The 144179-nt window shown below is 47.0% G+C and overlaps 2 protein-coding genes across 2 annotated transcripts; one reads left to right on the top strand and one right to left on the bottom strand.

The window, feature by feature from the left end:
• Nucleotides 1-25442: 25442 nt before the first annotated feature.
• Nucleotides 25443-142771, top strand: LOC134984579 (zinc finger protein 585A-like). The gene is made up of 4 exons (XM_063950133.1): nucleotides 25443-25574; nucleotides 25720-26067; nucleotides 32388-34106; nucleotides 140884-142771. The coding sequence occupies exons 2-4, from the start codon at nucleotides 25815-25817 to the stop codon at nucleotides 141753-141755; spliced, it is 2844 nt and encodes a 947-aa protein (XP_063806203.1). The 5' UTR covers nucleotides 25443-25574; nucleotides 25720-25814; the 3' UTR covers nucleotides 141756-142771.
• Nucleotides 81709-90049, bottom strand: LOC134984575 (gastrula zinc finger protein XlCGF17.1-like). The gene is made up of 2 exons (XM_063950128.1): nucleotides 90021-90049; nucleotides 81709-82672 (listed from the first exon to the last, which is right to left on the bottom strand). The coding sequence occupies exons 1-2, from the start codon at nucleotides 90047-90049 to the stop codon at nucleotides 81709-81711; spliced, it is 993 nt and encodes a 330-aa protein (XP_063806198.1).
• Nucleotides 142772-144179: the final 1408 nt, after the last annotated feature.

The following is a 144179-nucleotide window of genomic DNA, read 5'->3' as shown; positions in this document are numbered from 1 at the left end:
AACAGAAATAGCAAAGTACACTGGTATAGAGGACATAAAGACCAACCCAAACCATCGGGAAGTAGCAGTGTCTGTACTGATGGATGGTTTGAAAGAAACATTAAAGACTAGGGTTCAGACCACGCAGCCATGCTGGCGAGGTCTGTCAGTGTCCACATTGAGAGAGGCTGCTGTTGATCATGACAAAAACATCACTAGGCACAGGGAGTCGCAAAGTGATAAGTTGATGTCAGTAAGTATACAGGCGCTGACCACAAGGCAGCCTGCGTATGTACCACCGAATCCTGTGGGTAAGGCAAGTATAATAACATGTTTTTCTTGTAACAAACCAGGACACTTTGCACGAGACTGTAGAGTAAGAAATGTACAAAGATCTTTTCAACCCCCTAGACAACAACACAACACACGACATTGGGAGCAGGGTCCACAGAGGCGGAGTTTTGAGCCACATACAGGGGAAACAAAAAGATATCCCCCGAACAGAGATTGGCATGCCTCTGGTAGTTCCCAGCTAACCCCCTCACAAATAGTTGCTGCCAATGGGATTCAGGGAGGTCAGCATACCCAATAGGGGTGTGGCCATACCTGTAATCTGCAACCAGTTAAATTGATTGCTAGTCTTGGAAGTGAACCAGAGATTGCAATCAATGTGGCTGGTAAAACTTTAAACTTTCTTGTAGACACAGGGGCGGCCAAGTCAGTGATAAATTCGACAGTGGGCATGAGAACCACTGGTAGGACAATTCCAGCCATGGGAGTAACAGGAGTAGTCCAGCACTACCCTGTTAGCAAACCAGCCGAGATTACAATAGGGCCTTTGCACACCAAGCATTCCTTTTTGCTGGCTGCATCGGCACCAACCAATCTCCTGGGAAGAGACTTACTATGTAAAATGGGTTGCGTCATCTATTGTACTCCTGAAGGTGTATTCTTGGACATCCCTGAGAATCACGCTCAGGAAGTACGAGACATGTTAGACTCCCCATCAAAATTAATGTCACACACCGTTATAACAAATAGGAACCCATCCCAGGTAGAAGAGATGACATCTCAGATACCAGAGTCACTTTGGACAAAAGATGGACAGGACACTGGATTAATGGCAAACGTAGCTCCAGTAGTAGTACAAGTAAAAGATGGTAGGATAGCTCCAAAAATCCCACAGTATCCTCTGAAGCCAGAGGTGGAGTTAGGAGTTTTTCCCGTAATAGAGCGCTTGCTACAACAGGGCATTCTAGTAAGAACGTCCAGCACAGCAAATAGTCCCATCTTCCCTGTTAAAAAGAGTGGGGGGAGGGGTTACAGGCTAGTGCAGGATCTAAGGGGGATTAACAAAATAGTCGAGAGTCAGTTCCCCGTAGTGCCTAATCCAGCTGTCATCCTAATGCAAATTCCTCCCACTGCCAAATTTTTCACTGTTATTGACCTCTGCTCCGCTTTCTTTTCGGTACCTCTGCACCCTGACAGCCAATATTTGTTTGCATTCACATACAGAGGAGTCCAATACACGTGGACTCGATTACCCCAAGGTTTCATAGATAGTCCAAGTATATTTTCTCAGGCTTTGCATGATTGTTTACAGTCTTTTCAACCAGAGAGTGGATCAGTATTGATACAGTATGTGGATGATTTACTGCTGTGTTCAGATTCACTGGAAGCTTCCCTGAAAGATACGAAACAGCTCCTGTTTCACCTTTCAGACACAGGTCACAAGGTTTCCAAAGACAAGTTGCAATTATGCCAGACTAAGGTAAAATATTTGGGACACTGTCTAACACAAGGACTGAGACACCTGACCGCTGATAGAATCCAAGCCATTAGAGACATGACACTGCCACAAACCCAGCAACAGATAAGGACGTTTTTAGGAATGTGTGGGTATTGCCGTAATTGGATCCCAGGGTTTTCCATATTGGCGTTACCTTTGCAGGAAATGGTCTCTTCAAACAAACCTGATCGGATTTCGCATACAGACGAATCCGAAACAGCATTTGAAAGACTCAAGCAATGCCTAACGCAGGCACCAGCACTAGGTATGCCAGACTATGGGAAACCCTTTGAACTATACGGAACAGAAAGTGCTGGGTGCGCAGCAGGTGTACTAACACAAAAACACGGTGATGCCAGCAGGCCAATTGCATACTACAGCGCGCAGCTAGACACGGTAGCGCGATCCCTCCCCACATGCTTGCGTAGTGTTGCGGCGATAGCATTGCTAGTGACGAAAAGCGAAGATGTCGTGCTAGGCCACAACCTCACAATCCATACGCCACATGCAGTATCTGCCTTATTGAATTCTGCCCAAACCAGACACGTCTCATCAGCCAGGTTTACGAGATGGGAATTGGCATTAATAGCCCCCGTAAACATCACCATAAGGAGATGCAGTGCATTAAACCCTGCAACATTTCTCCCAGGTGTGCCTGGACAGGCACAAAGGGTGGGAGGTGAGAGTGATGGGGAAGGAGGATTTAATGCAAAGGAAGATACACATGATTGTATGGAATATTTGACCCAAAATTTTACCGCAAGGCCTGACATCAGTGACAATCCACTAGAAGATGCAGAACTCACGTTCTACACGGACGGTAGTTGTCACAGACAGTCAGACTCGGGAGACTTGTGTACTGGATACGCAGTCGTAGATGACCAAGACACCATAGAAGCGGAACCGCTAGGCCCACCTCACTCAGCCCAGGTTGCTGAACTGGTCGCCCTAACCAGAGCATGTGAATTGGCTAAGGGAAAGTCTGCCAATATCTACACCGATTCTAGATACGCGTTCGGGGTAGTCCATGATTTCGGAGCCCTATGGCGGCTCAGAAATTTCATGACGGCAGCTGGCACACCGATAGCGCATGCAGCGTATATAAAAAGGCTTCTAACAGCGATACAGGAACCCGACAGAGTGGCTGTTATCAAATGTAAAGCACATACATATAGCCAAGACCCAGTATCCCTTGGTAACAGCCGAGCAGACGAAGCCGCAAAGCTTGCAGCTGCTACCCCCATACAGACAGACGCCACACAGTTGATGGTATTCAATACCATCAACACACAGAAGTTGTGTGAGATGCAGAATTTGTGTTCCACTCAGGAGAGAGCAGTCTGGAAGGCAAAGGGATATGGCCAGGAGTCCTCAGGGCTCTGGACGGATGGACATGGTAAACCAGTGGCCCCCAGGGCATACCTTCCATGTCTGGCTGAAGCAGCTCACGGGCTGACTCATCTAGGCAAGGAGGGGATGTGCAAATTGGTAAGAGCATACTGGTGTGCCCCAGGATTCTCCTCCCATGCTAGTAAAAGAGCAATGTCATGCCTTACCTGTCTGAGAAAGAATATTGGAAAGGCAATACCTACAGAACCCTCCCATATCCCACCTGCCGGCGGCCCTTTCCAAGTAATACAAATTGACTTCATCCAATTACCCCCATGTAGAAATTTGAAGTATGTACTTGTTTGTATAGATGTTTTCTCGAATTGGGTCGAAGCTTTTCCAGCAGCTACAAACACTGCTATGTTTACAGCTAAGAAAATTGTGCAGGAATTTGTATGTAGATATGGTATCCCTAGAATCATTGAAAGTGATAGGGGTACCCATTTTACAGGTGATGTCTTCCAAGGAATGTGTAAGTTGATGGGTATTGATAGTAAGCTGCACACTCCGTACCGTCCACAGGCGAGCGCGAAGGTCGAAAGAGTGAACAGCACTATTAAAAATAAATTGAGTAAAGTAATGGCAGAGACAGGTTTGACGTGGCCAGAAGCTTTACCCATTGTTTTGTATAGCATCAGAACCACTCCCAGGTCCCCTCTTAATCTGTCTCCTTTTGAAATTCTGTTTGGTCGACAACCGCACGTCATGATTAACCCTCAGGATGATTTGAAATGTAACAATGAAGTAACTGTAAAGTACTTAATTAACATGAGTAAGCAGTTGAGGAGTCAAAATGATAATCTGAAGTTGGTGATTCCTGATTTACCAGATAGTAATTGTCATGACATTGAACCTGGGGATTATGTAATGATACGAAATTTTCTACGCTCAGGTTGTCTTATTGATAGATGGGAAGGACCATACCAGGTCTTATTGACTAGCACCACAGCATTGAAGGTTGCTGAGAGAGAGACTTGGGTCCATTCATCCCACTGCAAAAAGGTTGCTGACCCAGAGAAGTCCCGTGATAAGGAACAGACGGTAGAGGTTGTATCACTGGAGTGTCTGTTTCAGGAGGACTGAGGCGGCACCTGAGCCTTGAAGATCGAAAGCAGCTGTCGACTCCCCACTCCCTTTTATTGTTTTTCTCCACTTCCCATCCCTTCTCCCTTGATATTTCTTTTTCCCCTTTCTCATTCTTCTCCATTTCCTCCTCAAAGATGGACTTGCCCCAAGAGACTGTAATCCGGATTTTGATGTTGACCATGATGTTGACCAGAGCAGTCTGTTCCGGCGAGAGTACCATAGAGGTCGAGAGAGGTTCTGGAATGGGTTCCGATTATGATGATGGAGGTGTAGTTTTCCAAGATCAACCAATCCAACAAGCAAAGGCGAGTATCAGAAAACGATCCGATAGAAGAAATTGTGATGGATTGTTAGCTGAAGAAAATTGTATCTGTAGGCTTTGTGATAATCTGGTTGAAGATGGATGCATAAAGAAATGCCAATCTAGTTTTAATATCCATATGGACCGGCATCCATTGAGTGACTATCACTCTCTAGTGGGTAACGTATTAAACAAGACCGATTGTTGGGTATGCTCTCAAGTACCTCAGGGTCACAGCAAATCAGGGCTAGTACCATTTCCTTTAACGTTAGGGGAGGTACTTGAGCTAAGTGGTGGGAGACCGGTGGACCGGAGGTTTAACATCTCCAGCCCTCCTAGTTTGAAGCTCCACCAATACCATGTGGATAGGTCCCTCATATGTTTTAACATCTCCAATCCTAGAAAACCGGGAAATTGGGAAGTGTCATGGAGCAACCTTACCATGACCTTTTCACACAGAGCAGATAGAATGCCTACAGATACAGAGCTCGTACGCCACATAGCCAGTAGAGGAAAATCTTTTCGGTATCGATATACCTTAGGAAATAGGATTACTAAAGTTGGAGAGGTATCACCAGGATACTGTGCACATATCGTACAAACTGATACGTGCATTAGACAGATGGAAGAATTAGGGTCAGGAGATTTCACCTGGAAGGTTTGTAACATGGTCATGTCCTTCTCCGTCCCTTATGTTCTCCCCGATGATGCATATTTCATATGCGGGAGAAAGGCGTACAAGTGGCTTGCCCCAAACTCTGAAGGATTGTGTTATATTGGTAAAGTATTGCCTGAAGTGATGACTGTAACACATGACAAAATGAAAGACATACACCGTGGTGCCCAAGCTCCTTATACTCACACTCACTACGAACACCGAGTTAAAAGACACCTGTCAGAAAGGTTAGAGCATCCGGCCTCTGATCTTATCCATGAATCCACCGGGATTCAGGTTCTGGTAGCGTTAGATTTCACTCGTACCGCTCGAGGAGTGATGAATTATAAATACATTTCCGCACTCGCCAATTTGTTAGATAATATCACTGAAATGTATGATGACACGTTTAGATACACCGGAAGAGAACTCCAAGCTTACAAAACGGAACTAGTTCAGCATAGGATGGTTCTTAATTACCTTACAGCAGTAACAGGCGGATATTGTGTTACATTGGCAACACAGTACGGCATAAAGTGTTGCACGTACATCACAAATAGTACCGAGGATCCGGTAGAGGTCATAGACCAAAAGATGGATGATATTCTGCAATTAAAATGGGAATTTCGTCGAAAACACAATCTCACCCTTGTTGCTGTAGGTAATGAGCTGACTGGTTGGGTGTCATGGTTGAACCCGCGAAATTGGTTCTCCGGTTTGGGAGAGTGGGCTCAAGGAGTCATAATGGAAAGTTTCTACTGTGTATCTTGGGTGTCGTTATATCGATTGGATTGATATTTAGATGCGGGCAGGCTTTGACGAAGTGTAAACAAAGTACGAAAGTGATGAGCTTGAGGAGTGAGGAAACTGTAATTAACCTGGATTTGATTTATGACCCAATGCTAGAAACCATGACGTAATGATGTAATGAGTATACGGTCCGTCTTTCACCCATTTCTATGTTTTCCTCCGAGGTACAAAGACCCACGTAGACGAAGGATTTGATGAGCCAAGGGGCCGACAACGGAAAGATGGAAAGAGGAAGAGCAGACGACCTGATATACAAGATTTTGATGGACAATGCCATGGGTACCCCAGTTTCCCTAGGAACTTTAAAATCACGCTAGCCCAACATTTTTTTTGTAAATCCATGGACGTTGATTGCTTTACTCACGATTTATGAGCAAAAGCACAAAGAAGAAGACTCCAAGCAAATGACACCAATCAAGACCTCAATCGACGAATGTACATTTCCCTGACATAGAATATCATTGCATTTTCCATAAGTGTTCTTTATCTTCATCTCTACAACCCTCAGGTAATGACACACATAGTCGATAGGGAATACAGGCACAGATATCAGCAACCACATACCTCCCCCATTCATGTATCATCAACTAAAATGTGCATCCCCATTTTGTTGCAACCACAGCCGAAATGAGCTCGGTAGAGTTTGACAGCCCATCCACAGACCCTTAGTACGGGATAAGAAGGAATTCAAATGTATACTTCGCAATACCTCGAAGCTTGATTTACCACACGTACGGCACGATGATACATGACCCCCCCAAACATGGACTCATACACACATGCTTCTACTTTCTCACTAGGTCATACCCTCTTCACACCTTCTCCTCTCTCCTCCCCTACCCAACCATGGAAATCAATTAACCCCTGACTTACATTTTTCTCCTTAAATGTTTTGTGGCAGTTATTATTGACTGCCAAAGGGTGGACTGTCGAAGTCAGAAAAATGTCTTAATGCACACTGCCATATTTGCACCGCACACTGGTCCGTGCTGCGCATGCGTACGCTCTCCCGTGGAAGCGCATACCCGCAATAGCGTGCACTCGCACGCGCAGTATGCGCATTTACGGTAGAGTTTATGTGATCGTAGCGTGCGACTCATTCGTTACAAATATTCACAATTAATGTATTTCATAGATCATGTTCCCCTCAATAGTTTCTGTAAGTTTGGTTTAGATAGAATGTCCCTGAGCGGAGGAATCCCTCTTTGTATTGCACGAAGGGTCTAACAGGAGTCATACAGCAGTGTTTGATACCCATCGGAAGAGTATTTAATTAGCAATATTCCGGTGTTGGTTTGGAGCGTATTAATCGCTCGTGCGAATAGTTATGGACATAAGAAGTTTATGTCCATTTCTATGATTTGCACATACTCAGGTATGCGGCGGGAAACCCAGTTCCCCACCCACCTGAGCTGTTGGAAATCAGCACAGCCCACCTGTATGAATCAACCTATGACCTTTGGTTACAGTACAGGGCCGAATTCCTGTGTCCAATAAACTGTAGGATTGTAGGGACTAGGAGATTGCATTGTGTGTGGGGCATAAATAGGCAGACCGACCACATCCAGCTCTCACTCTCTCATCAACGGTTATCTGCTGATAATCGGGAGCTGGATATCGAGGCGCTGGCGATCATACCCTTTGTGCGTAAGTTCTCTCCGTAATCATTGTCTTTCTGTGAGCCAATTCCTCTCTCTCTCTCTGTGTCTATCTCTCTCTCTCTCTATTTTCTCTTTTCTCTCATATCTCCCCTAGACTAAACTTTATAGTATTGTATTGTATTGTGTTAGACCAGGATAGTATTGTAGTTTATCCCTTAGTTAGGTGTTTGGTTAGGAAGTCTTTGTTATATTGTAGTGTATCATTTGTACTGTGTTACTCTTTTACAAGTATACTAGATATAATACAGATAATAGGCTTTGGAACCCTAAATCAGTATTTGTGTATTTACTATAGTGTTAAGTGTTCATTTGAGCGTCGGTGACGCTCAAACAGCTTTGTAGGTAGTCAGGTTACACAAGGTTGCATTTACACCCTGTACTCACATTAAGGTATTCTGTGTGTTTCATTGGTATAAGGTTTAATATCAAGGTAAAGTGTTGTAAGCGTCTGCATCGCTGGTGACCTCCTCGTGGTCTCTAGCGTACACTACGTAACAGCGAATCTTTCCCCTAGACTTAACCAATAACGTGTCCTGTGATCACTGGGCCGCGAGCGAACGTGACGCTTGAGCGTCTCGCCTACGGCTGAGCGATCGCTACGCAGATAGCGTACCATTACGGTACTTCTTAAGTAAACAGCGTACAGTGTTCTTAGCTTCATAAGGGTTGGTTATACGACAAAGGAATTTAGCATTGTCAATATATATATATATATATATATGCAGCTATTGGGAAAAATCACTCAGTTATAGTGTTAATCCCTGTGTTATATAGCGCTTTTGGTGTGTGCTGGCATACTCTCTCTCTCTCTGTCTCCCCAAAGGGCTTTTGTGGGGTCCTGTCCTCAGTCAGAGCATTCCCTGTGTGTGTGCGGTGTGTCGGTACGGCTGTGTCGACATGTTTGATGAGGAGGCTTATGTGGAGGCGATAAATGTGATGTCACCCCCTGCGGGGCCGACACCTGAATGGATGGTCATGTGGAAGGAATTACGTGATAGTGTCGACTCTTTACATAAAAGGTTTGACGACATAACAGATGTGGGACAGCCGGCTTCTCAGCTCGTGCCTGCCCAGGCGTCTCAAAAGCCATCACCGGCTCTAAAACGCCCGCTACATCAGATGGCAGACACAGATGTCGACACGTATACCGACTCCAGTGTCGACGACAAGGAGACTACTGTACATTCCAATAGAGCCACCCGTTATATGATTGCGGCAATGAAAAATGTCTTGCACATTGCTGATGTTACCCCAGGTACCACAAAAAAGGGTATAATGTTTGGGGAGAAAAAACTACCAGTGGTTTTTCCCCCATCTGATGAATTAAATGAAGTATGTGAAGAAGCGTGGGCTTCCCCCGATAAGAAACTGGTAATTTCTAAAAAGTTACTAATGGCGTACCCTTTCCCGCCAGAGGACAGGTTATGTTGGGAGACATCCCCTAGGGTGGATAAAGCGCTCACACGTCTATCAAAGAAGGTGGCACTGCCGTCTCCGCACACGGCCGCCCTCAAGGAACCTGCTGATAGAAAGCAGGAGGCTATACTGCAGTCTGTTTATACACACTCAGGCATTATACTGAGACCAGCTATTGCTTCGGCAGGGATGTGCAGTGCTGCAGCTGCGTGGTCAGATTCCCTGTCAGAAAATATTGACACCCTAGACAGGGACACTATTCTGCTAACCATAGAGCATATAAAAGACTCAGTCTTATACATGAGAGATGCACAGAGGGAGATCTGCCGGCTGGCATCTAAAATAAGTGCATTGTCCAATTCTGCTAGGAGAGGCTTATGGACTCGGCAGTGGACAGGGGATGCAGATTCTAAAAGGCACATGGAAGTTTTGCCTTACAAGGGTGAGGAGTTGTTTGGGGATGGTCTCTCGGACCTAGTTTCCACAGCGACAGCTGGGAAATCAGCATTTTTACCCCATGTTCCCTCACAGCAAAAGAAAGCACTGTATTATCAGGTACAGTCCTTTTGGCCCCAGAAAGGCAAGCGGGTTAAAGGCGCGTCCTTTCTGCCCAGAGGCAGAGGTAGAGGGAAAAAGCTGCAAAATACAGCCAGTTCCAAGGAACAAAAGTCCTCCCCCGCTTCCTCTAAGTCCACAGCATGACGCTGGGGCTCCACTGGTGGAGCCAGGTGCGGTGGGGGCCTGTCTCAAGTACTTCAGCGATCAGTGGGCTTGCTCACGGGGGGGATCCCTGGATTCTACAAGTGGTGTCTCAGGGATACAAGCTGGAATTCGAGGAGTCTCCCCCTCGCCGTTTCCTAAAATCTGCCTTGCCAACGACTCCCTTGGACAGGGAGGCAGTGCTAGAGGCAATTCACAAGCTGTATTCGCAACAGGTGATAGTCAAGGTACCTCTCCTTCAACAAGGAAGGGATTACTATTCCACAATGTTTGTGGTACCGAAACCGAACGGTTCGGTCAGACCTATTTTAAATTTGAAATCCTTGAACACGTATATAAAAAGATGCTAGTTCAAGATGGAATCGCTCAGGGCGGTTATTTCAAGCCTGGAGGAAGGGGATTACATGGTATCACTGGACATCAAGGATGCTTACCTGCATGTCCCCATTTACCCTCCTCACCAGGAGTACCTCAGATTTGTGGTACAGGACTGTCATTACCAATTCCAGACGTTGCCGTTTGGTCTGTCCACGGCACCGAGGGTATTTACCAAGGTAATGGCCGAAATGATGATACTCCTTAAAAAAAAAAAGGAGTTATAATTATCCCGTACTTGGACGATCTCCTTATAAAGGCGAGGTCCAGGGAACAGTTGCTGTTATGCACACCAGTGCCTGCAGGAATGTACTGGTGTCTGAACTGTTATGCACACCAGTGCCTGCAGGAATGTACTAGTGTTTGAACTGTTGTTAGGGTCTCCTGCCCTGTGCTGCCACGTCGTCATGGCAACCGGGAGACAAGTGCTAGTGGAGTAACCTGAGCGCAGCTGATACTCCGGTTCGGGTCTTTTGCTGTGCAGTGGTTATAGGCTCTGTGCACGGCAGGGGATCCGGTGCTGGTTTTTGTGCTCACAGTCTGTGAGGTCTGAGTGGGGCGTGGACAGCACCTGCTTTATAAGGCCTCTTTTCAGGGTAAGCAGATGCTGCTGAATCTTTGTTGGTTAGTCAGTTCATGAAAGTTAGCCAGTACTGTGTAGCTTTGTATTTGTTTGTTGCTTACTGCAAATAGGCCTGGGGATTTGGTGTTACACTCTGCCAATCCAGACCTAGCAGTAAGACTGGAGTCAGTCATTTAGCTTGCTGGGGTTCTGTTACTACTCTGTGAACTTAGCAAGTTTGCGGCTGTATTCTAAGACTTGCCTGTCTAATCCTGTCTCACTGTGCTAGGTGTCAGGGGTCAGTTTGGTGGCAGTAAGCTAAAACCTGTGCACTGCAAGTGAGAATTAGGATTGGGGAGACTCTCCTTGTGTCTATCATTCCATCTCTGACCAAGGAGTTTACTGCCACATCCGTTGGTAACCCTTTAGGGTTTTGCTGTTGCCCTTAGCAACAGCATTTCGGGTTCTCTACGTATTAAAACACAACATCTTGCTTTTTCCACCTGAGCAGTTCTAATACAAGGGAGATACCCAGTTCCTTAGCCTCTGGGCTTCTCTGTTCACTTTGTGTGTATTTTGTTACCCTATCACCTTCTGTGTACGTTATGTCATATTCCCCAGTTTGTCTGTGAGTCCATTTGTTTTGCATAACAGTTCAAACACCAGTACATTCCTGCAGACACTGGAGTGCATAACAGTTCTGACACCAGTACTTTCCTGCAGGCACTGGTGTGCATAACATATTCAGCAGCCCAATACTCCTGTTGAAATTTTGTGGGAATATGGAGCATACCCCTCAAAATACGTTGCAACAGGTGGTCGATCAGGTGCAGGTCCTGACTCGACAATTTAATGATTTGTCCATTAAAATGCACACCTCCCAGGCTGCTGGCGGAGCTCCCGCAGCAGCAGCACCTGCAGGGTTTAAGGAGCCGAAAGTAAATCTCCCGGATCGTTTTTCTGGAGATCGCTCGCAGTTCTTTTGTTTCAAGGAGAGCTGCAAGCTATACTTCCGGCTTAGGCCTCAGTCTTCTGGGTCGGAGATTCAGCGGGTGGGCATAGTGATTTCCTTGCTACAAGGAGACCCACAGGTCTGGGCATATGGGTTGCAGCCTGACTGTCCATCGCTTAAAAGTGTTGATGCTTTTTTTACGGCACTGGGCATGTTGTATGATGACCCTGACAAGACGGCCTCAGCCGAGGCTCAGATTTCGATCCTTAAGCAAGGGCGAAGGCCAGTTGAGGTTTACTGTACGGAGTTTCGGAGGTTGGCCCATGATACCCAGTGGAATGACCCAGCCCTGAGACACCAGTACCGAAGAGGTCTTTCTAACCAGATAAAGGACCAACTGGTACAATATCCCTTGCCTGATAGCTTGGATCAGCTCATGCAGTTATCCATCCGGGTGGATAGACGGCTGAGAGAGCGTAGGCTTGAAAGGGAGACTGAGATTTCCTTCCTTCCCAAGGGAACCTCAGACTCTGAGGAATTTTCTGAGGAGCCTATGCAGATTGGGGCTACCCGCCTCTCCTCGCGTGAGAAGACGCGGAGGAGACAGCAGGGGTTGTGTTTGTACTGTGGGAATAAAGGTCATGTGGTAGTATCATGCCCAGAAAAGCCGGAAAACTTCAGGGCCTGAGGGTGATGGGAAATATCCTGTCAGGCCAGAAGTCAGAATTTCCCAAGAAGACTTTTATCATTCCGGTGACCTTGAAGATCCTCGGTCAAACTGTCAAGATTGAGGCCTTTGTGGACAGTGGGGCCGACGGGGTTTTTATGGACCGCCAATTCGCCCTGAAACACTCTGTTCCCTTAGTACCCTTGGCATCGGAAATTGAGATTTGTGGGTTAAACGGGGAACCATTATCCCAAGGTAAAATTACCTCTTGCACTAGCCAGATTTCTTTGTTTATTGGAGCCACACACTCTGAAAAATTGTCCTGTTATGTGACTGTCTGTACTTTTGCCCCATTGGTGTTGGGGTTACCCTGGTTAAGGGCCCACAATCCTCAATTTGACTGGGTCTCTGGGGAGATTCTTAGTTGGGGTACTGATTGTTTCAGGAGTTGCTTGAGCCTTCCAGTCAGGCTCTCGCAGCTAAGTTTGCCAGGATTGCCAGGGTGTTATGCAGATTTTGTTGACGTGTTCTCCAAAAAAATTGCAGAAGTACTACCTCCCCATCGCCCCTATGACTGTGCCATTGATTTGTTGCCAAATGCTAAGCTTCCCAAGAGCAGGTTGTACTCCCTGTCACGTCCTGAGACTCAGGCTATGGCAGAGTACATTCAGGAGAACTTGGCTAAGGGATTTATCAGACCTTCACAGTCTCCAGTTGGGTCGGGGTTCTTCTTCGTGGGTAAAAAGGACGGTTCGTTGCGACCCTGCATCGACTTCAGGGAATTGAACCGTATCACGATTAAAAACTCATACCCACTGCCTCTCATTTCGGTCTTGTTTGACCAGCTTCGTACTGCCACCATTTTTTCTAAGATTGACCTACGCGGTGCGTACAATCTAATCCGAATAAGAGAGGGGGATGAATGGAAGACTGCCTTTAATACCCACTCAGGGCATTATGAATATTTGGTGATGCCTTTTGGGCTCTGTAATGCCCCGGCAGTCTTCCAGGATTTCATGAATGATGTGCTCAGGGAATATTTGGATAGATTCTTAGTTGTATACTTAGATGACATCCTAATCTTCTCCCATTCCCTGGAGGAACATCGGAAGCATGTACGCTTAGTCCTCCAGAAACTCAGAGACCACCGGCTTGGGGCGAAGCTGGAGAAGTGCGAATTTGAAGTTCAGCAAATCGCATTTCTAGGATATATTATCTCCCCAGAAGGTTTCCAAATGGAGGGTTCCAAGGTACAGGCAGTCCTGGATTGGGTGCAGCCCACTAGTTTGAAGGCGCTTCAGCGTTTCCTGGGCTTTGCGAATTTTTATAGACGATTTATCGCTGGATTTTCGTCTATAGTGGCGCCCTTGGTGGCACTCACTAAGAAAGGAGCGGATGTTGCTCACTGGTCTTTTGAGGCTAAAGCGGCTTTTGCCCGTCTCAAAAGGGCATTTGTATCGGCCAAGGTACTGCGACACCCAGATCCAGAGCGTCCTTTTGTGGTGGAGGTGGATGCCTCTGAGATGGGTATTGGGGCAGTGCTCTCTCAGATGGGAGTGTCTGATAATCGCCTTCATCCCTGTGCTTACTTTTCCTGTAAATTTTCGCCTGCCGAGATGAATTATGACGTGGGTAACCGGGAATTGTTGGCTATTAAGGATGCACTCGAGGAGTGGAGACACTGGCTTGAGGGGGCTAAGTTTGTGGTCTCAATTCTCACCGACCATAAGAATCTGGCATATTTAGTGTCAGCGAAGCGTCTCAATGCCAGGCAGGCACAATGGGCTTTGTTTTTTGCTCGCTTTAATTTTTTGATAACATATCGCCCTGGGTCAAAAAACATCAAGGCTGATGCGCTCTCGCGGAGTTTTGCTCCAATCCAGGAGACCACCGAGGAGCCGTTGCCCATTGTTTCCCCATCATGTATTAAAGTGGGCATTACCCAGGACCTCTTATCATTAGTCCTTAGAGCACAGGAGCAGGCTCCTCCAGACCTTCCGGTAGGTCTTTTGTTTGTGCCTCCTAGGTTAAGACAGCGAGTGTTCCTGGAATTCCATGCCAAGAAGTCGGCAGGTCACCCGGGTATTGCCAGAACTCAGGAGTTGCTATCTAGGGCGGTGTGGTGGCCCTCGGTGGCTAAGGATGTGGATCAGTGGGTTCGGGCATGTGACATCTGTGCCCGAAATAAGACTCCTAGAGGGGTTCCTGTTGGCCCATTACATCCACTCTCTATCCCATCTAAGCCATGGACCCACATTTCAATGGATTTTGTGGTGGGCTTGCCCAAATCCTCAGGGATGACAGCCATCTGGGTTGTCGTTGACAGGTTTTCGAAGATGGCGCACTTCGTTCCACTGGTTGGGCTGCCATCAGCCAGACGCCTGTCTGAATTATTTATGCTGCATGTTGTGCGTCTCCATGGGTTGCCACTTGATGTGGTCTCTGACCGCGGATCCCAGTTTGTGGCCAAATTCTGGAGGGCATTTTGTTCCGATCTCCAGATTTCTGTCAGCTTGTCGTCAGGCTACCATCCGCAGTCTAATGGGCAGACTGAAAGGGTGAACCAGTCCTTGGAGCAGTTCCTCAGGTGTTATGTCTCCAAGTGTCAGACTGACTGGGTTGCTCATCTGTCCATGGCGGAGTTTGCCTATAACAACGCGGCTCACTCTGCTACAGGGATCTCTCCCTTCCTTTGTGTGTATGGGCATCATCCTAAGGCCAATTCTTTTGACCCCCTGGACTCCACGCCTGGTGGTTCCTCTGTGGTTTCGGTCCTTAGAGGTATTTGGCGGAAAGTGAAGAAAGCCCTTGTGTCTGTGTCATTAGTGACCAAAAGGGTTTTTGATAAGCGGAAAAGACCCTGCAGCTTCAAATTAGGAGACTTCGTCTGGTTGTCTACCAAGAATTTGAAGTTGAGACAGCCATCTCATAAGTTAGGGCCCCGGTTCATCGGCCCTTATAAGATCACCAGGGTTATCAATCCGGTGGCATTTCAGTTAGATCTGCCCCGTTCTTTGGGTATCAATAAAACATTTCATTGTTCCCTTTTAAAACAGGCGATTAGTAATCCTTCCAGTGGAAGACCTTCCCCTCTGCTGGTACGTGGCCAGAGGGAGTTTGTTGTTGAAAGGATTCTTGACTCCAAGGTGGTTCGGGGTCGGCTGTCATTTTTGGTGCACTGGAAGGGGTATGGCCCGGAGGAGCGGTCGTGGGTGCGCAGTTGTGATCTTCATGCCCCCAGACTGATACGCTCTTTCTTCTCGCAGTTCCCCGATAAACCCGGTGGTAGGGGTTCTTTGACCCCTCGTCAGAGGGGGGGTACTGTTAGGGTCTCCTGCCCTGTGCTGCCACGTCGTCATGGCAACCGGGAGACAAGTGCTAGTGAAGTAACCTGAGCGCAGCTGATACTCCGGTTCGGGTCTTTTGCTGTGCAGTGGTTATAGGCTCTGTGCACGGCAGGAGATCCGGTGCTGGCTTTTGTGCTCACAGTCTGTGAGGTCTGAGTGGGGCGTGGACAGCACCTGCTTTATAAGGCCTCTTTTCAGGGTAAGCAGATGCTGCTGAATCTTTGTTGGTTAGTCAGTTCATGAAAGTTAGCCAGTACTGTGTAGCTTTGTATTTGTTTGTTGCTTACTGCAAATAGGCCTGGGGATTTGGTATTACACTCTGCCAATCCAGACCTAGCAGTAAGACTGGAGTCAGTCGTTTAGCTTGCTGGGGTTCTGTTACTACTCTGTGAACTTAGCAAGTTTGCGGCTGTATTCTAAGACTTGCCTGTCTAATCCTGTCTCACTGTGCTAGGTGTCAGGGGTCAGTTTGGTGGCAGTAAGCTAAAACCTGTGCACTGCAAGTGAGAATTAGGATTGGGGAGACTCTCCTTGTGTCTATCATTCCATCTCTGACCAAGGAGTTTACTGCCACATCCGTTGGTAACCCTTTAGGGTTTTGCTGTTGCCCTTAGCAACAGCATTTCGGTTTCTCTACGTATTAAAACACAACATCTTGCTTTTCCCATCTGAGCAGTTCTAATACAAGGGAGATACCCAGTCCCTTAGCCTCTGGGCATCTCTGTTCACTTTGTGTGTATTTTGTTACCCTATCACCTTCTGTGTACGTTATGTCATATTTCCCAGTTTGTCTGTGAGTCCATTTGTTTTGCATAACAGTTCAAACACCAGTACATTCCTGCAGACACTGGAGTGCATAACAATTCTGACACCAGTACTTTCCTGCAGGCACTGGTGTGCATAACAACTGTTATGCACACCAGTGCCTGCAGGAATGTACTGGTGTCTGAACGGATAGGGATGCAAAACAAATGAACTCACAGACAGACTGGGGAATATGACATTACGTACACAGAAGGTGATAGGGTAACAAAATAAACACAAAGTGAACAGAGAAGCCCAGAGGCTAAGAAACTGGGTGTCTCCCTAGTATTAGTAATGCTCAGATGGAAAAAGCAAGATGTTGTGTTTTAATACGTAGAGAACCCGAAATGCTGTTGCTAAGGGCAACAGCAAAACCCTAAAGGGTTACCAACGGGTGTGGCAGTAAACTCCTTGGTCAGAGATGGAATGATAGACACAAGGAGAGTCTCCCCAATCCTAATCCTCACTTGCAGTGTACAGGTTCAGCTTACTGCCACTAAACTGACACCTGAACACCTTGCACAGTGAGACAGGATTTAGGCAAGCAAATATGAGAATACAGCCGCAAACTTGCTAAGTTCACAGAGTAGCAAAAGAACCCCAGCAAGTTAAACGACTGACTCCAGTCTTACTGCTAGGTCTGGATTGGCAGAGTGTAATACCAAATCCCCAGGCCTATTTGCAGTAAACAACAACAAATACAAAGCTACACAGTACTGGCTAACTTTCAGGAACTGACTAACCAACAAAGATTCAGCAGCATCTGCTTAACCTGAGAAGAGGCCTTATATAGCAGGTGCTGTCCACGCCCCACTCAGACCTCACAGACAGTGAGCACAAAAACCAGCACCGGATCCCCTGCCGTGCACAGAGCCTGTAACCACTGCACAGCAAAAGACCCGAACCGGAGTATCAGCTGCGCTCAGGTTACTCTGCTAACACTTGTCTCCCGGTTGCCTTGACGACGTGGCAGCACAGGGCAGGAGACCCTAACAGTACCCCCCCTCTGACGAGGTGTCAAAGAACCCCTACCACCGGGTTTATCGGGGAACTGCGAGAAGAAAGAGCGTATCAGTCTGGGGGCATGAAGATCACAACTGCGCACCCACGACCGCTCCTCCGGGCCATACCCCTTCCAGTGCACCAAAAATGACAGCCGACCCCGAACCATCTTGGAGTCAAGAATCCTTTCAACAACAAACTCCCTCTGGCCACGTATCAGAAGAGGGGAAGGTCTTCCACTGGAAGAAGGATTACTAATCGCCCGTTTTAAAAGGGAACAATGAAATGTTTTATTGATACCCAAAGAACGGGGCAGATCTAACTGAAATGCCACCGGATTGATAACCCTGGTGATCTTATAAGGGCCGATGAACCGGGGGCCTAACTTATGAGATGGCTGTCTCAACTTCAAATTCTTGGTAGACAACCAGACGAAGTCTCCTAATTTGAAGCTGCAGGGTCTTTTCCGCTTGTCAAAAACCCTTTTGGTCACTAATGGCACAGACACAAGGGCTTTCTTCACTTTCCTCCAAATATCTCTAAGGACCGAAACCACAGAGGAACCACCAGGCGTGGAGTCCAGGGGGTCAAAAGAATTGGCCTTAGGATGATGCCCATACACACAAAGGAAGGGAGAGATCCCTGTAGCAGAGTGAGCCTCGTTGTTATAGGCAAACTCCGCCATGGACAGATGAGCAACCCAGTCAGTCTGACACTTGGAGACATAACACCTGAGGAACTGCTCCAAGGACTGGTTCACCCTTTCAGTCTGCCCATTAGACTGCGGATGGTAGCCTGACGACAAGCTGACAGAAATCTGGAGATCGGAACAAAATGCCCTCCAGAATTTGGCCACAAACTGGGATCCGCGGTCAGAGACCACATCAAGTGGCAACCCGTGGAGACGCACAACATGCAGCATAAATAATTCAGACAGGCGTCTGGCCGATGGCAGCCCAACCAGTGGAACGAAGTGCGCCATCTTCGAAAACCTGTCAACGACAACCCAGATGGCTGTCATCCCCGAGGATTTGGGCAAGTCCACCACAAAATCCATTGAAATGTGGGTCCATGGCTTAGATGGGATAGAGAGTGGATGTAATGGGCCAACAGGAACCCCTCTAGGAGTCTTATTTCGGGCACAGATGTCACATGCCCGAACCCACTGATCCACATCCTTAGCCACCGAGGGCCACCACACCGCCCTAGATAGCAACTCCCGAGTTCTGGCAATACCCGTGTGACCTGCCGACTTCTTGGCATGGAATTCCAGGAACACTCGCTGTCTTAACCTAGGAGGCACAAACAAAAGACCTACCGGAAGGTCTGGAGGAGCCTGCTCCTGTGCTCTAAGGACTAATGATAAGAGGTCCTGGGTAATGCCCACTTTAATACATGATGGGGACACAATGGGCAACGGCTCCTCGGTGGTCTCCTGGATTGGAGCAAAACTCTGCGAGAGCGCATCAGCCTTGATGTTTTTTGACCCAGGGCGATATGTTATCAAAAAATTAAAGCGAGCAAAAAACAAAGCCCATTGTGCCTGCCTGGCATTGAGACGCTTCGCTGACACTAAATATGCCAGATTCTTATGGTCGGTGAGAATTGAGACCACAAACTTAGCCCCCTCAAGCCAGTGTCTCCACTCCTCGAGTGCATCCTTAATAGCCAACAATTCCCGGTTACCCACGTCATAATTCATCTCGGCAGGCGAAAATTTACAGGAAAAGTAAGCACAGGGATGAAGGCGATTATCAGACACTCCCATCTGAGAGAGCACTGCCCCAATACCCATCTCAGAGGCATCCACCTCCACCACAAAAGGACGCTCTGGATCTGGGTGTCGCAGTACCTTGGCCGATACAAATGCCCTTTTGAGACAGGCAAAAGCCGCTTTAGCCTCAAAAGACCAGTGAGCAACATCCGCTCCTTTCTTAGTGAGTGCCACCAAGGGCGCCACTATAGACGAAAATCCAGCGATAAATCGTCTATAAAAATTCGCAAAGCCCAGGAAACGCTGAAGCGCCTTCAAACTAGTGGGCTGCACCCAATCCAGGACTGCCTGTACCTTGGAACCCTCCATTTGGAAACCTTCTGGGGAGATAATATATCCTAGAAATGCGATTTGCTGAACTTCAAATTCGCACTTCTCCAGCTTCGCCCCAAGCCGGTGGTCTCTGAGTTTCTGGAGGACTAAGCGTACATGCTTCCGATGTTCCTCCAGGGAATGGGAGAAGATTAGGATGTCATCTAAGTATACAACTAAGAATCTATCCAAATATTCCCTGAGCACATCATTCATGAAATCCTGGAAGACTGCCGGGGCATTACAGAGCCCAAAAGGCATCACCAAATATTCATAATGCCCTGAGTGGGTATTAAAGGCAGTCTTCCATTCATCCCCCTCTCTTATTCGGATTAGATTGTACGCACCGCGTAGGTCAATCTTAGAAAAAATGGTGGCAGTACGAAGCTGGTCAAACAAGACCGAAATGAGAGGCAGTGGGTATGAGTTTTTAATCGTGATACGGTTCAATTCCCTGAAGTCGATGCAGGGTCGCAACGAACCGTCCTTTTTACCCACGAAGAAGAACCCCGACCCAACTGGAGACTGTGAAGGTCTGATAAATCCCTTAGCCAAGTTCTCCTGAATGTACTCTGCCATAGCCTGAGTCTCAGGACGTGACAGGGAGTACAACCTGCTCTTGGGAAGCTTAGCATTTGGCAACAAATCAATGGCACAGTCATAGGGGCGATGGGGAGGTAGTACCTCTGCAACTTGTTTGGAGAACACGTCCGCAAAATCTGCATAACACCCTGGCAATCCTGGCAAACTTAGCTGCGAGAGCCTGACTGGAAGGCTCAAGCAACTCCTGAAACAATCAGTACCCCAACTAAGAATCTCCCCAGAGACCCAGTCAAATTGAGGATTGTGGGCCCTTAACCATGGTAACCCCAACACCAATGGGGCAAAAGTACAGACAGTCACATAAAAGGACAATTTTTCAGAGTGTGTGGCTCCAATAAACAAAGAAATCTGGCTAGTGCAAGAGGTAATTTTACCTTGGGATAATGGTTCCCCGTTTAACCCACATCTCAATTTCCGATGCCAAGGGTACTAAGGGAACAGAGTGTTTCAGGGCGAATTGGCGGTCCATAAAAACCCAGTCGGCCCCACTGTCCACAAAGGCCTCAGTCTTGACAGTTTGACCGAGGATCTTCAAGGTCACCGGAATGATAAAAGTCTTCTTGGGAAATTCTGACTTATGGCCTGACAGGATATTTCCCATCACCCTCAGGCCCTGAAGTTTTCCGGCTTTTCTGGGCATGATACTACCACATGACCTTTATTCCCACAGTACAAACACAACCCCTGCTGTCTCCTCCGCGTCTTCTCACGCGAGGAGAGGCGGGTAGCCCCAATCTGCATAGGCTCCTCGGAAAATTCCTTAGAGTCTGAGGTTCCCTTGGGAAAGAAGGAAACCTCGGTCTCCCTTTCAAGCCTACGCTCTCTCAGCCGTCTATCCACCCGGATGGATAACTGCATGAGCTGATCCAAGCTATCAGGCAAGGGATATTGTACCAGTTGGTCTTTTATCTGGTTAGAAAGACCTCTTCGGTACTGGTGTCTCAGGGCTGGGTCATTCCACTGGGTATCATGGGCCAACCTCCAAAACTCCGTACAGTAAACCTCAACTGGCCTTCGCCCTTGCTTAAGGATCGAAATCTTAGCCTCGGCTGAGGCCGTCTTGTCAGGGTCATCATACAACATGCCCAGGGCCGTAAAAAAAGCATCAACACTTTTAAGCGACGGACAGTCAGGCTGCAACCCATATGCCCAGACCTGTGGGTCTCCTTGTAGCAAGGAAATCACTATGCCCACCCGCTGAATCTCCGACCCAGAAGACTGAGGCCTAAGCCGGAAGTATAGCTTGCAGCTCTCCTTGAAACAAAAGAACTGCGAGCGATCTCCAGAAAAACGATCCGGGAGATTTACTTTTGGCTCCTTAACCCCTGAAGGTGCTGCTGCTGCGGGAGCTCCGCCAGCGGCCTGGGAGGTGTGCATTTTAATGGACAAATCATTAAATTGTCGAGTCAGGACCTGCACCTGATCGACCACCTGTTGCAACGTATTTTGAGGGGTATGCTCCATATTCGCACAAAATTTCAACAGGAGTATTAGGCTGCTGAATATGTTATGCACACCAGTGCCTGCAGGAATGTACTGGTGTCTGAACTGTTATGCACACCAGTGCCTGCAGGAATGTACTGGTGTTTGAACTGTTATGTACACCAGTGCCTGCAGGAATGTACTGGTGTCTGAACGGATAGGGATGCAAAACAAATGAACTCACAGACAGACTGGGGAATATGACATTACGTACACAGAAGGTGATAGGGTAACAAAATAAACACAAAGTGAACAGAGAAGCCCAGAGGCTAAGAAACTGGGTGTCTCCCTAGTATTAGTAATGCTCAGATGGAAAAAGCAAGATGTTGTGTTTTAATACGTAGAGAACCCGAAATGCTGTTGCTAGGGCAACAGCAAAACCCTAAAGGGTTACCAACGGGTGTGGCAGTAAACTCCTTGGTCAGAGATGGAATGATAGACACAAGGAGAGTCTCCCCAATCCTAATCCTCACTTGCAGTGCACAGGTTCAGCTTACTGCCACTAAACTTACACCTGAACACCTTGCACAGTGAGACAGGATTTAGGCAGGCAAATCTGAGAATACAGCCGCAAACTTGCTAAGTTCACAGAGTAGCAAAAGAACCCCAGCAAGTTAAACGACTGACTCCAGTCTTACTGCTAGGTCTGGATTGGCAGAGTGTAGTACCAAATCCCCAAGCCTATTTGCAGTAAGCAACAACAAATACAAAGCTACACAGTACTGGCTAACTTTTAGGAACTGACTAACCAACAAAGATTCAGCAGCATCTGCTTAACCTGAGAAGAGGCCTTATATAGCAGGTGCTGTCCACGCCCCACTCAGACCTCACAGACTGTGAGCACAAAAACCAGCATCGGATCCCCTGCCGTGCACAGAGCCTGTAACCACTGCACAGCAAAAGACCCGAACCGGAGTATCAGCTGCGCTCAGGTTACTCTGCTAACACTTGTCTCCCGGTTGCCTTGACGACGTGGCAGCACAGGGCAGGAGACCCTAACAGTTGCTGATCGGAGTAGCACTAGCTTGGGAAGTGCTACAACAGCACGGCTGGATCCTGAATATTCCAAAGTCGCAGCTGGTTCTTGCAACGCGTCTATTGTTCCTGGGGATGGTTCTGGACACAGAACAGAAAAGGGTGTTTCTCCCGGAGGAGAAGGCCAAGAAGTTGTCATCGCTAGTCAGAGACCTCCTCAAACCAAAACAGGTGTCGGTGCACCACTGCACGCGAGTCCTGGGAAAGATGGTAGCTTCTTACGAAGCAATTTCGTTCGGAAGGTTCCATGCACGGATCTTTCAGTGGGATCTGTTGGACAAGTGGTCCGGATCGCATCTTCAGATGCATCGGATGATAACCCTGTCTGCAAGGACCAGGGTGTCTCTACTGTGGTGGCTGCAGAGTGCTCATCTTCTGGAGGGCCGCAGATTCGGCATACAGGACTGGGTCCTGGTAACCACGGACGCCAGCCTTCGAGGCTGGGGAGCAGTCATACAGGGAAGACATTTCCAAGGACTATGGTCAAGCCAGGAGATGTCCCTACACATAACTATTCTGGAACTAAGAGCCATTTACAATGCCTAAGTCAGGCAAGACCCCTGCTTCAAAGTCAGCTAATACTGATTCAGTCAGACAACATCACGGCGGTCGCCCATGTAAACCGACAGGGCTGCACGAGAAGCAGGATGGCAATGGCAGAAGCCACAAGGATTCTCCGATGGGCGGAAAATCACGTGTTAGCACTGTCAGCAGTGTTCATTCCGGGAGTGGACAACTGGGAAGCAGACTTCCTCAGCAGGCACGACCTCCACCCGGGAGAGTGGGGACTTCATCCAGAAGTCTTCCGGCTGATTACAAACCGTTGGGAAAGGCCACAGGTGGACATGATGGCGTCCCGCCTCAACAAAAAGCTAGAAAAATATTGTGCCAGGTCAAGGGACCCTCAGGCGATAGCGGTGGACGCTCTAGTGACACCGTGGGTGTACCGGTCGGTTTATGTGTTCCCTCCTCTTCCTCTCATACCAAAGGTACTGAGGATAATAAGAAGGAGAAGAGTAAGAACTATACTCATTGTTTCGGATTGGCCAAGAAGAGCTTGGTACCCAGAACTTCAAGAAATGATCTCAGAGGACCCATGGCCTCTACCGCTCAGACAAGACCTGCTGCAGCAGGGGCCCTGTCTGTTCCAAGACTTACCGCGGCTGCGTTTGACGGCATGGCGGTTGAACACCGGATCCTGAAGGAAAAGAGCATTCCGGAGGAAGTCATTCCTACGCTGATCAAAGCCAGGAAGGATGTGACTGCAAAACGTTATCACCGCATATGGCGAAAATATGTTGCTTGGTGTGAGGCCAGGAAGGCCCCAACGGAGGAATTTCAACTGGGTCGATTCCTGCACTTCCCACAGTCAGGGGTGACTATGGCCCTCAAATTGGGGTCCATTAAGGTCCAGATTTCGGTTCTGTCGATTTTCTTCCAGAAAAAACTGGCTTCACTGCCTGAAGTTCAGACTTTTGTTAAAGGAGTGCTGCATATTCAGCCCCCTTTTGTGCCTCCAGTGGCACCTTGGGATCTCAACATGGTGTTGGATTTCCTTAAGTCGCATTGGTTTGAGCCACTTAAAACCGTGGAGCTAAAATATCTCACGTGGAAAGTGGTCATGCTGTTGGCCCTGGCTTCGGCCAGGCGTGTGTCAGAATTGGCGGCTTTGTCATGTAAAAGCCCTTATCTGATTTTCCATATGGATAGGGCGGAATTGAGGACTCGTCCCCAATTTCTTCCTAAGGTGGTTTCAGCGTTTCATTTGAACCAACCTATTGTGGTGCCTGCGGCTACTCGGGACTTGGAGGATTCCAAGTTGCTGGATGTAGTCAGGGCCCTGAAAATTTATGTTTCCAGGACGGCTAGAGTCAGGAAAACTGACTCACTATTTATCCTGTACGCACCCAACAAGCTGGGTGCTCCTGCTTCAAAGCAGACTATTGCTCGCTGGATCTGTAGCACAATTCAGCTTGCGCATTCTGCGGCTGGACTGCCGCATCCTAGATCAGTGAAAGCCCATTCCACAAGGAAGGTGGGCTCTTCTTGGGCGGCTGCCCGAGGGGTCTCGGCTTTGCAACTTTGCCGAGCAGCTACTTGGTCGGGGTCAAACACATTTGCAGGATTCTACAAGTTTGACACCCTGGCTGAGGAGGACCTAGAGTTCGCTCATTCGGTGCTGCAGAGTCATCCGCACTCTCCTGCCCGTTTGGGAGCTTTGGTATAATCCCCATGGTCCTTACGGAGTCCCAGCATCCACTTAGGACGTTAGAGAAAATAAGATATTTCTCGTAGTCCGTAGTGGATGCTGGGCGCCCATCCCAAGTGCGGATTGTCTGCAATACTTGTATATAGTTATTGTTTAACTAAAGGGTTATTGTTGAGAGCCATCTGTTGAGAGGCTCCGTTGTATTTCATACTGTTAACTGGGTATAGTATCACGAGTTGTACGGTGTGATTGGTGTGGCTGGTATGAGTCTTACCCGGGATTCAAAATCCTTTCCTTATTGTGTCAGCTCTTCCGGGCACAGTATCCTAACTGAGGTCTGGAGGAGTGTCATAGAGGGAGGAGCCAGTGCACACCAGGTAGTCCTAAAGATTTCTTTAGTTGTGCCCAGTCTCCTGCGGAGCCGCTATTCCCCATGGTCCTTACGGAGTCCCAGCATCCACTACGGACTATGAGAAATAGATTTACCGGTGAGTAAAATCTTATTATATACTCTGTACTCAGTCACTGTGTGTCTCCTACAGATGGGCCCAGTAACAGAGATACCCCAGAGAGTTGTCCCCGTCCTCTGTATTCCCAGGATTGTACAGAGGAGTATCACAGGACCCCACAGGAGGATCAGGTAGGTGGGATTTAGGGTCTCACCAATATACCAAAGTGACTGTCACTATATGTTGTGTAGAGAAGCTGTGTGTTTTATACACTGATATTATACTGTTTTCTCCAAATGTCATTATAGTGTTGTGTTTTGTTTTTGTTTTTTTTAGGTAGAACGTCTGTCTGATATTAAAACAGATGATATAGAGGGAGAAGAGGAGACGTATGTGACTGATATAAAGGCAGAAGATATAGAGGGAGAAGAAGAGATGTATGTGACTGATATAAAGGCAGAAGATATAGAGGGAGAAGAAGAGACGTATGTGACTGATATAAAGGCAGAAGATATAGAGGGAGAAGAAGAGACGTATGTAACTGATATAAAGGTAGAAGATATAGAGGGAGAAGAAGAGACGTATGTGACTGATATGAAGTCAGAAGATATAGAGGGAGAAGAAGAGACGTATGTGAGGGGGGATCAGCAGTGTAAGGAGGAGGAGATCCCTACAGATATCAGCACAGGTGAGTAATAAACATTTATTACAGAAAAGAGTCACATATTCTCCTTGCTCGGTCACTACAGCAATCTCTTATCCTACACCCTCCTTTGTCAGTACAAACCAATGAGGAATATTTATTTTCCCAGAGGGGAAGTCATGAGCCATCACCTCTATTATACTCCTGCTCTCCCCCTCACATCATGTCACTGTGTGTTACCAGCCCAGAGATCTGACCAGTCTCCGCCCCACACTCTCTGCTGTATCTCGTACATCAGGAGCCATCAGCCCCTAATATACTCCTGCTCTCCCCTCACAACATGTCACTGTGTGTTACCAACCCAGAGAACTGACCAGTCTCCTCCCCACACTCTCTGGTGTATCTCATACATCAGGAGGCAACAGCCCCTATTGTACTCCTGCTCTCCCCTCACATCATGTCACTGTGTGTTACCAGCCCAGAGATCTGACCAGTCTCCTCCCCACACTCTCTGGTGTATCTCATACATTGGGAGCCATCAGCCCCTATTATTTTAGGCTGGGGATACTGGGATGGTCTTTGTACTATGGGGTATAGATTGGGTCTATTGGAGCCTAGCACTTTAAGAAATCATTAGTGTGTGCTGGCTCCTCCCCTCTATGCCCCTCCTACCAGACTACATTTAGAAAAACGTGCCCAAGGAGCCGGGTGCATTCTCTGGAGCGCCAGAGAGTTTTTTTCAGAATGTATTTTAGTTTTTGTTTTCAGGAAGGACGGGTTGGCACCAGTCTGCCTGCGTCGTGAGACTTAGGGGGGGACCGGTACCAACCTCTTGAAGGGTTAATGGTCCAGATCCCCGCTGACAGGACATAGCTCCTCAAGGGGGTTGCTTCGCTCACCCACAGCGGTGTGCACTCTTCCCCACAGCATGCTGCCACCCCTAATTGAGTGGTGAGTGCTAAACCGGTTCAGATGGCGGCATTAAGGCAGCGGGCACAGTGCTGCTGTTGTCCCTCTATGCAAGCATGATGACACCCAGACGTGACTGAAATCTTTTAGTCTCGCTCCCACCTGCCTGATCTCCAGGCTGAGAGGTCCACCATCATGCTGAATATTTGGAGGAAGCAGAACCTGGATTCTGTCCCTGGGAACCTGTTGGTGCAGGTTTTTTTGATCTTCCCCGACCTCCTGTAAAGAAGGTGGGAGGGGGTTTGGATTTTTTAAATGTTGCGGTCCAAAAGGACTGCAGTGTAGGTGTAGGATAAGATTTCCTAGCTTGGGCTGCTGCGGTGGGAAGAAATGTCTTACCCGCAGTCGCCATGGAAATCCACGAATCCAATGCATCCCCAAATAGTGCCTGACCTGTGAATGGCAAGTTCTCCACACTTTTCTTTGATACTGCATCCGCAGTCCATTGGCGTAGCCAGAGTCCTCTGCGTGCCGAGACAGCCATGGAAGAAGCAGGCCAATGTCCTTCATGGCCTCCACCATGAAACATGCAGAATCCTGTATGTGACGTAAAAACAAGTCAATGTCACTCCTATCCATAGTATCTAAGTCCTCTAGTAAGGTGCCTGACCACTTTACTATGGCTTTAGAAATCCATGCACAAGCAATAGTGGGCCTTAAAGCCACGCCTGTAGCAGTGTATAGTGATTTGAGCGTAGTCTTAATCTTGCGGTCAGCCGGCTCCTTTATGGCGGTTGAACCAGGGACAGGTAAAACCACCTTTTTAGACAGCCTAGATACAGAAGCATCTACTATAGGTGGATTTTCCCACTTCTTCCTATTCTCTTCAGGGAAAGGGAAAGCAATGAGAATTCTTTTAGGGATCTGGAATTTTTTCTCTGGGTTTTCCCAGGATTTCTCATACGTCCTAGAGGATGCTGGGGACTCCGTAAGGACCATGGGGTATAGACGGGATCCGCAGGAGACATGGGCACACTATAAGACTTTGAATGGGTGTGAACTGGCTCCTCCCTTTATGCCTGGCATGACATGTATGCAGTGCACGGACACTGTATACGAACCCCCGCCAGCATGAACCGTTAAAATAACAGCGGGGCTGAAGCGCGCCGAGACGGGGGCGTGGCTTAGCCCTCACAGCACAATACATCGCCATTCTCTCCAACAGTCCCTGCCAAAAGCTCTGTGTACATAGCAGTGTAAAGGAAGTGGGGCACAGTGATTAGTGCAATATACAAGTATAGCACTATGTTAGATCATGGCCGTGTAGTCAGTGTGTTGTGTATAAGTGTCTGTGTTTTCCCTGTCAGATACCCACTATAGCTTTTAGTACACATGTGTCGACATGTGTGAGGGCTCTGTCGCAAACAGTTATGGGAATATCTCTGTCGGCATTGCCGACTCCTGTGGTACTTGATTGAGTAAATGAAGTGTCAGCAGGTCGGTAGTGGTATTCTTTCACAGAGTAAACACGCTATGGGAGACACAGTAGTATGTGGGTGACCCTGTCGTCATCAACTGTCAATACTGGGTGTAAATTAACATGCTGTAACTGCCTTATACCTGTATATATATTTCTATGTATATGTATGGTACGGTTTCATGGGCCTGTAGCTCGAGCACAGACATGGTAGTATTGTGGGGGTGTGATATTAAAATTATATATGTATATTTCCCTTGGACCCCTTGGGGTCGCAAGAATGTTATTTTGCCTGGTACTACTCCCTGCTGTCGACGATTACTATGTTTTATGTCGACCATAAGGTTTCCTGGTTAGATCCACAACTGGGGCATTCAGTACATGGACATACACATTCAGAACACATTAATGTCACTAGGGACCCGATGGTTGCGGACAATCCGCTTATATGTATGGTGTATATATATATATATATATATATATATATACAGAACACAGAGAGATATATATATATATGTAGGATATGTGTATTACAATATGTATATTCATATTATGATTTATAATGAATGCTGAAGTAATAGTAATCCTTCTCATGTGCTGGTCGCTCTGTTGATAAAGCTCTAGGTCGGCCGTGACGAGTTGGTCTCAGATCCTCACAAGGAGTCCGAATGTTTATTATTTTCCCGCTGCGGATTGAATACTGTAAAAGTCAACTCCTGGTCTGCACGGGGCCCTGTCACAAAGGATCGTATACAGGAAGCTAAGTGATATTTTATTCTATGCTTTGGAGTTATTTGCATTTCATGCGCATGGAGGAGTGTTTGTATTCGGAAAGGCATCCAATAGAATTACCCTATAGAGAGAGGGGGTGTGTCTTATGTTGGTTCCTCTCTATAACATGGCGGCAGGCTGCCGTGCGACTGCAGGAGGTGTGGCCGGGGGAATGCGGAGGCAGACTCCGAGAGATACTGGAGTGTTTCCCTGGGACGGTGTACCGCTGTTAGGGGAGGCCTCAGTCAATCTCGGCGGATACCACTGGTAAGTCTAACTTCGTGAGTTAGATTCCCTCACAACGGTTGGTGACGCATTCTGCTGTGGGATGCAGTCATTTCAACCGGTTCGATACCGTTCTTTTTTTCCCTTTCTGTGCAGATTGTGGAAGGTGAAAAGTAAGAGTTCTGCAGCCTTGTTATGTTCGCAGAAGTGGATGTTGTTTTCTGTTTCTACCACATCCACCGCATGTCGCTGGGTCTATCTGGCTGGAGCCCACTCTGGTGGGAACTCGTCTACTACTCTTCAGTCAGTCTGGGAATGGACTTGGACCTGTGAGTTAATAATGGAATCCAAAGGGGGACATCCTGGAGTTTACAGATGATTCCCCTCACTGATTTTTAAAGTAGATCTTACCGATTCCCCTCTGAAAGGGGAGGTAGTACGCGACGCCATACCAGAGTTGCGTCAGGTTCAGGGCATTGTCCTGCTGTCCCTGTTAAAAAAAAAGAAAGAAAACTAAGATTTCTACTTACGAAGTTGAACTACAGGATGGAATCTCTCAGGCCAGGGAGCTCCAGTACGTAAAGGTAGAAAAGGGTTTAGATTAATTTTTCTCCGCATTCAGCTTACCTGGGTTGATGTCCAGGATTGTCTTTGCCATTTCACCGGAGTGATGGCAGTATGATGGTATTCTTTCACTAGTAAGAGCCATTGTTATTCTGTACTCAGACGCTCTCCGGATTAAGGCGAGGTCAAGAAACAAGTGGTGCAAATCGTTGTTTCTCTCTGACTGTTCTTCAACACAGGGGAAGGCTGTTGTTCCCAATGACGGAGACGTCGGAGGTGGGTATCAGAGTAGATACTGAACGGTTGAGGTTCTGTGTGTTCCTGTGGAAAGAGGTCTGCGGATCCGGAGTCGGGTCAGATTTGCAGTGACAATCCATCAATATGTTCCGTTGATGAAGAAGATGGTGCGGCCTAAGAGGCCTTTTCGGTGAGCAGGTCAAATGCCAGAGTGGTTTTCACGGGGCCAGTTGGAAATGTGGTCCGGATCTCACCTGCACAGGCGCCGGAATATAATCCTAATGGCCAGGATATCGCTCCTGTGGTGTCTGCTCAGTTCTCACCTCCTAGAGGGAGGAAGGTTCAGAATCCAGGATGAGATCCTGGTGTCCATGCATGCAGATCTCCGAGACTGGGGAGCAGCCCTTGCAAGGGAAGTATTTCCAGAGGAAAAGGTCAAGCTGGGAAGTTTGTCTGCAATAAGCTTTCTTGAATTAAGAGCTATTTTCAATGAACATATGCTTCGTGATCTGCCCATGTTAATTCTGTCGGACGACTTGACAGCAGTGGTGTAAGTAAGCCGCTAGGGCGGAACAAGGAGCAAAGCGGCCCATTCCACTAGGAAGGTGGGCTCTTCTTGGGCGGCTGCCCGAGGCATCTCTGCATTACAGTTGTGCCGAGCTGCTACTTGGTCGGGTTCATACACTTTTGCAAAATTCTACAAGTTTGATACCCTGGCTGATGAGGACCTCGCGTTTGCTCAATCGGTGCTGCAGAGTCATCCGCACTCTCCAGCCCGTTTGGGAGCTTTGGTATAAACCCCATGATCCTTACGGAGTCCCCAGCATCCTTTAGAACGTAAGAGAAAATAAGATTTTAAACCTACCGGTAAATCTATTTCTCCTAGACCATAGAGGATGCTGGGCGCCCGTCCCAGTGCGGACTATTTCTGCAAGGCTTGTATATAGTTGTTGCTTACATAAGGGTTATGTTACAGTTGGAATCGGTCTTTGACTGATACTGTTTTGTTCATACTGTTAACTGGTTGCGTACATTCCAGGTTATATGGTATGATTGGTGTGGGCTGGTATGAATCTTGCCCTTAGATTAACAAAATCCTTTCCTCATATTGTCCATCTCCCCTGGGCAGTTTCTCTAACTGAGGTCTGGAGGAGGGGCATAGAGGGAGGAGCCAGTGCACACCCATACTAAAACTTCTTTAGAGTGCCCATATCTCCTGCAGAGCCCGTCTATACCCCATGGTCCTTACGGAGTCCCCAGCATCCTCTACGGACTAGGAGAAAAAGATTTACCGGTAGGTTTAAAATCTTATTTTTATATAGTAACAGGGGTGACAGGTGTGGTACATCCCTGCAAAGGCAGATCCAATCTCTTTCTCATCAGACTCTGCTGTCTTCCCTGCACTCTCACTCAGATGTTCACTGCTGCCAGTAGCACACGTATGAGAAGCAGAAGTATGGCGGCAGCTGTATAGATCCTGATATGTAATTCTCTGTATCATACTTACTGTACACACACCATCCTTATTACTATTGAGAGAATAGAGGTAAGACACTGATGATGGGGGTGTAACAGTGGATTATAACCTAGCAGATGATGATGATGATTGCAGGGTATTATATGGTGTATTGCATGTAAAATACCTTGTACCACACCTACTCTACTGTAGCAATATACCTTATATAAAAGGTGAGTAACACTTGTACAGGCTTACCAGCGTATGAGCGCACACATAAAGGAATGCTACCTTACCAATGCTTCCAGGAGTAACGTTAGGAGACATTTCTCTGATCCATCAGCTCATATGACTGATATTATTGTTCATTTAGAATCTCCAATTCATACGATATGTTCCCTATCCATAGTTTTACATTGGTGCTGACATAGGACTTGGCGAGTGACTACATCTCCATTTATACTTCATGGTTAGTTACTAGTACAAGAGAGAGAGATATCTAAGTCTTATTATCATATTGCATTTGTTATTGTGAGTGTTCTCAGGAGGGTGGACACAATGATACTCTGAGACACAATATTATAAAGCCTTCATTAAAAGTTATGTTTTATTATACACACACATTTACAATTAAGTGCCCCAGAGAGTCGTCTTCTCCTATTGTTTACAAGATTAATATTGTTACAGAAAATGTCACATTTCCATAATGTATTTTATTTCCAGCAGATGGACACACAAGCAGGAACATCTCAGAAGGACATCTAATGTTATCCCCGGATTGTGACATAAGAGATAATGACAGTAGACAGGATTCTCCAGGAGCTAACCCCATTACCCCAATTATACATCCAGCTCTATCAGCTGATCCCTCTGATCCTGGGAAATGTTCTCCTGATCACTCTGATATTGGTGTATCTGTTACAGCACTGCCAGTAGATACAGTGTTTCCGTGTTCTATAGATACCAAATGTTTTACACAGAACACAAAGCTTATTACCCAACAGCCAGCTAAGGCAGGGGAGAGGCCATTTCAATGTTCTGAGTGTGGGAAATGTTTTACATACAAATCAGCTCTTGTTACACATCAGAGAACACACACAGGTGAGAAGCCATTTCCATGTTCTGACTGTGGAAAATGTTTTGCATGGAAATCACAACTTGTTACACATCAGCAAAGTCACACAGGTGAGAAACCATTTCCATGTTCTGAGTGTGGGAAATGTTTTACATGGAAATCACAACTTGTTACACATCAGCAAAGTCACACAGGTGAGAAACCATTTCCATGTTCTGAGTGTGGGAAATGTTTTACATGGAAATCACAACTTGTTACACATCAGCAAAGTCACACAGGTGAGAAGCCATTTCCATGCTCTGAGTGTGGGAAGGGTTTTGTACAGAAATCAGATCTTGTTAAACATCAGAGAAGTCACACAGGTGAGAAGCCTTTTTCTTGCTCTGAGTGTGGGAAATGTTTTACACGGAAATCACAACTTGTTACACATCAGCAAAGTCACACAGGTGAGAATCCATTTCCATGCTCTGAGTGTGGGAAAGGTTTTGCACAGAAATCAGATCTTGTTAAACATCAGCAAAGTCACACAGGTGAGAATCCATTTCCATGCTCTGAGTGTGGGAAAGGTTTTGCACACACATCAGCTCTGCTTATACATCACAGAAGTCACACTGGTGAGAAGCCATTTCCATGTTCTGAGTGTGGGAAATGCTTTGCACAAAAATCAGATCTTGTTAAACATCAGAGAAGTCACACAGGTGAGAAGCCTTTTTCTTGCTCTGAGTGTCGGAAATGTTTTACACGGAAATCACAACTTGTTATACATCAGAGAAGTCACACAGATGAGAATCCATTTACATTCCCTGAATGTGGGAAATGTTTTGTACACAAATCAGATCTTATTAGTCACAACAGAAGTCACACAGGTGAGAGTCCAATTACTTGCTCTGAGTGTGGGAAATGTTTTACATGGAAATCACAACTTGTTATACATCAGAGAAGTCACACAGGTGAGAAGCCATTTCCATGTTCTGAGTGTGGGAAATGTTTTGCATACAAATCAGATCTTGTTAAACATCAGAGAAGTCACACAGGTGCAAAGCCATTTTCTTGCTCTGAGTGTGGGAAATGTTTTACACAGAAATTACATCTTGTTAGACATCAGAGAAGTCACACAGGTGAGAATCCATTTCCATGCTCTGAGTGTGGGAAATGTTTTTCACACAAATCAGCTCTTGTTACACATCACAGAAGTCACACAGGTGAGAAGCCTTTTTCTTGCTCAGAGTGTGGGAAATGTTTTACACGGAAATCACAACTTGTTATACATCACAGAAGTCACACAGGTGAGAAGCCATTTCCATGTTCTGAGTGTGGGAAATGTTTTGCACAAAAATCAGATCTTGTTAAACATCAGAGAATTCACACAGGTGAGAAGCCATTTCCATGTTCTGAGTGTGGGAAATGTTTTACACGGAAATCACAACTTGTTACACATCAGAGAAGTCACACAGGTGAGGAACCATTTTAATCTTCTGGAGTATACTTATCACTGCCATGCGTTGTTCTTCAAGGTTCTTATCCTATCTCCTATGCTTTTTGCAATAATAGATGCTACCCTCATCTACCACTGCTATGCAGATCTGTCTTTTGCTCCGGGTACTGAGAACCTAGTACCAATCCTAAATGTCTAGCTGATCCCCAAGTGTGGGTGATGCTAGTTGGCTGTGACTCAGTCCTGGTGAAACAGGTCCTTATGATAGAAGCTCACCAACAAAGGGCAGGGCTACAGCTCAATTTGCGAACCAACCAGGCTTGCGCTTGGGGGTTCAGAGTTACAAAGTACTGATATGGGAGTCATTCCGATTTCATTTGTTGCCAATTTTCGCTATGCTGCGATTAGTTGCAAATTGCGCATGCGGAAGGTACGCAGGGCGCATGCGCTTAGTTATTTAACACAGAACTTAGCAGTTTTGCTGTGGCTTCTGCAGCGCTTTTCAGTCGCACTGGTGTTCGGTAAATGATTGACAGGAAAGGGGCGTTTCTGGGCGCAAGTCTGCGTTTTTCCGGCGCTTGCAAAAAACGCAGACGTTTCAGGGAAAAACGCGGGCCGAACGCAGGGCGTGTTTGTGACATCAAACCAGGAACTAAATAGACTGAGCTGATCGCAATTCGTGAGTAGGTCCGCAGCTACTCAGAAACTGCAAAGAATTATTTAGTAGCAATTCTGCTACTCTTTTGTTTGCAATTCTGCTAAGCTAAGATACACTCCCAGAGGGCGGCGGCCTAGCGTGTGCAATGCTGCTAAAAGCAGCTAGCGAGCGAACAACTCGGAATGAGAGCCCATGTGCGGAATCTTGATGTCCTGGGTGGTGGAGTGACACTTAGACATCAGGTATCAGCTACAATCAGTTCCTCATGTGTGGACCATAGCCAAACTCCAGCACTTATTTCCCCTCAGAAGATCTACCTAGTCATACATGTACTTGTATTATCCCACTTTGGGGGTCATTCCGACCTGATCGCTCACTGCAGTTTGTCGCAGCGATCGGGTCGGAACTGCGCTGGCGCATGCCAGTCATCGTTGCCTAGCAATCGGCTCTGAGACAGGGAGGGGGCTGGACGGTGGCCAACGCAGGCGTGGCTGGACCGTTGGGGGTGCGGGCCATGGCGGCAGTGAAGAACAACTCCCGGCCAGCCGCAGGAGCTGCACTGGTTGGGAGTTACTCCAGAAATATAAAAGCATCGCCGCTGTGTAATGCTTTTGTATTTGGTGGGGGAGGCACTGACCTGCAGGGCGGACTAGCCCTGTGCTGGGTGTTTCCCCCCGCATGTCAGGGAAGATGATTGTAGCTACGATCAACTCAGATAGCTCATATGTATCGCTCATCTTAAGAGAACTGTCAGATATTAGTGTGCACATATTTATAACACACATTATTCTGCTGAAGGGATATGTATAGGCAAACAATCTACACTTGGTGATCATATGGTTACTTTATCAGACCCTAATTAAAGGACCACTGATAATTACGGCACCTCTATTAATGTGGAAAGTAATGCCACCCTGAGCTACATATTCGGGTGGAAAGTGAAGAACCTGTTCAGTTATAACAGACCACAGCAGCCAATCTAGCTGCAGAGTGCCGGTCATATACCTGACCCTGAGCGATACATATGGGTGAAAAGTGAACAAATTGATCAGTCATAAAAGATCACAGTAACCGGCTGAATATAACTTAGCCGCAGAGTACCTATTGTATGTCTGACCACTGCCCAACATTTATCTATACACACCCTATACACATATCTATGTGTGACTGATTTTTGGAAATCTAAGTGATTCATAACAAATCAAAGAACATAGAAACAATATATCAGATCCTTCAAGATTGCAACATATGTTCTAGTTATAGAATCCGGGCTCTGTGCCAGAAACACATTTTTTCAAACATTGAAGTGCTAGAAATATTCCTCTAAACATTGAGGCTATTATTTGAACACAATTGTATCCATGTGGAATACAAACGTGGAAGAATATTGATAGATAAAAACAGGGACTTAACAGAACAGACACCAAACAGACGCTCAGTTTTTTTAAATCTATGTTTATTGTCTTTCTCTATAATTCACAGTGTTGTTATACTTTCACATATTTGTTATTTGTGGTTTTAATATTTCGCATATTAGCTACTCAGTAGAATATGCTACAATATAGTGTCAAATCCAAATTTTAACGGAAACAATTAAAAGTTATATTTTAAACTTTGTGAACCCAAGACAGATCCTTTTTCCTTTCCCTTTACTGTGCATTTACAATATGATCTGTGGTAGCACCCCCTTGGAAATATGAGCAATTAATGAGATACGTGAAATAGGGGCCTTTCTCATAATTTCTTTTCCTGTGCAACTGACTTCCCCTCTCCCTCCCACCATTTCCTTCGCTTCCTTCCCCTTTTTTTGTGACAGTGATGTACCCTGCAGACAGTGATGTACCCAGCAGACAGTGATGTACCCTGCAGACAGTGATGTACCCTGCGGACAGTGATGTACCCTGCAGACAGTGATGTACCCTGCAGACAGCGATGTGCCCAGCAGACAGCGATGTACCCTGCGGACAGTGATGTACCCTGCGGACAGTGATGTACCCTGCGGACAGTGATGGACCCTGCAGACAGTGATGTACCCTGCAGACAGCGATGTACCCTGCAGACAGCGATGTACCCTGCAGACAGTGATGCACCCTGCAGACAGTGATGTCAGGGTCACTGGCTTTAATCCCTGGCTTGACATCATAGTATTTGTTATTTTCCAGCTGATATTGGTAACAGTCTAAGACAGTGATGGCTAACCTTGACACTCCAGCTGTTGTTGAACTACACATCCCAGCATGCCCTGTATCAGTATTAGCATGGCAAAATAACAAAACTAGCAGGGCATGCTGGGATGTGTAGTTCATCAACAGCTGGAGTGTCAAGGTTAGCCATCACTGGTCTAAAAACATTCTTGGCCATGTGGTGGCTCAGTGAGTTACTTGGAAATGCTTCCACATGGCTAAAGACCCTACACATTCGTCGCTATGCCGCCGAGCTGGCTGCCGAGGAGGAGGTGATTGAGGGAGTGAAGTTTCTTCCCTCCCCCCATCACCCAGCTCCATAGCAGTACATGCTAATATGGACAATCTCATCCATATTGTCCTGCATGCATAAGCAACGGGGCACCAACGATGGACGAGCGTGGGTCCAGGCACTGTTCATCGTTGGTGCCTACACACTAAAAGATATGAACGAGTTCTAGTTCTATTAGTGTGTAGGGCCCTTTAGAGTACCCTAGGCTTGTGGATGATGGTTGTATCCTCAGATGGATGTTGCACTGTGTTTATTATTATTACTGATTTTATTACATTTCAACATTAACTACACAGAATACACCTTGAGAAAAGTCTCTCTGCTGTGTTAATACATGTGCAGGCTACGTAGCCTAATGGTTAAGTGTCCTGCCTACAGTGATGTTCAAATCCTGGGTTCAACCTGGTAGTATTGGTCATTTTCCGCCTTATATTGATATTGGTAACAGTCTCAGAACACACCTTGAGAAAAATCTCTCTGCTGTGTAAAAACATGGACAGGCTCCATAGCCTAATGGTTAAGTGTGCTGCCCACAGTGGCATACCCTCCAGACAGTAATGTCAGGATGACTTATTCCAATCCAGTGATTCGATTTGACAGTATTGGTCATTTTCCAAATGATATTGATATTGGTAATATTCTCAGAATACACCTTGAGAAAAGTCTCTCTGCTGTGCAAATTCTTGTGTAGGCTCCATAGCCTAATGGTTAAGTGGCCTTCCCTCAGTGATGTACACCACCATCAGTGATCTCAGAATCACTGGTTTGACCTGTTTATAGTTTTGGTAATTTTCCACCTGATAGTGGTAACAGTCTCAGAATACACCTTGAGAAAAGTCTCCCTGCTGTAAAAACACATTGGCAGCCTAATGGTTAAGTGTCCTGTTTGTAGAGATATACCTTGCGGACAGTGATGTCAAGTTCACTGTGTTGAAGTGAAATCAAATATCCTGTATTGTCTCATTAATTGTGCTATGATTCTTGATATTCTAATGTTCCCTTAAACAGTGTCTACTTTTAGTATAGAGTTAATGTGCACAGAGTAATATCCTCCCTCAACCCTTGAGCATCATTTGATTAGGTGTTTTACGTGGCTAGTAGCAAGGCCTTTGTATAGATAATGAGTGCTCAATGACAGTGTATGAGTCTTTGTGGCAGTACAAGAAGGACATATCATGGAATATCTGATGGACCTACACTTTGGACAACAACACGTTATTATGAACAAGAATGACCTTTATGACAACGAAGCCTATTAGAGAACCTAATTGTTATGTATAGGAGATTCAAGATTTATGAACAAGTCTGCCATCTTCTGGATAAGACCACTCTCTTTAATTAGCTAATCTGACCATATTTGGCATTTCATCAACCAATGTATCTCCATGATTTAATCTATATGTACGCCTTGTTTGTAAATAAGCTATGAATAATTGTATAATGTTATGGTATAAATAATGTAAAGTCAGTGTTCTAAAGACACAGGCTCATGGTGAATTTTGTCTTGGTCCACGCTTCTCTGAACAGAATATTGGCCGTGGTTCCCTCTTTGATAATAAATTCTATATGCTGAATATCATCACAATGGAGAACTCTCAATTATTATTATTTATTATAATTCAGCTTTAACATATGGGGGCTCATCTCCGGTTACCTACGACCACCCATGGTTCAGAAAATGCTGCTTTTCAAGACGCAACAGAAAGTGGGGACATCAGCCAGCTGCACACAGAGGTAAATATACCTTTTATTTAAATATTCTGTGTACTCTTAATCTGCTCTGCACCTGCAAAAATCTTCTGTGGTTGCTGGGAAGCTAGCTATAGTGAACTCGGCTGGTTGGTGAGTTCTTGTGATCTATATTCATGCATAATTAAATATTAAATAACAAATTATTATACTTTTAAGTACCACAGTTACTTTCTATTCTCTGTCTAGCATGGCACTGTATGTATTTATATTATAAACAAAGAATTGAGAGAAAGAGAAACTAAGAAGTACCTCTATCCAAACTGATGCAAGTGTGTTATCTGAAAGTAGAAGTACATTGATAAGAAGTTGTGTAAACTTTGTGAATGCTTGAAGGACGGATTCAAGTAATATAGGAGTATACTATCCCCCGAAAGGTGGGGGCGGATAAAGGGGTCACTTGCTAAATATATAACTTATGGTCTTGTCATTCTAAATTATACAGAAGACACTCTAAGAAGTCTCATTGAGATTCTTTGTGGCCACAGAGAACAGTCCAGGCTATACATTGTAACCCTCGGCAACAGACATTGGGGGTCATTCCGAGTTGTTCGCTCGTTGCCGATTTTCGCTATGCTGCGATTTGTTGCTAATTGTGAAAGCGCAAGGCACGCAGGGCGCATGTGCTTAGTTATTTAACTAAAAACTTAGCAGATTTGCTGTGGATTCTGCGGCGCTTTTCAGTCGCTCTGCTGATCGGTACACGATTGACAGGAAAGGGGCGTTTCTGGTTGGTAACTGAGCGTTTTCCAGGAGTGTGTTAAAAAATGCAGGCGTGTCAGGGAAAAACGCAGGAGTGTCTGGAGAAACGGGGGAGTGGCTGGCCGAACGCTGGGCATGTTTGTGACGTCAAACCAGGAACTAAACGGACTGATCTGATCGCAATCTGTGAGTAAGTCTGGAGCTACTCAGAAACTGCAAAGAATTATTTAGTAGCAGTTCTGCTAATCTTTCATTCGCTATTCTGCTAAGCTAAGATACACTCCTAGAGGACGGCGGCCTAGCGTGTGCAATGCTGCTAAAAGCAGCTAGCGAGCGAACAACTCGAAATGACCCCCATTGTTGTGTAAAGAGAATATATTGTTTTGTTATTGTTGAAAATGGGAAGTGACTCATCTAAGATTATTATGGGAACCACGATTAGTTGTATGATTGATTTTTATGGACAAGTGTGTGTGAAATATGTGACGAAGTTGAATGACATCACCAGGGAAGAGGAAATAAAGGCCCTCATTCCGAGTTGATCGCTCGCAAGGCGAATTTAGCAGAGTTGCTCACGCTAAGCCGCCGCCTACTGGGAGTGTATCTTAGCTTCTTAAAATTGCGAACGATGTATTCGCAATATTGCGATTACAAACTACTTAGCAGTTTCAGAGTAGCTTCTGACTTACTCGGCATCTGCGATCAGTTCAGTGCTTGTCGTTCCTGGTTTGACGTCACAAACACACCAAGCGTTCGCCCAGACACTCCCCCGTTTCTCCGGCCACACCTGCGTTTTTTCCGGAAACGGTAGCGTTTTTATCCACACGCCCCTAAAACGCCGTGTTTCCGCCCAGTAACACCCATTTCCTGTCAATCACACTACGATCGCCGGAGCGAAGAAAAAGCCGTGAGTAAAAATACTATCTTCATAGTAAATTACTTGGCGCAGTCGCAGTGCGAATATTGCGCATGCGTACTAAGCGGAATTTCACTGCGATGCAATGAAAATTACCGAGCAAACGACTCGGAATGACCTCCAAAGTTTCCTGAGATGGGTAGTTTTGAACCCATGATACTGAAGTGCTTTGAGAGACAGATAAAGAAAATAAATAAAACCAAATGATAGAATAAAGCATTTACAGATTTTAGACTTGTGGAAAAGAAATATATAACTGGAAAATAAAGACTCAATGATTATAGTAACACTGTAATGGAAATAATAAAACATGTGTTAATGTTACTAATACTCCAGGAAATATTGCTAGGTCAATAAGATCCCTACGAGAACGTCCCAGGTTTGATTATACGATCTTAAATAACACGGGAAAGCAAATAATGTAAATAATTGTGGTAATAATGTAATAAAAAATCCTCCACCATATAATTCCAATTGTGCAAATTCAATGTTAGATCCACCTAATGACATCTCCCATACTGAGGAGAATGTGCTATTCTGCCAGCACATAATCACCCATAACATGACCCCACATGCTATAGAGCGGGCAACCCCGCCGACACATATTAGAGATAATAATGCCATATACATACATTAATGCATCAGTAGTATACTGTAGTACTATGCTTATATTATGCGTCTAGAAATTCCTCAGATGTTACTCATTACTACTGTACTGTGTTATTATCTGAGATATTAGAAGTTTCTGTAACACCGTTACGCAGCAATGGAGAGGTATCTCTAAGACTAGTATTTTCTCTCTCTCACGCTGTAAGTCACGGATGACCTAGTGAAGCTCCTGAGGTGCTGTATGTAGAGGATAAAAAGAAAGAAAGATCATATTACTTACAGACATCTTGCCTTCAGTCAGTGACTGGGAGTTATTTGACTCTTTGAACATATACTTAAAAATGTTTTATTTCAGAAACATATATGTCATAACTTTATATACAAGTTAAATGTTTTATTTTGTTTGTGCAGCATTTTACAGTACAGTATTAAATTACTTACTCTTTTTTAGATTATTTTTACTTTTTTTTTTTAAGATTATTTTTCCTACAAGCATTTGTATGGGTATGTATGTGTATTTATGTAGATGTATATATGTGAATGGAGTTTTCTTTGATTTTTTAAACGTGATCAAAAGCCGTTTCCTGTTATTATATATTTCAAGCATGATATTAACATTACGATTTATTTCCACAGTGTGTAAGACACAAGTAACAGGATGGAAATGTACCAAGATAGATTGTCATAACTGTAATGTTCCTTGGTCTGATAAATGCAGAACTAATAAGTCTGGGGAACCGTCCACAGCACGTAGTACCAGACGCTGTGATAAGGAAAGGGTAAGGGTTACTCCCTATAAGTAAGGTTCCTGGAAATGTGAATGTTCTCAGACCAAGTTACACATGACAATACGTCGTCTAGATTGTAATAGCAAAAAGAAAGAAACCAACAGGCAAAGTAATCCTACAGAACCACAGCTACAGCCCATTTATATTGTAAATCCCACAGGAAAGTCACAAAAGTTGGTTCCGTATGGACAAAGTACTAGTATGAAAATCCAGAATATTGCAAAATCAGAATAACAGATAATTGATATATCAAAGTTTATTGTGATAGAATAACAGATTATAATTGATAAAATTACTATGTACTTTGTAAATATACAGGTCGGGGATGCCAGGATATCGGATACTAAGTGATGGAGCCAGTGACTATATTTTCATGCACACATTGCACTGCATATGTTGTAATTCCACATACTAGTCACATATATGATATTGGAAATATCATTGTGGAAGGGAAAATGGATGTGTCTTTGTGATACCCCAGCCGCTGTGTAAATAGATTGTAGCGTAGTTTCTATTTTCCTATCCCCAGGGTCCTTGAGCAGAAAAGACCATGGCACCGATAACACTGCCTTCTTAGAGAGGCAGGAGACAGAAACATCAACAGCTGGGGGTTCTTCCCAATATTTTCTACCCTCTGGTGGGAATGGGAAAGAACGTAAAATCTTTCTAGTAACCTGATATCTTTTATCAGGATTTTTCCAGGCTTGTTTAAAAACCTCATCTAATTCTGGAGAATCGGGGAAGGTGATGCGTTGAAGCAGCCTCTTCTAAAGGGGCTTTTTATTACATCCCAGATAGCAAGAATTAGGGGTTCAATACCCTCTGCAGGAGTGGAATCTTCTATATCAGGTTCCAATTCCTCCACCAGAATATCTTCATCATCTGCTAGAACAGCAGGCAGCCCACGCTTAAGTGGCCCTGAACTATGGAGGGAAGGATATCTGTCATCAGCCTTTGCTGCAAGGTCTGCAACAGCCTGTTGCAGTTGTAGTGTTGTTTGCTTATTAGCCTCAAGCTGGGATGACATATCAGCCATCATAGTCTTAATGGCACGAGCCAAGAAGGCTCCTGACCCTCCCCCCTAGTCTCCACACTGACCTGAGAAGACTGACTGCAATGATCACACAATAGGGACCCAGTGGTAGAAGGGGAGAATCTGGTATAACAAACTTTGCATACAGCGTGTTTAACCATACTGACAGAGAACAACACTCACACACAAAACTCACAGACAAGTATAAACAGCATGCCTCACTGCGTGTGTGATGGAGACTCAGATTGAGAGGAGAACAGCACCCCCCCCCCCCCGCTTGTAGTAACAACTACAAGCTGAAATATATCTATATACCAGTAATCCGGATTGTGTGTCTTTTTAAAGACACTATATTGTGTGCAATAGCGGCTCTCCCCCTGCTAGTACACCCCTGTACCAGTTTCCAGTGTCTCCCGGATCTCTGGAGGAGCTGTGTGTCCTTGAAGCTGCTGCTTATGCAGAGGAAGGTGCCAAAATGCCTCTGGTACCGCTCTGAACATTCGCCCCCTATAATGGTGCTGAAGCCGCTGACAATGTTTATACTGGCCAAGTCTCCCACAGTGTGCAAACCTCACAAATTAGCTAGTTTGTACAATCGCTGCCAGTTCTGCACAGGGGGCTGAAGCGGGTAACCCCGTGGAGGGTCCTGTCCACCGCCGTGTTACTCACCACTTTTCTTACCTTCAGTCAGTGTTAGGGGTGTGTGGTGTGCTGCGGTTGTGTCCGCCATGAGCTGGATGCACACTAGGGACTCTCCTGAGCACCTAGAAAAAGAAAGTTTATTTTAGGTTTTTTTTTTCCAGTGAGATCTGCTGGCAACAGACTCACTGCTACGAGGGACTAAGGGGAGAAGAAGCGAACCTACTTGCTTGCAACTAGCTTGGGCTTCTTAGGCTACTGGACACCATTAGCTCCAGAGGGATCGAACACAGGGCCCGACCTCGATCGTCCGGTCCCGGAGCCGCGCCGCCGTCCCCCTTACAGAGCCAGAAGCAAGAAGACGGTCCTGGAAATCGGCGGCAGAAGACTTCGGTCTACACCAAGGTAGCGCACAGCATTGCAGCTGTGCGCCATTGCTCCTCATGCACACCTCACACTCTGGTCACTGATGGGTGCAGGGCGCTGGGGGGAGGGGGGGGGGGCGCCCTGGGCTGCAATATTGAGACCTTGGCTGGCAAAACTACACATAATATAGTCATAGAGACTATATATGTGTAAAATCCCCTGCCAGATATACCTACAAAAAAGCGGGAGAAGTCAGCTGAAAAAGGGGTGGGGCTATCTTCCCTCAGCACGCTGGCGCCATTTTCCCTCACAGCTCCGCTGGAAGGATCGCTCCCAGGCTCTCCCCTGCAGTTATCTCTCTCTGTCTCCCCAAAGGGCTGTGTGGGGTCCTGTCATCAGTCAGAGCATTTCCTGTGTGTGTGCGGTGTGTCGGTACGGCTGTGTCGACATGTTTGATGAGGAGGCTTATGTGGAGGCGGAGCAGATGCCGATAAATGTGATGTCACCCCCTGCGGGGCCGACACCTGAGTGGATGGACTTGTGGAAGGAATTACGTGAAAGTGTCAACTCCTTACATAAAAGGTTTGACGACATAGTAGATGTGGGACAGCCGGCTTCTCAGCTCGTGCCTGCCCAGCTGTCTCAAAAGCCATCAGGGGCTCTAAAACGCCCGCTACCTCAGATGGCACAGATGTCGACACGGATACTGAATCCAGTGTCGACGACGATGAGACTAATGTAACTTCCCACAGGGCCACACGTTACATGATTGAGGTAGTGAAAAATGTATTACACATTGCTGATGTTACCCCAGGTACCACAAAAAAGGGTATTATGTTTGGGGAGAAAAAACTACCAGTAGTTTTTCCCCCTTCTGAGGAATTAAATGAAGTGTGTGAAGAAGCGTGGGCTTCCCCGATAAGAAACTGGTAATTTCTAAAATGTTACTAATGGCGTACCCTTTCCCGCCAGAGGATAGGTCACGTTGGGAAACATCCCCTAGGGTGGATAAAGCGCTCACACGCCTGTCAAAGAAGGTGGCACTACTGTCTCCGGATACGGCCGCCCTAAAGGAGCCTGCTGATAGGAAGCAGGAGGCTATCCTGAAGTCTGTATATACACACTCAGGCATTATACTGAGACCAGCTATCGCTTCAGCATGGATGTGCATTATACTGAGACCAGCTATCGCTTCAGCATGGATGTGCAGTGCTGCAGCTGCGTGGTCAGATTCCCTGTCAGAAAATATAGATACCCTTGACAGGGACACTGTATTGCTAACCATGGAGCATATAAAAGACTCAGTCTTATACATGAGGGATGCACAGAGGGATATTTGCCAGCTGGCATCTAAAATAAGTGCAATGTTCATTTCTGCCAGGAGAGGATTATGGACTCGGCAGTGGACAGGTGGTGCAGATTCTAAAAGGCACATGGAAGTTTTTCCTTGTAAGGGTGAGGAGCTGTTTGATGATGGTCTCTTGGACCTCGTTTCCACAGCGACAGCTGGGAAGTCAGCATTTTTACCCCATGTTCCCTCACAGCCAAAGAAAGCACCGTATTATCCGGTACAGTCCTTTCGGCCCCAGAAAGGAAAGCGGGTTAAAGGCGCGTCCTTTCTGCCCAGAGGCAGAGGTAGAGGGAAAAAGCTGCAGCATACAGCCAGTTCCCAGGAACAAAAGTCCTCCCCCGCTTTCTCTAAGTCCACAGCATGACGCTGGGGCTCCACAGGCGGAGCCAGGTGCGGTGGGGGCCCGTCTCAAGAACTTCAGCGACCAGTGGGCTCGCTCACTGGTGGATCCCTGGATTCTTCAAGTGGTATCTCAGGGGTACAAGCTGGAATTCGAGATGTCTCCCCCTCGCCGTTTCCTCAAATCTGCCTTGCCAACAGCTCCCTCAGGCAGGGAGGCAGTGCTAGAGGCAATTCACAAGCTGTATTTCCAGCAGGTGATAGTCAAGGTGCCCCTCCTTCAACAAAGACGGGGTTACTATTCCACAATGTTTGTGGTACCGAAACCGGACGGTTCGGTGAGACCCATTTTAAATTTGAAATCCTTGAACACATATATAAAAAAATTAAAGTTCAAGATGGAATCGCTCAGGGCGGTTATTTCCAGCCTGAACGAGGGGGATTACATGGTATCACTGGACATCAAGGATGCTTACCTGCATGTCCCCATTTACCATCCTCACCAGGAGTACCTCAGATTTGTGGTACGGGATTGTCATTACCAATTCCAGACGTTGCCGTTTGGTCTATCCACGGCACCAAGGGTATTTACCAAGGTAATGGCCGAAATTATGATACTCCTTCGAAAAAAGAGAGTTTTAATTATCCCGTACTTGGATGATCTCCTGATAAAGGCGAGGTCCAGGGAGCAGTTGTTGGTCGGGGTAGCACTATCTCGGGAGGTGCTTCAACAGCACGGTTGGATTCTAAATATTCCAAAGTCACAGCTGGTCCCTACGACACGTCTACTGTTCCTGGGAATGGTTCTGGACACAACAGAAAAAAGGGTTTCTCCCGGAGGAGAAAGTCAAGGAGCTGTCATCTCTAGTCAGAGGCCTCCTGAAACCAAAACAGGTGTAAGGACTTTTCAGTGGGACCTGTTGGACAAGTGGTCCGGATCGCATCTTCAGATGCATCGGCTGATAACCCTGTCTCCAAGGACCAGGGTGTCTCTGCTGTGGTGGCTGCAGAGTGCTCATCTTCAAGAGGGCCGCAGATTCAGCATACAGGACTGGGTCCTGGTGACCACGGATGCCAGCCTTCTAGGCTGGGGGGCAGTCACACAGGGAAGAAACTTCCAACGGCTATGGTCAAGTCAGGAGGCTTCCCTACACATAAATATTCTGGAACTGAGGGCCATTTACAATGCCCTAAGTCAGGCAAGACCCCTGCTTCAAAACCAGCCGTTACTGATCCAGTCAGTCAACATCACGGCAGTCGCCCAGCCGCTTTACAACTTTGCCGAGCAGCTACTTGGTCAGGGGCAAACACGTTTGCAAAATTCTACAAATTTGATACCCTGGCTGAGGAGGACCTGGAGTTCTCTCATTCGGTGCTGCAGAGTCATCCGCACTCTCCCGCCCGTTTGGGAGCTTTGGTATAATCCCCATGGTCCTTACGGAGTCCCAGCATCCACTTAGGACGTCAGAGAAAATAAGAATTTACTTACCGATAATTCTATTTCTCGTAGTCCGTAGTGGATGCTGGGCGCCCATCCCAAGTGCGGATTGTCTGCAATACTTGTACATAGTTATTGTTACAAAAATCGGGTTTTTATTGTTGAGAGCCATCTTTGCAGAGGCTCCTCTGTTATCATGCTGTTAACTGGGTTCAGATCACAGGTTGTACAGTGTGATTGGTGTGGCTGGTATGAGTCTTACCCGGGATTCAAAATCCTTCCTTATTGTGTACGCTCGTCCGGGCACAGTATCCTAACTGAGGCTTGGAGGAGGGTCATAGGGGGAGGAGCCAGTGCACACCAGCTAGTCCTAAAGCTTTTACTTTTTGTGCCCTGTCTCCTGCGGAGCCGCTAATCCCCATGGTCCTTATGGAGTCCCAGCATCCACTACGGACTACGAGAAATAGAATTATCGGTAAGTAAATTCTTATTTTCTCTGACGTCCTAAGTGGATGCTGGGACTCCGTAAGGACCATGGGGATTATACCAAAGCTCCCAAACGGGCGGGAGAGTGCCGCATGAGCGAACTCTAGGTCCTCCTCAGCCAGGGTATCAAACTTGTAGAATTTTTGTTTGACCCCAACCAAGTAGCTGCTCGGCAAAGTTGTAAAGCCGAGACCCCTCGGGCAGCCGCCCAAGAAGAGCCCACCTTCCTCGTGGAATGGGCCTACACTGATTTTGAATGCGGCAGTCCAGCCGCAGAATGTGCAAGCTGAATCATGCTACAGATCCAGCGAGCAGTAGTCTGCTTTGAAGCAGGAGCACCCAGCTTGTTGAGTGCATACAGGATAAATAGCGAGTCAGTTTTCCTGACACTAGCTGTCCTGGAAATATAAATTTTCAGGGGCCTGACTACGTCCAACAACTTGGAATCCTCCAAGTCCTTAGTAGCCGCAGGCACTACAATAGGTTGGTTCAAATGAAAAGCTGATACCACCTTAGGGAGAAACTGGGGACAAGTCCTCAATTCTGCCCTATCCATATGGAAAATCAGATAAGGGCTTTTACATGACAAAGCCGCTAATTCTGACACACGCCTGGCCGAAGCCAAGGCCAACAGCATGACCACTTTCTACGTGAGATATTTCAAATCCACGGTTTTCAGTGGCTCAAACCAATGTGACTTTAGGAAATTCAACACCACGTTGAGATCCCAAGGTGCCACTGGAGGCACAAAAGGGGGCTGAATATGCAGCACTCCCTTAACAAATGTCTGAACTTCAGGCAGTGAAGCCAGTTCTTTTTGGAAGAAAATCGACAGAGCCGAAATCTGGACCTTAATGGAACCCAATTTAAGGCCCGTAGTCACCCCTGACTGTAGGAAGTGCAGAAAACGGCCCATCTGAGATTCCTCCGTTGGGGCCTTCCTGGCCTCACACCACGCAACATATTTTTGCCATATGCGGTGATAATGGTTTGCGGTCACTTTCCTAGCTTTAATCAGCGTAGGGATGACTTCCTCCGGAATGCCCTTTTCCTTCAGGATCCGGCATTCAACCGCCATGCCGTCAAACGCAGCCGCGGTAAGTCTTGGAACAGACAGGGCCCCTGCTGCAGCAGCTCCTGTCTGAGCGGCAGAGGCCATGGGTCCTCTGAGATCATTTCTTGAAGTTCCGGGTACCAAGCTCTTCTTGGCCAATCCGGAACAATGAGTATAGTTCTTACTCCTATTTTTCTTATTATCCTCAGTACCTTGGGTATGAGAGGAAGAGGAGGGAACACATAAACCGACTGGTACACCCACAGTGTCACTAGAGCGTCCACAGCTATTGCCTGAGGGTCTCTCGACCTGGCGCAATATCTTTCTAGCTTTTTGTTTAGGCGTGACGCTATCATGTCCACCTGTGGCCATTCGCAACGGTTTACAATCAGCTGGAAGACTTCTGCATGAAGTCCCCACTCTCCCGGGTGGAAGTCGTGCCTGCTGAGGAAGTCTGCTTCCCAGTTGTCCACTCCCGGAATGAACACTGCTGACAGTGCTATCACATGATTTTCCGCCCAGCGAAGAATCCTTGCAGCTTCCGCCATTGCCCTCCTGCTTCTTGTGTCGCCCTGCCTGTTTATGTGGGCGACTGCTGTGATGTTGTCCGACTGGATCAACACCGGCTGCCCTTGAAGCAGAGGTCTTGCTAGGCTTAGAGCATTGTAAATTGCACTTAGCTCCAGTATATTTATGTGAAGTGAAGTCTCCAGGCTTGACCACACTCCCTGGAAATTTCTTCCCTGTGTGACTGCTCCCCAGCCTCGAAGGCTGGCATCCGTGGTCACCAGGACCCAGTCCTGAATGCCGAATCTGCGGCCCTCTAGAAGATGAGCACTCTGCAACCACCACAGAAGAGACACCCTTGTCCTCGGAGACAGGGTTATCCGCTGATGCATCTGAAGATGCGATCCAGACCATTTGTCCAGCAGATCCCACTGAAAAGTTCTTGCGTGGAATCTGCCGAATGGAATCGCTTCGTAAGAAGCCACCATTTTCCCTAGGACCCTTGTGCATTGATGCACTGACACTTGGCCTGGTTTTAGGAGGTTCCTGACTAGCTCGGATAACTCCCTGGCTTTTCTCCTCCGGGAGAAACACTTTTTTCTGGACTGTGTCCAGAATCATCCCTAGGAACAGCAGACGTGTCGTCGGATTCAGCTGCGATTTTGGAATATTTAGAATCCATCCGTGCTGTTGTAGTACTACTTGAGATAGTGCTACTCCAAACTCTAACTGTTCTCTGGACCTTGCCCTTATCAGGAGATCGTCCAAGTAAGGGATAATTAAGACGCCTTTTCTTCGAAGAAGAATCATCATTTCGGCCATTACCTTGGTAAAGACCCGGGTGTTAGGCGCCGAGGGTCCGCTCGTCAGTGCGGCCGGCGCCTAGCAACGGGGACGCCACTGTCGGATCGTGTTCCCCGTTGCTGGGTCTAAGTTTATATCATCACTGGTTTCCTGGCTGTGTAGCATGCAGCTGCACGGCATGTTGTAATTATCACTCATCTGTTTCCCTGGCCATGCAGCTTGTCAGCTGCATGGCATTTAATCCAATCAGCCTCCAAACAGCTGATTGGAAGACTCTCTGTTAAAAGCACTCCCAGGACTCCTCACAGACGCCGGTGATAGCTTCCTGTTTGCCTGATTCTGCTGCAGAGAGAGTTCCCAGTCCCGGTCTGTTCGTTTGTTCCTGTTCTCAGTGATCCTGTACTCGGAAGTTACCATCTGTTCCTGGAGTCTGATCGAGCACCTTTAACATCTGGTGGCGTTCGTGAGTCGCGGCGCAGCCGTGTGTTGCGGCTTGTCCGCTACTATTTATTATTGTGTTTATTTTGAGTTCTGGAGCTTTGCGGAGGATTCCGCTTCCACAAGATCCACTCTGGTGTCCAGCGGTGCCGGATAGGAGTGTCGGATCCGTGGATCTTTGGTTGTCCTTTTCCCTGGCGGCTAGTCTGCACATACCTTTTGATTTAGTTTAGTTAGCTTGTAACCCCTGGCTTGGTTGCTTAGTCAGAGGGCCCCTTGTTATCACCCTGTCTCGGACTTCCCCTTGTCTCCCATTAAGACCTGCGGGGGCATCGGGGTTGGGCAGACATAATCCGCCCTTCGAACGCGGCTGCCATGGGCTCAAGCAACCATAGTCTCGCAGGGGATTTCTGATAACACGGGCGAGACAACGGAGTTAGGGCGCCAGGGGTTACTAGGCTATCCAGCTCCCACAACCTGTATTTCATTCCTGTACTCAGATCTCTGCCATAAGATCTTCTCCAGTCTGGAGTACAGGAATCGTAACTTTATCACCGGCCAGACAAAAGAAAAAAATTTCAACAGGAGTTAATTTTTTCACTTATCCAGTTGGGAGAATTTTGTCGGCCTCATGAATCCCACCGGTGTTGGGCCAAATCCTGGCCAGTTTTTGGTTAGTCAGATTCAGGAACTTACCCAGATGGTTCAGGATCTGTCCCTCCGGGTAAGCTCACAGGAAGATCTGTTACGGACTTCCCCGAGGGTCATCCCTGAACCAAAAATGCATCTGCCTGACCGTTTTTCTGGGGATAGAAAACAGTTTTTTAATTTTAAAGAGTCTTGTAAACTGTATTTTCGTTTAAGACCAGTTTCCTCAGGTACGGAGGCTCAGCGGGTTGGAATTATAATTTCTCTGCTTCAGGGGGATCCTCAGACCTGGGCTTTTGGTTTAAAGACAGACGATCCGGCCTTATCGTCTGTAGACGCCTTTTTGAAATCTTTAGGGCTATTGTATGACGACCCTGATAGAGAGGCATCCGCAGAAAGTCAGTTGCGTGCTCTAAGACAGGGTAGGAATCCTGCAGAGAATTATTGTACAGAGTTTCGCCGTTGGTCGAACGACTGTGGCTGGAATGATCCTGCCCTGCGCAGTCAGTTTCGCCTCGGCTTATCTGAATCTATAAAAGACAGCCTCCTTCAGTATCCCGCTCCTGAGAACCTTGATAAACTCATGGAGCTCTCTATTAAAATAGATCGTAGGCTCAGAGAGCGGAGGACTGAGAAAGGGGCATCTGTAGTTTCTTTTCCCTGTGTTTCTTCCGTTCCGGTAGACATGGAGGAGCCTATGCAGATTGGTCTCTCCAAATTGTCTCCGGAAGAAAGAACCAGGAGGCAAAATTCTGGTCTGTGTTTGTACTGCGGAGGTAAGGGACATTTTTCCCGTAGTTGCCCAAACAAGTCGGGAAACTTCCTGACCAAGTGAATAGTAAGGGGGTTCACTTTGGTCTACAGCTCATCTCCTCAAATAATTCACTATTGGTTCCTGCTAAAGTTTCTTATGACAGCCTCTGTTCCTCGGTCTCTGCTTTTGTGGACAGTGGAGCTGCAGGAAACTTTATGGACTTAACATGGGCCAAGGCCTTAGGTATTCCTCAGTTAACCTTAAGTAGGTGTATCACCATGCATGGTTTAGATGGGAGTCCCTTATCCAATGGGGTTATTTCTCTATGTACACCTCCTGTTTTGCTCTCGGTGGGAGCTCTACATTCTGAAAAGATTGAGTTTTTTCTTACCCATTGTCCAGCAGTTCCTGTGGTTCTGGGTCACCCTTGGCTGGCCTTTCATAATCCCATCATAGATTGGCAGTCTGGGGAGATCCTACAATGGAGTACCATCTGTGATAAAGAATGTATTACACTTCCTATCCGAGTAGCTGCTGCCAGGTCCGCACATATTCCTGGAGAATACCAAGATTTTTTGGATGTGTTTTCCAAGGGCAATGCGGATATTTTGCCTCCCCATAGGCCTTATGATTGTACCATTGAGTTAATTCCTGGTGCCACGTTGCCTAAAGGAAGGTTATATGCATTGTCTGGTCCTGAAACTGTGGCCATGAATGAGTATGTGAAAGAAAGTCTTGAGAAAGGGTTTATCAGGCCATCTAAATCCCCTTTAAGTTCAGGTTTTTTCTTCGTAGAGAAGAAGGATGGTTCCCTCAGACCCTGCATTGACTTTCGAGCCCTGAATAAAATCTCAGTAAAGAATACTTACCCTCTGCCTCTGATCTCTGTCCTCTTTGATCAGCTACGTTCGGCTGTTATTTTTTCTAAGATTGACCTGAGAGGAGCATATAATCTCATTAGAATCAGATCAGGGGATGAGTGGAAAACGGCATTCAGTACTCAATCAGGTCACTATGAGTATCTGGTCATGCCATTCGGCCTATCTAACGCTCCGGCAGTCTTTCAGGATCTCATTAATGATGTGCTCCGTGAGTTTCTGGGAAGATTAGTTGTGGTCTATTTAGACGACATTTTGATTTATTCTGACTCTATAGAACAACATGTTACCCAGGTGCGTCAGGTACTTAAGAAATTACGTGAAAATCACTTGTATGCCAAACCGGAGAAGTGTGAATTTCACGTCACGGAGGTATCCTTTTTAGGGTACATTATTTCCCCTCGGGATTCCGAATGGAACCTAAGAAGCTCCAAGCCATCCTGAGTTGGGCGCAACCCACCAACTTAAAAGCAATTCAGCGCTTTTTAGGGTTTGCAAACTACTATAGAAGGTTTATTCACTCTTTCTCTGACATAGTTGCTCCCATTGTGGCACTCACTAAGAAGGGAGCAGATCCTACCAATTGGTCATGTGAAGCTAAAGTATCTTTTCAGGCCTTGAAACAAGCCTTTGTCTCAGCCCCTGTCCTTAGACATCCCAACCCAGAATTGCCTTTCATCGTTGAGGTAGATGCCTCGGAGGTTGGTGTAGGGGCTATCCTTTCTCAGAAGGATCCAGATTCCCTTGAGTTACATCCTTGTGCCTTTATGTCCAGGAAATTCTCATCTGCTGAATCCAACTACGATGTTGGTAATCGGGAGTTGCTGGCTATTAAATGGGCTTTTGAGGAGTGGAGACATTGGCTTGAAGGAGCGACCCATACCATTTCTGTTTTGACGGATCACAAAAATCTTCAATACATTGAATCAGCTAAGCGACTGAATGCCCGACAGGCTCGTTGGGCTTTATTTTTCACTCGTTTCAAATTCATTATCACCTTCAGACCTGGTTCCAAGAATACCAAGGCAGATGCCCTCTCACGCAGTTTTCTTCCCGTTCAAGACAACAGTCCGGTTACTCTCATACTTCCGCCTTCAGTCATTCAGGCAGGTCTCACACAGGATGTTTTTTCTCAATTGAAGCTGCTTCAACATCAAGCTCCGGGAAATACTCCTGCTGGCCGTCTTTTTGTTCCTGAGTTTTTGAGAGCAACTGTTTTGGAGGAATTTCATGATAGCAAAGTTGCAGGGCATCTGGGAGTCGCTAAAACTTTTGAATTGGTATCCCGCTCAGTGTGGTGGCCTGGTCTTTCTAAAGACATTAAAGAGTTTGTTGTTTCGTGTCAGGTCTGTGCACAGCATAAAGTTCCCCGTTCTTTGCCTATTGGTCAACTTATGCCATTGAATGTTCCCCTTAGACCATGGTCGCATATCTCCATGGATTTTGTGGTGGATCTCCTCTGTCAGCTGGATGCACAGTCATATGGGTGGTAGTGGACCGTTTTAGTAAGATGGCTCATTTTATTGGTCTTCCCCGATTGCCATCTGCCCAGGGATTGGCAGTCTTGTTCCTCCGTCATGTTTTCAGACTCCATGGGTTACCCACTGATATTGTTTCTGACAGGGGTCCACAATTCATTGCACAGTTTTGGAAGTCTTTTTGTGCTTCGTTAAAAATGAAATTATCATTAACCTCCGGTTATCATCCACAATCAAATGGACAGACTGAGCGAGTGAACCAATCCTTAAAACAATATTTGCGTTTGTACTCGGCCAAACTCCAAAATGACTGGTCTGAGTTTCTTCCATTGGCAGAGTTTGCTTATAATAATGCCTGTCATTCCTCCACCAATGTGTCTCCATTTTTTGCAGTTTTTGGTTTCCACCCCAGAGCTAATTCATTTTTCCAACATTCCTCTGTCTCCTCTCTGGCCCTGACCTCTCATCTTAAACTTATTTGTAAAAAAGTGCACATAGCTCTCAGAAAAGCAGCTTTCAGGGAAAAAGATTTTTCGGACAGGTTCCGGCGGCCGTGCACTTTTAGAGTAGGAGACAGGGTGTGGCTGTCGACTCGCAATATCAAACTTCGACAAACCTCAGCCAGATTGGGTCCTAGATTTATTGGACCATTTCTCATTATCAAAAAAGTCAATCCAGTTGCTTTCCGGTTACAGCTACCAAAAACGTTACGGATCAGAAATACCTTCCATTGCTCTTTACTCAAACCATATGTTTCATCTAGCAGATTTCCTCGTAAAAAACCTCAGGGGAGATCACCAGTTAATGTACAGGGTCAGCAGGAGTTCGTGGTTGAGAAGGTTCTCGATTCCAAGTTGTCCCGGGGTCGGCTTTATTTTTTGGTGCATTGGAGAGGTTATGGTCCTGAGGAAAGGTCGTGGGTCCTAGATGAGGACCTTCATGCCCCAAGGCTCAAAAGGGCATTTTTTCAAGAATTTCCTCAGAAACCCGGATTTAGGGGTTCCTTGACCCCTCCTCAAGGGGGGGGTAATGTTAGGCGCCGAGGGTCCGCTCGTCAGTGCGGCCGGCGCCTAGCAACGGGGACGCCACTGTCGGATCGTGTTCCCCGTTGCTGGGTCTAAGTTTATATCATCACTGGTTTCCTGGCTGTGTAGCATGCAGCTGCACGGCATGTTGTAATTATCACTCATCTGTTTCCCTGGCCATGCAGCTTGTCAGCTGCATGGCATTTAATCCAATCAGCCTCCAAACAGCTGATTGGAAGACTCTCTGTTAAAAGCACTCCCAGGACTCCTCACAGACGCCGGTGATAGCTTCCTGTTTGCCTGATTCTGCTGCAGAGAGAGTTCCCAGTCCCGGTCTGTTCGTTTGTTCCTGTTCTCAGTGATCCTGTACTCGGAAGTTACCATCTGTTCCTGGAGTCTGATCGAGCACCTTTAACATCTGGTGGCGTTCGTGAGTCGCGGCGCAGCCGTGTGTTGCGGCTTGTCCGCTACTATTTATTATTGTGTTTATTTTGAGTTCTGGAGCTTTGCGGAGGATTCCGCTTCCACAAGATCCACTCTGGTGTCCAGCGGTGCCGGATAGGAGTGTCGGATCCGTGGATCTTTGGTTGTCCTTTTCCCTGGCGGCTAGTCCGCACATACCTTTTTGATTTAGTTTAGTTAGCTTGTAACCCCTGGCTTGGTTGCTTAGTCAGAGGGCCCCTTGTTATCACCCTGTCTCGGACTTCCCCTTGTCTCCCATTAAGACCTGCGGGGGCATCGGGGTTGGGCAGACATAATCCGCCCTTCGAACGCGGCTGCCATGGGCTCAAGCAACCATAGTCTCGCAGGGGATTTCTGATAACACGGGCGAGACAACGGAGTTAGGGCGCCAGGGGTTACTAGGCTATCCAGCTCCCACAACCTGTATTTCATTCCTGTACTCAGATCTCTGCCATAAGATCTTCTCCAGTCTGGAGTACAGGAATCGTAACACCGGGGTTTCCGTGGACAATCCAAACGGCAGCGTTTGAAACTGATAGTGACAGTTCTGTACCTCGAACCTGAGGTACCCTTGGTGAGAAGGGCAAATTGGGACATGGAGGTAAGCATCCTTGATGTCCAGAGACACCATATAGTCCCCTTCTTCCAGGTTCGCTATCACTGCTCTGAGTGACTCCATTTTGAATTTGAACCTTTGTATGTAAGTGTTCAAGGACTTCAGATTTAGAATAGGTCTCACCGAGCCGTCCGGCTTCGGTACCACAAACAGTGTGGAATAATACCCCTTTCCCTGTTGTAGGAGGGGTACTTTTATTATCACCTGCTGGGAATACAGCTTGTGAATGGCTTCCAATACCGCCTCCCTGTCGGAGGGAGATGTTGGTAAAGCAGACTTCAGGAACCGGCGAGGAGGAGACGTCTCGAATTCCAATCTGTACCCCTGAGATACTACCTGCAGGATCCAGGGGTCCACTTGCGAGTGAGCCCACTGCGCGCTGAAACTCTTGAGACGACCCCCTACCGTACCTGAATCCGCTTGTAAGGCCCCAGCGTCATGCTGAGGACTTGGCAGAAGCGGGGGAAGGCTTCTGTTCCTGGGAAGGGGCTGCCTGCTGCAGTCTTTTCCCCCTTCCTCTACCCCGGGGCAGATATGAGTGGCCTTTTGCCCGCTTGCCCTTATGGGGACGAAAGGACTGAGGCTGAAAAGACGGTGTCTTTTTCTGCTGAGAGGTGACTTGGGGTAGAAAGGTGGATTTTCCAGCTGTTGCCGTGGCCACCAGGTCCGATAGACCGACCCCAAATAACTCCTCCCCTTTATACGGCAATACTTCCATGTGCCGTTTGGAATCCGCATCACCTGACCACTGTCGTGTCCATAAACTTCTTCTGGCAGAAATGGACAGCGCACTTACTCTTGATGCCAGAGTGCAAATATCCCTCTGTGCATCTCGCATATATAGAAATGCATCTTTTAAATGCTCTATAGTCAATAATATATTGTCCCTGTCCAGGGTATCAATATTTTCAGTCAGGGACTCCGACAAAGCCACCCCAGCACTACACATCCAGGCTGAAGCGATTGCTGGTCGTAGTATAACACCAGTATGTGTGTATATACTTTTTAGGATATTTTCCAGCTTCCTATCAGCTGCCTCCTTGAGGGTGGCCGTATCAGGAGACGGTAACGCCACTTGTTTTGATAAGCCTGTGAGCGCCTTATCTACTCTAGGGGGTGTTTCCCAACGCGCCCTAACCTCTGGCGGGAAAGGGTACAATGCCAATAATTTTTTAGAAATTAGCAGTTTTTTATCGGGGGAAACCCACGCATCATCACACACTTCATTTAATTCATCTGATTCAGGAAAAACTACGGGTAGTTTTTTCACACCCCACCTAATACCCCTTTTTGTGGTACTTGTAGTATCAGAAATATGCAAAACCTCCTTCATTGCCGTGATCATGTAACGTGTGACCCTACTGGAAAATACGTTTGTTTCTTCACCGTCGACACTGGAGTCAGTGTCCGTGTCTGTGTCGACCGACTGAGGTAATGGGCGCTTTAGAGCCCCTGACGGTGTTTGAGACGCTTGGACAGGCACTAATTGATTTGCCGGCTGTCTCATGTCGTCAACAGTCTTTTGTAAAGTGCTGACGCTATCACGTAATTCCTTAAATAAGACCATCCAATCAGGTGTCGACTCCCTAGGGGGTGACATCACTAATACAGGCAATTGCTCCGCCTCCACACCATTTTCCTCCTCATACATGTCGACACACACGTACCGACACACAGCACACACACAGGGAATGCTCTGATAGAGGACAGGACCCCACTAGCCCTTTGGGGAGACAGAGGGAGAGTTTGCCAGCACACACCAAAGCGCTATAATATGTATAGGGACAACCTTATAATAAGTGTTTCTCCCTTATAGCTGCTATGTAGTTTTATCTAGCCAAATTAGTGCCCCCCCTCTCTTTTTTACCCTGTTTCTGTAGTGCAGGACTGCAGGGGAGAGTCAAGGAGACGTCCTTCCAGCGGAGCTGTGAGGGAAAATGGCGCTTGTGTGCTGAGGAGATAGGCTCCGCCCCCTTCTCGGCGGCCTTTTCTCCCGCTTTTTTAGGAAAAACTGGCAGGAGTTAAATACATCCATATAGCCCAGGAGCTATATGTGATGTATTTTTAGCCAAAAAAAAAGAATTTACTTACCGATAATTCTATTTCTCGTAGTCCGTAGTGGATGCTGGGACTTCCGCAAGGACCATGGGGAATAGCGGCTCCATAGGAGACTGGGCACATCTAAAGAAAGCTTTAGGACTAGCTGGTGTGCACTGGCTCCTCCCCCTATGACCCTCCTCCAAGCCTCAGTTAGGATACTGTGCCCGGACGAGCGTACATAATAAGGAAGGATTTTGAATCCCGGGTAAGACCCATACCAGCCACACCAATCACACCGTACAACCTGTGATCTGAACCCAGTTAACAATATGATAAACTTAGAAGCCTCTGAAAAGATGGCTCACAACAATAAACAACCCGATTTTTTTGTAACAATAACTATATACAGGTATTGCAGACAATCCGCACTTGGGATGGGCGCCCAGCATCCACTACGGACTACGAGAAATAGAATTATCGGTAAGTAAATTCTTATTTTCTCTGACGTCCTAGTGGATGCTGGGACTTCCGTAAGGACCATGGGGATTATACCAAAGCTCCCAAACGGGCGGGAGGGTGCGGATGACTCTGCAGCACCGAATGAGAGAATTCCAGGTCCTCCTCAGCCAGGGTATCGAATTTGTAAAATTTTGCAAACGTGTTTGCCCCTGACCAAGTAGCTGCTCGGCAAAGTTGTAAAGCCTAGACCCCTCGGGCAGCCGCCCAAGATGAGCCCACTTCCCTTGTGGAATGGGCTTTAACAGATTTTGGCTGTGGCAGTCCTGCCACAGAATGTGCAAGCTGAATTGTACTACAAATCCAACGAGCCATCGTCTGCTTAGAAGCAGGAGCACCCAGCTTGTTGGGTGCATACAGGATAAACAGCGAGTCAGATTTTCTGACTCCAGCCGTCCTGGAAACATATATTTTCAGGGCCCTGACTACGTCCAGTAACTTGGAGTCCTCCAAGTCCCTAGTAGCCGCAGGTACCACAATAGGTTGGTTCATGTGAAAACCTGAAACCACCTTAGGGAGAAATTGAGGACGAGTCCTCAATTCTGCCCTGTCTGAATTAAAAATTAGGTAAGGGCTTTTATATGATAAAGCCGCCCATTCTGAGACACGCCTGGCTGAAGCCAGGGCTAACAGCATTACCACTTTCCATGTGAGATATTTTAAGTCCACAGTGGTGAGTGGTTCAAACCAATGTGATTTTAGGAACCCTAAAACTACATTGAGATCCAAGGTGCCACTGGTGGCACAAAAGGAGGCTGCATATGCAGTACCCCCTTGACAAACATCTGAACTTCAGGCACTGAAGCCAGTTCTTTCTGGAAGAAGATCGACAGGGCCGAAATTTGAACCTTAATGGATCCTAATTTTAGGCCCATAGACAGTCCTGCTTGCAGGAAATGTAAGAAACGACCCAGTTGAAATCCCTCTGTGGGGGCCTTCTTGGCCTCACACCACGCAACATTTTTTCGCCAAATGCAGTGATAATGTTTCGCGGTTACATCCTTCCTGGCTTTGATCAGGGTAAGGATGACTTCATCTGGAATGCCTTTTTCCATCAGGATCCGGCGTTCAACCGCCATGCCGTCAAACGCAGCCGCGGTAACTCTTGGAACAGACAAGGTCCCTGCTGGAGCAGGTCCTTTCTTAGAGGTAGAGGCCACGGATCCTCCGTGAGCATCTCTTGCAGTTCCGGGTACCAAGTTCTTCTTGGCCAATCCGGAGCCCCGAGTATAGTTCTTTACTCCTCTCTTTCTTATGATTCTCAGTACTTTTGGTATGAGAGGCAGAGGAGGGAACCCATACACCGACTGGTACACCCACGGTGTTACCAGAGCGTCCACCGCTATTGCCTGAGGGTCCCTTGACCTCGAGCAATATCTGTCCAGTTTCTTGTTGAGACGGGACGCCATCATGTCCACCTTTGGTTTTTCCCAACGGTTTACAATCAGTTGGAAGACTTCTGGGTGAAGTCCCCACTCCCCCGGGTGGAGGTCGTGTCTGCTGAGGAAGTCTGCTTCCCAGTTGTCCACTCCCGGAATGAACACTGCTGACAGTGCTATCACATGATTTTCCGCCCAGCGGAGAATCCTTGCAGCTTCTGCCATTGCCCTCCTGCTTCTTGTGCCGCCCTGTCTGTTTACGTGGGCGACATCCGTGATGTTGTCCGACTGGATCAATACCGGTTGACCCTGAAGCAGAGGCTTTGCTTGACTTAGGGCATTGTAAATGGCCCTTAGTTCCAGGATATTTATGTGAAGTGATGTCTCCAGGCTTGACCATAAGCCCTGGATATTCCTTCCCTGTGTGACTGCTCCCCAGCCTCGCAGGCTGGCATCCGTGGTCACCAGGACCCAGTCCTGAATGCCGAATCTGCGGCCCTCTAGAAGATGAGCACTCTGCAACCACCACAGGAGGGACACCCTTGTCCTTGGTGACAGGGTTATCCGCTGATGCATCTGAAGATGCGACCCAGACCATTTGTCCAGTAGGTTCCACTGGAAATTTCTTGCGTGGAATCTGCCGCATGGGATTGCTTCGTAGGAAGCCACCATTTTTACCCAGAACCCTTGTGCATTGATGCACTGAGACTTGGTTCGGTTTTAGGAGGTTCCTGACTAGCTCGGATAACTCCCTGGCTTTCTCCTCCGGGAGAAACACCTTCTTTCTGGACTGTGTCCAGGATCATCCCTAGGAACAGAAGACAAGTCGTCGGAACCAGCTGCGATTTTGGAATATTGAGAATCCAATCGTGCTGCCGCAACACTACCTGATATAGTGCTACACCGACCTCCAACTGTTCCCTGGATCTTACCCTATATCAGGGAATTGTCCAAGTAAAGGATAACTAATATTCCCTTCCTTTGAAGGAATATCATCATTTCGGTCATTACTTCAGTAAAGACCCGGGGTGCCGTGGACCATCCCTACGGCAGCGTCTGAACTGATAGTGACAGTTCTGTCCCATAACCTGATATACCCTAGGTGAGAAGGGTAAATTTTGACATGAAGGTAAGCATCCTTGATGTCCCGAGACATCATGTAATCCCCTTCTTCCAGGTTCGCAATCACCGCTCTGAGTGACTCAGTCTTGAATTTGAACCTCTGTATGTAAGTGTTCAAAGATTTTAGATTTTAGAATCGGTCTCACCGAGCCGTCTGGCTTCGGTACCACAATAGTGTGGAATAATACCCCGTTCCCTGTTGCAGGAGGGGTACCTTGATTTTCACCTGCTGGGAATACAGCTTGCGAATGGCTTCCAAAACTGCCTCCCTGTCAGCGGGAGACGTCGGTAAAACAGACTTTTGGAAACGGCGAGGGGAATACGTCTCGAATTCCAATTTGTACCCCTGAAATATTACCTGAAGGATCCAGGGGTCTACTTGCGAGTGAGCCCACTGCGCACTGAAATTCATTGAGAACGGACCCCCACCGTGCCTGAGCTTGTAAAGCCCTAGCGTTTGAGAGCTTGGCAGAGGCGGGAAAGGGTTTCTGTTCCTGGGAACTGGCTGATCTCCGCAGCCTTTTTCCTCTCCCTCTGTCACGAACAGAAAAGAGGAACCCTTTTGTCCGCTTGCCAACAAGGACTGCGCCTGATAATACGGCGTCTTATTTTGAGAGGCGACCTGGGGTACACACGTGGATATCCCAGCTGTTGCCGTGGCCACCCGGTCTGAAAGACCGACCCCAAATGTCCCCTTTTTTAAGGCAATACTTCCAAATGCCGTTTGGAATCCGCATCACCTGACCACCTTACTGGTAGAATTGGACAACACACTTATACTTGATGCCAGTCGGCAAATATTCCGCTGTGCATCATGCATATATAGAAATGCATCTTTTAATTGCTCTATAGGCAATAATATACTGTCCTTATCTAGGATATCAATATTTCCAGTCAGGGAATCCGACCACGCCAACCCAGCACTGCACATCCAGGCTGAGGCGATTGCTGGTCGCAGTATAACACCAGTATGTGTGTAAATACATTTTAGGATACCCTCCTGCTTTCTATCAGCAGGATCCTTAAGGGCGGCCATCTCAGGAGAGGGTAGAGCCCTTGTTCTTGCAAGCGTGTGAGCGCCTTATCCCCCCTAGGGGGTGTTTCCCAACGCACCCTAACCTCTGGCGGAAAAAGGTATACTGCCAATAACTTTTTAGAAATTATCAATTGTTATCGGGGGGAAACCCACGCATCATCACACACCTCATTTTATTTCTCAGATTCAGGAAAACTACAAGTAGTTTTTCCTCACCAACATAATACCCCTTTTTGGTGGTATTCATATTATCAGAAATGTGTAACCATTTTCCTTTGCCTCAATCATGTAACGTGTTGCCCTATTGGAAAACACGGTTGTCTCTTCACCGTCGACACAGGAGTCAGTATCCGTGTCGGCGTCTGTATCTGCCATCTGAGGTAACGGGCGCTTTAGAGCCCCTGACGGCCTATGAGACGTCTGGACATACACAAGCTGAGTAGCCGGCTGTCTCATGTCAACAACTGTCTTTTATACAGAGCTGACACGGTCACGTAATTTTCAACAGTACATCCACTCAGGTGTCGACCCCCTAGGGGGTGACATCACTATTACAGACACTCTGCTCCGTCTCCACATCATTTTTCTCCTCATACATGTCGACACAAATGTACCGACACACAGCACACACACAGGGAATGCTCTGATAGAGGACAGGACCCCACTAGCCCTTTGGGGAGACAGAGGGAGAGTTTGCCAGCACACACCAGAGCGCTATATATATACAGGGATAACCTTGTATAAGTGTTTTTCCCCTTATAGCTGCTGTATTGTTTTATACTGCGCCTAATTTGTGCCCCCCTCTCTTTTTTTAACCCTTTCTGTAGTGTAGTGACTGCAGGGGAGAGACAGGGAGCTTCCCTCCAACGGAGCTGTGAGGGAAAATGGCGCCAGTGTGCTGAGGATATAGGCTCCGCCCCCTTATCGGCGGCCTTATCTCCCGTTTTTCTGTACATTTTTGGCATGGGTAAATGCATCCATATAGCCCAGGAGCTATATGTGATGCATCTTTTGCCATCTAAGGTGTTTTCATTGCGTCTCAGGGCGCCCCCCCCCCAGCGCCCTGCACCCTCAGTGACCAGAGTGTGAAGTGTGCTGAGAGCAATGGCGAACAGCTGCAGTGCTGTGCGCTACCTTATTGAAGACAGGACGTCTTCTGCCGCCGATTTTTCCGGATCTCTTCAGGCTTCTGGCTCTGTAAGGGGGCCGGCGGCGCGGCTCTGGGACCCATCCAGGCTGAACCTGTGATCGTCCCTCTGGAGCTAATGTCCAGTAGCCTAAGAAGCCCAATCCACTCTGCACGCAGGTGAGTTCGCTTCTTCTCCCCTTAGTCCCTCGATGCAGTGAGCCTGTTGCCAGAAGGACTCACTGAAAATAAAAAACCTAAAACTAACTTTTCACTAAGCAGCTCAGGAGAGCCACCTAGTTTGCACCCTTCTCGTTCGGGCACAAAAATCTAACTGAGGCTTGGAGGAGGGTCATAGGGGGAGGAGCCAGTGCACACCAGCTAGTCCTAAAGCTTTCTTTAGATGTGCCCAGTCTCCTGCGGAGCCGCTATTCCCCATGGTCCTTACGGAAGTCCCAGCATCCACTAGGACGTCAGAGAAATAGTGTTTATATTGCGTCTCAGGGCGCCCCCCCAGCGCCCTGCACCCTCAGTGACCGAAGTGTGAAGTGTGCTGAGAGCAATGGCGCACAGCTGCAGTGCTGTGCGCTACCTTTACTGAAGACAGCTGTCTTCTGCCGCCGATTTCCGGACCTCTTCTGTCTTCTGGCTCTGTAAGGGGGCCGGCGGCGCGGCTCCGGGACCCATCCATGGCTGGGCCTGTGATCGTCCCTCTGGAGCTAATGTCCAGTAGCCAAGAAGCCCAATCCACTCTGCACGCAGGTGAGTTTGCTTCTTCTCCCCTTAGTCCCTCGATGCAGTGAGCCTGTTGCCAGCAGGACTCACTGAAAATAAAAAAACCTAAGTCTAAACTTTTACTCTAAGCAGCTCAGGAGAGCCACCTAGATTGCACCCTTCTCGGCAGGGCACAAAAATCTAACTGAGGCTTGGAGGAGGGGCATAGGGGGAGGAGCCAGTGCACACCAGGTAGTCCTAAAGCTTTCTTTAGTTGTGCCCAGTCTCCTGCGGAGCCGCTATTCCCCATGGTCCTTACGGAATCCCAGCATCCATTACGGACTACGAGAAATAGATTTTCTCTATCGTCCTAAGTGGATGCTGGGGTTCCTGAAAGGACCATGGGGAATAGCGGCTCCGCAGGAGACAGGGCACAAAAGTAAAGCTTTTACAGGTCAGGTGGTGTGTACTGGCTCCTCCCCCTATGACCCTCCTCCAGACTCCAGTTAGATTTTTGTGCCCGGCCGAGAAGGGTGCAATTCTAGGTGGCTCTCATAAAGAGCTGCTTAGATAGTTTAGCTTAGGTTTTTTATTTTACAGTGATTCCTGCTAGCAACAGGATCACTGCAACGAGGGACAGTGGGGAGAAGAAGTGAACTCACCTGCGTGCAGGATGGATTGGCTTCTTGGCTACTGGACATGAAGCTCCAGAGGGACGATCACAGGTACAGCCTGGATGGTCACCGGAGCCGCGCCGCCGGCCCCCTCGCAGATGCTGAAGCAAGAAGAGGTCCAGAATCGGCGGCTGAAGACTCCAGCAGTCTTCTAAGGTAGCGCACAGCACTGCAGCTGTGCGCCATTTTCCTCTCAGCACACTTCACACAGCAGTCACTGAGGGTGCAGGGCGCTGGGGGGGGGGCGCCCTGGGAGGCAAATGAAAACCTTTTAAAAGGCAAAAAATACCTCACATATAGCCCCCAGAGGCTATATGGAGATATTTACCCCTGCCTAAATGTAATAAATAGCGGGAGACGAGCCCGCCGAAAAAGGGGCGGGGCCTATCTCCTCAGCACACGGCGCCATTTTCTGTCACAGCTCCGCTGGTCAGGACGGCTCCCAGGTCTCTCCCCTGCACTGCACTACAGAAACAGGGTAAAACAGAGAGGGGGGGCATATTAATGGCTATATATTTATATAAAAAGCAGCTATAAGGGAGCACTTAATCATAAGGCTATCCCTCTCATATATAGCGCTTTTTGGTGTGTGCTGGCAGACTCTCCCTCTGTCTCCCCAAAGGGCTAGTGGGTCCTGTCTTCGTATAGAGCATTCCCTGTGTGTCTGCTGTGTGTCGGTACGTGTGTGTCGACATGTATGAGGACGATATTGGTGTGGAGGCGGAGCAATTGCCAAATATGAGGATGTCACCCCCTAGGGAGTCGACACCGGAATGGATGCCTTTATTTGTGGAATTACGGGATAGCGTTAATTCGCTTAAGCAGTCGTTTGCCGACATGAGGCGGCCGGACAATCAATTAGTGCCTGTCCAGGCGCCTCAAGCACCGTCAGGGGCTGTAAAACGCCCTTTGCCTCAGTCGGTCGACACAGACCCAGACACAGGCACTGATTCCAGTGGTGAGGGCGACGAATCAACCGTATTTTCCAGTAGGGCCACACGTTATATGATTTTGGCAATGAAGGAGACGTTACAGTTAGCTGATACTACAGGTACCACTAAACAGGGTATTATGTGGGGTGTGAAAAAACTACCAGTAGTTTTTCCCGAATCAGAAGAATTAAATGACGTGTGTGATGAAGCGTGGGTTGCCCCCGATAAAAAACTGCTAATTTCAAAGAAGTTATTGGCTTTATACCCTTTCCCACCAGAGGTTAGGGAGCGCTGGGAAACACCTCCTAGGGTGGACAAAGCGCTAACACGCTTATCAAAACAAGTGGCGTTACCCTCTCCTGAGACGGCCGCACTTAAAGATCCATCAGATAGGAGGATGGAAAATATCCAAAAAAGTATATACACACATGCAGGTGTTATACTACGACCAGCTATTGCGACTGCCTGGATGTGCAGTGCTGGGGTAGTTTGGTCAGAATCCCTGATCGAAAATATTGATACCCTGGACAGGGACAATATTTTACTGTCGTTAGAACAAATAAAGGATGCTTTTCTTTATATGCGTGATGCACAGAGAGATATCTGCACACTGGCATCACGGGTAAGTGCTATGTCCATTTCGGCCAGAAGAGCTTTATGGACACGACAGTGGACAGGCGATGCGGATTCAAAACGGCATATGGAAGTTTTGCCGTATAAGGGGGAGGAGTTATTTGGAGTCGGTCTATCGGATTTGGTGGCCACGGCTACGGCCGGGAAATCCACCTTTCTACCTCAAGTCACTCCCCAACAGAAAAAGGCACCGACCTTTCAACCGCAGCCCTTTCGTTCCTTTAAAAACAAGAGAGCAAAGGGCTATTCATATCTGCCACGAGGCAGAGGACGAGGGAAGAGACAGCAACAGGCAGCTCCTTCCCAGGAACAGAAGCCCTCCCCGGCTTCTACTAAAGCCTCAGCATGACGCTGGGGCTTCTCAAGCGGACTCGGGGGCGGTAGGGGGGCGTCTCAAGAATTACAGCGCGCAGTGGGCTCACTCGCAGGTAAATCCCTGGATCCTGCAGATAATATCTCAGGGGTACAGGTTGGAATTAGAGACGTCTCCACCTCGCCGTTTCCTGAAGTCTGCTTTACCAACGTCCCCCTCCGAAAGGGAGACGGTTTTGGAAGCCATTCACAAGCTGTACTCTCAGCAGGTGATAGTCAAGGTACCTCTTCTACAGCAAGGGAAGGGGTATTACTCCACTCTATTTGTGGTACCGAAGCCGGATGGCTCGGTAAGGCCTATTCTAAATCTGAAGTCCTTGAACCTATACATAAAGAAGTTCAAGTTCAAGATGGAGTCACTCAGAGCAGTTATAGCGAACCTGGAAGAAGGGGATTTTATGGTATCCTTGGACATCAAGGATGCGTATCTCCACGTTCCAATTTACCCCTCACACCAGGGGTACCTCAGGTTCGTTGTACAAAACTGTCACTATCAGTTTCAGACGCTGCCGTTTGGGTTGTCCACGGCACCTCGGGTCTTTACAAAGGTAATGGCCGAGATGATGATTCTTCTTCGAAGAAAAGGCGTATTAATTATCCCATACTTGGACGATCTCCTAATAAGGGCAAGGTCCAGAGAACAGCTAGAGATGGGACTAGCACTATCTCAAGAGGTGCTAAAGCAGCACGGATGGATTCTGAATATTCCAAAATCCCAATTAATGCCGACAACTCGTCTGCTGTTCCTGGGGATGATTCTGGACACAGTTCAGAAAAAGGTTTTTCTTCCCGAGGAAAAAGCCAAGGAGTTATCCGACCTGGTCAGGAACCTCCTAAAACCAGGAAAGGTGTCTGTACATCAATGCACAAGAGTCCTGGGAAAAATGGTAGCTTCTTACGAAGCAATTCCGTTCGGCAGATTCCATGCAAGAATTTTTCAAAGGGATCTGTTGGACAAATGGTCAGGGTCGCATCTTCAGATGCACCTGCGGATAACCCTGTCGCCAAGGACAAGGGTATCTCTCCTGTGGTGGTTGCAGGAGGCTCATCTATTGGAGGGCCGCAGATTCGGCATACAGGATTGGATCCTGGTGACCACGGACGCCAGCCTGAGAGGCTGGGGAGCAGTCACACAGGGAAGAAACTTCCAGGGAGTGTGGACGAGCCTGGAAAAGTCTCTGCACATAAACATTCTGGAACTAAGAGCGATCTACAATGCTCTAAGCCAGGCGGAACCTCTGCTTCAAGGAAGACCGGTGTTGATCCAGTCGGACAACATCACGGCAGTCGCCCATGTAAACAGACAGGGCGGCACAAGAAGCAGGAGTGCAATGGCAGAAGCTGCCAGGATCCTTCGCTGGGCGGAGAATCACGTGATAGCTTTGTCAGCAGTATTCATCCCGGGCGTGGACAACTGGGAAGCAGACTTCCTCAGCAGACACGATCTTCACCCGGGAGAGTGGGGACTTCATCCAGAAGTTTTTCACATGCTAATAAGCCGTTGGGAAAAACCAATGGTGGACATGATGGCGTCTCGCCTCAACAAAAAACTGGACAGGTATTGCGCCAGGTCAAGAGATCCGCAGGCAATAGCTGTGGACGCGCTGGTAACACCTTGGGTGTATCAGTCGGTGTATGTGTTTCCTCCTCTGCCTCTCATACCAAAGGTATTGAGAATTATACGGCGAAGAGGAGTAAGAACGATACTAGTGGCTCCGGATTGGCCAAGAAGGACTTGGTACCCGGAACTTCAAGAGATGGTCACGGACGAGCCGTGGCCTCTACCTCTGAGAAGGGACCTGCTCCAGCAGGGTCCGTGTCTCTTTCAAGACTTACCGCGGCTGCGTTTGACGGCATGGCGGTTGAACGCCAGATCCTAAAAGGAAAAGGCATTCCAGAAGAAGTCATTCCTACCTTGATAAAGGCAAGGAAGGAAGTCACCGCGAAACATTATCACCGTATTTGGCGAAAATATGTTGCGTGGTGCGAGGATCGGAGTGCTCCGACGGAGGAATTTCAACTGGGTCGTTTCCTACATTTCCTGCAATCAGGATTGTCTATGGGTCTCAAATTGGGATCTATAAAGGTTCAAATTTCGGCCCTGTCAATATTCTTCCAAAAAGAATTGGCCTCAGTCCCTGAGGTCCAGACTTTTGTCAAAGGAGTACTGCATATACAGCCTCCGGTGGTGCCTCCGGTGGCACCGTGGGATCTAAATATAGTTTTAGATTTCCTCAAATCCCATTGGTTTGAACCACTAAAATATGTGGATTTGAAATATCTCACATGGAAAGTGACTATGTTACTGGCCCTGGCTTCGGCCAGGAGAGTATCTGAATTGGCGGCTTTATCTTATAAAAGCCCTTATTTAATTTTCCATTCGGATAGGGCAGAGCTGCGGACACGTCCGCATTTTCTCCCTAAGGTGGTTTCAGCGTTTCACCTGAACCACGCTATTGTTGTGCCTGCGGCTACAGACGACTTGGAGGACTCCAAGTTGTTAGATGTCGTCAGAGCCTTAAAAATATATATTTCAAGGACGGCTGGAGTCAGAAAATCTGACTCGCTGTTTATATTGTATGCACCCAACAAGTTGGGTGCTCCTGCTTCTAAGCAGTCGATTGCTCGTTGGATTTGTAACACAATTCAACTTGCACATTCTGTGGCAGGCCTGCCTCAGCCTAAATCTGTTAAGGCCCATTCCACAAGGAAGGTGGGCTCATCTTGGGCGGCTGCCCGAGGGGTCTCGGCATTACAACTCTGCCGAGCAGCTACGTGGTCAGGGGAGAACACGTTTGTAAAATTTTACAAATTTGATACCCTGGCAAAAGAGGACCTGGAGTTCTCTCATTCGGTGCTGCAGAGTCATCCGCACTCTCCCGCCCGTTTGGGAGCTTTGGTATAATCCCCATGGTCCTTTCAGGAACCCCAGCATCCACTTAGGACGATAGAGAAAATAAGAATTTACTTACCGATAATTCTATTTCTCGGAGTCCGTAGTGGATGCTGGGCGCCCATCCCAAGTGCGGATTATCTGCAATAATTGTACATAGTTATTGTAAACTAATTCGGGTTATTGTTTAGGAAGCCATCTTTCAGAGGCTCCTCTGTTATCATACTGTTAACTGGGTTTAGATCACAAGTTGTACGGTGTGATTGGTGTGGCTGGTATGAGTCTTACCCGGGATTCAAAATCCTCCCTTATTGTGTACGCTCGTCCGGGCACAGTACCTAACTGGAGTCTGGAGGAGGGTCATAGGGGGAGGAGCCAGTACACACCACCTGACCTGTAAAAGCTTTACTTTTGTGCCCTGTCTCCTGCGGAGCCGCTATTCCCCATGGTCCTTTCAGGAACCCCAGCATCCACTACGGACTCCGAGAAATAGAATTATCGGTAAGTAAATTCTTATTTACCGGTGAGTAAAATCTTATTATATACACACACACACACACACACACACACACACACACACACACACACACACACACACACACACACACACACACACACACACACACAGAGGGGAATATGGAAACCAGAGGAAATCACATGATGTAATTGCAGCTTCCTGACAGGCCACTGCCCCCACTCATAATGCACTGATAAAAATGTCTGCCACTATTTAGTTACACAGATAGAGACCCCCCTGTAATGTCACCCACTATTCACATGAGCTGTCACAATCGCACATAGCCACAATCACAAGTACATACAGTCACTATTGGAGGTTCTGGGCTCCGGCCAGTTCAAGGGAAATCGCACAGTCACAATGGCAGCGTGTGTACCCACCTTTATACACCAGACGGGATATTTATACACAGCAACACTGATATTATGTGGACACAAAAGTAACACTACAAGTGACACATTAACAGGAAATTGTTTCTGTCACCATAGCGACAATTATCTGGAAATAAGATAATACACAGACACATAAAAAGACTCAACGGAAATCTTTTGTTTTTAAACAACTTTATTTCATATGTTTAATACACAGATTGTTCTACATATTTTAAATTTAAATACTTTACTCTGGACAACATGGATAAAAATAGCATTTTAATTACCTACCGGTAAATCCTTTTCTCATAGTCCGTAGAGGATACTGGGGTTCCATTTAGTACCATGAGGTATAGACGGGTCCACTAGGAGCCATGGCACTTTAAGAGTTTAATAGTGTGGGCTGGCTCCTCCCTCTATGCCCCTCCTACCAGACTCAGTCTAGAAACTGTGCCCAAGGAGACGGACATACTTCGAGAAGGATATACACGGACAGTGGTGAGATTTGAACCAGCACACACATAACCAAAGGAAAACCATGGCAACAAATCATGAAACATGAACAGCAACAGCTGAACCAATACTTACCCACGTAACTATGCAGGAATACGAAGCACTAGGCGGGCACCCAGTATCCTCTACGGACTACGAGAAAAGGATTTACCGGTAGGTAATTAAAATCCTATTTTTTTTTATGTCCTAGAGGATACTGGGGTTCCATTTAGTACCATGGGGATGTACCAAAGCTCCCAGTATGAGGGGGAGAGTGCTGAGGATCCTGCAGAACTGATTGACCAAACTTTAGGTCCTCAGAGGCCAAAGTATCGAACTTGTAGAATTTAGCAAACGTGTTTGAACCTGACCCGCTCGGCAAAGCTGTAGAGCCGAGACACCCCGGGCCGGTACCAAGGAAGAACCCACTGAACGAGTAGCGTGGGCCTGTACAGATCTTGGAACCGGCAATCCTGCCATGGAATAAGCATGCTGGATAGTAAGCCTGATCCAGCGAGCAATTGTCTGCTTAGAAGCAGGACACCCAATCTTATTGGGATCATAAAGGACAAACAGCGCGTCCGATTTCCTGTGACTAGCTGTCCGCTTCACATATATCTTCAAAGCTCTCACAACGTACAAGGACTTTGAAGAAGCCGAGGAGTCAGTAGCCACTGGCACCACAATAGATTGGTTGATATGAAATGCAGACACAACCTTAGGAAGAAACTGATGATGCGTTCTGAGCTCAGCTCTATCCTCATGAAAAACCAAGCAGGGGCTCTTGTGCGACAATGTCCCCAATTCTGATACGTCTTGCTGATGCCAAGACCAACAGTGTGACAGCCTTTCACGTAAAAAACTTTACGTCTACCTCCTGTAAGTCTCAAACCAATCCGATTGCAGGAACTGTAACACCACATTAAGATCCCAAGGTGCCGTAGGAGACACAAAGGAAGGTTGGATGTGCAGAACCCCTATCAAGAATGTCTGAACCTCAGGGAGAGCAGTCAGTTGTTTCTGGATGAAAATGGACAAGGCCGAAATCTGGACCTTTATGGAGCCTAGGCCCACATTCACACCAGCTTGCAGAAAGAGGAGGAAATGCCCCAGTTGAAACGCCAGCGCAGGAAACTTCTTGGATTCATATCAAGATACATGTTTTTTCCAAATCCGATGGTAATGCTTACATGTTACTCCGTTCCTAGCTTGGATCAGTGTAGGAATCACCCTGTTCGGAATCCCATTCCAAGCTAAAATCTGGCGCTCAACTTCCATGCCATCAAACGTAGATGTGGTAAGTCTTGATCAATGAACAGCCCCTGTTGCAGCAGGTCCTTGTGAAGAGGAAGAGGCCTCAGATCCTCTATGAGTAATTCCAAAAGATCTGCGTACCAAGCCCTTCTTGGCTAGTCCGGAGCAATGAGGATCGCCTGAAGCCTTGTTCTTTTGAGAATCCTTGGGATGAGTGGAAGTGGAGGGAACACATATACTGACTGGAACACCCACGGCGTTACCAGTGCATCCATGGCCACTGCTAACGGGTCTCTCGACCTGGAACAGTACTGCCTGAGCTTCTTGTTGAGACGAGAGGCCAGCATGTCCATCTGAGTTACTCCCCACTGGCCTGTCACCTCCGGGTGGAGGCCCCACTCTCCTGGATGGAGATCGTGTCTGCTGAGGAAGTCTGCTTCCCAGTAGTCCACTCCCGGAATGAAGATTGCCGACAGTGCCAATGCATGTCTTTCTGCCGAGAGAATAATTCTTCTTACCTCTGACATTGCAGCTCTGCTCTTCGTTCCACCCTGTCGGTTTACGTAGGACACCGCCGTTACATTGTCCGACTGAACCTGAATGGCTTGATCTCGCAGAAGATGTGCCGCTTGTAGAAGGGCATTGTATACGGCCCTTAGTTCCAGAATGTTTATTGGAAGGATGGCTTCCTGACTTGACCACTTTCCTTAGAAGTTTTCCCCCTGGGTGACTGCTCCCCAACCTCTAAGACTTGCATCTGTGGTTAGAAGAATCCAATTCTGAATCCCGAAACTGCGGCCTTCGATCAGGTGAGAAGTCTGCAGCCACCAGATGAGTGAAATTCTGTCTTTCAGCGACAGGCGTATCCGCTGGTGTATGTGAAGATTTGATCTGGACCACTTGTCCAGGAGATCCAGCTGGAAGAATCTTGCATGGAATCTTCCGTACTGCAGTGCCTCGTAGGAGGCTATCATCTTCCCCAGAAGGCGAATGCACTGATGAACTGGCTTCAGGACATCCCGGACCACCGATTGGATCACCAACGCTTTTTCCAATGGAAGAAACACCCTCTGACCTTCCGTGTCGAGTATCATCCCCAAGAAGGGAAGTCTCCTTGTCGGCTCCAAATGTGATTGTGGAAGGTTCAGAATCCATCCATGATCGTGAAGTAGATGAGTTGAGAGAGCAATACTCTGCAACAACCTCTCCATGGAAGATGCCTCTATCAGTAAATCATCCAGATATGGAATTATGGCGCTCATTCCGAGTCGTTCGCTCTGTAAATTTCTTTGCATTGCAGTGAAATTCCAGCTTAGTGCGCATGCGCAATATCCGCACTGCGACTGCGCCAAGTAAATTTGCTATGAAGATAGTATTTTTACTTCGCTCCGGCGATCGTAGTGTGATTGACAGGAAATGGGTGTTACTGGGCGGAAACTGGCCGTTTTAAGGGCGTGTGGGAAAAAACGCTACCGTTTCCGGAAAAAACGCAGGAGTGGCTGGAGAAACGGGGGAGTGTCTGGGCGAACGCTGGGTGTGTTTATGACGTCAAACCAGGAACGACAAGCACTGAACTGATCGCAGATGCCGAGTAAGTCTGAAGCTACTCTGAAACTGCTAAGAAGTTTGTAATCGCAATATTGCTAATACATCGTTCGCAAGTTTAAGAAGCTAAGATTCACTCCCAGTAGGCGGCGGCTTAGTGTGTGTAACTCTGCAAAAATTGCCTTGCGTGCGAACAACTCGGAATGAGGGCCTATGTTCACTCCGCTTGCGGAGGAGCATCATCTCTGCCATGACCTTGGTAAACACCCTCGGCCCTGTGGAGAGGCCAAATGGCAGAGCCTGGAACGGATAGGGACAGCCCTGTAGTGCAAACCTTAGATAACAGAACTCAAAAAAATCACAATTCAGGCGCTATATGGTTTTAAATTGTATAAATTCAATTCGTTTTTCTACTATGAGCTGCAGAAAACCAGTCCAGCTGTGTCTGTGTGCGCACAGCTATTTTAATTAGTGATGATGAAGAGCCACAGATCTCCACCTCAGAAATTAAAGCGAACCAAAAAATTACTGTTTTGCGCTAAAATACTAAATGGTGCATATATGAATGAAAACTCCTGTATAATATATAACCATCTGATTTATTTAATCAATAAAAATATATATATATATATAAAAAGATTGGGTAACGTTCTGCTTTTACTATATAGAATTCATGGCCCTCATTCCGAGTTGTTCGCTCGCAAGGCGAATGTAGCAGAGTTACACACGCTAAGCCGCCGCCTACTGGGAGTGAATCTTAGCTTCTTAAAATTGCGACCGACGTACGCGCAATATTGCGATTACAAACGAGTTAGCAGTTTCAGAGTAGCTCCAGACTTACTCTGCCTGTGCGATCATTTCAGTGCTTGTCGTTCCTGGTTGACGTCACAAACACACCCAGCGTTCGCCCAGGCACTCCCACCGTTTCCCCGGCCACTCCTGCGTTTTTTCCGGAAACGGTAGCGTTTTCAGCCACACGCCCCTGAAACGCCGTGTATCCGCCCAGTAACACCCATTTCCTGTCAATCACATTACGATCGCCGGAGCGAAGAAAAAGCCGTGAGTAAAAATACTTTCTTCATAGTAAAGTTACTTGGCGCAGTCGCAGTGCGAACATTGCGCATGCGTACTAAGCGGATTTTCACTGCGATGCGATGAAAAATACCGAGCGAACAACTCGGAATGAGGGCCCATGTGTACAAGTCATCAAATACTTTTCCTAATTGCTATAACAATATATAATACCTGATATATATTACCACATGTCGTATGAACACTTATGCACACTCTAGATAGTATCCAATCTTAAGTACACATCTTTCATAAAAAAAAGTGCAATTTAACTTTAAAATGTTATCCATATAGATATTGTAGAAACTGTGTTTAAAGATGCTGTCCCAAATTGTGGTTACCACTCATATGATGTATGCACACAGCTTATTGTTCCATGATATATACTGTATGCACACAGCTTATTGTTCCATGATATATACTGTATGCACACAGCTTATTGTTCCATGATATATACTATATGCACACAGCTTATTGTTCCATGATATATACTGTATGCACACAGCTTATTGTTCCATGATATATACTCTATGCACACAGCTTATTGTTCTATGATATATACTGTATGCACACAGCTTATTGTTCCATGATATATATGTTTCTTAAAATGGTATGAAAACTTTTGCACACTCGTATGCTTTTCAGTTTTAAGGTGCAGTCTCTTGTATACACAAGCAGTGGCACTAAGTGTGGTATCCCACGTTATGTACAAACGATCCTGAGAGCACTTGTCCCGTAATGTGATTGTTGCTTATGTGGCGTGTATGGCAACTTACCACTGAAGCCCAATTGGCTGCTTTGCGGGATCTTGTTCTGCGCTCAGCGGTATGTGGTGCTTTCTCTCACCTGTCTACGTCCGCTCAACAGAGCACGGGAAGCTGGAGCCGCCTTTACACGGATGGCTGTGCAGGTCTGACTCTCCCTGTCAGATGGTTTGCCGCGCCCTTGTTGCAGAAGACCCAGCTGGAGGTTTCTGATTTAAGGAGTCACGTTTGGCCGTCCTTGGTTCCCAGCTTATGGACCAGATCACCATCAGTTGTAGAAATTTGTAGAATGATCAGCAAATTTTCCCTCTAACTAGTTTCGCACCTGGGTGCTTCCTCAAAGAGTATTTTTTATTGAATAAATGAATCAGATGGTTATATATTATACAGGAGTTTTCATTCATATATGCACCATTTAGTATTTTAGCGCAAACCTTAGATAAGTCTGGTGAGGAGGCCAGATCGGAATGTTAAGGTACGCATCCTTGATATCAAGGGATACTAGGAAATCCCTCTCCTCCAGACCTGAGATTACCGCTTTCAGAGACTCCATCTTGAATTTGAATACCCTCAAGTAAGGGTTCAAGGATTTTAAGTTCAATATCGGTCTTACTGAACCGTCCGGTTTCGGCATCACAAACAAATTGGAGTAATAACCCCTGTTCTGTAGTTGAGGTGGAACTGGAACAAAGACTTGTGTTTGTAACAATTTTTGAATAGCCTCCTGCAGGATTGTACTGTCTTCCTGAGAAGCTGGTAAGCCTGATTTGAAGAATCTGTGAGGTGGGAGTTCTTGAAACTCCAGTCTGTACCCCTGGTCAATAATATCTTTTACCCAGGGCTCTAGGCATGATGTCGCCCAGATGTGACTGAAATCTTTTAACCTTATTTCCACCTGCCTGATCTCCAGGCAGTGAGGTCCACCGACATGCCGAAGGTTTTGAGGAAGCAGAACCTGAGGTCTGTTCCTGGGAACCTGTCGCTGCAGGTTTTCTGGATTTTCCTCAACCTCCACTAAAGGAAGTGGAGGAACACTTGGACTTCTTTTTAAACTTTGCAGCCCGAAAGGACTGCAGTGTAGGTGTAGGATATGATTTCCTAGCCGATGTAGTTGCAGAAGGAAAATATGTTGACTTACCCACAGCTGCCTTGGATATCCACATATCCAGTGTGTCCCCAAACAGGGCCTTACCAGTGAAGGGCATGATCACACTTTTCTTGGATTCTGTGTCAGCAGTCCATTGGCGAAGCCACAGTCCCCTGCATGCCGAAACTGCCATAGTTGTGGCTCTTGCATTAAGCAGGCCAATTTCCTTCATGGCCTCCACCATGAAGCTTGCAGAATCCTGTATGTGATGTAAAAACATGTCAATGTCACTCCTATTCATGGAATCTAAATCATCTAGTAAGGTGCCTGACCACTTTACTATGGCCCTAGAAATCCACGCACAAGCAATAGTGAGTCTCTGAGCCATTCCTGTAGCAGTGCATAGTGATTTGAGCGTAGTCTCAAACATGCAGGCAGCCGGATCCTTTAAGGAGGCTGTACCAGGGACAGGTAAAACAACCTTTTTTGACAATCTAGACACAGAGGCATCCACAATAGATGGGTTTTCCCACTTCTTCCTATACTCCTGAGGGAAAGAAATGAGCAGCCTTTTAGGGATTTGGAATTTTTTCTCTGGGTTTTCCCAGGTTCCTTCAAATAGGGAGTTTAACTCCTTTTGATGCAGGGAAGGTAACCGAGGATTTCTTTTTTACATTAAAATAAGATTCCTCTTCCTGAACAGGAATCTTCTCAGTTATCTGCAAAATATCCCTAATGGCCGCAATCATAGCTTGAACCCCTTGGGTAGGAGCTGCATCATCCACCCAGATCCACCTCACCGTCCCCTGTATCTGAGGCGTCGGTGTCAGTGTCAGCACGCATTATCTGGGCCAGTGTACACTTTTGTGGATACGTGGGTGGGGTGAGAGGCGCAGTTGTGGGGGCTGAATCCCTATTCTTCAGATCCTCCACAGACTCTCAAAAACTGCTTCTCTTTCTCAGTATGGGATAATTTGGAAGAGATAGTTGATATCACACCCAAGGGGGTTCGGACCCAGAAGCCTGAGACTTTGTACACTCTTGAGTACATGGTAGAGACTCCCCTGGAGAAGATAAACACTCTGCAGTACAAGACACACAGGGGGTCATTCCAAGTTGATTGCTCGCTGCCGATTTTCGCAGCGCAGCGATCAGGTGAAAAACTGCATTCCTGCGCATACGTATGCCCTGCATTGCGCACACGCGACGTACGGGTACAAAGCCCTTTGTGGTTGTGCTCAGGTTTTTCAAAGTTTTGCAAAGTTTTTCTTCGCACTGGCGGCCGCTAGAAGATTGACAGAAAGGGGGCGTTACTGGGTGTCAACTGACCATTTTCAGGGAGTGTTTGCAAAAATGCAGGCGTGTCTGAAAAAACGCAGGCATGGCTGGGCGTGTGTATGACGTCAAATCGAGACACGAATAGGCTGAAGTGATCGCAAGCGCTGAGTAGGTTCAGAGCTACTCAGAAACTGCATAAACTGTTTTTGCAGAGCTCGGCTGCACGTGTTCACACTTCTGCTAAAATACACTCCCCAGTGGGCGGTATAATGTTTGCACGGCTGCTAAAACTAGCTAGCGAGCGAGCGATCAACTCGGAATGACCCCCACAGTCCCTTGCCATGGTAATGTGAGATATATGCGCGCACACACACAGGAAAATGTCAGTTTCCCTCACACCTTCAGAGAGCCACAGAGTATGAGGAACCATCCACACAGTGCCCTATCTACCTAATATTATGATAAAAGCCCGGCGCTGACCAGCTACCTTTAATAGGGCAGCCAGTACCATTGATTTACACCCCCCCCTCTATAACCCCCTGGTACCGCAGAGGTATGCTGGAGTTGTCTGGAGGGGCAGCGCTTCCCTGTCAGCATCCTGTAATGAGATCTGCTGGGAGAAAATGGCGCTGGTGAGCGGCTGGGTCTGCCCTGAGTGGAAGCCCCGCCCCCCTGTAATGACGCGCAGCTTCCCGCCCTTTTGTTTATACTGGCCTTGTGGTATTATGTCTGAGAGTGGGATACAGCCCCAGTCAGACCAGTGTAGGGTAGTCTTACTGGCTCCGAACGCCCCTCATAGCGCTGAGTTAAAATATTTTGCTGAGCCTTGCAGGAGCGCAGCCTGCAACCAGAGCTGCGCTCCAACCCTTGTGCCGCCATCCCGCTAACTGGGACGCCAGCGCTGTACTCACCACTCTTCATGTCTTTTGGCTGTTAAGGGTGGCGGCGTGCTGCGGGAGTGTGCGGTCGCCATGGTGGGGCTTGCGGACATTTCCCTCAGGAGCTCAGTGTCCTGTCAGCGGAGTAATGGAGCCATTAACTCTGTATTAAGTTGGTCCATTCTCCCCCCTAAGTCCCACGAAGCCGGCAGACTGTAGCCAAACAGCCTCCTGTAAAAAGACAAACTCTAGAAAACAATAAAACTAAGAAAACTCCTAGGAGCTCCCCTAGCTGTGACCGGCTCCTCCGGGCACATTAACTAAACGGAGTCTGGTAGGAGGGGCATAGAGGGAGGAACCAGCCCACACTATTAAACGCTTAAAGTGCCCATGGCTCCTAGTGGACCCATCTATACCCCATGGTACTAAATGGAACCCCAGCATCCTCTAGGACGTAAGAGAAATATCCTTTAAAGCACAGAAACAATTCAGGTTATGTTTCAGTTTTGTAGGTAACTAAAACAGATATATATCAGGAGCCAAAAGCCTAAGGAGGTTATTCAGATCCAGCTGCAATAGCGGCCCGCAGCAGTTTACTGGTGGTGACAAAATGCACATGCGCAGCGGCCGCGCAGACACACACATTGCAGCCGCATCTCTGAGGGGTGAACGCGGGTGGGCCGGGACCATTTTCCAGGGGGTTGCGTGATGTCTCATCTGCGTTCATCTCTGATTAACCCCCTATAAGCTTCCAGAGTGCACCTCATATCTCATCTTTTCCAAGTTACTACAAATGATATGAGATCGGTAGCAGCACTACTTTCAGGATTATTACACAGAACACACATAAAGGCTGACACAGCAAATAACAGTAACACATACAAGGGATTAATTGGAAATAAGAAAGCATAATAATCATTGTCTAATTATCAACTGACTGTGCAGGACCCATACACCTCTTTACTGCCTCCAGTAGCTCCTGGTACTGTGGCCATCCGCCCTGTCTCCCCCCACTACTGTCACCCGCCCTGTCTCCCCCCACTACTGCCACCCGCCCTGTTTCCCCCCACTACTGCCACCCACCTTATCTCCCCCCACTACTGCCACCTGCCCTGTCTCCCCCACTACTGCCACCCATCCTGTCTCCCCCCACTACTGTCACCACCCTGTCTCCCCCCACTACTGCCAGTCCTGTCTCCCCCCACTACTGCCAGTCACGTCTCACCCCACTACTACCACCTCCGTCTCCCCCCACTACTGCCACCACCCTGTCTCCTCCCACTACTACCACTGCCCAGTATACCCCCACTACTGTCACCCCTCCACTAATGCCACCCACCCAGTCTCCCTGACACCTTAGCGCTGCTTGGGGACAAGATTCTCAGACACTGCCTTCTGCAGTCCCTACTGCTACCACCCTATTTCCCCTCCACTACTGCCAGTCCTGTCTCCCCCCACTACTGTCACCCCTCCACTACTGCCACCCACCCAGTCTCCCTGACACCTTAGCGCTGCTTGGGGACAAGATTCTCAGACACTGCCTTCTGCAGTCCCTACTGCCACCCACCCTGTCTCCCCCCACTACTGCCACCCACCGTCTCCCACTATTGCCACCCACATTGTCTCCCCCCGACTACTGTCACCCGCACTATCTCCCCCCACTACTGCCAGCCACCCTGTGTCTACCCCCTGACACCTCAGCACTGCTTGGGGACAATATTACCCACTGACAGTGCCTTCGGCAGGCCCCACTACAGCACCAGTGCAACCACCCTGTCTTCCTCCTGACCTCTCAGCACTGCTTGGGGATTCTTGGTACTGCTGGTAACAGTCCTTTATCTGCAGATGCAAGTAAGAAAGCAGGGCAGTAAGGAGGCAGAAGCTGCTTCTGGTACCACGGACACTGGTCATGTAGTGCTGGGAGAGTCAGTAAGATTATGTAATAGTCACCATCTTACAGGCAGCCGGTGAAGGGAGCAGAGAATGGGTGTTATGTGGCAGGAACAGGATGGTTGGGTAACAGCCTGGCTGCTGCATTCTGGACAAGCTACAAACGGTGTAATTCTTTTGCTGGGAGACCCAGGTAGAGGACATTGCAGTAGTCTATGCGTGATGATACAAGTGTATGTATGGCTGTAGGTAGATCTTCTGAGGGAAATAAGTGCTGGAGTCTGGCTCTGTTCCTCAGATGAGGATCTGATTGTGGCTGATACGTGATGTCGAAGTGTCACTCCACCATCCAGGACACCAAGATTCCGCACAGGATCAGCATTTTGTAACTCTAAACCTCCAAGCGCAAGTCTGGTTGGTTTGCAAAGCTGAGCTGTAGCCCTGCCCTTTGTCGGTGAGCTTCTATCTTATGACAGACCTGTTTCACCAGGACGGAGTCACAGCCAACTGCCATCACCCATACCTGGAGCTCAACTAGACAACCATTTTGGATTGGCATAACATCTGTATAACAGTAGATGAGGGCATGACATCTGATTACTTCACCCTGCGGTAGCATGTATATTGCAAAAAGCACAGGAGATAGGATAAGAACCTTGAAGAACAACGCATGGCAATGATAAGTATACCCCAGAATATTAAAATGGTTTCTCACCTGAGTGATGTCTACAATAGCTGATTTACTTCTCAGAACATGGAAATGAATTCTCACCTGTGTGACTTCGCTGATGTTTAACAAGATTTGATTTCTGTGTAAAACATTTCCCGCACTCAGAGCAAGAAAATGGCTTCTCACCTGTGTGAGTTCTCTGATGTTTAACAAGATCTGTTTTGTGTGCAAAACATTTCCCACACTCAGAACATGGAAATGGCTTCTCACCTGTGTGACTTCTCTGATGTTTAATAAGATCTGATTTCTGTGTAAAATATTTCCCACACTCAGAACATGGAAATGTATTCTCACCTGTGTGACTTCGCTGATGATTAACAAGATGTGATTTCTGTGTAAAACATTTCCCGCACTCGGAGCAAGAAAATGGTTTCTCACCTGTGTGACTTCGCTGATGATTAACAAGATGTGATTTCTGTGTAAAACATTTCCCACACTCGGAGCAAGAAAATGGTTTCTCACCTGTGTGACTTCTCTGATGTTTAACAAGATGTGATTTCCGTGCAAAACATTTCTCACACTCAGAACATGGAAATGGCTTCTCACCTGTGTGACTTCTCTGATGTATAACAAGATACGATTTGTATGTAAAACATTTCCCACACTCAGAACATGGAAATGGCCTCTCACCTGTGTGACTTCTCTGATGTATAACAAGATACGATTTGTGTGTAAAACATTTCCCACACTCAGAACATGAAAATGGATTCTCACCTGTGTGACTTCGCTGATGTTTAACAAGATGTGATTTGTGTGTAAAAGATTTCCCACACTCAGAACATGGGAATGGCCTCTCACCTGTGTGACTTCGCTGATGTGTAACAAGTTGTGATTTCCGTCTAACACATTTCCCACACTCAGAGCAAGAAAATGGCTTCTCACCTGTGTGACTTCTCTGATGTGTAACAAGATCTGATTTCCATGTAAAACATTTCTCACACTCAGAATATGAAAATGGCCTCTCACCTGCCTTAGCTGACTGATGGTAATAAGCTTTGTGTTCTGTATAAAACATTTGGCATCTATAAAACAGGGAAACTCTGTATCTACTGTCAGAGCTGTAACAGATGCACCAATATCAGAGTGATCAGGAGAACATTTCCCAGGATCAGAGGGATCAGCTGATAGAGCTGGATGTATAATTGGGGTAATGGGGTTATCTCCTGGAGAATCCTGTCTACTGTCATTATCTTTTATGTCACAATCCGGGGATAACATTAGATGTCCTTCTGAGATATTCATGCTTGTGTGTCCATCTGTTGGAAATAAAATACATTATGGAAATGTGACATTTTCTGTAACAATATTAATCTTGTAAACAATAGGAGAAGACGACACTCTGGGACACTTAATTGTAAATGTGTGTGTATAATAAAACATAACTTTTAATGAAGGCTTTATAATATTGTCTCAGATTATCATTGTGTCCACCCTCCTGAGAACACTCACAATAACAAATGTAATATTATAATAAGACTTAGATATATCTCTCTCTTGTACTGGTAACTAACCATGAAGTATAAATGGAGATGGAGTCACTCGCCAAGTCCTATGTCAGCACCAATGTAAAACAATGGATGGGGAACATATCGTATGAATTGGAGATTGTAGATGAACAATAACATCAGTCATATGAGCTGATGGATCAGAGAAATGTCTCCTAACGTTACTCCTGGAAGCATTGGTAAGGTAGCATTCCTTTATGTGTGTGCTCATACGCTGGTAAGCCTGTACATGTGTTACTCACCCTTATATAAGGTATATTGCTACAGCAGAGTAGGTGTGGAACAAGGTACTTTACATGCAATACACCATATAATACCCTGTAATCATCATCATTTGGTAGGTTATAATCCACTCTTACACCCCCATCATCAGTGTCTTACCTCTATACTCTCGCATGCAGCAATATAAACCTCTTAATAAGTCACTGGCAAGTATATATACTGCATAGGCAGTGTATACAGACCCCCGACCAGTATAAAAAAAAGCAGGACCGAAGCGCGCCATGTAGGGGGCGGGGCTCCTTCCCTCAGCTCTAACCAGCACCATTTTCTCCACAGCTTGCTGCAGAGATGCTGCTCCTGGCCCTTCACTGCTGTACACAAGTAGCAGTGTGCAAAACGAGGGGGGGGGGGGGCACAGTAATTTGGTGCTGTTTATTAATATATAAAAGCGCTTACAGGTCTGGGGCATTGTTTAATCCTTCAGACCGGTGAGGCGCTGGGTGTGAGCTGGCAAACTCCCTTTCTGTCTCTAAAGGACCTCACTGTGGGTCTGTCCTCTATAACCCAGTGTGTTTGGGGGTGTCAGTACGTGTGTGTCGACATGTCTGAGGGGGAAGGCTCTATTCCCGGGAGGAAGTGGAGCAGAATGTGGGAATGACTCAGTTGGCACCGCCGACTGCTGATTGGGTAGATATGTGGAGTGTTTTGAATGCAAGTGTGGCTTTATTGCATAAAAGGTTAGACAAATCTGAGTCTCAGAACCAAGCATGGAGACAATCCATGGATGATGCTTTGTCACAGACCCCCTCAGGGTCACAGAAACGTCCCTTTACCCAGATAGTAGACACTGATACCGACACGGATTCCGACTCCAGTGTCGACTATGATGATGCAAGATTACATCCTAAGGTAGCCAAGAGTATTCAGTACATGATTGTGGCAATAAAAGATGTGTTACATATCACAGAGGACCCCACTGTCCCTGACACAAGGGTCTGTATGTTTAAGGGAAAGAAACCTGAGGTAATGTTTCCTCCCTCTCATGAACTGAACGCTCTGTTTGAAAAAGCTTGGGATTCTCCAGACAAGAGACTGCAGATTCCCAGGAGAATTGCTATGGCGTATCCTTTCCCCTCACAGGACAGGTCACGGTGGGACCCACGGTGGACAAGGCTTTGGCACGGTTGTCCAAGAAAGTGGCCCTACCGTCCTCTGACACGGCGGCCTTCAAGAAACTACCTTAAAATCTATTTATGTGACTATGGGTGCGCTGCTCAGGCCGGCCGTAGCTTCGTCATTGGTGAGTAGCGCAATTGAAAGATGGGCAGATAACTTGTCATCTGACATAGACACCCTCGATAGGGATAATGTGTTTTTGACGTTGGGTCACATCAAGGATGCAGCGATATACTTAAGGGAGGCTGCGAGAGATATTGGCCTCTTGGGATCAAGGTTAATGCCATGGCAATCTCAGCTAGGAGGGCGTTGTGGACTCATTAATGGAATGGTGATGCTGACTCCAAAAAGGCTATGGAGGCTTCTGCCCTAGAAAGGTGAAGTTTTGTTTGGGGAATGCCTCGCGGACCTGGTTTCCACAGCTACTGCGGTAAGTCTTCTTTTTTGCCTTTTGTCCCTCCACAGCAAAAGAAAACACCTCAATACCAGATGCAGTCCTTTCGGTCTCATAAATTCAGAAAGGGACGTGGATCCCCCTTCCTCGCAACCAGAGGTAAAGGAAGAGGGAAAATATCGCCGGCTGCGGCTAGCTCCCAGGAGCAAAAGTCCTCTCCGGCCTCTACCAGATCCGCTGCATGTTGCTGGGGCTCCGCTGTGGGAGTCCGCACCGGTGGGGGCACGTCTTCAACTCTTCGGTCAGGTCTGGGTTCGTTCGGGCCTGGATCCTTGGGTGCTAAGAATTGTGACCCAAGGATACAAACTGGAGTTCCAAGACGTGCCTCCGCACCGATTTTTCAAGTCGGCCTTACAGCTTCTCTCCCAAAGAGAGAGGTAGTTTGCGTTGCAATACAAAAGCTGTGTCAGCAGCAAGTCATTGCCACGGTTCCCCCATTGCAACAGGGAAAAGGTTTTTATTCAACCCTATTTGTGGTCCCGAAACTGGATGGCTCGGTCAGAACTTAAAATCCCTCAACCTGTATTTAAAAAGATTCAAATTCAAGATGGAATCTATCTGAGCTGTGATCTCCAGTCTGGAGGGGAGGGATTTTATGGTGTCTCTCGACATAAAGGATGCATACCTGCATGTCCCCATATATCCTCCTCATCAGGCGTTCCTGAGATTCGCTGTACAGGATTGTCACTACCAATTTCAGACGTTGCCGTTTGGTCTTTCCACGGCCCCGAGGATTTTCACCAAAGTAATGGCGGAAATGATGGTGCTCCTGCGCAAGCATGGAGTCACAATTATCCCGTACTTGGACGATCTCCTGATAAAAGCGAGATCAAGGGAGCAGTTACTAAAAAGCGTGGCGTTCTCCCTGAGGGTGCTACAACAACACGGCTGGCTCCTAAATTTTCCAAAGTCGCAGTTGGTTCCGACAACTCAGCTGATGTTTTTGGGCATGATTCTGGACACGGAACTGCAGAGGAATTTTCTCCCTATGGAAAAAGCTCAGGAACTCCAGAACATGGTCAAGGATCTGCTAAAACCACAACGATTGTCTATTCATCACTGCACTTGGGTGCTGGGAAAGAGGGTGGCGGCCTACGAGGCTATTCCGTTTGGCAAGTTCCATGCAAGAACGTTTCAGTGGGACCTACTGGACAAGTGGTCAGGGTCCCATCTCCAGATACATCAAAAGATAAGCCTGTCCCCCAGGGCCAGGATTTCTCTTCTGTGGTGGCTCCAAAGTGCTCACCTTCTAGAGGGTCGCGGGTTCGGATACAAAATTGGGTTCTGGTGACCACGGACGCGAGTCTCCGAGGTTGGGGAGCAGTCACACAAAATTTCCAGGGAAAATGGTCAAGCCAGGAAGCTTGTCTGCACATAAACGTGCTGGAGTTAAGGGCTATATACAACGGCCTACGGCAGGCAGAACATCTGCTTCGCGACCTACCCGTCCTGATTCAGTCGGACAACATTACAGCCGTGGAGCACGTAAACCGCCAGGGCGGGACAAAGAGCAGAGTGGCCATGGCGGAGGCCACCAAGATTCTTCGCTGGGTGGAAAATCATGTGAGCGCTCTGTCAGCAGTCTTCATTCCAGGAGTGGACAACTGGGAAGAAGACTTCCTCAGCAGACATGATCTCCATCCAGGAGAGTGGGGCCTTCATCAAGAGGTCTTTGCAGAAGTGACAAGTCGCTGGGGACTTCCTCAAATAGACATGATGGCGTCTCGCCTCAACAAGAAGCTTCGGACATATTGTTCCAGGTCGGGGGACCCTCAAGCAATAGCAGTGGACGCACTAGTGAAACCGTGGGTGTTTCAGTCGGTCTATGTGTTCCCTCCACTTCCACTTATCTCAAAAATTTAGAGGATCATAAGAAGAACAAGGGTTCGGACGATACTCGTTGTTCCAGATTGGCCTCGAAGGGCCTGTTATCCAGATCTTCAGGAATTGCTCATGGAAGATCCTTGGCCTCTTCTTCTCAGAGAGGATCTATTACAGCAGGGGCCGTGCGTGTTCCAGGACTTACCGTGGTTACGTTTGACGGCATGGCGGTTGAACACCAGATCCTAGCTAGAAAATGTATTCCTGGGGAGGTCATCCCCACCCTACTCAAGGCTAGGAAAGAGGTAACGGCGAAGCACTATCACCGTATTTGGAGAAAGTATGTGTCTTGGTGTGAATCCAAGAAAGCTCCTACGGAAGATTTTCAGCTGGGTCGTTTTCTCCATTTTCTGCAGGCAGGTGTGGATGCGGGCCTAAAGTTAGGCTCCATTAAAGTGCAGATTTTGGCCTTATCAATATTCTTTCAAAGGGAATTGGCCTCAATTCCAGAAGTGCAGACTTTTGTGAAGGGTGTGCTGCACATCCAACCTCCTTTTGTGACCTCAGTTGCACCGTGGGACCTTAACGTGGTGTTACAGTTCCTTACGTCACATTGGTTTGAACATCTACAAAAGGTTGAGTTGAAATTTCTCACTTGGAAAGTGGTCATGTTATTGGCCTTGGCGTCGGCACGGCGGGTGTCCGAATTGGCAGCTTTGTCTCACAAAAGCCCCTATCTGATTTTCCATGTGGATAGAGTGGAATTGAGAACTCGTCAACAATTTCTGCCTAAGGTGGTTTCGTTGTTTCACATGAACCAACCTATTGTGGTGCCTGTGGCTACGGATGCCTTGGAGGATTCCAAGTCCCTTGATGTGGTCAGGGCTTTAAAAATGTATGTAGCCAGAACGGCTCGTGTTAGGAAAACAGAGGCACTGTTTGTCCTGTATGCGGCCAACAAGGTTGGCGCTCCTGCTTCTAAGCAGACTATTGCACGCTGAATCTGTAACACGATTCAGCAGGCTCATTCTATGGCTGGATTGCCGTTACCAAAATCGGTAAAGGCCCATTCCACTAGGAAGGTGGGCTCTTCTTGGGCGGCTGCCCGAGGCGTCTCGGCTTTACAGCTTTGCTGAGCAGCTACTTGGTTGGGTTCAAACACTTTTGCAAAATTCTACAAGTTTGATACCCTGGCTGATGAGGACCTCATGTTTGCTCAATCGGTGCTGCAGAGTCATCCGCACTCTCCTGCCCGGTCTGGAGCTTTGGTATAAACCCCATTGTCCTTACAGAGTCCACAGCATCCTCTAGGACATATGAGAAAATAGGATTTTAATACCTACCGGTAAATCCTTTTCTCTTAGTCCGTAGAGGATGCTGTGCGCCCGTCCCAGTGTCTTTTGGTTCATGCTGTTAACTGGTTTAGTTATATACCATGTTATACGGTGTGTTGTGGTGTGAGCTGGTATGTATCTCACCCTTAATTAACAAAATCCTTTTCCTCAAAATGTTTGTCTCCTCTGGGCACAGTTCCTATAACTAAGGTCTGGAGGAGGGGCATAGAGGGAGGAGCCAGTTCATGCCCATTAAAGTCTTAGAGTGCCCATGTCTCCTGCGGAGCCTGTCTATACCCCATGGTCCTTATGGAGTCCCCAGCATCCTCTACGGACTAAGAGAAAAGGATTTACCGGTAGGTATTAAAATCCTATTTTAAGGACTAAAATAACCTCAGAATTTAACTCTAATATTCAAGCTTTGAGGTCCGATATCAGTGAGACTGGCACTCATACAGACTAAGATGAAAGAGATTGGGGTGTGGCTTGGCAGCGGATCCAGGCAGTTGGGCAGTGTTTGAGCTCCTGCCTGAGGCACACTTACCTCGCTCAAATTATGCTGCTACCTGCATGAGAGGACTCGTTTTGGACCCCCTCAATTGCTCCTGTGTCGGGAGAGGTGGTCTGCGGAGCCGGCGGGTGCCTCCTGCACCTGTGCGAGTTGCGGCCTGCTTCCCTGACTGGAGCAGGGGCCTCGATTTCTCCTCTGCCCCGGACTGGAAGTGAGGCGCTCGCGGTCTGCGACAGAACGCCCTCCTTTCCTCTGCTACCCCTGCGTCCATCACCCGCCTGACTGACCCGGCTGGGAAGCCCCCCTCAACTGCGGCACCTGGAGCGGGGACAGGCTGTTTGGCGCGGATGAGCCACCGGCGCGTCTGGGACCAGAGACGCTGCTCACCTGTTCTCACTCTTTCCCCTCCTGCCGCAGGCCGTCTCCACGGATGTGGAGACACTCACCGCTTCCACCAACGTATCAGCCCGTATCCTGTGGGCTCCAGGTGCTCAGGCTGCTGTAGCCTTGTGTTTTAGACTGACGGCACCATCTTGACTAGGGGCAGCACGCCCATACTGTATGCTATTGAGACAGAAGGTGGTGCAACCCGGGGACCTGGGACACCGGCGGACGGAGCCTGGTGTTTTACTGCAGCCGCTGATTGACCCCTCCTCTATAGCCGCGTGCTCCAGCTGGCGTGACACCCGCTGCGGATTCCGGAGAAGTGGCGCATAGTCTGGCTGCCTGTGCCGAGGCTGGCTGGGATCACACTGCATCATCGCTCCCCTCCGCGGCCCGCTGACTCCACGCTTATCTCCCCTTCTCTCTCATGCACCACAGAGCCTGCTCCACTGCTCCTGTGATGCCCCTGCTCCCGGTGGACACAGCACTAAAATCCCCAGCTGACGCCAGTGTTCTCCCTGTGGTTTCTCTCCCTGGATGCAGGTGGGCACTCCTGCCCCTTTTCTCGTCCTTTAGCCTAGCTCACAACGTGGCACAAAGGGCACCTGGAGATGTTCTCTACGTCTTCACCCCCCTGCGCTGCCGTTCCCACTCGGCGGCGCGTTGGCGTGGCGCACCCAGGAATATTGGGGATGGCTATCTCTACCTCCTCTAGTGAGCTTTGAGAAGCGAACACCCAGGAGGGTTACAAATTATTATTGCTCGAGGCCCCAGCATTGCTACTGGCTGGTCTGTGCCTGTGTGCCCGTGGTTGTCTCTACCAGCAGATTTCTAAGGCCATTTTATTATCATCAACTACCCTGACCCCGGGTCAGCTCGGCAACCCACTCCACTTTACCGTGGATTCCATTTCACTGTTGCCCAATCTCTAAGAGGCGCTCCATGGCGCACCTGATGCCTGTCCTAGGCTGGATCATCCTGCGGTCAACCAGCGTTAGAGGGCAGCTGCTCTCCTAGCCGAGGTCTCTCAGGATTATTTTCCATATTCATTTATGATCTCCTAAGCGGAGCTGATATTCTTGGTACTTATCACCTTGCCTTTCCCGTTCTACTATGTTGCAAAAAAATCCCCTGCTGTTAATAAACCCAGCATTCTTCGTGCATGGGAGAAAGCAGGTTCTACTTCTCGTAACTCTTCAACTACAGATCGAATGTCGGATTCGGAGGACGCTCTGTCGCCGAAAGCTCACCTCACCCCCCAAGACATTATCTCTATTGTCACTAAAACTATTCAAACTGAGATGAGGTCGACGCTCACGGAATTTAGAAATGAACTGACCGACTTGGGCACACGTACGGATTCCCTGGAATGTAAGATGGATGAGGTTTGCCAGTACCAAGCCGTGATTGAGCAGGAGCTAACGGACCTCCGCGCAGATGTCGATCTTCATGGAGACCACTTGGAGGACTTGGACAATCGGAACAGCAGAAATAATATTAGGGTCCGTAAAATTCCAGCGAGTGTTACCATGGAGACCCTCCCAGGTTTTCTAGAAGGCCTATTCCTCAATCTGATCCCCGGTACTCCGAAAGACCTGCTCCTTCTAGACAGGGCGCATAGGGCGCTCCGCCCTCGGCCTCCCCCAACTCAACCACCGCGGGATGTCATCCTCCGGTTCCACTATTACAAGACAAAGGAAAAACTCATGTCTGCGGCACGGGAACACCAATCCGTTGATTATTCCGGCACTCAACTTCAAATATACCAAGACTTAGCACCTTCTACACTTAGAAAGCGTAGGGACCTTGCTGCTGTTACCAGAGTCCTCCGCACTCATTCTATTAAGTATAAATGGGGGTTCCCATTTCAGCTTCAAGTTTCCAAAACTCAGTTAAAACCCTGCTCAAGGCTATGACCTTCTCAAGACTCTTGGTATCCTTGACACTCTACCTGACGAGCTTAGGAATCAACTCACTTCTGCATCCCCAATGAGGCCTATGGCACCTACTCCTGATTGGTCTATTAAATGACATGGCTTTCTTATAACCAGGGACATGTAACTATGCTTTGTTTTATTATTGTAAAATGTATTCCCTCCCCCCCCCCCTCTCCCCAACATTCCGAACATACTGCTCTAGTTGTTCTAAGGACTGTTTGGTCTCTGGGACTCATGTACGATAGCCCTGCCTGGTCCCATCCAGACAATGATTGTTGTGCCTTGAATTGGTAAGGCTAATACTTTGCTTACTATAGCGGGACCGCCTTAGGCTATGGGCACGATATCGCAATTACTGTTGTTCCATTTCTTGTTGTAATGTTCATCAGTCGTTGACTACATGTTTTCATATAAGCCTGTTTGTTCTTCAGTTTTCTTTTCTTTAATATAGTATAGTTACTGTCAACGTAATTGTTCTATTATATACTTGTCTGGTCATGTCACGATTTGGAATTTCTTTTCTCATGTCTTCACCTGTTACATCTCCACCCTTGCGCTTGACCGCAGGACGTCTTTGTTCTTGTTTTCCATGTCCTGGTTCTTACTTACTGTTTTCTTTTATTGTCGCTACCCCCCACAATGAAGGGACTGCCTTGTTGGCACTACCCCTTTCGCTTTAGGACCCTACCCGCATTTAGGAATGGGTCTATTCTTTGAGTTCACTCTCACACTTACTCTATTCTGTTTCTCTCTATTTTTCCTAGTCTTCTCTGTTTGGCCACGAGAATGGTTGTTCACTGCAGTGTACTCTGATGACTATTACCCCCCCCCCCCATGACCTTGAAACTGTTATCCATTAATGTCAATGGTCTTAATTCCCCATTTAAAAGATCCATGGCGTTTAATTTCTTTGCTCGGCACAAGCCGGATGTAATCTTTCTACAAGAAACTAATTTTAAAGTACCTCACCCCTCTTTAAACTGTAAAAAGTACCCTCACACCTTTTACTCTACTATGTCAGCCAAGCGTAGAGGCACTGCTATAATGATCCACCGTGATCTCCCCATAGTCATTCGAGATTCTGTCCTTGATGATAGTGGTAGATTTGTAATTCTCTCCCGTACCCTCAATCAAATTCCTATCACCTTGGCGTCCGTGTATGCCCCAAACATGCAGCAGGGTTCATTCTTTGGGATATTCTCTGACCAGCTCTCTAAATTCTTGAATTCTAAAATCATAGTAGCTGGGGATTGAAACGTTACCCTTGACCCCCTTTTTGATAGATCTCACCCTAGCACGGAGACGTCTGCTCACACAAAGCTGTCTAAACTTTTACAAACATGTATCTCCTCTCATAACCTGTATGATAGCTGGAGAACTCTGTATCCGTCCGCTAGAGGTTACACGCACTATTCACCTCCACACAACCTTTACACTCGCATTGACTATATTTTTGTAGATCGCGACTCCACTCAAACCCTCCTAGGAGCGCAAATAATTCCTACTACTTGGTCAGACCACTATGCGATCATACTGGATATTGCTATCCCTCATAAGCTCTCGACCCCACGTGCATGACGTTTAAATGAGTCTCTTCTTCTTTAACCCTCCAACATAGATGAAATTAACGACATGGGGGGTAATTCTGAGTTGATCGCAGCAGCAATTTTGTTAGCAATTGGGCAAAACCATTTGCACTGCAGGGGGGGGCAGATATAACATTTGCAGAGAGAGTTAGATTTGGGTGGGTTATTTTGTTTCTGTGCAAGGTAAATACTGGCTGCTTTATTTTTACATTGTAATTTAGATTTCAGTTTGAATACACCCCACCCAAATCTAACTCTCTCTGCACATGTTATATCTGCTCCTCCTGCAGTGCACATGGTTTTGCCCAACTGCTAACAAATTTGCTGCTGCGATCAACTCAGAATTAGGCCCATGATTCACACTTACCTCACTGATAATAATTCTCCTGATATTTCCCCTGCAGTGTTATGGGAAGTTCATAAAGCCACGTTACGTGGCCTTCTCATTAACCTTGCCTCGACTCACAGAAAGATTGAAGCTAAACGTATTCTTGACTTGGAAACCGAATTTACTTCTTTAACCCTTCTCCACCAGCGCTTCCCGAAAAAACAGCTATACACTAAGATTCTCTCACTTAAAGGACAAAAAAACAATCAGCTCACTCTTATGGATCCGCCAGAGGTTTTATGAAAAATCGAATAGAGCGGACACTTTGTTGGCTCGTCGTCTTCGGGCAATACGTACGCAGAATCATATACTTGCCCTAAAATGCTCTGACGGATCCGTGACTTGTGACCCTAAGGTTATGGCCTCACAGTTTCATGATTATTATGAATCCCTCTACAATCTATCTTCACCTACTCCTACTGACCCACTTCATATCACCACCATCCAACATTACTTATTCTCCTGTCGCTTACCGAAACTCACTGCTTCGGATCTAGAAAGACTTAATGCCCCTGTTTCCAACGAGGAAATTCTCGCCACGATCGCTCAGCTACGCCGATCGTCCGCCCCGGGGCCTGATGGCTATACAGCTATCTATTATAAAAAAAATTCACAGTCCCTGCTTCCCATGCTTCACTCATTATTTAACTCTTTATTGGAACAAGGCTCACTGGATGCAGCCACCACCAGGGCCAACATCATCGTCATACCCAAGCCTGATCGCGACCCACTGGAAATGAAAAATTATAGGCCCACCTCACTTTTAAATACAGACCTCAAGTTGTTCGCCAAAATCCTAGCGCCCCATTTCTACCGGTTTTAATACATCCGGACCAGGTCGGTTTTGTCCCTAACTGGCAGGCTGCGGATAATACTCGCCGACTTATTAATCTTATCCACCTCTCCCAACGGGAATCCCTTCCGACCCTGGTGGTGGCTCTGGATGCAGAAAAAGCCTTTAATAGAGTAGCATGGCCCTTTATTCAACAAACACTGAGAAATATGGGTCTACATGGTGCTTTTTATAATTCTGTTACCTCACTTTATCATAATCCTTCTGCCTCCGTTCTCGTTAATGGTCTTTCCTCCCCATCTCTTTCTATCAGGAATGGCATCTGACAAGGCTGCCCGCTCTCCCCGTTGCTGTTCGTTCTGGTGATGGAGCCATTGGCGGCCAAAATCAGACTGAATGCCAACATTTCGGGCATTGTAATGGAAAACCACGAATACAAAATAGCGCTGTACGCTGACGATGTCATATTAACTTTAACTGACCCGAGCATATCCCTGCAACACTTATTTGAGGAGATTTAAACTTATAGTCACCTGTCTAATTACAATCTCAATGCTGACAAAACAGAGATTTTAGATATAAATGTGTCTTCCCAAGATCTGCGCCTCCTACAATCTTATCCGTTTAAATGGCAACACACTAAGCTTAAATATCTAGGCATCTACCTAACTAAATCTCACTTGACGCTGTACACAGCTAATTTCCCAAGGTTATTTTCGTCGATACGCACTGACCTAGTTGGTTGGAACAAACTCTATATCTCTTGGTTCGGGTGCATCGCTGATGTCAAAATGAACATACTGCCGCAATTACTGTATCTTTGGCAGACTCTCCCAATCCACATACCAACTAAAATATTGAAAAATCTTCAGCGGGACATATCTAGTTTTGTTTGGGCTGGGAAGAAACCCAGAGTTAAGATACGACTGCTCCAACAACATCGTACTTCGGGGAACCTCGGCATGCCAGACCTGATTAAATACTACCGTGCTACGCACTTAGCCTCCTGTGTTCTCTGGCACTCGCCTCCCGAGCAAAGACTGTGGACGCTTTTAGAAGCAGTAAATATGTATTCACCCTCAACTCTGTTATGGTGCACACCTCGCTCCCGCCTGACTTTGTTTCTCTTATTACCAGCAATACATTTTTCGTCATCGATCTGGGATCACTGCACTCGCTTTTATTGCTCTTATAATCCTTCATTGACCCCCTTATGGAACAATGTAGAGTTTCCTACAGGAACTGACCACCTTGCATTTAAATATTGGACCTCACACAATGTCCTTTTCTTAGTGGATTTAGCCCCACTCTATTCCTTTCCCTCATTTGCGGACCTACAATCGCGCTTCTCACTTCCTCACTCGGTTTTCTATAAATTTTTGCAAATCCATCACTTTTATACTACCCTCTGTAAAACTGCTCACCCTACAATCAAAACTCCCTTAGAATCTTTGTGTTGTGGTCAACACTCCACAAAGGGTTTGTTATCTGCTATTTACCAAATCTTACTTTCCCATGATACCCCCGCGAAAGAGGCTCACGAATTGGCTTGGGAACAAGATATAGGGGAAACTTTAACCATCGAGGAATGGGCTGACATCAGACAGGAAATTGCTAACAATTTCTTGTCCATTCGTATCAAGGAAAACTCTTAAAAAAACTATTACCGATGGTATTTAGTGCCATCTAGACTACAAACTATTTATCCTTCCTGCTCTGATAAATGTTGGAGACTTTGTGGGCAACGTGGAACCATGCTGCATGTTTGGTGGTCCTGTACATTCATCCATCGCTACTGGCGTCAGATTCATAAACTCATTTTTGCTGTCATCGATGTAGTCGTCCCCGACTCGCCCTTCCATTCTTTACTTTTGCGTCCTATCCCTGACACCTTGAGCCATCAACTAAAACTAATTAAACACATTTTAAACACAGCCAAATGCCAAATTGCGGCAAATTGGAAGTCCGTCTCTCATCCTACTCTCTCCGCTACTGTTAATGCTATATGGTCCACATACAAATTAGAACGCATTACCGCTGCCCTTCATGATACGCCAAATAACTTTATTCGACCATCTGAACCATCGCCTATATATATGTCTGAACTCTATAATGCGAACAACCTCGTCTGGCCGACACTCACCCCCCTCCCTTTCTTTCATTACACTTACCTCTTTTTCTTTCTTTTTTCTCTTTTTTACTTTCCTCTATTTTTCTTTTCGCTCTTTGTATAATTGTATTGCTGTTTTTGGTATTTAATTGATAGGATCACTATGGGCCTTGATATTATTGTGTCTTGTTAACGCCCCACTTCTGTGTAACTCCTATATTGATCCACATTCTTTTTACTGTTCTTGTTTTTGTTCTTATTATGACAAAAATCAATAAAATTTATTTAAAAAAAAAAAAACAAGATGAAAGAGATTGTTGCGTTTCACAAAGATCTGATTTCAGCACATGACACCCTTCAGGAAGACCTGGTCTCTATTCGTGATAAAGTCATTGATTTAGAAGACAGGTCTCGGAGAAATAATATCAGAATAATGGGTGTTCTGGATTCTGTTACAAATGCTGAGCTTTATGATTATGCCACTGTCACGATCCGGGTATCTGGACGCCATTTCTTACCTATCAGATGCCTCCTAAGGCTGGCTCAGCGCTCCAGGACCGGATCCCATCTGTTATCCTGATGTGCACATTCCCGCATCCTCTCCTGTCTCTCTGGACGCAGTCACAGTAACGCCTTATACATCTGGCATGGCGTCTCCCGCGGCCTCCGCCGCCGTCCCTGAGCTTCTGCATTCAGAGTGGCGATTACGTCAGCCGCGGCCTCCGCTGTGTCCGCGTGGTCGGATGTGCATCTGTCAGCCCGGCGCCGCCATTACTGTTTTCCAGACCACATGGATTACAATCCAAACTTCCCTCCAAGTGTCTGCATGGGCGCAGCCATCTTGGATTCTGTCAGCTGATCATTCCTACCAATCTGTTGTCAGTATTATTAATTTGCATAATTGCCTAGCCAATGCCTTCCTTGCTGCAGGTATAAATAGGTTGTGCCTGAGCAAGGAAGGAGTCAGTGCTTTGGTTGTCAAACCTAGTTCCAGTTTGTCTCTCTGCTGTGATTGTCTTCCAGGTTCCAGCTCCTGTCTCCAGACTTCTGCTATAGAGACCCGCACCAGCATTCCATCTGCGGTGTAGCCTGACTCTCCGATCCATTCTGGACTCACCTGTTTCCAGCTACAATATCACCTGCTTCCAGCCCAGCTTCCAGCAGCGTACAGCTTCTCTTAAAGGGCCGGTGTCCTTTCTGCAGTTTACCACTCTCCACCGGTATTATTATTTCTCCGTTTTCAAATTCTACATTTCATCCATATTGCATCGCTCTCAAGCCTCATTTATTATTTAACTGGTTCCAGCCAGTATCCACTCCGTGCCAACACCTGTCTGGTTCTAACCAGTACCCACAGCAGCATTCTATCTACAGCAGTCCAGCTTTCCCTGGAACACCAGCTGGTACGACCCTGGGCTTTCCTCATTGCTACAGTTGAGCCTGGTAAGGACTTTCCAACTTGCAGATAATAAGAACTGTCTCATACCACCAGAGCTCTGTGGCTCCTGCCACCCTGTAGTACCCAGGAACTGTATTATTATTTCTCTGCTGATTTTTATGTTTCTTTTTATTGCTACTGTGATGCATGGAGTTTGTCATAAATGAATATCATTGACTTTTACTCAAGTTGTCGTGGTCACGCCTTCGGGCGGTTTCTCTTCATGTTACTTACATGTCCAGGGGTCTGATACAACCTCCAAGGTTCCGGTACATCTCAGCCCCTACAACTGAGGCTGCCTTCCGTCAGCTCAGGCCCTCAGTTGTGACAGTAAGCACTGACCTAATGAATCCAGCCGGACACCAGGATCAAGCGGCCAGGCCGATGCAAGAACTGGCAGCCCGACTTGAACATCAGGAGGCTGCACAGGGCCACATCATCCGCTGTCTCCAGGATCTCTCTACTCAGCTGGATGGGATTCAGACAACTCTCCGTGGATCAGACGCGTCCGGTGCGTCAACCACAGTGACTCCAGTTATAACCCCACCCACCTTACCCGTTTCTGCTCCACGTCTTCATCTTCCAATGCCAGCAAAATTTGACGGATCTCCAAGATTCTGCGGGGGATTTCTCAACCAGTGTGAGATTCAGTTTGAGCTACAACCTGGCAATTTTCCCAGTGACCGTACAAAAATTGCCTACATCATCTCTCTTCTCAGTGGCTCAGCCCTTGACTGGGCATCACCGTTATGGGAGAGGTCCGACACCCTGCTATCTTCTTACACTGCATTCGTGTCAACATTCAGGCGCATCTTCGACGAGCCAGGCCGGGTAACTTCAGCTTCGTCTGAGATTCTCCGTTTACGCCAGGGATCACGTACTGTTGGACAATATCTTATACAGTTCCAGATCCTGGCATCCGAACTGGCATGGAACGACGAGGCCCTGTATGCTGCATTCTGGCATGGTTTATCCGAGCGTATTAAAGATGAGTTAGCTACCAGAGACTTACCCTCCAAGTTAGATGAGCTAATCTCACTTTGTACGAAAGTTGACTTACGTTTCAGAGAGAGAGCAACTGAGCGTGGAAGATCATCTGCTCCAAAATCTTCTGCTCCTCCTCCTCGCCAACTGTCACCAACTAAAGATGAACCCATGCAAATTGTCCGTTCCCGTTTAACTCCTGCTGAGCGCCGAAGACGTCTCTCCGAGTCTCTCTGTCTGTATTGTGCAGCTCCGTCTCACACCATTAATGCCTGTCCCAAACGTCCGGGAAACTCCAAATCCTAGCTCGCCAAGGAGAGGGCCGGCTAGGAGTAATGATCTCCTCTCCATCTCCTCAAGATTGTAATCTCCCAGTCTCGCTTCAAGTTGCTCAACATTATCAGAACGTCATTGCCCTCCTGGATTCCGGAGCAGCTGGGAACTTTATTACCGAAGCCTATGTTAAACGGTGGTCCCTACCCACCGAGAGACTTCCTTCCTCCATTTCCTTAACTGCCGTGGATGGCAGTAAAATTTTTGATACAGTCATTTCTCTAAGGACTCTACCAGTTCGTCTGAGAGTGGGAGTTCTTCATTCCGAACTTTTCACTTTTAGTGATTCCAAGAGCCACACATCCTGTGGTCCTGGGCCTTCCATGGCTCCGTCTTCACAATCCTACAATTGATTGGACGACTACGCAAATCCTGGCATGGGGTCCCTCCTGTGCTGAGACATGTTTGTTTAAAGTGTTGCCTGTCTGTTCTTCCTCCCCCAGGTCGTCTGATGTTCCACCTCCTCCATATCAAGATTTCACGGATGTGTTCAGTAAAGCTTCTGCTGATATCCTTCCTCCTCATAGAGAATGGGACTGCCCGATTGATCTCGTTCCAGGGAAGGTTCCACCTCGAGGCCGAACTTATCCGTTGTCTCTGCCCGAGACGCATTCTATGGAGGAATACATTAAAGAGAACCTAGCAAAGAGGTTCATTCGACCTTCTTCTTCTCCAGCCGGCGCAGGCTTCTTTTTTGTAAAAAAGAAAGAAGGTGGTCTGCGGCCGTGCATCGACTATAGAGGTTTGAACGACATTACCATCAAGAACCGCTATCCTTTACCCCTGATTACTGAGCTCTTTGACAGAGTTAGCTGAGCTACCATCTTTACAAAGCTGGACTTGAGAGGTGCATACAATCTCATCCGGATCCGTGAGGGTGACGAGTGGAAGACCGCATTTAACACCCGTGACGGACATTATGAGTACCTCGTCATGCCCTTCGGATTGAGCAATGCTCCAGCTGTCTTCCAGCATTTCGTCAATGAGATCTTCAGAGACATTCTATACCGTCATGTCGTGGTCTATCTAGATGATATCCTCATTTTTGCCAACAATTTAGAGGAACATCGTTTTTGGGTAAAGGAGGTTCTGTCCCGTCTCCGTGTCAATCATCTCTATTGCAAATTAGAGAAATGCGTCTTTGAAGTCAAGTCCATTCCGTTTCTAGGGTACATTGTGTCCGGTTCCGGACTAGAGATGGATCCTGAGAAACTACAAGCAATCCAGAATTGGCCGGTACCCTTAACCCTCAAAGGGGTCCAGAGGTTCTTAGGGTTCGCCAATTATTACCGAAAGTTTATACGAGACTTTTCCACCATTGTGGCGCCTATTACTGCTTTCACCAAGAAGGGTGCTAACCCGTCCAAGTGGTCTGAAGAAGCCATGCAAGCTTTTCATCTTTTAAAACAGAGGTTCATCTCTGCGCCTGTCCTGAAACAGCCTGACATCGACTCTCCTTTCATCTTAGAGGTGGATGCCTCCTCCGTTGGAGTAGGAGCGGTGTTATCTCAGAGGGCTAAAGATGGCCATTTACATCCTTGCAGTTTCTTCTCACGGAAGTTCTCTCCAGTGGAGCGCAACTATGCCATTGGCGACCAGGAGTTGCTAGACATCAAGCTCGCTCTAGAGGAGTGGAGATATCTGTTGGAGGGAGCTTCTCATTCAATCACCATCCTTACAGACCACAAGAACCTTCTATATCTGAAAGGCGCACAATGTCTCAACCCTCGTCAGGCCAGATGGGCACTTTTCTTTTCCAGGTTCGACTTTAAACTCCAGTTCTGTCCGGGCTCTCAGAATCGCAAGGCCGATGCCCTTTCCCGCTCATGGGAGCAAGAAAATGAGTCAGAGTCTTCAGGCAAGCATCCTATTATAAATCCGTTGGCATTCTCCACGATAGGGATGGACTCTACGCCCCCATCAGGGAAAAGTTTTGTGAAGCCGACACTAAGGAAGAAGCTCATGCATTGGGCCCATGCTTCCCGCTTTGCCGGACATACAGGTATCCAAAAAACCCTGGAGTTTATCTCTAGGTCCTATTGGTGGCCAACTCTGAAAAAGGACGTTTTGGAGTTTATTGCATCTTGCCCAAAGTGTGCTCAACATAAAGTATCCCGCCAGTCGCCTGCGGGGCAACTGGTTCCACTATCTGTTCCCCGTCGACCATGGACCCATTTGTCGATGGATTTTATTACAGATTTGCCCATGTGCAACAAGTTCAATACCATCTGGGTGGTAGTTGACCGGTTCACCAAGATGGCACACTTCATTCCTCTCACCGGTCTTCCGTCAGCTTCCAAGTTGGCTCAAGTATTCATACAAGAGATCTTCCGGCTCCACGGTCTTCCAGAAGAAATTATCTCAGATCGAGGAGTTCAATTCACAGCCAAATTCTGGCGAAGTTTATGTCAAGTCCTCCAAGTCAAGCTAAAGTTTTCCACGGCTTACCATCCTCAGACCAATGGTCAAACTGAGAGGGTGAATCAGGACTTGGAGTCCTTCCTCCGCATCTATGAGTCCTCCTCTCAAGATGACTGGGTTCAATTACTTCCCTGGGCCGAGTTCTGTCATAACAACCAGTATCATTCTTCATCTTCTTCAACACCATTCTTCACCAACTTTGGATTCCACCCTAAAGTCCCTGAGTTCCAACCGCTTCCAGCAACTTCTGTTCCCGCAGTGGATATCACCTTGCATCAGTTTGCCAATATGTGGAAGAGCGTACGATCAGCTCTGCTCAAGGCATCGTTCAGGTACAAGAAGTTTGCGGATAAGAAGCGTCGAGCAGTTCCTGCTCTCAAGGTGGGTGATCGGGTATGGTTATCCACGAAGAATTTCAGGTTAAGAGTTCCCAGTATGAAGTTTGCACCTCGCTACATCGGTCCTTTTAAAATTGATCAAGTCATCAATCCTGTTGCTTACAGACTCCAGTTGCCTCCCTTCTTAAAAATACCCAGGACATTCCATGTTTCCCTGTTGAAACCGCTAATCTTGAATCGGTTTCATTCATCACTCCCTCCAACTCCGAAAGTCCAAACTCAACGAGGCGTTGAGTATGAAGTGGCCAAGATCCTGGACTCACGTCACCGTTACGGTCAACTTCAGTATCTTATTGACTGGAAGGGTTATGGCCCTGAGGAACGTTCATGGACCAATGCTTCTGATGTCCATGCTCCTGCCTTGGTCCGGAGATTCCATTCCAAGTTTCCTCAAAAGCCAAAGAAGTGTCCTGGGGCCACTCCTAAAGGGGGGGGGGGGGTGCTGTCACGATCCGGGTATCTGGACGCCATTTCTTACCTATCAGATGCCTCCTAAGGCTGGCTCAGCGCTCCAGGACCGGATCCCATCTGTTATCCTGATGTGCACATTCCCATATCCTCTCCTGTCTCTCTGGACGCAGTCACAGTAACGCCTTATACATCTGGTATGGCGTCTCCCGCGGCCTCCGCCGCCGTCCCTGAGCTTCTGCATTCAGAGTGGCGATTACGTCAGCCGCGGCCTCCGCTGTGTCCGCGTGGTCGGATGTGCATCTGTCAGCCCGGCGCCGCCATTACTGTTTTCCAGACCACATGGATTACAATCCAAACTTCCCTCCAAGTGTCTGCATGGGCGCAGCCATCTTGGATTCTGTCAGCTGATCATTCCTACCAATCTGTTGTCAGTATTATTATTTTGCATAATTGCCTAGCCAATGCCTTCCTTGCTGCAGGTATAAATAGGTTGTGCCTGAGCAAGGAAGGCGTCAGTGCTTTGGTTGTCAAACCTAGTTCCAGTTTGTCTCTCTGCTGTGATTGTCTTCCAGGTTCCAGCTCCTGTCTCCAGACTTCTGCTATAGAGACCCGCACCAGCATTCCATCTGCGGTGTAGCCTGACTCTCCGATCCATTCTGGACTCACCTGTTTCCAGCTACAATATCACCTGCTTCCAGCCCAGCTTCCAGCAGCGTACAGCTTCTCTTAAAGGGCCGGTGTCCTTTCTGCAGTTTACCACTCTTCACCGGTATTATTATTTCTCCGTTTTCAAATTCTACATTTCATCCATATTGCATCGCTCTCAAGCCTCATTTATTATTTAACTGGTTCCAGCCAGTATCCACTCCGTGCCAACACCTGTCTGGTTCTAACCAGTACCCACAGCAGCATTCTATCTACAGCAGTCCAGCTTTCCCTGGAACACCAGCTGGTACGACCCTGGGCTTTCCTCATTGCTACAGTTGAGCCTGGTAAGGACTTTCCAACTTGCAGATAATAAGAACTGTCTCATACCACCAGAGCTCTGTGGCCCCTGCCACCCTGTAGTACCCAGGAACTGTATTATTATTTCTCTGCTGATTTTTATGTTTCTTTTTACTGCTACTGTGATGCATGGAGTTTGTCATAAATAAATATCATTGACTTTTACTCAAGTTGTCGTGGTCACGCCTTCGGGCGGTTTCTCTTCATGTTACTTACATGTCCAGGGGTCTGATACAACCTCCCAGGTTCCGGTACATCTCAGCCCCTACAACTGAGGCTGCCTTCCGTCAGCTCAGGCCCTCAGTTGTGACAGCCACGGTCCTCTTTTCAGAAGCTTCCACCTTCGGCTCCTGCCATGAACCTTCTTATTGATAGGATCCATAGACTCCCAAAGTCCAAACAGGCCCCTATCTAAGCACGAGGGACACTCTGCTCAGGGTCCACTTTTTCACATTAAAGAACGCATTCTACGAGCCGCTTTGTCTTCCTCCCCATAGCTTAGTGCCTGGATAATCTGCGCTATTTCCGGATATTTCTCCTGCGACGCTGACCAAAAGGCGTCTATTCCACCCAAGGAAATGTGCAATACAAATGGGGCTTCCCTACTAACCTTATTGAAATGCGAAATAGTGCCTTCACAGTGATACCTTCACCCGAGGATGGCCCTGCTATTCTGAAAAAGTGGGATATTCCTGTTGACAGTCATTCATGACACTTTACCTAAACCAATCCCGGAGGAGTTGTCTTCCGTCTCGAAGTAATATGCTAAAGGAGTAAGACTGTCAGAGACACTCAGAGTTTGTTTCCTACTGTAACATGTGCCAACTGGGACTAAGTTACTGGGCATGGATCTATTTTTGGAACAAATTTATTTGCTCTTGTTATGGGTATAAAACGTATATTTTTATCTTTATTTCCTGTGCTATATAATTGCTATATGGTCTGATATTCTTTCCACTGTTACGTTTCATGATACCTTTTTAGAATGTTTGGGTGTTCAGGTAAAGCATGACTGATTCATGTAACACCCTGTTGCCCTTATAACGGTGTTGGTGGAACCTACATTGGATATCAGACCATGTTCTTGGCCTTTACCTCCCTTGGATACATTGAGATTTGATATTTCTTTGTACAATTGTTACTATGATGACTAGATGTTACACTCTCGTATGGCTACTTGGGGTAGTTGGTGGGTTTCCCTTTTAGGCCCGACCGCCACCTTTTTCTACCTTTCTGTCACGGTACCCTAGTGACGGATTCTCTAGCTCCTTTATGGACGCTATTTCTGTTTGTCTCCCATTTTTGTTCCCTATTTTATATTTTCTGTGATTTGATAGATTGAAGTATGCACACGCCATACAGACTCTATTGGACTTTACACAGATGATCCTAGATGTTTCATACCATGATCTGATCTCTCTCTATCACGGTGACGTTTTAAGTCTTAATGTAAAAGGTTCTCCCTGTAAGAGACGTCTTGCATTAACATATTTCGCTGACCAGAAGGCGGCGGTGGTAGCCATTCAGGAATCACATGTTCCATTGCACTCTCCCCCTGAGTTTACCAATAACTACCCAACATGCTATATCTCCTGTGGTGTAGCCATCCTTTCTAATAGATCCTGCCCCTTTCACCTGGAAAGCAAGTGGGTGGATTGCAATGGTAGATTTTGGATTCTAGTTGGGAAAATTCATTATAAATATGTCACCCTCACTTCTCTCTATGCCCCAAATGCCAGACAGCCCCGATTACTTAGAGCGAGAAGGCCATCATCCAAGTGCCAGGGGACAGGTAATCAGCAGGGAATGTGCAGGATTCTGAATATGAGTGGAGAGCAGGAGTATAATAGGGGCTGATGGCTCCTGATGTATGAGATACACCAGAGAGTGTGGGGAGGAGACTGGTCAGATCTCTGGGCTGGTAACACACAGTGACATGATGTGAGGGGGGAGAGCAGGAGTATAATATGGGCTGATGTCTCCTGATGTATGAGATACACCAGAGAGTGTGGGAGGAGACTGGTCAGATCTCTGGGCTGGTAACACACAGTGACATAATGAGACTGGAGAGCAGGAGTAAAATAGGGGCTTATGCCTCCTGATTTATGAGATACACCAGAGAGTGTGGGGAAGAGACTGGTCAGATCTCTGGGCTGGTAACACACAGTGACATGATGTGAGGGGAGAGCAGGCGTATAATAGGGGTGATGGCTCCTGATGTATTAGATACACAAGAGAGTCTGGGGGGGAGACTGGTCAGATCTCTGGGCTGGTAACACACAGTGACATGATGTGATGGGGAGAGCAGGAGTATAATAGGGGCTGATTGCTCCTGATGTATGAGATACACCAGAGAGTGTGGGGAGGAGACTGGTCAGATCTCTGGGCTGGTAACACACAGTGACATGATGTGAGGAGGAGAGCAGGAGTATAATAGGGGCTGATGGCTCCTGATGTATGAGGTACACCAGAGAGTGTGGGGAGGAGACTGGTCAGATCTCTGGGCTGGTAACACACAGTGACATGATGTGAGGGGGAGAGCAGGAGTATAATAGAGGCTGATGTCTCCTGATGTATGAGATACACCAGAGAGTGTGGGGAGAAGACTGGTCAGATCTCTGGGCTGGTAACACACAGTGACATGATGTGAGGGGGAGAACAGGAGTATAATAGGGGCTGATGTCTCCTGATGTATGAGATACACCAGAGAGTGTGGGGAGGAGACTGGTCAGATCTCTGTGCTGGAAACACACAGTGACATGATGTGAGGGGGAGAGCAGGAGTATAATAGGAGCTGATGGCTACTGACTCCCTCACTGGGAAAAAATATATTCCTCATTAGTTTGTACCGACAGAGGAGGGTGTAGTATAAGAGATTGCTGTAGTGACTGAGCAAGGAGAAAATGTGACTCTTTTCTGTAATTAGTGTTTATTACTTACCTGTGGTGATATCTGTAGGGATTTCCTCCTCCTTACACTGCTGATCTCCACTCATATACGTCTCTTCTTCTCCCTCTATATCTTCTGCCTTTATATCAGTCACATACGTCTCTTCTTCTCCCTCTATATCTTCTGCCTTTATATCAGTCACATACGTCTCTTCTTCTCCTTCTATATCTTCTGCCTTTATATCAGTCACATACGTCTCTTCTTCTCCTTCTATATCTTCTGCCTTTATATCAGTCACATACGTCTCTTCTTCTCCCTCTGAATCTTCTGTCTTTATATCAGTCACATACGTCACTTCTTCTCCCTCTATATCTTCTGCCTTTATATCAGTCACATACGTCTCTTCTTCTCCCTCTATATCTTCTGCCTTCATATCAGTCACATACGTCTCTTCTTTTCCCTCTATATCTTCTGCCTTTATAAAAGTCACATACGTCTCTTCTTCTCCCTCTATATCTTCTACCTTTATGTCAGTCACATACGTCTCTTCTTCTTCCTCTATATCTTCCTTTATATCAGTCACATACGTCTCTTCTTCTCCCTCTATATCTTCTGCCTTTATATCAGTCACATACGTCTCTTCTTCTCCCTCTGTATCTTCTATCTTAATGTCAGCGAGACATTCATCCTAAATAGCCCATAAAACAATATACATTAAAAATAGTATATTAATAGTATAATAGTATATAAGACATACACAGCTCCTCTACAGATCATATAGTGATGGTCACTTTGGTATATTGGGGAGACCCTAAATCCCTCCTACCTGATCCTTCTGTGGGATCCTGTGATTCTCCTCTGCACAATCCTGGGAATACAGAGGATGGGGACATCTCTCTGGGGTATCTCTGTTACTAGGTCCATCTGTAGGAGACACACAGTGACTGTGTAAATAAACTGTATTTATGTGATTATCAGATGATGTGTGTATATAGGGGCCCCCATACCTGCTCTCCCCTGTACAATACATGACAGTCTCCTCTTACCCAGTGATGTGAGGGGCCGGTGATTCTCCATCATCACGTCCTTGTACAGACCCCTGTGTTCCTCTATATTCTCCCTCTCCTGCATGGAGACATAGACAGTGACATCATGACACATTATAGGAACCAGACACAAACAGTGATACAGACACATCCCCTGGTGTTACTGTATAATGTCCCATTCCCAGCAGTCACCTCTCCAGTCATCACACAGACACATCCCCTGGTGTTACTGTATAATGTCCCATTCCCAGCAGTCACCACCCAGACACGTTCCCTGGTGTTACTGTATAATGTCCCATTCCCGGCAGTCATCTCTCCAGTCATCACTCAGACACGTCCCCTGGTGTTACTGTATAATGTCCCATTCCCGGCAGTCACCTCTCCAGTTATAACCCGGACATATCCCCTGGTGTTACTGTATAATGTCCCATTCCCAGCAGTCACCCCTCCAGTTATCACCCAGACACGTCCACTGGTGTTACTGTATAATGTCCCATTTCCAGCCGTCACCTCTCCAGTAATCACCTAGACACAGTCCCCGGTGTTACTGTATAATGCCCCATTCCCGGCATTCACCTCTACAGACATCACCCTGACACGTCCCCTGGTGTTACTGTATAATGCCCTATTCCCAACAGTCACCTCTTCAGTCATCACCCAGACACATCCCCCGGTGTTACTGTATAATGTCCCATTCCCAGCAGTCACCTCTCCAGTCATCACTCAGACGCGTCCCCCGGTGTTACTGTACAATGCCCCATTCCCAGCACTCACCTATCCAGTCATCACCCAGACACGTCCCCTGGTGCTACTGTATAATGTCCCATTCCCAGCAGTTACCTCTCCAGTCATCACCCAGACACATCCCCCGGTGTTACTGTATAATGTCCCATTCCCAGCAGTCACCTCTCCAGTCATCACCCAGACACGTCCCCTGGTATTACTGTATAATGCCCTATTCCCAGCAGTCACCTCTCCAGTCATCACTCAGACACATCCCCTGGTGTTACTGTATAACGTCCCATTCCCAGCACTCACCTCTCCAGTCATCACCCAGACATATCTCCTGGTGTTACTGTATAATGTCCCATTCCCAGCAGTCACCTCTCCAGTCATCACCCAGACCCATCCCCTGGTGTTAATGTATAATGTCCCATTCACAGCAGTCACCTCTCCAGTCATTACCTAGACATGTCCGCTGGTGTTACTGTATAATGCCCCATTCCCAGCAGTCACCTCTCCAGTCATCACCCAGACACATCCCCTGGTGTTACTGTATAATGCCCCATTCCCAGCAGTCACCTCTCCAGTCATCACCCAGACACATCCCCTGGTGTTACTGTATAATGTCCCATTCCCAGCAGTCACCTCTCCAGTCATCACCCAGACACATCCACTGGTGCTACTGTATAATGTCCTATTCCCAGCAGTCACCTCTCCAGTCATCACCCAGACACATCCCCTGGTGTTACTATATAATGCTCCATTCCCAGCAGTCACCTATCCAGTCATCACCCAGACACTTCCCCTGGTGTTACTGTATAATGCCCCATTCCCAGCAGTCACCTCTCCAGTCATCACCCAGACACTTCCCCTGGTGTTACTGTATAATGTCCCATTCCCAGCAGTCACCTCTCCGGTCATCACCCAGACACTTCCCCTGGTGTTACTGTATAATGCCCCATTCCCAGCTGTCACCTCTCCAGTCATCACCCAGACACATCCCCTGGTGTTACTGTATAATGTCCCATTCCCAGCAGTCACCTCTCCGGTCATCACCCAGACACTTCCCCTGGTGTTACTGTATAATGTCCCATTCCCAGCAGTCACCTCTCCGGTCATCACCCAGACACATCCCCTGGCGTTACTGTATAATGTCCCATTCCTAGCCGTCACCTCTCCAGTCATCACCCAGACACATCCCCTGGTGTTACTGTATAATGGCCCATTCCCAGCAGTCACCTCTCCAGTCATCACCCAGACACGTCCCCTGGTGTTACTGTATAATGTCCCATTCCCAGCAGTCACCTCTCCGGTCATCACCCAGACACTTCCCCTGGTGTTACTGTATAATGCCCCATTCCCAGCTGTCACCTCTCCAGTCATCACCCAGACACGTCCCCTGGTGTTACTGTATAATGTCCCATTCCCAGCAGTCACCTCTCCGGTCATCACCCAGACACTTCCCCTGGTGTTACTGTATAATGCCCCATTCCCAGCTGTCACCTCTCCAGTCATCACCCAGACACATCCCCTGGTGTTACTGTATAATGCCCCATTCCCAGCAGTCACCTCTCCAGTCATCACCCAGACACGTCCCCTGGTGTTACGTATAATGCCCCATTCCCAGCAGTCACCTCTCCAGTCATCATCCAGACCCATCCCCTGGTGTTAATGTATAATGTCCCATTCACAGCAGTCACCTCTCCAGTCATTACCTAGACATGTCCACTGGTGTTACTGTATAATGCCCCATTCCCAGCAGTCACCTCTCCAGTCAGCAGCTGAATGATCTTGTTGGTGAGTTCCTGGATCTTCTGGTCACTGTGTCTCTCATGTATCAGTGAGTGAGGTGGAGGCACCGTGATGGGGCTCTGGGACCTTCTCAGTCCTCCTGTCACACGACGATGGCTGCTGGGTGTCTCACGCTCACCAGATGTCTTCTTCACACCTCTGTGAAATGGGGGAGACATAAATATCACTGTAAATACGCCCAGATCCCCTCACCTCCACAGTCATGTCCCTGTATTATTACTATAGATAATAGGATTTTGGTACTTACCAGATAAATCCTTTTCTTTGAATCCACAGGGGGCACTGGAGTACTCTTGGGATATGGACGGTGTGATAGCAGGGATAGGCACATTTAAACATTTAAATGTGTAACCCTCCTTCCCCCTCCATACTCACAAGATGCCTTTGTTTTTTTTGCTGAGCCAAATAGGAGCGACAGAGAGGATGAACAATGGTGAATTATATATAACATTATAACATAACGGACAACTAGAAAGGTGACACAATAATAGATAACAATCACCTTACATTTGAACAAGTCGGTGAAATTGTGTTACCATAAGAACTATTGAACTTACCACCAGCCAGGAGAAACTGCTCTGGGTGGGCGTCCAGTGCCCCCTGTGGGTGCAACGAAAAGGATTTATCTGGTAAATACCAAAATCCTGTTTTCTTTTTCATCCACTAGGGGTCACTGGAGTACTCTTGGGACGTACCAAAGTTTCCCCCTTGGGCGGGAGAGCTGTTTGGCACCTGTAACACTAGACGGCCAAAGCTAGAAGCTGATGCTGCAGAATTATCAAACTCGTAAAAGCGCACAAACGTGTGCACTGATGGCCATGTAGCCGCACGGCAAGGTTGCGTCATAGAAGCGCCACGACCTGCTGCCCATGACGTTCCCACAGAACGCGTGGAATGTGCTGAAACAGATGCAGGTGGTGTTAGACTAGCATGAAAGTGCACCTGATGAATGGTCAGGTTAATCTATCTGGCCATGGTCTGTTTGGAAGCTGGACAACCTATCTTGACTGCATCATAGAGAACAAACAAAGTATCCGTTTTACGTATTGTTGATGTTCGGGCTACATAATCGTGGAGTGCGTGTACCACATCCAAAGTAGCCGGAGTATCTGAATCTTCTGCAAAACAGGAACTACGATTGATTGGTTGATTGACGTGAAAGAAGATACTACCTGTGGTAGAAAAACGGGATTTGTCCAAAGTTCCGCTCTGTCAGTATGAAAGACCAGAGACGGTGGCTTGCATGACAAGGCACCCAATTGTGCAACATGCCTTGCCGAAGCTAAGGCTAGGAGAAAATAGGATTTTAAATTACCTACTGGTAAATCCTTTTCTCGTAGTCCATAGAGGATGCTGGGGTCCACTTTAGTACCATGGGGTATAGACGGGTCCACTAGGAGCCATTGGCACTTTAAGAGTTTAATAGTGTGAGCTGGCTCCTCCCTCTATGCCCCTCCTACCAGACTCGGTCTAGAAACTGTGCTTGAGGAGACGGACAACTTCGAGAGAAGGATTTTACACAGATAGTGGCGAGATTCACACCAGCTCACACATACAAGGCAAACCAAGCTAACCAGCTTGCAACATCAGCAACGGCTGAACAATATTACTGAACCAAGTAACAAAAACAGTACTTAACCTAGATCCAAGCAGTACTGAACTAAGTAACCACTGCAGGATCACAAACCGCTGGGCGTGCGCCCAGCATCCTCTACGGACTACGAGAAAAGGATTTACCGGTAGGTCATTAAAATCCTATTTTCTCTTGCATCCTAGAGGATGCTGGGGTCCACATTAGTACCATGGGGGATGTACCAAAGCTCCCAGTACGGGAGGGAGAGCGCGCAGGCTACTGCAGAACTGCTTGACCAAACTTGAGGTCCTCAGAGGCCAAAGTATCGAACTTGTAGAACTTGGCAAACGTGTTCGACCCAGACCAAGTAACCGCTTGGCAAAGCTGCAAAGCCGAGACACCCCAGGCAGCAGCCCAGGAATAACCCACCTTACGAGTAGAGTGGGCCTTAACAGATTTTGGATATGACAAGACTGCCGTAGAATAAGCATGCTGGATGGTGAACCTGATCCAGCGAGAAATCGTCTGCTTAGAAGCAGGACACACAATTTTCTTGGGATCATACAGGACAAACAGAGAGTCCGATTTTCTGTGACCAGCAGTCCTCTTCACATAGATCTTCAAAGCCCTCACAACATTCAAGGACTTTGAAGCAATTGAGGAGTCAGTAGCCACTATGGTTGATATGAAAAGCCGACACAACCTTGGGAAGGAACTGTTGACGCATCCTGAGTTCCGCCCTATCTTCATGGAAGACCAAATAGGGGCTTTTACAGGACATGCGCCCCCAATTCCGACACACGTCGCGCAAAAGCCAAGGCCAACAACATGACAGCCTTCCACGTGAGAAACTTGACCTCAATCTCCTGTAAAGGCTCAAACCAATCCGATTGCAGGAAATGCAACACCACGTCAAGATCCCAGGGTGCCGTCAGCGCCACAAAGGGAGGCTGGATGTGCAGAACCCCTTTCAAAAAGGTCTGTACCTCATGGAGGGCAGACAATTGTTTCTGGAAGAAAATGGATAATTCGAACTCTGGACCTTTAGGGATCCCAACCTCAGGCCCATATCCACACCTGTTTGCCGGAAAAGGAGAAACCATCCAAGTTGAAACTCCACCGCAGGAAATTTCTTGGATTCACACCAACACGCAATCTTTTTCCAAACTCGATGGTAATGTTTAGCCGTTACTCCCTTTTTAGCCTGTATCAGGGTAGGAATAACCGCCCTCGGAATACCCTTCCGAGCTAAGATATAGCGTTCAACCTCCATGCCGTCAAACATAGCTGTGGTAAGTCTTAATAAGCAAACGGCCCCTGTTGCAGAAGATCCACCCGAAGATGAAGAGGCCTTAGAAGAATATCCAGCAGATCCGCGTATCAAGCCCTCCTTGGCCAGTCCGGAGCAATGAGAATTGCCTGAACCCTTGTTCTTTTTACAAGCTTTAGAATTCTTGGAATGAGTGAAAGTGGAGGGAACACATACACTGACTTGAACAAACATGGTGTTACCAGGGCATCCACTGCCACTGATTGTGGTTCTCTCGACCTGGAACAGTACCTCCGAAGCTTCTTGTTGAGGTGGGAGGCCATCATGTCTATTTGAGGTACACACCAATAACTTGTTACCTCCTCGAACACCTCCGGGTGGAGGCCCCACTCTCCCGGATGGAGATTGTGTCTGCTGAGTTAGTCCGCTTCCCAATCGTCCACTCCCAGAATGAAGATTGCTGACAGCGTCACTGCGTGCCTTTCTGCGCAGAGGATTTTTTGTCACCTCTGACATTGCAGCTCTGCTCTTCGTTACGCCCTGTCGGTTTATGTAGGCCACCGTCGTTACATCCGACTGCACTTGAAAGGCCTGATCTTGCAGAAGCTGTGCTGCTTGTAGAAGACCGTTGTCTGACGTAACCACCTTTCTTGGAAGGTTTCCCCTTGGGTGACTGCTCCCCAACCTCTGATACTTGCATCCGTGGTTAGATGGATCCAGTTCTGAACCCCAAACCTGCGGCCCTCCAGAAGGTGAGGCAGTTTCAGCCACCAGAGGAGTGAAATCCTTGCTTTTGGCGACAGACATATCCTCTAGTGCCTGTGTAGGTGAGATCCCAACCACTTGTCCAGGAGATCCAGTTGGAATGACCAAGCATGAAATCTTCTGTACTGTAGAGCCTCGTAAGAGGCAACCATCTTCCCCAGAAGGCGAATGCACTGATGGACCGCTATCCGGGTAGGCTTCAAGACATCTTGGACCATGGACTGTATCACCAACGCCTTCTACACTGGTAGAAACACCCTCTGCGCCTCCTTGTCGAGGATCATCCCCAGGAAAGACAATTTCCTTGTCGGCTCCAAATGGGACTTTGGAAGGTTCAGGATTCAACCGTGCTCCCTGAGCAGATGAGTCGTGACAGCAATGGACTCTAACAACTTCTTCCTAGACAATGCCTTTATCAGCAAATCATCCAGATATGGAATTATGTTCACTCTCTGTCTACGGAGAACCATCATCTCTGCCATCACCTTGGTGAAGACCCTTGGTGCCGTGGGGAGACCGAATCGCAGTGCCTGATGTGGTGGCCAAATGGGAATGTGGAGGAACGTATCCTTGATGTCAAGGGACACCAGAAACTCCCCCTCCTCCAGACCTGAGATCACCGCCCTCAGAGACTCCATTTTGAACTTGAACTCCCTTAGATAACAATTTCAAGTTCAAAATTGGCCTGACCGAACCATCCGGTATCGGTACCACGAAAAGGTTCAGAATAGTAACCCTTGTTTTGCTGATGAGGTGGAACTGGAACAATGAGCTCTGACTTTTCCAATTTTTGGACGGCTTCATGTAGGATAGACCTGTCTGTCAGTAAAGCTGGCAATCCTGATTTGAAGAATCGGTGAGGTGGAAGATCTTGAAACTCCAGCCTGTACCCCTGGGACACAGTATCCTGCACCCAGGGATCCAGGCCGGACGACACCCAGACGTGGCTGAAACGCCTGAGTCTCCCTCCCACCCGTCCGTCCTCCAGGCTGCGCGGTCCACCGTCATGCTGAAGATTTTGATGTACCAGAAGTCGGCTTCTGGTCCTGGAAACCTGCAGGTGCAGGTTTTTTGGATTATGCACGACCTCCTCTGAAGAAGGTGATAGGAGGCTTGGACTTTAGTCTTAGCGGCCTGAAAGGACTGCGATGCAGATGAAGAAAATAATTTCTTCATAGAAGGTGGAGCTGAGGGAAGAAAAGGTGACTTACTCGCGGTTGCCGTGGAAATCCACGCATCCAACGCTTCCCCAAATAGAGCCTGACCTGTGTAGGGTAGGTTCTCCACACTTCTCCTGGATTCCACTTCTGCAGACCATTGGCGTAGCTAGAGTCCCCTGTGTCGAAGTCGAAAATGTTACACACACACCACACGTGAAAACATCACACAAAGTGGCCTCTGTGTGTGCGCGTTTTTGCCGTGCATGCGCATACACGCACGCTACGTACAATGGTTCACGAGCCCTGCGTATTGGCGCGTGGTATGAGTATATACGGTAGCATACGCATTCGCACAGAAAAGCTACAAAGACACATTCAATATTAAATTCATATAGTGCATAATTTACACATAGTCTCCACACACATGACCAGCAAGTTACATATACTCATAGGGCAGAATAAAGATATACAGCTTTACAGGATGTGAGGGGGCAGAACCAGGTTAGGACTTAGGTGGTCATTCCGAGTTGTTTGCTCGTTGCCGATTTTCGCTGTATTGCGGTTTTCCGCTTACTGCGCATGCGCAATGTAAATTTGCTATGCAGTTTGGTATTTTACTCACTGCATTACGAGGATTTTTCTTCGTTCTGCTGATCGTAATGTGATTGACAGGAAGTGGGTGTTTCTGGGCGGAAACTGACCGTTTTATGGGTGTGTGGGGAAAAAACGCTACAGTTTCTGGGAAAAACGTGGGAGTGGCTGATGAAATGGGGGAGTGTCTGGGCGAACGCTGGGTGTGTTTGTGACGTCAAACTAGGAACGAAACTGACTGAACTGATTGCAATGGCTGAGTAAGTCTCGAGCTACTCAGAAACTGCTAAGAAATGTGTACTCGCAATTTTGCGAATCTTTCGTTCGCAATTCTGCTATGCTAAGATACACTCCCAGAGGGTGGCGGCTTAGCGTGTGCAATTCTGCTAAAAGCAGCTTGCGAGCGAACTCGGAATGAGGGCCTTAGTGTTTGGTATCCAGATGTGCAGTATCTTGAGATCTTTATTCCGGTTGTTATGTGCAGTTAATCGCATGTTTCGCAGAATTGTAATATTTGCAAATACTATAAATACTGTACTCATGATATTCGTCGGGAACCCGGTGGTGGAAACCTGCAAAAACACCTGGACCAAGCATCGCCCACTCATTCAAACCAACCTATGACCCCTCATGTACTGTAAATGACCTGCCCCTTGACCTATGGAAGAAGAGAGCTTACATTTCCTTTTGTATTGTATTATGGACACATTGTATAAAAGTACGACCTCCTGGCCAGGCTCAGTCTATCTCTGAAGGTCATCTTGCTAAGACTGGCTGAGGACCGGATCCGGGAGCGCTGGCGAACAAACGTATGGACTGTTGTATCTTTTACTTGTATCTTTTTGAGTAAATATATTGGTGATGCATTGGACCACAACATAACATTTAACTACTGGTGTCGCATTCCATTCTTGGGGGTATATTTACTAAGATTCGTAATTGTCGGAATTTGGTGGGAGATTAAACACGAATGACGTCGGTAGTGTGAATTTACAACTTTTAGTTTTTTTTAGTGGGATTTACTAAGCTGTCGTATTCTGCATTTTCGTTTTTTCCGATGTCAATGTCATTCGTAATGTCGGGCAGTGTTTTACGGGAGTGATTAGTAAAACACTGCCGGACTTAACACAATGAATCCCGACTGGATCTGTGAGATACGTGCAGGGCTTCATTGTGTAAATTATGAGAAGTGATGAAAGGGTTAAAAAACACTTTCATCACTTAATAATATACATAACCAGCCTCTGGCTCTTTGAGCCGGTCCTGGTTGTACAAATAAAGGGGGAAAAATTACAGGGGTTCCCCTGTATTTTAACAACCAGCACCGGGCTCTGCGCCAGGTCCTGGTTAAAAAAATACGGGGGACAAAAGATGTAGGGGTCCCCCGTATTTTTAACACCAGCACCGGGCTCCACTAGCCAGACAGGTAATGCCACAGCCAGGGGACACTTTTGTATTGCATTACATCCCCAACTAGTCACCCCTGGCCGGGGTACCCTGGAGGAGTGGGAACCCCTTAAATCAAGGGGTCCCCCCCTCCAGCCACCCAAGGGCCAGGGGTGAAGCCTAAGGCTGCCCCCCCCCCCCCCCCATCCGTGGGCAGTGGATGGGAGGCTGATAGCCTTTGTGTAAAAAGAAAGAATATTGTTTTGTGTAGTAAAACTACAAGTCCCAGCAAGCCTCCCTCACAAGATGGTACTTGGAGAACCACAAGTACCAGCATGCAGGAAAGTAACGGGCCCGCTGGTACCTGTAATTCTACTACAAAAAAAATACCCAACTAAAAACACTACACAGACACTGTTAAAGTACAATTTTAATTACACACACTTACACACTCACATACTTACCTACATCCAACGCTGCAATTCGCGTCCACTTGTCCAGCAGAATCCACGGATTACCTGTAAAAATACAATTATACTCACAACCAATCCGGTGTAGATCGGTCCTCTTCTTTCTCATCGTAATCCAGGGACTTGTTTAAAAAAACAAAACAAAAAACCCGTACCTCGCAACTAAAGGAGTTCCATGTTTACACATGGAACCCCTTTCACCAACTGGCGGGACCCCCTGTGACTTCTGTCAGTGAAGGTCCCGCCAGCCAATCAGGGAGCGCCATGTCATGGCACTCTCCTGATTGGCTGTGCGCTCCTGCGCTGTCAATCAGGAGGAGTGCACTGGTTAGAATGTAGCGTAGCGCAGCTACATTGTAGCCAATGATGGGAACTTTGCGGTCTGTGGTAGACCGCGAAGTTAATTGCTGTTGCGGTCCTGTACATGGGTGCACCAACACTATTATCTCTTATACAGAGTAGGTGATCAATTAATACAGAGTAGGGATGTGTATGGATTGCCCTGTTCCAAGTGTCCACATGAACTCAGTGCCGTGTGACTGGTGCAGGCTGTTCCATTGGATATATACCCAAACCTAAATGCGGTCAGATGGCAGTGCATTTAGTTATCCGTTCTCCTCATATACACATTGCCTGTGACCTAAATGCTGAGAACACTGATAGGGGCGTGCTGACACCGGCAGTCCTTTACCAGAATTCTAGTATGGTGGTTCCGTGATCAGGTGATTGGGGCCACTCATGTACACAGATCGCCCGAGTCCAGTTGTTACAGATATGCCCTCTTGGGACCTGAATGAAATTTGTACTTTCAAGTTTGTGCAGCGATATGTATGGTTCCAATGTTCGCAAAAACGCGCTATAGCGCGTTTTTTACCCGGTATTGATGTTCAGGGCGACAGGCTTTAAAAACAGGAGGTGGAGCCTTGCCGCCAGTCAGGACATGATAGAGCAGCTCCGTGGCAGCGATCCTCTGTGACGGTGGGTAACAGTTGGCTGGGGAGGGGGTTTGGCTTCTGAGTGCTGCCAGTGGTCCGTGGCCAGGGAGAGAGGGGTCGGGTGCTCTGCGATCTCATGGTAGAGATTAGCTTTAAGCGGTTACAAGTGGCGTGGGGAGAGGGGGGCTGTCTGTTCCCGCGGTGGGGGCTGATTCAGGGACGGCATTACAATGAGTCTCACTGACTCATTAAATGCCGCGACCAGCGCTGCGCCTGTTCGTCCGCCCACCACCAGTGCCCCAGAGCCCGTGTGTTAAGACCAGCACTGCACAGCCAGTCACTCGTGTCCTGTCTCCCGACCAGTACAAGGTCCGCTCTCCTCCTCCCACTCAAATGCTGCCTGTGTCTTACTGTACTTATTTTACTAATCTAAACTCTCCCTCTATTGTGCTGACACGGACACCGGGCTGGAAGGGGAGGACAGGGGCCGCTCTCTCAGCCCTTGCCTACTTCTATTACACCCCTGCATACCTCCCAACTTTCAAGGATTGCCAAGAGGGACTTCGGCGGCCAGCGCCGAAAAGGGGGCGTGTCTACATAAAATAGGCGTGGCTTTGCATAAAGGGGCTTGGCCTCACGGCAATTCCGCGATCGCAAGCCACGGCCCCCGTTCTGGTTACTACAGCCCATGGGGGCATGGCCAGCGCTCAGTGAGCTGCTGGCATGCCCCCAGTACCTCTGTCTCCATGAAAGTGCAAGAGCCTCCCAACTGTCCCTCCCCCCCCCCCACCGTGGGACACTGCTGCCCACAGGTGGGACAGCGGGACCATCTCGCGAAAATCGAGACAGTTGGGAGGTATGCCCCTGTCCTGACCGTCCCCAGCGCCAAAAGTCCGTCGGAGGAATGTGCAGAGGCACTGGCAGCCATGTCCATGTACATTAACAGCCCCAGATTATATACACCACTGACTTCAAGCAATGCTACAGTAGTAGAAGCCCCTCTCTCAATCACTCCCTTTCCTCTGCCTCCATCTATCCCCTCTCTCGATCTCCCCCCTTTCTCTCTGTCCGTCTCGTTCTCTCTGTCCGTCTCCTCGTTCCCTCTCTCTCTCTCTGCTCGTCTCCTCGTTCCCTCTCTCTCTCTGTGTCCGTCTCCTCGTTCCCTCTCTCTCTCTGTCCGTCTCCTCGTTCCCTCTATCTCTGTCCGTCTCCTCGTTCCCTCTCTCTCTCTCTCTGTATGTCTCCTCGTTCCCTCTCTCTCTGTCCGTCTCCTCGTTCCCTCTCTCTCTCTCTCTGTCCGTCTCCTCGTTCCCTCTCTCTCTCTCTCTGTCCGTCTCCTCGTTCCCTCTCTCTCTCTGTCCGTCTCCTCGTTCCCTCTATCTCTCTCTCTGTCCGTCTCCTCGTTCCCTCTCTCACTCTGTCCGCCTCCTCGTTCCCCCTCTCTCTCTCTGTCCGTCTCCTCGTTCCCTCTCTCTCTCTCTGTCCGTCTCCTCGTTCCCTCTCTCTCTGCCCATCTCCTCGTTCCCTCTCTCTCTCTCTCTGCCCGTCTCCTCGTTCCCTCTCTCTCTGTCCGTCTCCTCGTTCCCTCTCTCTGTCCGTCTCCTCGTTCCCTCTCTCTCTCTCTGTCCGTCTCGTTCTCTCTGTCCGTCTCGTTCTCTCTCTGTCCGTCTCCTCGTTCCCTCTCTCTCGCTCTGTCCGTCTCCTCGTTCCCTCTTTCTCTCTCTGTCCGTCTCCTCGTTCGCTCTCTCTCTCTGTCCGTCTCCTCGTTCCCTCTCTCTCTGTCCGTCTCCTTGTTCACTCTCTCTCTCTGTCCGTCTCCTCATTCCCTCTCTCATTCCCTCTCTCTGTCTGGTTCCCTCTCTCTCTCTCTGTCCGTCTCCTTCCCTGTCTCTCTCTGTCCGTCTCGTTCCCTCTCTCTCTCTCTGTCCGTCTCGTCCCCTTTGTCTCCCCACCTCTCTCTCTCTGTCTGACCCGCCCCCTCTCTCTGTCAGTCTCTCTTCTCTGTCACCACACTGGCAGTCTCCCCCCTCTCAGTCAGTTTCTCTCTTCCCCCTACACCCACCTCACTCTCTTCCCACTACACCCAGTGATTGCAAAATATGCGCTATAGCACGTTTTACGCACTACAAGCGGAGAGGTCTCTAAGTGACCAGTGCGTCTCTGCTAATAATACTGTTTCAATGCCTCTCTTGCCATCAAATCACCACTGGTAGCTTCTCCCCATTCAATCGCGCTGCCCGCATCTTCTCCCCATTTAAAGTGTATAAAGTGCTCTGCCTGGCTCAGTGTGTGTATAGGTGGTTCTACCTGGTGAAATGTATATAACGTGCTCTGCCTGGCGCAATGTATATAACGTGCTCTACCAGGCGCAATGTATATAACGTGCTCTGCCAGGCGCAATGTGTATAGCTGGTTATACCTGGTGCAAAGTGTATTATGTGCTTTGCCTGGCGCAAAGTGTATAACATGCTCTGCCTGGCACAATGTGTATAGGTGGTTCTGCTTGGTGCAATGTGTATAATGTGCTCTACCTGGTGCAATGTGTATAATGTGCTCTGCCTGGCACAATGTGTATAACGTGCTCTGCCTGGCACAATGTGTATAACGTGCTCTGCCTGGCACAATGCGTATAACGTGCTCTGCCTGGCACAATGTGTATAACGTGCTCTGCCTGGCACAATGTGTGTAGGTGGTTCTGCTTGGTGCAATGTGTATAATGTGCTCTACCTGGTGCAATGTGTATAATGTGCTCTGCCTGGCGCAGTGTGTGTATAGGAGGTTCTACCTGGTGCAAGGTGTATAAGCGGCACTACTGTGTGGTGTAATGTAAATTGGCACTATTATGTGGCCAAGCCCCTTCCCCACAAAGCCAGACGCCTAAGTTTTTGTTTTGTTGTTGTGTTTTTATATTTGAATCATTAATAAGATTAATAAGAACCTTCATTCCGATGGGACCCACAAAAGGACAGTTAGGACCCCAATTTTTAAAGGTGAGGGGTCCCTGGGACCCACTTTTTTTTCGGCTCAGCGCGATCACTGGTTACTCTCTCAGAGCCGTGCTATAATCACGCGGCATTACATTAAACAGCTCCTAAAGTTGCATCAAGTATAATAAACTATTAATACATTTCTATTATAGTATGACAGGAGGACAGACGCGTAAGACGCTCAGGTCCTCTGTATAATAGTAAGAACAGGACACCACAGTCCGCTCCCCCTGTATTATTATTATTATAACAACAACAACAGGACACCACAGACTGCTTCCCCTGTAAAATAATAACAACAATAGGAATCCACAAGCTGCTCCTCCTGTATAATAATAACAACAAGACACCACAGGATGCTCCCCATGTAAAATAATAATAACAGCAACAGGACACCACAGGTTTCTCCCCCTGTATAATAATAATAACAACAACAACAAGACACCACAGGCTGCTCCCCCTGTAAAATAATAATAACAACAGGACACCACAGGTTTCTCCCCCTGTATAATAATAACAACAAAAGGACACCACAGGCTGCTTCCCTTGTATAATAACAACAAGACACCGCAGGCTGCACTTCCTGTAAAAAAATAACAACAACAGGACACCACAGGTTTCTCCACCTGTAAAATAATAAAAATAACAACAAGACACCACAGGCTGCTCCCCCTGTATAATAATAAAACTAATAATAATAATAATAAAAAGGACACCACAGGCTGCTCCCCCTGAATAAAATTAACAGGACAATACAGGCTGCTCCCCCTGTATAATAATAACAGGACATCACAGGCTGCTCAACCTGTATAATATTAATAACAACAGGATATCACATGTGGCTCCCCTGTGTAATAATAATATTAATAACAACAGGACACCACAGGCTGCTCCACCTGTATTATAATAATAATAATAATAATCATAATAATAATACCAGGACACCACAAGCTGCTCCAACTGAATAAAAATAATAACAACAACAACAAGACAACACAGGCTGCTACCCCTGTATAAAAACAGTACACCACAGGCTGCTCACCCTGTATAATAATAACAACAGGAAACTACTGCCTGCTCCCCCTGTATAATAATAATAACAGTACACCACAGGCTGCTGTCCCTGTATAATAATATCAGGACACCACAGGCTGCTCCACTTGTATATAGTTCTAATAATAGGACACCACAGGCTGCTCCTCCTGTATAATAATATCAGGACACCACATGCTGCTCCCCCTGTATAATAATAACAGGAAACCACAGGCTGCTCCTCCTGTATAATAACAGGACACCACAGGCTGCTCCTCCGGTATAATAATATCAGGACACCACAGGCTGCTCACCCTGTATAATAATAACAACAGGAAACTACTGCCTGCTCCCCCTGTATAATAATAATAACAGTACACCACAGGCTGCTGTCCCTGTATAATAATATCAGGACACCACAGGCTGCTCCACTTGTATATAGTTCTAATAATAGGACACCACAGGCTGCTCCTCCTGTATAATAATATCAGGACACCACATGCTGCTCCCCCTGTATAATAATAACAGGAAACCACAGGCTGCTCCTCCTGTATAATAACAGGACACCACAGGCTGCTCCTCCGGTATAATAATAACAGGACACCACAGGCTGCTCCCCCTGTATAATAATAACAGGTCACCACAGGCTGCTCCCCTTGTATAGTAAGACGCCATTACCTGATCTCCACGGACACTGTGATGCTGCAGCAGTCGAAGAAAACTCACTTCCTGCATGTGGAACGCACAGTCCGGAAGTAAGGTGGAACGCACAGGCAGGAAGTAGGGCATGATTGGCAAAGGCGGTTTCCTGGGTACTGGACCCTCCCCTCCTACACCCCGCCCCCAGCACCGCCCTTTGTAATGCATATTACCATACATGTCCTCAGTGCAGGAGGCCGGCGGCCATTTTCTAATAGACCAGTCCGGCAGCAGCAATAGGTTCCCTGGCCGTGCAGTGACGTCAGGAGCGGCGGACATTTTCCCCTGGTCTGAGCTCCGCCTTCCTTCTATCATTCCCACAAGGCAGCAGGAGCAGAGAGCAGCCATTGCTGTGTCTGGCAGCAGGTAATGATATTATTATTATTATTATTATTCTATAGGCTGAGCAGCTCTGGTGTCAGGTTCTGTACTACAGGGGGAGCAGCCTCTGGTGCCTTGTTATAGTGCAGCTGGAGCAGCCTCTGGTGCTGCATTATCCCTGTACAGGTGGCTGACACTCTAGTGTCCTATTACTGTAATACAGGTGGCGCAGACCCCGTCGTTACCGTAATACAGGGGGCGCAGACCCCGCCGTTACCGTAATACAGGGGGTGCAGACCCCGTCGTTACCGTAATACAGGGGGTGCAGACCCCGCCGTTACCGTAATACAGGTGTCGCAGACCCCGCCGTTACCGTAATACAGGTGTCGCAGACCCCGCCGTTACCGTAATACAGGTGGCGCAGTCCCTGCCGTTACCGTAATACAGGTGTCGCAGACCCCGCCGTTACCGTAATACAGGTGTCGCAGACCCCGCCGTTACCGTAATACAGGTGTCGCAGACCCCGCCGTTACCGTAATACAGGTGGCGCAGACCCTGCCGTTACCGTAACACAGGTGTCGCAGACCCCGCCGTTACCATAATACAGGTGGCGCAGACCCCGCCGATACCGTAATGCAGGTGGCGCAGACCCCGCCGTTACCGTAATACAGGTTGCGCAGACCCCGACGTTACTGTAATGCAGGTGGCGCAGACCCCGCCGTTACCGTAATACAGGTGGCGCAAGCCCCCTGCCAATACCGTAATTCTATACTCGGAACATTACAGGTGTTGTGTCCTGTGGCATTGCTCTGTATACGGGGAGCGGCCTGTGTTGTCATAGTATACAGGGGTAGCATCCTGTGTTGTCATAGTATACAGGGGGAGTGGCCTGTGTTGTCATAATATACAGGGGTAATATCTTGTCTTGTCATAGTATACAGGGGTAGCATCCTGTGTTGTCATAATAGACAGGAGGAGCAGCCTGTGGCATCCTACTCTACAGGGGGAGCAGCCTGTGGTGTCCTGTTGTTGTTGTTATTATTATTATTATTATACAGGAGGATCAGCCTGTGGTGTCCTGTTATTATTATTATACAGGAGGAGCAGCCTATGTAGTCCTGTTATACAGAGGAAGCAGCTGTGGTGTACAGTTATTATTAATATACAGGGGGTGCTGCCAGTGGTGTCCTTTTATTATTATACAGGGGGAGCAGCCTGTGGTGTCCTGTTATTATTATTATTATAATTATACAGTAGGAGCAACCTGTGGTGTCCTGTTATTATACAGGGGGAGTAGCCTATGGTGTGCAGTTGTTGTTGTTGTTATTATTATTATTATTATTATAATACAGGGGCAGCAACCTGTGGTGTCCTGACATTATTATTATACAGGGGAAGCAGGCTGTGGTGTCCTGTTGTTGTTATTATTATTATTATTATTATTAGTAGTAGTAGTATTATTATACAGAAGAGAGCGGCCCGTGGTGTCCTGTTATTATTAGTATACAGGTGGAGCTGCCTGTGATGTCCTATTATTATTATTATTATACCGAAGGGAGCAGGCTGTGGTGTCCTATTATTATTATTATTATTATTATAATACACTGAGAACAGCCTGTTGTGTCCTATTATTATAATTTTTTTGCAGAGGGAGCAGCCTGTGGTGTCATTTTATTATTACCATAAAGGGAGAGCAAAACGGCGTGTCCTATTATGAGTATAATACAGGGGGAGCAGGTTTTTGTGTATGGTTATTATTATACAGGGACAGCAGCTTGTGGTGTCCTGGTATTATTATTATTATTATTATACATTTTTGAGTGGTGGTGATGTCACAGTGACATCACTTACATCTATAGTTATAATGCAGGGACATAACTGGGGAGGTGAGAGGATCTGGGAGAGTCACAGTGACATCACTTATATCTATAGTAATACAGGGACATGACTGGGGAGGTGAGGGGATCTGGGAGAGTCACAGTGACATCACATTTCTAAAGTAATAATACAGGAACATGACTGGGAGGTGAGGGGATCTGGGAGCGTCACAGTGACATCATTTATATCTATAGTAATAATACAGGGACATGACTGGGGAGGTGAGGGGATCTGGGAGCATCACTGTGACATCACTTATAATCTCTAGTAATAATACAAGGACATGACTGGGGAGGTGAGGAGGTCTGGGAGAGTCACAGTGATATCATTTATCTCTCTAGTAATAATACATGGATTTGACTGGGGAGTTTATGGGGTCTGGGAACATCACAGTGACATCACTTATAGCTATAGTAAAAATATAGGGTCATAGCTGGGGAGCTGTGGGGATCTGGTAGTGATACAGTGACATTACATATCTATAGTAATAATACAGGGACATAACTGGGGAGATGAGGGCATCTAGTAGCATCACTTATATCTATAGTAATAATACAGGGACATGGCTGGGTAGGTGAGGGCATCTGGGAATGTCACAGTGACATCACTTATATCTGTAGTAATAATACAGGGACATAACTGGGGAGGTGAGAGGATCTGGGAGAGTCACAGTGACATCACTTACATCTACAGTAATAATACAGGGACATGACTGGGGAGATGAGAGGATCTGGGAGCATCACAGTGACATCACTTATTTCTATAGTAATAATACAGGGACATGACTGGGGAGGTGAGGGCATCTGGGAATGTCACAGTGACATCCCTTATATCTGTAGTAATAATACAGGGACATGACTGGGGGGGTGAGGGGGATCTGGGAGCGTCACATTTACATCACGTATAACTACAGTAGTAATACAGGGACATGACTGGGGAGGCGAGGGGGTCTGGGAGCTTCACAGTGACATCACTTATATCTATAGTGATAATACAGGGACATGAATAGGGAGATGAGGTGATCTGGAAGCATCACTTATATCTCTAGTAATAATACAGGAACATGAGTGGGGAGGTGAGGGGATGTGGGAATGTCACCGTGACATCACTTACATCTATAGTAATAATACAGGGACATGACTGGGGAGGTGAGGGGATCTGGGAATGTCACAGTGATATTACATATCTATAATAATAATAATACAGGGACATGACCGGGGAGGTGCGAGGATCTGAGAATGTCACTGTAACATCAATTACATCTATAGTAATAATACAGGGACATAACTGGAGATGAAGGGGTCTGGGAGTGTCACAGTGACATCACTTATATCTGTAGTAATAATACAGGGACATGACTAGGGAGGTGATGGGGATCTGGGAGCTTCACAGTGACATCAATTATATCTATATTAATAATACAGGGACATGACTGGGGAGGTGAGAGGATATGAGAGCATCACAGTGATGTCACTTATATCTATACTATTTATACAGGGACATGACTTGGGAGGTGAGAGGAACTGGGAGTGTCACAGTGACATTACATATCTCTAGTAATAATACAGGGACATGACTGGGGAGGTGAGGGGATCTGGGAGCATCACAGTGACATCACTTATATGTCTACTTACAATACAGGGACGTTACTGGAGAGGTGAGGGGATCTGGGAGCGTTACAGTGACACCACTTATATCTATAGTTCTAATACAGGGACATGACTGGGGAGATGAGGGGATCTGGGAGCATCATAGTGACATCACATACCTTTAATAATAATTATAATAATAATACAGGGACATGACTGGGTGGGTGAGGGGGTCTGGGAGTGTTATAGTGACATCACATATCTATAGTTATAATACAGGGACATGACTGGGGAAGTGAGGGGATCTGGGAGTGTCACAGTGACATCACTAATAGCTATAGCTATAGTCAGGCTACACCTCGTGGCTCCAGAGAAGCGGCTCCCGGCAGCGCGACTGTCAACAGCGGACAGATCACACTGCCGCCACTGGATGCCCGTCACATCACACATCTACCCCGCTGTCCAGCTTCCACCAGTGCACAGACCACGGTGGGTAGCTGCTGCTGCTGCAGGGCACCATCACTCAGAGCCGGCGCTTGGTATACAATGCGGGGGGATGTGGGTGGAAGAAGCTAGGCGCAGCTCACTGCTTTAAGCATTGGGGGAGGTCATGGCGGTCCCTAGTTCAGCGGTTCCCCTAAATATAAGGGCTGGTGGCCAGGGCTATAAGGGACATAACAGGCTATTAAGCCTAGGTTAGGAGTGCTTTTGAGGTTTTACATCTAGAGTATAGTCAGATGTCTATGGGGTATATTCAATTGAAGTCGAATTACGGCATGGTTTCGACAGTTTTTGGATTCGTCACTATTCGACAGCCAAAACCCTCTACCGTCACACTGAATTTGACATATTCAATTAAAAACGGATTCGACACGGCCTCTGTCGAAAAACAGACCAATCGTCGAATAGTGGGCAGCCTGGATTCGACTTCCCGCCATTTGGAAACATATATAAGATATAAAAAAAATTATATATATGTTGGAAAACGCAAGGATTGTCCTAAAAAATGATTCCACAAGAGAGCTGACTGTAATGGCTGCTTGTCTCCCTGAAGTCTCAAAAACGGGAGTGAGGAGAGAGGAGTGGCTTTGGAGAAGTGTATCCTGGGTAACTGTGGAATCTTGGGTACATTTCCGTCAGTCGAGTACAGGAAAAAATATTCTTTTAAAAAATCGATTATATAATACATGTGGGTCATAAATAGAAAAACCAAGTAGATAATCACTTCATATATAAATAGATATGTTATTAGAAATCAAAAATCACCAAAAAATAAAAGTATTTAAGATTTCTTATCAGCTCACGGCAGAAAAAGGAGGCGCAATGAAATTGACGAAATGACTGTCGAAAAGCACTGTTGTCGAATCTACATTCTTCAATTGAATATACTTTTGTCGAAAAGCTGCATTTTTAACATTACAGACATGAAATTGGCGAATAGCAAAAAGTTGAAACTGAAACAACAGTTTTTTTTGTCGAAAAGTACCGTATTGAATTGTCGAATCCAATTCGACATGTTTTTTTGGTCGAAAAAGCCCTGTTTTTGGACAAATTCAGTATTTCGACATCAATTGAATATACCCCATAATGTTTTTTTTAAAAAAAGCGCATGCTGGGACACTGTTTTCACACAAAGGTTACACACCTACTTCCTGCTTCTTCCTTCAGCAATATGTCAGTCCTACAACACACGGCCACTGGAGGGGGCAGGGGTGTTTAGTAGGTGGCACAGTGACCATCATAGATTTCCTCTATAACACAGTGCGGTGCACGTGGTATTATAGACACTACAGTTATTTTCACTGAGTTGTGTGGATGTTGTCTCACTGTATTATTGTCTGTCTGCATGACAATATGAGAAACAGCAGCTTGTCTGTGATAACTGTGAGAATGCCTGATTAGTAGTCAGAGTTGTCCGCTGCCCAAAAAGACCGTGAGGTGGCTAAGTCTGATACATGGTTAATACCGTGTGAGCAGCCAATGTGGGCTCAGGATGTTTCTAGAACTTTGCTGGGTTACAAAGTCCATGTATAGTTCAATTTCTAAGAATGGTCATCGTTTGTCTCATAATTACATTCTGACGATTCAATGCCACATCTGATATCTCAGCATTGGGTCAGGAGTCAGATAGTGAGGTCACTAATAGCCCGAGCTATGATGATCTCATTAGAGCGGTACGCCAGCTGCTAGGTTGCACTGAAACATATGAGGTTTTATAACTAGCAGACTATGGGCGACTGTGTGTTTTTCTTATTCATATCTCTTAATAAGACGTTAATAGAACCATGGCTAAATCCAGTTAAACACTTTTCTGGGACAACACGATTACTAAAGTCCATGTATACAGCAACACGGGTGATGCTTACACCTGTTTGAGTTGGAGTTTGGGTTATCAAGGCTGTAGTTGCAAGGGTGAAACAGCTCAGGTTAGGCCTACAACAGGGTTTTCCCTCAGACCAGCTTATGTTTCTTACCGATCACATTTGTGAATTGGTTGAGTATTTAGGTACGGCTTCGTTGAATGTCAGACAAGTTTGTTCTCTGCTTGCAGCCCGACAGACGCTCTGGTTTCGTTCTTGACAGGCCGAGGCAGAGTCAAAATGAGGAATAGGGGTGTTGCCTTTTACTGATGATATTTGGTCCTGAATTAGACAAATGGAATTCTCAGTCAACGGGGGAGGGGAATCTGTTTTCCTGCCATTGCCTGCACCAGTTCAGACCAGTGTTCAAATCTTTTAGACCTCAGTCCTTTCGAGGTTGGGCTAGAAGAACAACCATGCAGAGGGACGTGGTTTTCAACAAACCACAACCGTCATCAGGACACAAAGGCTGCTGACAAGCCAGTGGCATGACGGACTTCCAGACCATCTCAGCTCTTCATTTGTGGGAGCACGCCTTCAGAAGTTTCACTTTGCGTGGTTCCAGACATCACAGACTGGTGGATCTACAATTTTGTTTTCAAAGGTTTAAAAATTGAGTTTGATTGTCTACTACCGATGCAGTTTTTCAAGACAGGTCTGCCTGTGTCAGCAGACAAGTGAGCAGGTCTGCAGGCCACTATTCAGCAGTTTTGGTTCAGGTTCCAGTGCACCAACAAGGTCAAGGGTTTTATTCCAATTTTTTTGAAGTACCAAAGCCGGATGGCTCAGTCACACAGATATGGAACCTAAAGGGGTTCAATAGGTACGTCACTTACTACACATTCAATATGGAATCCCTACGGTCAGTGATTGCAGGTTTAGAACCACAGCAATTCATGATTTTGCAGGATCTCAAGGATGCGTACTTACACATTCCTATTTGGCCACCGCATCAGGCGTACTTAAGTTTGCAGTACAACAAGCGCCTCGGGTATTCACAAAGGTGATGTCTGTGATGATAGTTCATCTCAGATCCCTGGGAGTGATAATCGTTCCGTACTTAGATGACCTTCTCATCAAGGCTTCGTCTCAACAAATACTTCATAAACATGCCTTACTGTTGTACAGTGTACCAGTTCAGTACGGTTGGATTGTCAACTTTAAAAAAAAAAATCAAGTCATGTCCCGTGTCAAAGAATTAAATTTTAGGAATGATTCTGATTACGGTGGAACAACGCATTTACCTGCCATAACATAAAGTACATGCTATTCGTCATCTAGTACTGCCAGTGCTCAAACCACGGACAGTCTCGGTGCATTTGTGCATTCGACTGGTAAGACAGATGGGGGCATCTTTCAAAACACTCCAGTTCTGAAGATTTCACTCTGGTCCCTTTCAGCTGGATCTTCTCGCATAGTGATCCGGCTCTCATCTACAAATTCATCAGATGGTTCGCTTGTCTCCAGGGCCAGAGTATCACTACTCTTGTGGCTTCACATACACAATCTCACTGCGGGAAAAAGGTTCGGAGTCTGGAATTGGATAATTTTGATGACGGACGCAAGTCTCAAAGGTTGGGAAGCAGTGGTCCAACATTGTCAGTTTCAGGGTCTATGTTCAGACCGAGAAAGATTACTGTCAATGTCCTGGAACTCAGGGCAATTTACAACGCTCTGCGTCAGGCAGTTCACTTGCTCCTGTCTCAGATTGTTCAGGTTCAGTCGGACAACGCAACGGAAGTCACATACATCAAGAAACAAGGAGGGACTCGAAGTCACATGGCCATGCAAGAAGTTGCTCGAATCCTCAATTGGGCCGAACATCACCACGTGATATTGTTGGTGGTCTTCATACCAGGACTGCACAACTGGAAAGAAGATTATCTCAGTAGTCAGGATTTTCCTCCAGAAGAATGGGCCTTACACCCAGAAGTGTTCCAGATGTTGGTCCAGCGGTAGAGTTACCCAAAGGTGGATCTAATGGCTTCTCGGCATAATCATCAAACAGTTATGTGTCCACAACAAGAGATCTGGAAAACAAGAAATTGGAAACCGCATCGGTGTAGTAGGTGTATATGTATAATGATGAACTATCTGTAATTAACTGATAATTAAATTCAAGGTTCAAATCCTCATTTTGGGAAGCAGATACATAAGGTAATGCACTCCTTATTTTTGTGTATCAAAAAACTGCCCATCAGTGGTGCTCCCGTGAGTCAGTTATTCAATGTAAACATGGAAAAAAGAAAAAAGAAGACTCTTTTTGGGAAGCACTCTTATACAGATAGTGTTGTATGACTGAATGTGACATTCAGTCATACAACACTATCTGTATAAGAGTGCTTCCCAAAAAGAGTCTTCTTTTTTCTTTTTTCCATGTTTACACAGAACAAGAGATCCAAAGACAGTGGCAGTGGATGCTCTCACCATAGCGTGGCCGTACAGCCTCGTGTATCTACTTTCACTTCCGCTGCTTCCTCAGTTGCTAAAGCGAATCAAACGAGAGTCCACCACCATCATACTAGTGGCGCCTCGTTGGCCTCGGAGAGTGTGGTTCGCGGAACTTCATGGTCTACTGGCAGATGATCCCTGGCTGATTCTGCTATGTACAGACCTACTACAGCAGGGGTCATTCCTTTACCCCAATTTAGCGTGGCTGCGTTTTACGGGGTGGCTGTTGAGACCACTCTCAAGACGAGAGAGCATTCCACAGTTGGTTATACCAACCATATTACGTGCTAGGAAGCCAGTTTCAGCAGCTCATTATCACAGGATTTGGCTAGTTTATATAGGTTGGTGTGAAGCTAGGATGTTTCCGAATCTTTTGCTCTTTTACAGACGTGGTTAGATGGAGGACTGCGTTTAGCGACACGAACGGTGCAGGTCTCTGCCTTGTCAGTTTTCTTTCAAAGGCGTTTGGCTCTTTTGCCAACAGTTCACAATTTCCTGCAAGGTGTCCTTAGAGTTCAACCTCCATTCATTCCACATACAGCTCCATGGGACTTGAATCTGGTTTTGCATGTTTTTTCAGTCAAGTTTTGAACCCTTGCATCACGTGGATGTTAAGTTTATAACTTGGAAAACTGTGTTTCTCCTAGCCTTAGCTTCGGCAAGGCGTGTAGCACAAATGGGTGCAACACCGTATCTGGTATTTCATACTGACAGAGCGGAACTTTGGACAAATCCCGCTTTTCTACCACAGGTAGTATCTTCTTTCACATCAATCAACCAATCGTAGTTCCTGTTTTTTAGAAGAGTCAGGTACTCCAGCTACTTTGGATGTGGTACACGCACTCCACGATTATGTAGCCCGAACATCAACAGTACGTATAACGGATACTTTGTTTGTTCTCTATGATGCAGTCAAGATAGGTTGGCCAGCTTCCAAGCAGACCTTGGCCAGATAGATTAACCTGACCATTCATCAGGTGCACTTTCATGCTAGTCTAACACCGACTGCATCTGTTTCAGCACATTCCACGCGTTCTGTGGGAACGTCACGGGCAGCAGGTCGTGGAGCTTCTACGACGCAACCTTGCCGTGCAGTTACATGGCCATCAGTGCACACGTTTATGCGCTTTTACAAGTTTGATAATTATGCGGCATTAGCTTCTAGCTTTGGCCATCTAGTGTTACAGGTGCCAAACAGCTCTCCTGCCCAAGACGGAAGCTTTGGTACGTCCCCAGAGTACTCCAGTGACCCCTAGTGGATGAAAAAGAAAATAGGATTTTGGTACTTACCAGATAGATCCTTTTCGTTGCACGCACAGGGGGCACTGGACACCTACCCAGAGCAGTTTCTCCTGGCTGGTGGTAAGTTCAGTAGTTCTTATGGTAACACATTTTCACCGACTTGTTCAAATGTTAAGGTGATTGTTATCTATTGTCATGTCAATTTTTTAGTTGTCCGTTATGTTATAATGTTATATGTAATTCTCCATTGTTTTCCTCTCTGTCGCTCCTATTTAGCTCAACAAAAAAAACACTAAGGCATTTTGGGAGTATGGAGAGGGAAGGAGAGTTACACATTTACATTTTTAAATGTGCCTATCCCTGCTATCGCACCGTCCATATCCCAAGAGTACTCTAGTGCCCCCTGTGGATTCAAAGAAAAGGATTTAGCTGGTAAGTACCAAAAGCCTATTATCTGTAGTAATAATACAGGGACATGACTGTGGAGGTGAGGGGATCTGGGCGTATTTACAGTGATATTTATGTCTCCCCCATTTCACAGAGGTGTGAAGAAGACATCTGGTGAGTGTGAGACACCCAGCAGCCATCCTCATGTGGCAGAAGGACTGAGCAGGTCCCAGAGCCCCATCACGGTGCCTCCACCTCACTCACTGGTACATGAGAGACACAGTGACCAGAAGATCCAGGAACTCACCAACAAGATCATTCAGTTGCTGACTGGAGAGGTGACTGCTGGGAATGGGGCATTATACAGTAACACCAGGGGATGTGTCTGGGTGGTGACTGGAGAGGTGACTGCTGGGAATGGGGCATTATACAGTAACACCAGGGGATGTGTCTGGGTGGTGACTGGAGAGGTGACTGCTGGGAATGGGGCATTATACAGTAACACCAGGGGATGTGTCTGGGTGATGACTGGAGAGGTGACTGTTGGGAATGGGGCATTATACAGTAACACAAGGGGATGTGACTGGGTGATGACTGGAGAGGTGACTGCTGGGAATGAGACATTATACAGCAACACCAGGGGATGTGTCTGGGTGATGACTGTATCACTGTGTGTGTGCCAGGTTCCTATAAAGTGTCATGATGTCACTGTCTATGTCTCCATGCAGGAGGGGGAGTATATAGAGGAACACAGGGGTCTGTACAAGGATGTGATGATGGAGAATCACCGACCCCTCTTATCGCTGGGTAAGAGGAGACTGTCATGTATTGTACAGGGGAGAGCAGGTATGGGGGACCCCTATATACACACATCATTTGATAATCACATATATACACTGTACTCAGTCACTGTGTGTCTCCTACAGATGGGCCCAGTAACAGAGATATCCCAGAGAGATGTTCCCATCCACTGTATACCCTGGATTGTACAGAGGAGAATCACAGGACCCCACAAGAGGATCAGGTAGGTGGGATTTAGGGTCTCACCAATATAACAAAGTGACTGTCGCTATATAATGTGTAGAGGAGCTGTGTGTGTCTTATACACTGTTATACTATTAATATACTATTATTAATGTATATTGTTTTATGGGCTATTTAGGATGAATGTCTCACTGACATTAAGATAGAAGAGACGTATGTGACTGATATGAAGGCAGAAGATATAGAGGGAGAAGAAGAGACGTATGTGACTGATATAAAGGTAGAAGATACAGAGGGAGAAGAAGAGACGTATGTGACTGATATAAAGGCAGAATATACAGAGGGAGAAGAAGAGACGTATGTGACCGATATAAAGGCAGAAGATATAGAGGGAGAAGAAGAGACGTATGTGACTGATATAAAGGCAGAAGATATAGAGGGAGAAGAAGAGATGTATGTGACTGATATAAAGGCAGAAGATATAGAGGGAGAAGAAGAGACGTATGTGAGGGGTGATCAGCAGTGTAAGGAGGAGGAGATCCCTACAGATATCAGCACAGGTGAGTAATAAACACTAATTACAGAAAAGAGTCACATATTCTCCTTGCTCAGACACTGCAGCAATCCCTTCTCCTACACCCTCCTCTGTCGGTACAAACTAATGAGGAATATATATTTTCCCAGTGAGGGAGTCGGGAGCCATCAGCCCCTATTATACTCCTGCTCTCCCCCTCACATCATGTCACTGTGTGTTACCAGCCCAGAGATGTGACCAGTCTCCTCCCCACAATCTCTGGTGTATCTCATACATCAGGAGCCATAAGCCCTTATTATACTCCTGCTCTCCCACTCACATCATGTCACTGTGTGTTACCAGCCCAGAGATCTGACCAGTCTCCTCCCCACACTCTCTGGTGTATCTCATATATCGGGAGCCATCAGCCCCTATTATACTTCTGCTCTCCTCCTCACATCATGTCACTGTGTGTTACCAGCCCAGAGATCTGACCAGTCTTCTCCCCACACTCTCTGGTATATCTCGTACATCAGGAGCCATCAGCCCCTATTATACTCCTGCTCTCCTCACATCATGTCACTGTGTGTTACCAGCCCAGAGATCTGACCAGTCTCCTCCCCGCACTCTCTGGTGTATCTCATACATCAGGAGCCATCAGCCCCTATTATACTCCTGCTCTCCCCCTCACATCATGTCACTGTGTGTTACCAGCCCAGAGATCTGACCAGTCTCCTCCCCACACTCTCTGGTGTATCTCATACATCAGGAGCCATCAGCCCCTATTATACTCCTGCTCTCCCCCTCACATCATGTCACTGTGTTACCAGCCCAGAGTTCTGACCAGTCTCCTCCCCACTCTCTCTGGTGTATCTCATATATCAGGAGCCATCAGCCCCTATTATACTCCTGCTCTCCCCCTCACATCATGTCACTGTGTGTTACCAGCCCAGAGATCTGACCAGTCTCCTCCCCACACTCTCTGGTGTATCTCATACATCAGGAGCCATCAGCCCCTATTATACTCCTGCTCTACCCTCACATCATGTCACTGTGTGTTACCAGCCCAGAGATCTGACCAGTCTCCTCCCCACACTCTCTGGTGTATCTCATACATCAGGAGCCATCAGCCCCTATTATACTCCTGCTCTCCCCTCACATCATGTCACTGTGTGTTACCAGCCCAGAGATCTGACCAGTCTCCTCCCCACACTCTCTGGTGTATCTCATACATCAGGAGCCATCAGCCCCTATTATACTCCTGCTCTCCCCTCGCATCATGTCACTGTGTGTTACCAGCCCAGAGATCTGACCAGTCTCCTCCCCACACTCTCTGGTGTATCTCATATATCAGGAGCCATCAGCCCCTATTATACTCCTGCTCTCCCCCTCACATCATGTCACTGTGTGTTACCAGCCCAGAGATCTGACCAGTCTCCTCCCCACACTCTCTGGTGTATCTCATACATCAGGAGCCATCAGCCCCTATTATACTCCTGCTCTCCCCCTCACATTATGTCATGTGTGTTACCAGCACCACAGGAGATATAGCATGTTGGGTAGTTATGGGTAAACTGAGGGAGAGAGTGCAATGGAACATGTGATTCCTGAATGGCTACCACCGCCGCCTTCTGGTCAGTGAAATATTTTAATGCAAGGCGTCTCTTACGGGGAGAATTAAAACCTTTTACATTAAGACTTAAAAACTTCACCATGATAGAGATCAGATCATGGTATGAAACATCTCGGGTCATCTGTGTAAAGTCCAATAGAGTCTGTAGGGCGTGTGCATACTTCAAATGATCAAATAACAGAAAAAATAAAATAGGGAACAAAAATGGGAGACAAACAGAAATAGTGTGCATAAAGAAGCTAGAGATTCCATCACTAGGGAACCGTGACAGAAAGGTAGAAAAAGGTGGCGGTCGGGCCTAAAAGGGAAACCCACCGACTACCCCAAGTAGCCATACGAGAGTGCAAAATCTAGTCATCATAGTAACAATTGTACAAAGAAATATCAAATCTCAATGTAACCAAAGGAGGTAAAGGCCAAGAACATGGCCTGTTATCCAATGTAGGTTCTACCAACACCATTATAAGGGCAACAGGATGTTAGACAAATCAGCCATGCTTTGCCTGAACACCCAAACATTCTAAAAAGGTATTATGAAATGTAACAGTGGAAAGAATATCAGACCATATACTATATAGCAATTATATAGCACAGGAAATAAAGATAAAAATATACGTTTTATACCCATAACAAGAGCAAATAAATCTGGGCCAAAAATAGATCCATGCCCAGTAACTTAGTCCCAGTTGTCACATGTTACAGTAGGAAACAAACTCTGAGTGTCTCTAACAGTCTTACTCCTTTATCATATCACTTCGAGATGGAAGACAACTCCTCCGGGATTGGTTTAGGTAAAGTGTCATGAGGGACTGTCAACAGGATTTTCCCACTTTTTCAGAATAGCAGGGCCATCCTCGGGTGAAGGTATCACTGTGAAGGCGCTGTTTCGCATCACAATAATCTTAGTAGGAAAGCTTAATTTGTATTGCACATTTCCTTGGGTGGAATAGACGCCTTTGTCCAGCGTCACAGTAGAAATATCCAGAAATATCTGCAGATTATCCAGGCACTAAGTTATGGACGAGGAAGACAAAGCAACCCGTAGAATGCATTCTTTAATGTGAAAAAGTGGACCCTTAGCAGAGTGTCCCTCAGTGCTTGGATAGGGGCCTGTTTGGACTTTGGGAGTCTATGGATCCTATCAATAAGAAGGTCTGCGGCAGAAGCCTTCGGCGAAAGTTTCTGAAAAGAGAACCGTGGCATAATCATAAAGCTCAGCATTTGTAACAGAATCCGGAATGCCCATTATTCTGATATTATTTCTCCGAGACCTGTCTTCTAAATCAATGACTTTATCACAAATAGAGACCATGGGGTATATTTACTAAGCTCCCGATTTTGACCGAGATGCCATTTTTTCTTCAAAGTGTCATCCCGGGAATTTACTAAGCAAAAATCTCGGCAGTGATGAGGGCATTCGTAATATTTTGGAAGTCCTTGCCAAAAAATACGAATCAATACACCATCGGTCAAATACGCCAGCAAATTGAAAGAACTCGGTCATTTACTAAAAAGTGCAAAGCAAAAAAAAATCAAACACTGCCGTGAAAAAATATAATTTGTAATAAAGTGCTAAAAAAAAACAGACCTGCTTTTTTTTACCGTGATTGGATAGGCATGCACGGATCCATGAGATCCGTGCATGTATATCAGTGGGAAGGGGTGGGAAAGTGTTAATTTTTTTAAAAAAATTGCATGGGGTCCTCCCTCCTAAGCATAACCAGCCTCGGGCTCTTTGAGACGGTCCTGGTTGCAGAAATATGGGGGGGAAAATGACAGGGGTTCCCCCATATTTAAGCAACCAGCACCAGGCTCTGCGCCTGGTACTGGTTCCAAAAATACAGGGGACAAAAAGCGTAGGGGTCCCCCGTATTTTTGAAACCAGCACCGGGCTCCACTAGCTGGACAGATAATGCCACAGCCGGGGGTCACTTTTATACAGTGCCCTGCGGCCGTGGCATTAAATATCCAACTAGTCACCCCTGGCCGGGATACCCTGGGGGAGTGGGGACCCCTTCAATCAAGGGGTCCCCCCCCCAAGCCACCCAAGGGCCAGGGGTGAAGCCCGAGGCTGTCCCCCATCCAAGGGCTGCGGGTGGGGGGCTGATAGCCTTTGGTAAAGTGAATTATATTGTTTTTAGTAGCAGTACTACAAGGCCCAGCAAGCCTCCCCTGCAAGCTGGTACTTGGAGAACCACATGCCGCCGCATGCTGGTACATTCACTTTTACCAAAGGCTATCAGCCCCCATCTGCAGCCCTTGGATGGGGGGGGACAGCCTCGGGCTTCACCCCTGGCCCTTGGGTGGCTGGGGGGGGACCCCTTGATTGAAGGAGTCCCCACTCCCCCAGGGTACCCCGGCCAGGGGTGACTAGTTGGATATTTAATGCCACGGCCGCAGGGCACTGTATAAAAGTGACCCCCGGCTGTGGCATTATCTGTCCAGCTAGTGGAGCCCGGTGCTGGTTTCAAAAATACGGGGGACCCCTACGCTTTTTGTCCCCCGTATTTTTGGAACCAGGACCAGGCGCAGAGCCCGGTGCTGGTTGCTTAAATATGGGGGAACCCCTGTCATTTCCCCCGAAATATTTCTGCAACCAGGACCGGCTCAAAGAGCCCGAGGCTGGTTATGATTAGGAGGGGGGACCCCACGCAATTTTTATTTTTATTTTACACTATTTAATTTTATAAAAAAAGATGCACAATGAACCCCAGCACGGACTCACAGATCCGGCCGTGATTCATTGTGTTAAAGTCGGCAGTGTTTTGCTAATCACTCCCGTAAAACGCTGAAAAAAAACCCGAATGACATCGACATCGGAAAAAACGAAAATGCATAATACGACAGCTTAGTAAATTTGCCGTAATAAATTCAAAAAGTTGCAGTTTTACACTTTCGATGTCATTCGTGTTAGATCTTTAACCTCATTCAGAAAAATACGAATTTTAGTAAATATACCTCCATGTCTTCCTGAAGGGAGCGTAGAGTAGCAGGACCATCTAGAGTGTATTAAGACGTCTTCAGCCATTACAGCTGGGCTGTGCATCTGACAAGAAGAAGCAGATGATGATGTAGCAGTCTCAGAAGGACCACCTGAATTCGAGGTACCAAAGAGATGGACAGGTGGGGCCGATTTGGTACCTTTTTAACCTTTTTTGGAGGCATGGTAAGCCGGCTACAAAGAGACTGACCTCTCAGAGATAGGAAAATACAAACAATCTATAAATAAATGAGCAGTAGTACGCTGTCAGGAGGTTACATCAAGATTACTTAGTTCAAAATTAAATTCTTAGTCGGGCTGATGAGGGTATCCGAGCCCAAATTTCAAGTAAACATGATGTAATGCAACTCAAATAACACAGTAATGACCAAAAAATTCCACTAGAGGTCAGCGTGACCACAGACGTGAAGTACTCCGCACAGAGAGACACAAATGGCAAAATATATTCAGTGGATAAATCCACAAAATAATATACTGTGAGGTTGTAATCAGAGTGTAATGAGCTGTACTCAGATGATACTTGATACTGGGCTCTGCATGTAGACTGAGAGGAAGTAGATGATAGTGGTACCATATAAATAGAAGGTAGTTTCACCTCCAGGCAAATGCTTCAATTTAGTGTAGTGACCCCGGTCCAGCCGTCAGTACACTTATTTAGCGGCTTATATCAATTTTACACCTTATTGAAGGCAGAAGGCAAAGCATGCGATGGCCAGGCACCAGGATCCAAAATGGCAGCCATCTCACTTCCCAATACCACCCCCGGGCTCCAGTGACTGTGGGCAGCCCGTTCTGTCCCCAGCAGTAGTGGGAGCTGTGCACCCGTCTGAGACAAAAGCGCCTCCAAGTCAGGAGTCCGGAGCGTGCAGGAAAGACTGAGTGCACTTAGCCCCAGAATACAGCCCGTGGCTTCAGCGGCGTCACTAGGCTGCGGCAGTGAACGGTGCCCGGAGTGAGCGGCGCAAACGGATTTTGGACAGAAGGAGTGGGGGACTTAATAGATTGGGTCTTGGTCCCAGTGGCGGCTGAGAGCTATCAGGTAGGGTAGATAAGAAGCCACTTAGTGAGGAGAGCTCCAGAAAGCACGTCTGGATAGATCACGCCCCTTTTATTTATTATTTTATATAATAACAGGGGTGACAGGTGTGGTACATCCCTGCAAAGGCAGATCCAATCTCTTTCTCATCAGACTCTGCTGTCTTCCCTGCACTCTCACTCAGATGTTCACTGCTGCCAGTAGCACACGTATGAGAAGCAGAAGTATGGCTGCAGCTGTATAGATTCTGATATGTAATTCTCTATATCATACTTACCGTACACACATCATCCTTATTACTATTGAGAGTATAGAGGTAAGACACTGATGATGGGGGGGGGTTTGTAAAAATGAATTATAACCTAGCAGATGATGATTACAGGGTATTATGTGGTGTATTGCATGTAAAGTACCTTGTTCCACACCTACTCTGCTGTAGGAATATACCTTATATAAGGGCGAGTAACACATGTACAGGCTTACCAGCGTATGAGCACACATAAAGGAATGCTACCTTACCAATGCTTCCAGGAGTAACGTTAGGAGACATTTCTCTGATCCATCAGCTCATATGACTGATGTTATTGTTCATCTAGAATATCCAATTCATACGATATGTTCCCCATCCATTGTTTTACATTGGTGCTGACATAGGACTTGGCGAGTGACTACATCTCCATTTATACTTCATGGTTAGTTACCAGTACAAGAGAGCGATATATCTAAGTCTTATTATAATATTACATTTGTTATTGTGAGTGTTCTCAGGAGGGTGGACACAATGATAGTCTGAGACACAATATTATAAAGCCTTCATTAAAAGTTATGTTTTATTATACACACACATTTACAATTAAGTGTCCCAGAGAGTCGTCTTCTCCTATTGTTTACAAGATTAATATTGTTACAGAAAATGTCACATTTCCATAATGTAATTTATTTCCAGCAGATGGACACACAAGCAGGAATATCACAGAAGGACATCTAATGTTATCCCCGGATTGTGACATAAAAGATAATGACAGTAGACAGGATTCTCCAGGAGATAACCCCATTACCCCAATTATACATCCAGCTCTATCAGCTGGTCCCTCTGATCCTGGGAAATGTTCTCCTGATCACTCTGATATTGGTGCATCTGTTACAGCTCTGACAGTAGATACAGTGTTTCCCTGTTCTATAGATGCCAACTATTTTACACAGAACACAAAGCTTATAACCCATCAGCCAGTTAAAGCAGGCGAGAGGCCATTTCCATGTTCTGAGTGTGGGAAATGTTTTACATACAAATCACATTTTGTTACACATCAGAGATATCACACAGGTGAGAAACCATTTCCATGTTCTGAGTGTGGGAAATGTTTTGCACGGAAATCAAATCTTGTTAAACATCAGAGTAGTCACACAGGTGAGAGGCCATTTTCTTGCTCTGAGTGCGAGAAATGTTTTACACGGAAATCAAATCTTGTTAAACATCAGAGTAGTCACACAGGTGAGAGACCATTTCCGTGTTCTGAGTGTGGGCAATGTTTTGCACAGAAATCACATCTTGTTACACATCAGAGAAGCCACACAGGTGAGAAGCCTTTTCCATGTTCTGAGTGTGGAAAATGTTTTGCACAGAAATCAAATCTTGTTACACATCAGAGAAGTCACACAGGTGAGAAGCGATTTTCTTGCTCTGAGTGTGGGAAATGTTTTGGACGCAAATCAGATCTTGTTACACATCAGAGAAGTCACACAGATAAGAATCCATTTCTATGTTCTGAGTGTGGGGAATGTTTTGCACACAAATCAGATCTTGTTATACATCAGAGAAGTCACAGAGGTGAGAATCCATATCTATGTTCTGAGTGTGGGAAATGTTTTGCACACAAATCACATCTTGTTACACATCAGAGAAGTCACACAGGTGAGAAGCCATTTTATTGCTCTGAGTGTGGGAAATGTTTTACCCAGAAATCAAGTCTTGTTACACATCAGAGAAGTCACACAGGTGAGAAGCCATTTTATTGCTCTGTGTGTGGGAAATGTTTTACCCAGAAATCAAGTCTTATTATACATCAGAGAAGTCACACAGGTGAGAAGCCATTTCCATACTCTGAGAAATAAATCAGCTCTTGTTTCACACAACAGACATCACTTAGGTGAGGAACCATTTTAATCTTCTGGAGTATACTCATCATTGCCATGCGTTTTTCTTCAAGGTTCTTATCCTATCTCCTATGCTTTTTGCAATATACATGCTACCACTGGGTGAAATAATCAGATGTCATGCCCTCATCTACCACTGCTATGCAGATGACCTGTCTTTTGCTCCAGGTACCCAGTACCAATCCTAAATGGTTGTCTAGCTGAGCTCCAGGTGTTGGTGATGCCAGTTGGCTGTGACTCAGTCCTGGTGAAACAGGTCTTTATGATAGAAGCTCACCACCAAAGGACAGGGCTACAGCTCAGCTTTGCAAAGCAACCAGACTTACGCTTGGGGGTTCAGAGTTACAAAATGCTGATCATGTGCGGAATCTTGGTGTCCTGGGTGGTGGAGTGACACTTAGACATCAGGTATCTGCCACAATCAGATCCTCATCTGAGGAACATAGCCAGACTCCACCACTTATTTCCCTCAGAAGATCTACCTACAGTCATACATACACTTGTATAATCACACATAGACTACTTCAATGTCCTCTACCTGGATCTCCCAGCAATAGAATTGCACCGCTTGTAGCTTGTACAGAATGCAGCAGCCAGGCTGTTACCTAACCAGCCCGTTCCTGCCACATCACACCCATTCTCTACTCCCTTCACCGGCTGCCAGTAAGATGGGGACTATTAATCTTACTGACTCTCCCAGCCCTACATGACCGGGGTCCAAGGTACCAGAAGCAGCTTCTGCCTCCTTACTGCCCAGCTTGCTTCCATCTGCAGATGGACTGTTACCAGCAGTTCCAAGAATCCCCAAGCAGTGCTGAGATGTCAGAGTGGAGACATGTTGGATGGCACTATTGCTGTGGTGGGGACTGCCGGAGGCACTATCTGTGGCTAGTATCCCCAAGCGGTGCTGAGGTGTCAGAGGGGAGAGACAGGGTGGGTGGCACTAGTGCTGTAGTGGGGCTGCCGTAGGCACTATGGGTAATTTATTTTTCAACCACTTGGGGTCACTGGAGTACTCTTGAGATATGAACTGAGAGTTAGCAGGAACAGGCACATTTAAATTAGTAACCCTCCTCCCCCTCCATACTCCCAAAGGTACCTCACGTGGAGAGTTCTCCACAGTTTTTCTATTTTTCACAGATTTTTTCTTTTTTACACTCAATCCCTTCCCAGATTATTAAGAAGCTTTGGTCCGGGATTGTTTGTGCTGCTGCTGCAGCAATTGGCTTGTCGTGCTCAGGAGAGGAGTACGAGTACGGCGGCTGCCGCGACTCTGTCTTCAGAAGGAGGAGAGGGGGGAGGCTGAGCGCAATATATTTTGGCTAATATGGTAATAAGTCTCATCTTGCATGCTTTATTATACTTGAGTATAGGCATGCACATGGCAGGACGCCATTTTAACCTTACTTCCTGGTTCTTCTTGCAGGAAGTTTGCTGCTGTCCTACGACACTCGCCCACTGGAGGAGTTGGGGTGTTAGTAGGAATTCGGTACAGCACAGGTTTCACTGATTGCAGTGTGTCCCACGTACACTGCACTTCTGTGTTATACACACTTTAGTTACATTTTTACTAAGTCGTGGGACTTGTCTGTTTTTTGTCTACTTGTCTGTGTACATAATGAGTAAGGCAAATGCAAAATCAAAAAGCAGCTTAGCTGCAAGGTCTGTGAGAGTGTGTTGCCTGACTGAACTGCTGCATGCACAGTATGTCTTGCAAATACGAACCCATACCCTGATCCTCCTTGGGTAATGTCTGGGTTACAATCGGAATTGGCCGCTGCGCGAAAGGAGCGTGAGACGGCTAGATCTGAGGCTAGGGTAATACCAGAAGGGGCTCAGGAGATGTCTAGGACTTTGCAAGGGTTACAAAAGTCCAAGTCTAGCTCAGTTCCGAAAGATAGTTAGCATTTGTTTTATAACTTACCAGTTTCAGCGATGTTGCATTCTGACGATTCAATGCCAGACCTGATAGCTGAAGAGGAACATGAGGAAGGTGAATTGGGCCAGAAGTCAGATAATGAGGTTACTGATAGTCTGGCCATTGATAATCTCATCAGGGCAGTACATCAGGTTCTAAATTTTACAGAGGTTGAAGAACCTCTTTCAAATGATGAAGTGTTATTTGCTAAAAGACGGAGAACACCGGTGTGTTTTCCTTATTCAGATTCTCTGAATAAGCAGTTAACAGAAGCATGGAAGAATCCGGATAAACGGTTTTCTATGACTCAGCGGTTTCTGTCTAGTTACCCGTTCCCAGAGTCTATGACGTCTAAATGGTGAAATTGGCCGGCTGTGGATTCCTTGATGTCAAAACTTTCTAAGAAGTTAACCATTCCAGTTCCAGCTGCTACAAGGCTTAAAGGCCCATCAGAGTGTAAGCTA

This window comes from Pseudophryne corroboree, assembly GCF_028390025.1.
Source record: "Pseudophryne corroboree isolate aPseCor3 chromosome 3 unlocalized genomic scaffold, aPseCor3.hap2 SUPER_3_unloc_66, whole genome shotgun sequence".
Taxonomy (NCBI): domain Eukaryota; kingdom Metazoa; phylum Chordata; class Amphibia; order Anura; family Myobatrachidae; genus Pseudophryne; species Pseudophryne corroboree.
This window is presented reverse-complemented; position numbering and strand designations above follow the sequence as displayed.

Bases quoted from the DNA above. Each gene is read 5' to 3' on its own strand.
- LOC134984575 (XM_063950128.1), bottom strand. From the start codon at position 90,049: ATGGAGCGCCTCTTAGAGATTGGGCAACA. The intron at 82,673-90,020 runs GTGAAATGGAAT...CCATCAGTCAGC, and splicing joins CTCTTAGAGATTGGGCAACA to TAAGGCAGGTGAGAGGCCAT.
- LOC134984579 (XM_063950133.1), top strand. From the start codon at position 25,815: ATGTATGTGACTGATATAAAGGCAGAAGATATAGAGGGAGAAGAAGAG. The intron at 26,068-32,387 runs GTGAGTAATAAA...TATTTCCAGCAG, and splicing joins CCCTACAGATATCAGCACAG to ATGGACACACAAGCAGGAAC. The intron at 34,107-140,883 runs GTGAGAAGCCAT...CAGTTAAAGCAG, and splicing joins ACATCAGAGAATTCACACAG to GCGAGAGGCCATTTCCATGT.